Source organism: Acanthopagrus latus, chromosome 16, assembly GCF_904848185.1.
Source record: "Acanthopagrus latus isolate v.2019 chromosome 16, fAcaLat1.1, whole genome shotgun sequence".
Lineage (NCBI taxonomy): Eukaryota > Metazoa > Chordata > Actinopteri > Spariformes > Sparidae > Acanthopagrus > Acanthopagrus latus.
This window is the reverse complement of record NC_051054.1, coordinates 25,225,129-25,354,902: the sequence shown is the minus strand read 5'-3', so window position 1 is coordinate 25,354,902 and position 129,774 is coordinate 25,225,129. Positions and strand designations below refer to the sequence as shown.

At 40.8% G+C, this 129,774-nt stretch overlaps 2 protein-coding genes and 3 long non-coding RNA genes across 9 annotated transcripts; 3 read left to right on the top strand and 2 right to left on the bottom strand.

Moving 5' to 3' along the window:
* Positions 1-35,253: 35,253 nt before the first annotated feature.
* Positions 35,254-38,901, top strand: LOC119004598. The gene is made up of 3 exons (XR_005070257.1): positions 35,254-36,513; positions 37,191-37,343; positions 37,484-38,901. It is a non-coding gene; the product is annotated as an uncharacterized LOC119004598 (long non-coding RNA).
* Positions 38,902-45,711: 6,810 nt separating this feature from the next.
* Positions 45,712-55,322, top strand: tedc1 (tubulin epsilon and delta complex 1). 4 transcript variants are annotated; one of them, XM_037071660.1, is made up of 11 exons: positions 45,712-45,975; positions 46,066-46,203; positions 46,766-46,850; positions 47,124-47,335; positions 47,457-47,594; positions 47,803-47,865; positions 49,523-49,609; positions 49,928-50,089; positions 52,186-52,346; positions 54,135-54,201; positions 54,704-55,322. In XM_037071660.1, exons 1-11 carry the CDS (start codon positions 45,898-45,900, stop codon positions 54,800-54,802), a joined length of 1,290 nt encoding a protein of 429 aa, XP_036927555.1. In that variant the 5' UTR covers positions 45,712-45,897; the 3' UTR covers positions 54,803-55,322. The 4 variants fall into 4 exon arrangements, with proteins under 4 accessions (XP_036927555.1, XP_036927554.1, XP_036927556.1 ...); XM_037071661.1 differs by lacking the exon at positions 54,135-54,201 and having other exon boundaries at positions 45,714-45,975; XM_037071659.1 differs by lacking the exons at positions 54,135-54,201; positions 54,704-55,322 and having other exon boundaries at positions 45,713-45,916; positions 46,046-46,203; positions 52,186-53,812.
* A 10,354-nt stretch (positions 55,323-65,676) lies between these two features.
* On the bottom strand, positions 65,677-66,958 carry LOC119005001. Of its 2 annotated transcripts, none has more exons than XR_005070354.1 (3): positions 66,758-66,958; positions 66,344-66,383; positions 65,677-65,866 (listed from the first exon to the last, which is right to left on the bottom strand). It is a non-coding gene; the product is annotated as an uncharacterized LOC119005001 (long non-coding RNA). The 2 variants fall into 2 exon arrangements; XR_005070355.1 differs by lacking the exon at positions 66,758-66,958 and adding an exon at positions 66,589-66,637.
* Positions 66,959-68,535: 1,577 nt separating this feature from the next.
* LOC119004721 lies at positions 68,536-71,812 on the top strand. Its single transcript, XR_005070281.1, has 3 exons — positions 68,536-68,876; positions 70,400-70,542; positions 70,786-71,812. It is a non-coding gene; the product is annotated as an uncharacterized LOC119004721 (long non-coding RNA).
* A 4,102-nt stretch (positions 71,813-75,914) lies between these two features.
* On the bottom strand, positions 75,915-128,191 carry rin3 (Ras and Rab interactor 3). The gene is made up of 14 exons (XM_037071448.1): positions 127,974-128,191; positions 113,103-113,643; positions 111,604-111,715; positions 111,381-111,453; positions 111,141-111,232; positions 109,476-110,550; positions 100,858-101,038; positions 95,959-96,130; positions 94,883-95,004; positions 94,587-94,773; positions 82,522-82,653; positions 82,232-82,398; positions 81,831-81,945; positions 75,915-77,508 (listed from the first exon to the last, which is right to left on the bottom strand). The coding sequence occupies exons 1-14, from the start codon at positions 128,006-128,008 to the stop codon at positions 77,243-77,245; spliced, it is 3,270 nt and encodes a 1,089-aa protein (XP_036927343.1). The 5' UTR covers positions 128,009-128,191; the 3' UTR covers positions 75,915-77,242.
* Between the last annotated feature and the right edge of the window lie 1,583 nt (positions 128,192-129,774).

Sequence of the window (129,774 nt, the reverse complement as noted above, 5' to 3'; positions counted from 1 at the left end):
ATTTTACACAAAGCATCATCAGTCCATGGAACGTAATTCTGAACAGTTACATGATAATCAGACAGTATTTTGTTAAGATATACAAGATTGTCCGCTTTCAACACAACATGCAGGAATTTGTTGCTTTAAATTTCGGCTGTTTCATGGACTATCAAAATTCTTTTAATAACTTTTTGTCAAGAGGTTCTAGAGATGCTTCACGCAAAGTTTCATGCAAATTGTTCAAATTGCCTAGGAGGAGTTCGAAAAAGTAGCTTTTTCATTTGTCGCTATTTTGCGAATGGAATGTGTGACACATTATGTGTGAGTTATGGGCCAAAAACGCTTTCACATGGAAATAGCGCCACCCGCTGGTCATTTTTGGTATGTAAGTTGCAGGGGCTAGTCTATACCACGCCTACGATTTTCATTTCCATAAGTGTTATGGTGTGGGCACAGGGCCAAATCTAAAATTAAACTGGCACCAGAGCACCACCTAGTGGCCTATTGATAAGTCCTTTGTCAGATATCCTCAAGACGGGAGTGGCAATGATTATACCAAGTTTCGTGTCAATCCGCCCAACTGATGTGGAGATATAAACTATTTGAATTTAAAGAGCGCCACCTTGTGGTCATCACCTAAACTTTTGGAGCGATTCTCAGGAACTCGTGTCAAAGTATTATCTTAAGTTTCATGTCATTTGGACACACCATTGTGGAGATATCCAACACTTCCTGTTCGGAAGGAAATCTGCAGGAATTTGTAATTTAATAACTTGAGTATTGTTTGGCCTATCAAAATTCTTTTAATAACTTTTTGTCAGGAGGGTCCACAGATGCTGTATGCCAAGTTTCGTGCAAATCGGTTAAATTACCTGGGACGAGTTCAAAAAAGTAGGTTTTGCATTTGTCGCAATTTTGCGAACTGAAAGTTAGCGCGAAAGTGGGCGTGGCCTACAGCAAATAATTCAGCTGGATGCAGGGAACATGGAGATGTAAGGTTTATCAATGTGTGACACATTATGTGTGAGTTATGGGCCAACAACTCTTCAAGTGGAAAATAGCGCCACCCGCTGGTCATTTTTGGTATGTAAGTTGCAGGGGCTAGTCTATACCACGCCTACGATTTTCATTTCCATAAGTGTTATGGTGTGGGCACAGGGCCAAATCTAAAATTAAACTGGCACCAGAGCGCCAGCTAGTGGCCGATTGATAGGTGCTTTGTCAGTTATCCTCAAGAGGGCAGTGGCAATGACTATACCAAGTTTCGTGTCAATCCGCCCAACCGATGTGCAGATATAAACTATGTGAATTTAAATAGCGCCACCTTGTGGTCATCGCCTAAACTTTTGGAGACATCCTCAGGAACGCATGTCAAAGTATTATCTGAAGTTTCATGTCATTTGGACACACCATTGTGGAGATATCCAACACTTCCTGTTTGGCAGGAAATCTGCAGGAAGTTGTTATTTAATAACTTGAGTATTGTTTGGCCTATCAAAATTCTTTTAATAACTTTTTGTCAGGAGGGTCCACAGATGCTGTGTGCCAAGTTTCGTGCAAATCGGTTAAATTGCCTGGGACGAGTTCGAAAAAGTAGGTTTTCGACATTTTGCGACGTAGCGAAAAAAAACGGTAGACGGAAATGGGGGTGGCCTATACCAGGAGACTCAGCCCAATTCACTGAATGTGTGGATATAAGGTTTTTGAATGTGCGACAAAGTATATGGGAGTTATTAGCCAAAACGCGCTTTCCTTAATAACAGCGCCACCTAGTGGCGGAAATTCAGGATGACAATAGATTATAAAATTTTTCGCCAGGTGTGATTTATATTCCAAGTTTGGTGAGTTTTGGGGTATGTCCAGGCAGTGAAAAATGCAATCATTTCGTCCGAAGAAAAAAAATAAACGAAGAAAAAAAATAAAGAATCCCTTCAAATACAATAGGGTCCTCGCAGGGGTTCCCTGCTCGGGCCCTAATTAGAAACAAGACAGCTCAGAGACTAAGTCCAAATCAGAGGCGAGGCAGCAAGTCTTCAGTCCAAAAGGTGTTTATTCCAAGAGAAGAAGTTATAAATCCATGAGGTACCCCGGGGCAACTGAGAAATCTCCCCCGATCACCCTCTTTTATACTCGGGGTCAAGGTCACCAGTGCCCTCCTGGACCACCCCCCTCGTCATGATCACGCAAGACTGTCATCTTACTATTCTCATTTTTGTCTGACTTCCTTAAGGCCTACAAAGTGTCTCACCCAGGCCCCTATCTGTGACCTTGGGTGAGCTGTAGCTGCACCTGCTGCTCCCCCACTCCAGCCTTTATTATAAAGGGAGCATCAAACCTTGGTCTTTCATCAGGCTCAAATTCCCTGTTAACACAGAACTGCAAGGTGTATTCTCAAATCAATGTATATGCATGATCATGACCCTGTTTATATTTGCCACTACAGCATCTACCTCCATCACGAATTGTCTCTGGGGGTCCGGTAAGGTGAGGATGGGAGCTGTGGTGAACCGGTGCTTGAGTTCCTAAAACGCTTTTTCAGCCTCGGGGTTCCAGATGAAAGGGACCTGGGTGGAGGTAAGAGCATGGAGAGGAGCAGCTATCGCGCTGAAACCTCTGACAAACCGCCTGTAAAAGTTAGCAAAACCTAAGAATTGCTAAACTTTTTTGTGGCTGTCTGGAGTGGGCCATTCGGCTACAGCGCTAACTTTAGCTGGATTCATCCGAACTCTTCCAGGGGCTACAATGAAGCCCAGGAACGAGACAGTCTCGGCATGAAAGACACTCTTTTCAGCTTTAACATACAGTTGATTTTTCAAGTAGTCTGTTAAGGACTTGGGTTACATGGTCTTGATGCGTGGCGAGGTCGGGAGAATATATCAGGATGTCGTCCAAGTAGACATATACGAACTGGTCCAGGAAGTCTCTGAGTACGTCATTGATCATGGCCTGAAACACAGCAGGTGCATTAGTGAGACCAAATGGCATTACACAGTATTCATAATGGCCGCTGGGAGTGTTGAAGCCGGTCTTCCGCTCGTCTCCTTCGCGGATCCGAACCAGGTGATAGGCGTTGTGAAGATTGAGTTTGGTGAACACCTTAGCCCGTTGCAGCTGGTCGAAGACAGAAGTCATCAGTGGAAGGGGGTATCGATTTTTAATAGTTATCTCGTTCAGCGGGCTATAGTCAATGCATGGGCGTAGTGAACCATCTTTCTTACCCACGAAGAAAAATCCGGCCCCAGCTGGTGATGATGACGGACGAATTAATCCTGCTTTCAGGGAAGCGGAGATGTATTTGTTCATGGCTTTCTTTTCAGGTCCTGAGATGGAATAAATTCGCCCCTTGGGAATCGTAGAGCCGGGAATCATGTCAATGGTGCAGTCGTAGGGACGATGAGGAGGGAGAGACAAGGCTTTAGCTTTGTTAAAAACCTCTTTGAGGTGGTGGTAACAGCTCGGGACTGAGGTCGGGTCCGGATATTCTGGGTCTGTGACAGGGTTAGTGGAAAATAGGCTTATCTCTGCAACGGGTTCAGCAAGGCAGCGTTCTGTGCATTCCTCCCCCCATTCTCTGATCTGGCCACTCTTCCACTCGATGTGAGGGTTGTACAGGAAGAGCCAGGGTTGTCCCAGAATCAGAGAATGGGAGGTGGAGGTGAACAAGTGAAATTGAATATTTTCATGGTGATTACCAATAGATAGTTTTAGCGGGCTACTTATGTGGGTAATAACAAAAATGTCTGCTCCGTTAAGGGAACGGGCACGGATGGGTCTGGCTAGGGGCTCACAGTCAATGTGCAATTTCTTGGCCAAGTTCCAGTCCATTAAGCTTTCATCTGCTCCTGAATCGATCAATACATCCATGTAATATTGTGAATTTAGCTTAACTTGAGTGAGCACACGAACAGCAGTCTTAGCGACCTGATTTGAACTCACCACCGGAGTTTGGCTGACGAGGTGGCCGGTTTCTCCGCAATACAAACACCTGGCGTCTCTTCTGGCGTTCCTCTTGGGATAATCAAGCCCTCCCTAATTGCATAGGTTCCTCGTCAGGATGAGTCTGAGGATTTTCTGGAGGTGCTCGGTACGGAATCGGCCATCTTGATTCCTGCGAAGCCGCATGTCGGTCTCGGTCGCCTCGTTTCCCTTCACGGTGTTTTTGGAGTTGTGTGCGTCGATTATCCGTGCGAATAGCGAGGGCGATGAGTGCATCCAGACTCGTAGGCAAGTCTAGTGGCACAAGCAGATCCTGAATATCCGCCGACAGACCTTTCAAAAAGACGTCGTAGAGAGCGGCATTGTTCCACCCACTCTCGGCTGCCAGCGTACGAAAGTGAATGGCATAGTCGCAGACCGAGTCTTTTCCTTGTCTCAGGGTGCTGAGTTCCTGGGCCTTTTCTCTGCTGGAACAAACAGGGTCAAAAGTTCTGGTTAGCACCATCTGGAAGCCTGCGATGGTCTCGCATCCGGCGGAGTTTCGGCTCCATTCGGCCGAAGCCCAAGCTTTGGCCCGCCCTGTCAGGTGGGAGATCACGAATGCCACCTTAGCTCGTTCGGTAGGAAAGGCTTGTGGCATAAGCTCGACATGAATCGAACAGTCAATTAAAAAGGTTCGGCAAAGTCCCGGCCTGCCGGCGTACTGGGCTGGAGGCGCCAACTTACAGGAGGCTCCTCCGGAAGACGCTGGTACTTCCGGGGTGACTGGAGAAGGCGGAGTCGGAGTAGGGCTTTGTCAACAGAGTTGTCCCAGTAGCTCTTGTATCTGTGAGGAGAGCGGTCTGGAACTCCTCCTGGCGATTTAAACAAGCTTCCTGGGTCCGCAGCACCCCCGAGAGTCGCTCTGCCTCTGCTGAGTCCATTGCTGGCCAAAGTATACTGTCAGACTTGGACAGGAAAGAGGACTCAGATGCAGTATTGGCAGAAGTAATGTCAAGTTTTATTAATCTGTTTTTGCAACTCTTCAGAATGAATGATAACAGAATGGTTATGAAAATCTGGGAGACGTACAAGACAAACAACATGAAACACAGAATAACAAAAAACGCTCCTGCAGGAGGAAAACCTACTCTGTCCTAGAAATGAAGTAAAGTATCAAAATTACAAAACAAAATCTCTCCGAAGAGGAAGCGCAAGGGCTATGAAAAATATCTACTCTCTTATAAAACTAAACAAAAAAATCGCTCACAAGGAGGAGAAAAGAAAAGCTATGAAATCTCAAAATGCAAAACACAAAACCTAACCAGAAAAATACAAACTCAAAATCACTCTTCTCAAGAGGACAAAAATCAGATAAATAAAACAAGAACAATACTTATCAGGGCAAGGTACAAGACTGTGGATCAGGGCTTTGGTACACGACATGGAAGACGAAATACTTTGGTGACGCAGACAGGGGAGGACAAAGACTTTATACACATGGGGGAAGGGAACACAGGTGAAAACAATCAGGAATTAGGGATGACGTCAGACCAGGGACACAAGAGGAAGGGCAAGTGACCTGAAACGAGAGGAGAGTTACTTTCAAAATAAAACATGAAATTCACGAGACAGATCCCAAGACAAGACAGCCTCACCGCGATGTGACACCCGAGTTGTTAACCCAAAGGTTTAAGAAATAATCCTGTGTAAGCAAATGTAAAGAATTGATTAAATGTATATTAAAATGGAACCAAGATTGTGGTATGAGTTCACGCTTGTTAATTTAAAATAGTATGTTAAAAGGAATGGAGTGTCTGTAACATACTGTTCAAAGTAATATCAGTTATTTAGGGATTACCATTGTGAGAAAATAGAAAGCAATTTGTTCCAAAAACTTTAATTTAATTATTGATAAGACAAGAAAAAAGGCTTAATCAATGGGTCTCAAACTCACATTATTTTCAAATTATTTTATTTTTTTTTTTTAAATTTTATTTTTATTAAGTTTTTCAATTTACAGTATAATGGAGAAAAGAAAAAAAAAGGAACAGAGTGCACAGACGGAAAATTTACACAGATACCTTGTTACACAGGGAAAGATATAACAATAAGTATATTTTGTTGGACCAGGGGTTAAAGTTACTTCGATTTGATTTGTTCTATTTATCCAGTCTACTCTTCTTATCAGAACAGGACTAAACCATTCACACACCAGAGTACAACAAGACGGAGAGAGTGCATCAAATAGGACAGTAGGGGGCACCGAACCCCAGCAAAAAATAAATAAATAAATAGAAAAATAAAAAGATAAAACAGAACACAATTTGGATACTGTCACTTATTCAAAATGAGCTGTCCATTTCCTCCATAGTGCGGTGAATTTGTCCATGTTCAAGTTCAAGGAAAAAGTCAGTTTTTCCATATCATATATTTGTTTCACAGTTGCAATCCACTCCTCTTTAGATGGAGACTCTTTCGACAGCCATCTTCTCGTAATAGCTTTTTTACTTGCAACCAACATTATTTTTATCAAATAATTGTCAGTAACGTTGATTGTGGGGGAAATATCACCAAGATAAATTGTACAAAAATCAAATTTAATCTCAAAACCCAATATTAAATTAATTTTCACCACTATATCTTGCCAGAAAGAGTATATAATCGGACAGTCCCAGAAGACATGGAAATGATCCGCCTGTGTGTTTCCACACTCTCTCCAACACTTTCCATAACTTGTCTGACCTTTCTGAAGCTGTTTGATTTTGGGGGTGATAAAAAATCGAGTTATATTCTTCCACGAAAATTCTCTCCAATACCCAGAGCTAGAAGTGCTCATTTGAGTTTTACAGATGTTCCACCAGTCATTTTCTGAAATGGTTATTTTGGCTTCTTTTTCCCATTTGGATTTAACATAAAGAGTAGAGGTACCACTAAGTGACTGCAAGCAGGTATAGATTTTAGAAATCAATTTTCGGTTTAATTTAGATTTATATGCCTCGATCAAAATATTTATTAATTCAGAACTACCTTCCTCTGTTGTGCTCAGATCACAGTTAAAGTGCGCTCTAACTTGAAGGTATCTAAAAAAATCTTGGTTTTCTAGGTCGTGTTTATCCTTAAGTTTTTGAAAACAGTGTAGTGTCCCTTTGTCAGAAATGAGACAGTATGTTGTGATACCCTTGGAGAGCCACTGTTTGAAACGTCCATCCATCTGGGCAGGTTTAAAATCCTTATCATGTGTTACCCATCGTAATATTTTCATGTGGTTTTCCAGTTTGTTTTTTCGGCATTCACCAAACCAGATATTTAGGGGGGTTCTTGTCCAACCGCTTAAGTTTTGTTTGTACTGTAGGTATAGATTTCTGTCACCAAGCAAGCTCTGGAGGGGAATGTCCAGTTGGCTTAATTCCAGATTTTTCCACTTGGCGTTGTAGATTGGGTCGCATAAATAGATCAAATATCTGAGCTGTGCAGATTTGTAGTAGTTCTCTATGTTCGGCAAGGCCAAACCACCTTTTTCTTTAGACAGTTGCAATGTTTTGTACCTAATCCTTGGTTTGAGGCCTCTCCAGATGAACCCAGATATCATTCTCTTCCATTCTATTAATTGTTTTTGCGGTATTTCTATTGGTATTGATAAAAAAAGGAAAAGCAATCGTGGCAAGACATTCATTTTAACTATATCTATTCTGTTATGCAAGTCCAGTGGTAATAAACTCCATCTGTTTAAATCTGCCTTTATCTCTGTTGTAATTGAAGGATAATTTGTTGTATAGATGGTAGATAAATCCTTTGGGATTTTTATTCCTAAGTATTTAATAATACTATTTTCCCATCTGAAATTGCACAAGTTATTTATTTGAGGTGGGGGAATATAGTTAAATGAGACAACTTGTGTTTTATGTATGTTTAACTTATAACCCGAGTAATGACCAAATGTTTTCAGGGAAGACATTAATGCTGGTAAACTCAAATCTGGTTGGGAAAGAGTGATTAATACATCATCTGCATAAAGACAGGTCTTATACTCAGTGCCTTTAGACCAGATTCCCCTAATGTTTTCATCTTCTCTAATAGCCTGGGCCAAAGGCTCGATAAATAGAGCAAACAGAGTCGGACTTAAGGGACATCCCTGCCGACAGCCTCTTTCAAGTGGCACTGGGTCAGTCAGACTACCGTTTACTTTGATTCTGGCAGAAGGCGAATGATATAGGTTTTTTAAATATAAGATAACTTTAATATCGAAACCAAATCTTTGCAATGTCAAATGTAGGTATTCCCAACTAACTGAATCGAATGCCTTTTCAGCATCAAGGCTAAGAACAACAGACTCATCTTCATTTTTACTCATGTGCTCCATCAAATGTAATACCCGTCTTACATTATCTTGTGTCTGTCTATTCTTAAGAAAACCTGTCTGGTCTTCATCTATTATGTCCGGAATAATATTTTCTAATCTTTTTGCAATTATTGAGGCATATAATTTATAATCTAGGTTTAAAATCGATATCGGTCTGTAAGAACCACACTCAGATTTATCTTTACCCACCTTAGGAATTACAGAAATGATAGCACGTCTCCAAGAGACTGGAATTTCTCCCCCATTAAGTGTAAAATTAAAACATTTCAATAGTGATGGAGATAGTAACTCTCTAAATGTTTTATACCATTCGGCGGAATATCCATCCTCACCTGGCATTTTATTTGTTTTGAGTCTGGAGATCGCGTTATCCAGCTCTTTTTGTGTTATTTCATTCGTCATTATTTTATTCTGTTCTAGTCCAATGGATGGAAGATCCAGCGAGTTAAGGAAATGTGTAATACTCAAAGAATCAGCTCCCTTTGGTTGAGTGTACAGGTCTTTGTAGTAATTTTCAAAGGACTTTTGTATTTCTTTTAGATTATGACACATCTTTTCAGATTGTGTGTCCTTAATTTTATGAATGGACCTTTCCTCTTGCTGCTTTCTTATCCTCCAAGCTAACAATTTTTTAGCCCTTGGTCCATTATCATAGTACCTTTGCTTGATGTACTTTGCCTTCATCTCCTCATAACTGTCATATAGTTTGTTTAAGTTTTGTTTAGTGAGTTTTATCTGATCTAATAATTTGGGGTCATTACGTTCCATGTGTTTAATTTCTAGATCTTTTAGTTCCTTTAATAAGTAGTTTATTCGTTTCTGCTTTTCCCTCTTTTTAATTGAAGACCACATTATAAGTTTTCCCCTTATTACTGCCTTAGCAGCATCCCATACAGTACCTGGAGACACTTCTCCGGTGTCATTTTGTTCTAAATATTCTTTAAATTCTTTATGCATATATTGTTTACACAACGGGTCATTTAATAAGCTTGTGTTAAGCCTCCATGTTGTATTTTTCGTTTCAGTATCCAGATGTAGGGAAAGATATACACCTGCGTGGTCAGAGATATCTTTAACCCCTATTTGACATTTCAAGATTCTGTGTCTATCTGAGTTGAACATAAAAAAATAGTCAATCCGTGAATGAACATTATGGGGATGGGAGAAAAACGTAAACTGCCTTGCTGTGGGGTTCAGTACCCTCCAAATATCCATCATTCCTGCCTCGAGGAGAAGTTTCTTAACAGTGACTGTGTCAGAGTTAATTCTTTTTGTTGCATTAGAGGAGTCAAAGGATGGATGTAGTTGTATATTCCAATCTCCGCCACAGACCAAAATCCCTTCAGTCTCTTCAGCAATCAGATCGAATATTTTCTTTATAAATACTTTATCATTACCAGGGGGTCTATACACATTCAACAGTGTTACCTGCTTGTGATCAATGTAGCCCTTCACTAAAATAAATCTCCCCTCAGTATCCCTTATTTGTTTAGAGATCTGGAAAACAACTTTATTTGAGATTAATATGATGACTCCTCTCTTTTGACCATGTTTATAAGACGAGTAATATGAATTCTTAAAACCCAACTGTTTAAACTTTTCGTGTTCTTTATCACTAAGGTGAGTCTCTTGCCAAAAGATAATCTGTTGTTTTTCTCTTTTCATCTTGGTAATCAACTTGCTCCTTTTGATAGGGTTTTGTAGACCATTGACGTTTAAAGTAATTATTTTGTATTCCTGATTCGACATCCTACCTCTTAATTCCAGTCCGCATATTTTTCCCTTCTAACAATATAAACATATAAATAAAAACCATCTGTGCTGAACATAACCAAACAAAAATAACCTCCAAAGGTGAAGTGAAGTAACAACTTCTGAACGGGGAGGGGAGGCCTTCAAAGGAAGGGCCCCTCCAGATGCATCCTGACATCGTCTTAGGCGGTTTTAGTACACACAGTTTTCGGTGTAGTTTCTGTCACTCCGTGAAAACAGTCCGGTCGGTATTTTCTTAAAGTTATAAGCTAAGAGCCATAACCATCAACCGGCGTTTAATAAAAAAAGAGATACTCTTACACCTCAGGTCATATCCTCCTGCAGTGTGATGGAGCGTTGATATCTCCGGAGCTTCTCTCTGGCTCGTTCGATATCTGAGGACCTGACCCGGTGTCTTGGGGATCCGCTGGAATGCCACGCGTTTCTTTCCAGCTTCTTGCGCGGTGTCACAGCTGCCTGGGATGCGTCGGCGCGCGTGTTTCCCTCATCGGTTGTCAGTATCCCCCTCTTCAGCAAATCCTCCGTCGCCTCGTCCGCGTTGTTATAGGTAGCGGGTCCTTCATCGTAGAAGACTCGGAGCCTTGCAGGTGCAGGTGTCTGAAACCTGAGTCCTCGTTCTTTTAACACTTTCCTCAGTGGAGCGTATTTCTTCCTCTTTTTTATCACTTCTGCTGGGTAGTCGTGATCAAAGTACACTCTTTTCCCCTTGAAGTGTACCTCCTTCTTTTTCCATGCGCTGCTCAGCACCAAATCCTTAGTTTTGTAGACGAGGAAGTAAGCGACCATGGATCTCGGGGCAGCTGGCGGTGATGGTTTTGGTCCGAGTGACCGGTGGCAGCGCTGTATGTTGAGGTCGATGTCTGGAAGTTGCAACTCGGACTTAATAAATCTCTCCAGAAACTCACATGCGTTGTTCCCCTCCTCCCCCTCGGGGATCCCGAAGATGCGGAGGTTGTTTCTGCGGGAGCGTGTTTCCAAATCCGTTAACTTTGACACGATGCTCTCTTGCTCCTTCAGAGCCCGGAGAAGCTCGTCCTTCACGGCAACACTCCGCTCCTCCATCTCGGCCACTCGGGTCTCCACCTCCTCCACTCTGGCCTCTGTGTTCTTGAGTTCTGCCCCAATCTCACTCAGTTGTTGGTTAACTTCTTCTTTAAAGTTCCCGAACTCTTCCCTCATGTCTTTTTTGATTGTCTCGCAGAATCCGCTCAGTTCCTTTTTCATGTCCAGGTGCCCTGCTTTTATGTCAGCGCAGATAGCGTCCATGCTCGCTTGCAGGGCGGCCATTGTAGCATGCACATTAGCCTCATCTCCTGTCGCCATTTCCACGTTTTCCTCACAGTTTGGGCTCGTTACGGTCTTAGCGTTTCTTAGATTATATTTCCCCATAAAGGTTTCACAGATATGTTTGCGTGAGTTACTCTGAGGTTGGGGAAATGTCGGACCGCTCAGGGAGCTCTCGAACTACACCACCGACCAGCTCGCCGCCATACCGGAAGTCCAGCAAGTCCTTTCAAATTATTTTTATTTGTATAGCCCAAAATCGCAATCACATTGCATCAGTGGGCTTTACAATCTGTACAATGAACGTCATCCTCTGTCCTTAGACCCAGAATTCGAGTGGGATCTCTCTTCCAGGATGGACAGACATGCAATAGATGTCACTTGTACAGAAAAGAACAACAAATCACAGTTTACAAGTTACATTGACAGAATGTGTAATATAAATGATATACACTATATTACCAAAAGTATTCGCTCACCTGCCTTTACTCATTCTATGAACTGAAGTGCCATCCCATTCCTAACTCATAGAATTCAATATGATGTCGGTCCACCTTTTGCAGCTATTACAGCTTCAACTCTTCTGGGAAGACTGTCCACAAGGTTGAGGAGAGTGTTTATAGGAATTTTTGACCATTCTTCCAAAAGCGCATTGGTGAGGTCACACACTGATGTTGGTCGAGAAGGCCTGGCTCTCAGTCTCCGCTCTAATTCATCCCAAAGGTGTTCTATCGGGTTCAGGTCAGGACTCTGTGCAGGCCAGTCAAGTTCATCCACACCAGACTCTGTCATCCACGTCTTTATGGACCTTGCTTTGTGCACTGGTGCACAGTCATGTTGGAAGAGGAAGGGGCCCGCTCCAAACTGTTCCCACAAGGTTGGGAGCATGGAATTGTCCAAAATGTTTTGGTATCCTGAAGCATTCAATGTTCCTTTCACTGGAACTAAGGGGCCAAGCCCAGCTCCTGAAAAACAACCCCATACCATAATTCCTCCTCCACCAAATTTCACAGTTGGCACAATGCAATCTGAAATGTACCGTTCTCCTGGCAACCTCCAAACCCAGACTCGTCCATCAGATTGCCAGATGGAAAAGCGTGATTCATCACTCCAGAGAACGCGTCTCCGCTGCTCTAGAGGCCAGTGACGGCGTGCTTTACACCATTGCATCCGACGCCTTGCATTGCACTTGGTGATGTGTGGCTTGGCTGCAGCTGCTCGGCCATGGAAACCCATTCCATGAAGCTCTCTGCGTACTGTACTTGGGCTAATCTGAAGGTCACATGAAGTTTGTAGCTCTCTAGCAATTGACTGTGCAGAAAGTCGGCGACCTCTTTGCACTATGCGCTTCAGCATCCGCTGACCCCTCTCCGTCACTTTACGTGGCCTACCACTTCGTGGCTGAGTTGCTGTTGTTCCCAAACGCTTCCATTTTGTTATAATAGAGCTGACAGTTGACTGTGGAATATTTAGGAGCGAGGAAATTTCACGACTGGATTTGTTGCACAAGTGGCATCCTATGACAGTTCCACGCTGGAATTCACTGAGCTCCTGAGAGCGGCCCATTCTTTCACAAATGTCTTGTTTCACAGTCTGCATGCCTGAGTGCTTGAATTTATACACCTGGGGCCAGGCCAAGTGATTAGAACACCTGATTCTGATCATTTGAATGGGTGAGCAAATACTTTTGGTAATATAGTGTATGTGAAGTGTGAAGGATGAGGCACACAACCTCCTGTCCACCCCTGGAAGAGGGCAGGTCACACAAGATAATTAGTAATAGACGTAAATATAAATATAGATATAAGGAGATAGTGAAACAGAGGTGAGCAATTATCCAGTGGAGCCCAGGGTATGACAATCCAGATCCCAGTATTTCGAGGCAGCGGGAGCCAGGAGAGGTAGATGGTCCCAGGGGCCCGTGATCATCAGAAGGGAGCCTGAATAAAAGAGAAGAGGAGGAGGAGGAGGAAGCTATAGAGGCTGTAGAGAGTAACACAGGTGGTAGCTTGTGGGAAAGGAAAACAAAAACAAAAGTTAGAGAAATGCGATGTTTAGAATAACACATTGTTTCTTGTCGGCAGGATGTTGTAAAATCGAATACCAGGGTTCTCCTGAGAAATTTTTAGTGTAGCGGCGCACCATCATCGGGGGGCGGACGCTCGCTATTGTCAGACGGGGGGGGAGGGATGCTCCTCGCCATTACGTGGGGGACGGACTGACGCTTCCTCGTCACCCTCACCCACTCCAAAGCAGTTAACATTGAAAATGAGTATAGTGGCGCTGAGCTAGCAGTATAGCAGTGCAGTGCCGCTGTTCCCCTGCTGAGGAGAACCCTGAATACTATAGGTAACTCACTGAGATTGGGACTGTCAGCTGGGAAGGTATTCCAGAGGAAGGGAGGCCGAAAAAGCCCTGCTTCCAGCTGACTTCTTCACTGAAAAAATGGAAGTAGGAGGGTTGTTCAATTTACAAGTATGCATTTTGTATATGCTATGTAATTGATTTATATTTCTCTCCAAAACATGATTAAATCTTTAAAAAGCATTTCAATACTATGGAATTTTAAATCTGCATGTCTCTGTCATTTTAAGAAGAAAGAAAAAGGTTATGTTTTATCAGCCGGAAGTTGAAAACCCCACCTCTAGGAGAATTTGGGCTGATAGAAGTGGAGTTTATAATCAATGTTTGAAAATGTTTAGCTTTATTTTTGCCCCGGTAATGTCGTGTAAAACCGAGTTAGTCTTGGTGTTAACTTTTTGGTCATTCACTGTTCTGGCGATGGCAGCGGTCATGGGTGCCGTCCTTAAATATCTTTTCATTGGGCTCGACAGGATGCAACGGAGGAGTGCGGACGTGTGTGTGTGAGCTCCTGGTGGTGGCACCTATTATCCGCTTTTATCCTGATTTATCCTCTCATATCTTTAGTCTGCATGCGAGAGGCAAAGCCATAAATAACACTTTTGTATGGCAAGCTACAATTTTCGACGCACAAAGCAAAAGAAAATTGCAACTCAAGCCAAAACTTCACAGCACCTACACACTGCTACCAAAACAAACATGGCGGACGGGGAACAGGATACATCCTTCGACAAACTTCTCAGTGCCATTCAAGATACTAAAGAAGACCTCACGAAACACATTGATAGGAAAACGACCGACATACAAACAACGTTGACGAAAATTGAATCCTCGCTCTCTACACTGTCGGACCAGGTCGAGGAGATACAGACACGTGTGAGTGCAAACGAAGACGACATTACAAATACACGGGACCGTGTTGAAAAAATGGAGGAACTGATTAGGCACCTCAAAGACAAGACTGATGACCTGGAGAACCGTAGCAGGAGGTCTAACATTAGGATACTAAATCTGCCGGAGCAAGCGGAGGGTCGAGATGCTGTAGGATTTTTGGAGACGTTCATACCACAAATCCTGGGTAACAGTAACTTCACCGCACCTGTCACTCTGGAAAGAGCACACCGCATCGGGAAGAAGTCAGACAGGCCGCGGCCCCTCATCGCCAAATTCCTAAATTTCAGACATAAAGAGAAAGTCCTTCGCCTGGCCAGGAGTAAAGGAGAGGGAGAGATGATATACGAGAACAAAAAGATATCATTTTTCCCAGACTATAGCGCAGAACTTCAGCGCAGGAGAGACGAGTTTCGTGACGTGAAGCGGATGCTGCGAGAGAAGGAGATGGAGTATGCGCTGATCTACCCGGCCAAGCTGCACATCAACTATCAGGGGTCTGTCAAGTTTTTCTCCACCCCGGCTGAGGTACAACTTTTTCTGAAAGATCTTCCGAGTGCGTAGCATGAAGCTAATTTAAGTGACTGCAGCACACATACTGTCTATTGGTACTGATAAGAAAAGCTGTGTTTCAAGCTGCATTTCATTCTAATTTTGTTATCTTGAAATGTTCACAATAACGGGGATAAATGTTGATGATAAACCTGTGCGCGTTGTCAAGAAATGGTAAATTGTTTGCTGCTCAGTTATATATCAGACTTTAACTAGCTCCTTTGTTTCCTTCATTTTATTTTCTCATAAATTTCCATCTAACAGCCCAAAGTTTGAGATCTTGCCGTGTGCAGGCTGGTGTGAGTGGATTTTTTTTTTCTTTTCCTCTTTAATCTTTAGCAGTTGCTGGAGCCACCACTGTTGATGTACAAAAGAGTTACCTACCTAATGTGGTTTTATTTCAGGGGTTCTACTAGGCAGGTTTTTGTTTTAATATTTTGGGATTACGCATGGTCTCTCACTAAAACCCGAACATCTACTTACACTCATGTCCAGATTACTTTCATGTCCAGACCCAGTCTTAAAATCATACCCTTCTTCAATATTCCACCATTGCCACACTCACTCAATACCACAATACTTATCCTTCTGAGACACTTATATGGAGAATTTATTATATGAGAAAATTAACATGTGTATCTTGGAATGTAAGAGGGATAAACTCACCAATTAAGAGGAAGAAATTGTTGACATATCTAAAGAGGCAGAAAGTAGATATTGCCTTTATTCAGGAGAGTCATTTCTCCGATGCTGAACATTTAAAATTACATAGAGACTGGGTGGGTAAAGTTTTCTTCTCATCCTACTCCTCAAAAGCAAGAGGTGTCGTCCTGCTCATTAATAAGCACCTAAATTTTAAATTAAATTCAGTCGAAAAGGATAAAAATGGAAGATTTTTACATGTAGACTGTGAAATTAATAGGAACAGGATATCCTTGGTGAATATATATGGGCCTAATTACGATGACCCAGTGTTCTTTAATAGTCTGATCATGAAATTGGCTACAATTGAGGGCCACTGTATTGTGGGTGGAGATTTTAATCTGGTCTTAGACCCCCTTCTGGACCGGTCATCACCCAAAACATCCTCATTATCAAAAGCAGCGACAGCACTCAAACAAGGCATGAAAGAGATAGGCATAACCGATGTGTGGCGAAACCTTTATCCAAACCAGAGGGACTACTCATTCTTCTCATCAATGCATAATACACACTCTAGAATAGATATGTTTTTGGTGTCACTAGACATGATCCCCATGGTGGCAGAATGCTCCTATTTAGCAGCTACCTTCTCAGACCATAACCCTATTAAACTCTCTTGGCAGATTGACACTCCGCAGCCTACAACCCGCAGGTGGAGATTTAAGAATCACATGTTGAAAGATCCTGAATTTATTTCATATATGACTTCTAATATTGAAATATTTCTTGAGGCCAATTCAGCTTCCTCGTCACATGCTAACATTTCGGAAGCTCTTAAAGCCTATATGAGAGGTCAGATTTTATCATACAGTGCCCACAAGGTAAAACAAAATAGAGAGAAACTAGCTGAATTGGAAAGAGATATTAAAAGATATGAACAGGACCACATTGCTACTAAAAAGGAAGAAGACCTTAATAGACTAATTAAAACGAGGATGCAATATAATAATCTATGTGCCAGCAAGGAGGAAGCAGCTATGGCCAGAACTAGATATCACTATTATGAATTTGGGAACAAAACAAGTAGACTCTTGGCTTGGCAAATTAAAAAGGAAGCATCTGATAAGTTTATACACTCAATACTGACAGATGATGGCAGACTCCTCGATAATTCACCATCCATAAATGCAGAATTCAAACAATTTTATGAAGACTTATACAAAACTGGGCAGGATGCTGATAATATTGGAGCAAAAAACTTTATGGATGGAATAACCATTCCCAAATTACAGGTTGAGGATAGAGATCTGCTTGATGCAGAAATCTCAGAAATGGAGGTATCCCAAGCTATTAAATCTTTACAAAATAACAAGACTCCTGGGCCCGACGGCTTCCCTATTGAGTACTATAAAGCCTTCTCAAAAACATTACTAACCCTGACATGATTAAAGAAGCTTTGGAAAATGAAAAATTACCAGAATCATTGGAAATCGCAACAATCACACTGCTTCCAAAACCGGGTAAGGACAAACAGAAATGTGACTCATATAGACCCCTCAGCCTCTTAAACGCAGACTATAAGATATTATCTAAACTAATAGCTCTTAGATTGGAAGATGTTGTACCAAAGATAATACACTCTGATCAAACAGGTTTTGTTAAAGACAGATACGGAGCAGATAATGTGCGGCGCCTGCTCCACATACTAAACTCCGCTCAGAAAAGTCGAAATCCTATGTTGATAATGTCCATGGATGCAAATAAAGCTTTCGATAGGATCGAACCAAGTTTTTTATTTCGAACTTTAGAGGCTATGGGTTTTGGAAAAAAATTTATTCAATATATTAAAACACTTTTTAATGCTCCCAAAGCTAATATTTTAACAAATGGCATTCTGTCTCACACTTTCTCATTATCCAGAGGGTGTAGGCAAGGCTGTCCAAGTTCTCCCCTCCTCTTCGCACTTGCAATTGAGCCATTAGCAGTCGCTATTCGCTCCAACACTGCCATAGCTGGAATTAAATTTGGAACAAGTGAACATAAACTTTCTCTATATGCAGATGATCTTCTTTTATATATAACTGATCCACATACATCAGTCCCCCCTCTATTCAAATGCCTCAAAGAGTATAGTGCAGTATCAGGATACAAATTAAATTACACTAAGAGCGAGATACTACTACTGAATATACAGGACAGCAGCATCAAAACTCTCACTGACCCATTGAGATGGTGTAACAGTGGTTTCAAATATTTAGGTGTACAAATCGGCAAGTCGGATGAGTATTTAATTAAACAGAATCATTTAAAATTACTGGAACAAACAAAACTTGACTTAAAACGATGGATTGATCTCCCACTGTCTCTTATAGGAAGAATTAATACCATTAAAATGAACATATTACCTAAATTTATTTACCTATTTCAGTGCGTCTCTATAAATGTCCCCAAGAATTTTTTCAAAGAACTTAATAAAATTATAACTTCTTTTATATGGCAAAGAAAAAACCCTAGGGTCAAACTCATTTCTCTGCAGGCCCCATACTCAAAGGGTGGACTTAATCTGCCAAACTTTAGGAACTATTATCTTGCCTCCCAGTTCCGATCAATTTGGATTTGGCTGCATGCAGAACAGAACAGTGATGTTAGATGGGTCCCGATAGAACAGCATGAGATGAAGTCTATGGCTCTGAGAAATATTCCATTTATAGGTACAAAAAAATGTCTAACCAAACTTACAGATAATTCAATAATACTGAATACATTCGCTGCTTGGCATGAAGCTCATTCACTCCTCGACATGAATATTTCTTTTCTTAGAAGAACACCTTTATGGGGCAACCCCAACATCTCACACCACATATCTGACTCAATGTTGCGAGGATGGAGGGATAGAAAAATTCAAACAGTTTCTGACCTATATATTAATGACACGTTTGCTAGCTACCAACAACTAAAGGAGAAATTCAACCTTCCCAAAGATAGTTTCTTTAAATACCTACAGGTTAGAGACTGGGTTAAGGAGGAATCTAGAGAAACATTTCCAGTTGTCACAAAAGAAACCCCTCTTGAAACCCTCTTATGTAACAAAATATACAGATCAGCAAAAGGAATAATATCTTCTACATATGGTATCATAAACGGAAGGTTACCTGTTTATGATAAAACACCTACAAAAGGGAAATGGGAAGCAGACTTAGGCTGTGTTTATGAGGAGGCTGATTGGCATCATCTGTTGGAACAGGCACAAACAGTACTAATCTCCACAAAACACAGACAGATTCAATTTAATATATTCCACAGAACATACTACACCCCCCACAGATTACACAAAATAGACAATAACATTCCCTCCACATGTCAGAGATGTAAAATGGCCGATGGTGATCTCCTGCACATGCTTTGGAGTTGCCCAATTATAGAAACATTTTGGAAACATGCCATTAAAGTGACCTCCAGGGTAATAGGAATTCAAATTAAGCAGGACCCAAAACTATGGATTCTAGGGGACATGAGCTGTCTTAATGCAAACCACTATAAGAAATACTTTGTTTTACTTGCAAGCACTGCAGTGAAAAAATGCATTCTGGTTAACTGGAAATCTGAAAACCCCCCATCAATAAGACACTGGATTAATGAGCTTACATCTTACTGCACACCTGAAAAAATACTGTACAGTGTGAGACGGAAGCATGCTGCCTTTGGAGAAATTTGGGATCCCTTGATAGAAATTCTGCCTTCTCTGGACTTAGTCGATGTGAGCCCTACTGGGCTGGTTTCAGATTAGCCCTCTGTGGGACTGTTCATTCCTTCCTCTTTGATTAATATGCTGTGAGTAATAACCTGATTTTATATAAATGTGACTGGTCGGATGAGTGTATGTGTAAACTGTACATATAGTTAGTGTAGGTACACTGTAAGGAGCGATTTTGGGGAGCGGTAAATATTATCTATGTAAATCGTATCAAATGTACTTGATTATTGTTGTCAGCCAAGGAATTATAAAGTAACGGGTAAATTATACACTTACTACCTCTTTGTTAAGAGTAAAAACTATTGCATAGAGAAATAGGGTAAAATATACCCAGAAGCTGAGTCCCGTGTTCCGAACTGCGCATGTGCCAAACTGAGCGGGACTTGGACCGTTAACTTCATCTCATTGCCACTGCTCGCCGCCATCCGCCGCTGCGCTCATGGACCGGAGTGCAAAAAGGAAGGTAAGCTATGGACCTGTTGTATTGTTTTACCTCTTTCACACACCAACATGTCGCCAACGTCTGAAATTACTCACACATGTAATTGTTTGTTTACTCCGCTAGCACAGCTAGAGTCGGTCTATGCAGCGGTCCGTTTATAGACAATATGGTCAGCGTTACCGGCATGTTGTGTACCTGACAGGTGTGCGTTTACACCAGACGCGAGTAAAATATTCGCCTCGTGCGAGTTTGCCCGCTGGAATATTTGTTTGTGCTCGAGTTCAATATTTTGAACTTCGGCGAGTGGCCAAAATATGCGTGTTTATTCCATTCGCGTCTTCACTTTGACTTTAATCTTATCATGCGAAAAACTTGCCTCGCGCCGTGTGCACCCACGGTAAGTCTCTGTTATTACAGTTAGAGTCTGGGGGTTTTTTCGTTGCAGTTTGGAAACACAACATTCAACCTGGGCCCCTACTCTCACTCAAATGGGTAACAGTTAGCATCCTGGCAGAGATGGAGACTCGAGTTTGCGACTCGGACTCGAGTCTCACACAGAGACTTCAGACTTAACTTGGACTCGTGCTCAAAAGACTTCAGACTCGACTCGGACTCGTGTTTTGGGACTCGTGAACAATCATTATGTTTTGTTTTAGGGCATGTTAATAATCTGGTTCAGGAGTCTAATGGCCTGAGGAAATAGTAATATTTTCCTGTCACTCTGAGTGAGTCTAGTGCAGCGGTCGGCGACCCGTGGCTTCGGAGCCGCATACAGCAGCTCTCTGCTGTATGCGGCTCACTGTGGCTGTGAAAGTTTCCTCTGCTCTCCCCTCTCCTTCTCAGCTCTACTCGGCTCTCTTCTAGTATCTCCCCTTTTCCCCTTCTCCTTTCGTCTTCTGTCCACTCACCTCTTCTCTCCTCTACTCTGCAAGATAAACTGAAAAGTATTGGAACATCATCTTCAATAACACATGTACATTAAAATGTGTATGCTTTTTCTTTCTTTCTTTTTAACATGTAGGAATGTGAGGACCATACAGACAAAACAATGAAGGTGATTGTGCAGCACAGTGTCATGGCTGAGGAGGATCCATCAGATGTGTCTATTGTGATTGAGGGAAACACCGTGATGGAAGAATGTGGAAGTCGAACGAAGGCATGTGTTCTGCTGATGGGACTGATATATGCCCTCAACCTCGAATATCCACAGCAGCTGAAGAACACGTTTGAAACATTTCAAAAACTTTTTTTGGAGCTTGACGCAGCGAAACTACAGAAGAAGGTCCACAGCCTCAAAAGTAAGCTCATGCAATAGACATTCCCCTTCTTGTTCCAAGAGGATCTGTACACAGAGTTGTGATGGAGTGTGATTTTAGTTTTCTTCACTGCTGCTCTCCTCCCTACCACACACACACACTAACACACACGCACACACACAAGTTGTATGTTGTGCAGCCTCAGCCCACTCCCTTGCTGCCTGATTTCCCCAGATTGACAGAGAAGGAACACCAATAGAAAGTGGCTGGCTTTGTCAATACCCTCAGTTTGTTTTAAATATGTTGGTGTTCACCTGTTCTATTCTCATCTAAATGTTTGATAGAGTATATGCACAGGAACATGGCAGACTTTATGTGTGGGTTTTTGACTTTTAAAATATAATATAAGTCACCTCTTGAAAGTGTTGTCTGTATTTGAGGCAGTTTAGTTATTTGTTGTTTGTTGTTGTATTGTATTGTGGTTGCTGTATAAATGCACTTGTACTGCAGATTTGGTGTTAAGTTGTAAAGCTAAAGAGGCACGAGTTTGGATACAAGAAAATCTTGTTGTTACTGGACATCCCTTGGAGATCTGCTCTCCTGGAACTTCTCCATTCATTTCCACTTCTCTTCTATCCTCTGATCTTGTCACTTTTTCTTTTTGATCAAGCTGGATGTGGGAAGATGCATTTGTCATCAAGAAACATGAAGTTGTTACTTCAGTGAGATTTGAAACGTGTTTATACCTTGAAAAGCACTGTGAGGCTGTTTATTGCACTTTATTCTGTGTTTTTGATAATTGATTAAAAACATTGTGATGATCATCATGTGAATGTCATTTTTGGGTGGTGGAATGGTGTGAGTAATGGTTACTAACTGATAATAATTATTTTTGAATAGTAATTATTAGGGGTAAATTTTACCTTCTCTGAATAAGTAATTCTTAGTGACTCATATGAATTAATTTTGAATAGTAATACTTAGATATATAGTACTTATAATACATAGGTAATACCTACTCAGCAATCAAGAGTTAATTTTACCCAATTTTAATGAGTAAGTAGTTGTTGAAATGTGAGGTAAATATAACCCAATTTATTTTAGTATTTCATAGCTTTTTATTTCAGTTATTTTCTACTGACACTGTGGAATTAAATCTACCCAAAAAAAGTAGATGGAAATTGTTACCTCAAATTTATTGGGTAAATTCTATACATTGCTTTTTACAGTGTATAAACATGAAAGAAAGCTGAGAACCATGCGAGGGAGGGAGGGAGGGTGGGAGGGATCATCTTTGTTTGTTTTTTTTTGTTTGTTTTGTTTTGTTATGTTTTTTTGTTTGTTTGGTCTTTGTGTGTGTGTTATTTTGATTCTACTATTATTACTTCTAATTTTACTTTTCCTTGTTAAAAAAAAGAAAAAGAAAAAAGAAAAGATATCATCCATGTATGGTGTGTTTCAATGTAAGATACTTGGGTATGCTATGCTTGTAAAATATAATTTTGAATGTAACAAACTGAAGATACCTGCTGTAAACCACAAACATGCTGTAATAACTGTTGTTAATAAAAATAAATCTATTAAAAAAAAAAATCTTTTCATTGGTTTTTATTTCTGGTAAGGTAATGTGTGCACGGCAATTAGTTTGTATGGGAAAATTCATAGAATATAGGTCTATTCTCTTTTCAAATTGGCACTCGGGGGTTAATGAGTGTGAGGGATGGGTAACTCAGACATTGGCTTTGGCAAAATGTGGCTGATAGTAGTCGTGCATGTTTGCATCATGCAAATCTATTACAGCAGCATGAAAAAGGAAAGGGAGAGTAATGAATAGCCATTTTTAGATAGAAAAGGTGGCCCATTTGCTCTGAGGTAAGGGCGGCACTCTACCGCCTTGTCTTTCTAAAAAGGGAGGCGTAATATTCCAACTTTTCCAAAAGCCGCCACTTGGCTGCCCCTGGGGTAGTCATAAACGTGTGACATGACATGAAGCACAAAGTTGGGCAATGAACAGTGACAACGAATTTGTCTTCAAAATAAGAGTTTTACATTGCACCCCACTGGATTTTAGAACTTGGTTCTTAGTGGGGAGCTTTTAATTTGAAAGTAGCGACCATTTGTAGCTTGCTGCTACACAACAAGCTGACAGCAGCTACTAGGTGTTTGGTTGTGTCCGCTAGCTGTCAGCTACAAAGACCGAGGAGACGCTAGCATCTCCCAGATCTCAGCATCTTTCCAGTTGCTTATCTTGATGTCCGAGGATGAAGTGATGGACTGACTGCTGTGATCAGCTGTTTCCTGGTTTTAAAATTCTCCGGCTGTGGAGATGGAGTAGACACACATTGAGTCTCGCTCCCGCAACCATAGACAATTTCATGTTATAAGACCCCGAAAGTCACAACAAAGCGGCAATATTTGAGTGATTTAGTCTCTTCTGACTGACACGCCACCAAAATATGTTGACGTATGCAACCAGACAGACTGTGAAAGACAATCGTGCTAAGGTCAGTCCCTCTCAGGAGGCAGGCGATGAGTTTAGCATGGCGGCCATTGCTAACCTCCTCGAAGAACACCGCCAAGCCCTCTCCACTGATTTTAAAGCTTCCATCTCAACACTCGAAGCCAAGCCGGACCACGTTCACACCACAGTGTCGGACCACGCTAAAAAAATAAGCTCTCTCGAGGCAAATGCTAACTTACAAGATGAACGCCTGTTGACATTGGAGTCATCCTGTGCTACACTAACGGAGAACAACGCTAAGCTGCTAGCTAAAGTTAGCGACCTTGAGTCCCGGAGTCGGCGAAACAATATCAGAGTGGTCGGCAAACCTGAGTCAGTGGAGGGGCCGTGGCCCACAACCTTCTTTGCAGAGCTGCTCATGGAAGTTTTTGGTGAAGGCTTGGAATGGAATCACTGCCAGAATGTGACAGAGCTCATCGTACGCTATCTGAGAAACCGAAGCAGGGGAAGAGAGCACGGCCAGTCATTATCAGGCTGCACAGGTACCAGGCGAAAGAGAGAATCATACGCAAAATCCGAGCCAGGAGGGGCAAGCTACAGTACCGAGGCTCCCCCATCTCCACCTACGAAGACTATGCTCTGGAGGTGGTAGATCAATGCCAGAAATACTGGGAGGTGATGTCAGAGCTTTACAACCTGGGCTTCAATTCTGCATTGCTGTTCCCTGCCAGGCTTGTTATCGTGATGAAGGATGGAGGTAGGAAGAGCCTCTCTTCGGTCTCCGAGGCTAAAGGCTTCATAACATCCATCTGCATGGAAGAAGCCTGACGGCCATGGGCAGCTATTCCTCCCACCACAGATGAGCCATCGTTAGTCTAACTGGATAGCTCTGAGTTAATGCTATGCTAACTGTATAACCGTGTATCAACTGATGTATAGGAATACTTTCGTGGCCTGCATACGCTAAGATGTCTTGCTGTTTTCTGTTGGCTCATAATTACTTTCATTGTTACTTTTTCCACGTGTTTACATCGTTTAACTGCTTCTACCTTACAATGGATATTATTGTTATGCATGCAGGATGTTCTGCTGATTTGAGACATTTTAGATAGCCATAGATATGTAAGTCCAAGGCAATCACACATTTGCCTCTGTTCACCTTTCTTTGATTATTTGCACACCTGGTCTGGAACACAGTGCCTGATGTTCTGTGACTTTTTCTCTGTGACTTACAGTAAGGGGTCAGTTATTGTTATTGTTTGTTGTGAGCTGGAGAGCTCAGATGATGTTCCTTGTTTTGGGTGTAGCCCTCAGGGTGGTCACGAATGTTGTCATCGTTTTGTCTTTGTTTTGGTCCCCCCCGGCTTTTTTAAATTAAATAAAAAAAAAAAAAAAAATCATTTTATTTTACTTTTTTTCCCCCCACTCTCTTGTTTCCTCCATCACAGTACATGGGGCCATGCAATGTCAGCCTAACCTGTAATTACTGTTCCCATAGATGGCTAATGCTGTAAAGACAAGTAATGGATTGTGTCTAATTTCCTGGAATACTAAGGGCATGAACAACACGATTAAAACTGGTCTTGACACAGTTACAGCATCTTAAAGGGGACATGATGTTTCTGCAAGAAATCTGACACCCCACGAATTAAGAGTGTGTGGATGAGCCATTTATTCCATTCAAAATTTGCAATTCCACAAACTCTCCTTATATGCTGATGACCTTCTTTTATTTATTTCAAACCCCACATCCTCCCTCCCCCCGGTTCTGTCAATTCTCGATCAGTTTGGGCACCTATCAGGGAATAAATTGAACATTCAGAAAAGTGAGATATTTTTTGTTAACAATTTGGCGAGGTCACTTCCACAATCCGTATTTCCTTTCAAAACAGCTGAAGAGGGATTCAGGTCCCTGAAGAACTTCGAACCGCTCTTAGACAAGTGCAAGTCAGACTTGTCCAGATGGGCTGCCCTCCCCTTGTCCCTTGCAGGCTGAGTTAATCTCATCAAGTTGGATATTCTTCCGAAATTACTATCTTTTTCAGCATATCCCAATTTGTCTTAATAGATCCTTCTTTGCTAATCTCGATCAACCATTTAATGCTTTCATTTGGCATAATAAACCAGCCCGTATTAAGAAACATATTCTTTAGCTTTCTAAGCCTGAAGGGGAACTGGCACTGCCAAATTTTCGTCACTACTTTTGGGCCTGCAATATTTATAAACTTCTATACTGGCTCCACGACAAGAGTGCAGACCCCTGTCCATGATTTGCTCACAGCTCCCCAAAAGTGCCCTTAAGGTCTCACCTAATCCGGCTGTCACCAATACAATTAAAATTTGGATCCAGTTCAGGAAGCAGCATGGCTTACATAGGGCTTTGATTCTTGCGCCAGTTTTGAAGAATTATGCATTTCTCCCTTCCTGCTCTGGCCCTATTTTTCGGATTTGGTCTAATAAGGGCCTCAGAACACTTAATGACCTATGTGATGAAGATGTTTTCATGTCTTTTGCATCTCTGTCAGAGAAATACAACTTCCCCAATAGCCACTTTTTTTCGGTACCTTCAAATGAGACACTTTATCCAAAAGCAGTTCCCACATTTCCCAAACTGCCCCCCTGAAGCTGAAATGGACCAATATCTGTCTCTCAACTTGCAACAAAAATGACTGATGTTTGTTATTTACAATAAGATTGCACTTCTGAGTCTAGCCCCCACTGTATCACCTAAAAATGCATGGGAAAAAGATTTGGGGGTAGACATCACCAAGGTCCAGTGGAGGGACATTTCAAAGCTGATTAATTCCTCGTCTACATGTGCCAAGCATGGTCTGCTTCATAGAGCCCAGTGATGCTTGTAACCGCTGTAAAAGTCCCCAGCAGACCATGCACACATATTCTGGACATGCCCAAGGCTGACCAACTTTTGGTTCGATATATTCCAAACCCTCAAACAGGCTCTCAACACAAATTTAGAACCAAACCCTCTGACTGTTGAACACTACACAGCGTGTCATGGCCTTTACCACCCTGCTTGCCAGGCGTATCATTCTCCTCAAATGGAAACTTGTCTCTCCCCCGACTCACAGCAGCTGGATATGTGAAATTTGACAGTGTTTACAGTTAGAGAAGTTAAGGTTTTCACAGAAGTGATCTCCTCCTCCTTGATGGAGGAGTTTGAGCACCTGAATGATCCTTGGAGCTATGTTGTCCGGTACTTAATGCCCCTGGGAGGGTCTCCCAAGGCAAACAGGTCCTAGGTGACAGGTCAGACTAAGATCGGTTCAAAAGCCACTAATGATAGACACAAAATCAAGGACGCTTACGTCGCCCGGATTGGTGTTACCGGGGCCCCACCCTGGAGCCAGGCCTGGGGTTGAGGCTCGCAGGCGAGCGCCTGGTGGCCGGGTCTTTGCCCAAGGGACCTGGCCGGGCACAGCCCGAAGGAGCAACATGGGCCCGCCCTCCAGTGAGCTCACCACTCGCAGGAGGGTTCAGAAGGGACGGGTGCGGTGTGATTTGGGTGGCAGTCGTGGGTGGGGGCCCCGGCGACCCAATCCCCGGACAGTGACTCTAGCCATGGGGACATGGAATGTCACCTCACTAGGGGGGAAAGAGCCTGAGCTGGTGCGAGAGGTTGAGCCGTACCGGCTAGAGATAGTCGGGCTCTCCTCTATGCCTCTATGTTTCGGCTTATGGACCAACAGCAGGGTAGAGTACCCGGCCTTCTTGCAGTCCCTGGGAGGGGTACTGGAGAGTGCTCCAAAAGGGGACTCCGTCATTCTTCTGGGGGACTTCAACGCTCACGTGGGCAGCGACAGTGTTACCTGGAGGGGTGTGATTGGGAGGAACGGCCTCCCCGATCTGAACCAGAGTGGTGTTTTGTTACTGGACTTCTGTGCTAGTCACAGTTTGTCCATAACGAACACCATGTTCAAGCATGAGGGTGTCCATATGTGCACATGGCACCAGGACACCCTAGGCCGGAGGTCAATGATCGACTTTGTGGTCGTGTCTGACCTCCGGCCATATGTCTTGGACACTCGGGTGAAGAGAGGGGCTGAGCTGTCAACTGATCACCACCTGGTGGTGAGTCGGATCCGTTGGCAGGGGAGGAAGCTGGACAGACCTGGCAGACCCAAACGTATTGTGAGGGTCTGCTGGGAACGTCTGGCAGAACCCTCTGTCAAAGAGGTCTTTAACTCCCACCTCCGGGAGAGCTTGGACCTGATCCCGAGGGAGGCTGGGGACATTGAGTCCGAATGGACCATGTTCTCCACCTCTATTGTTGATGCGGCTGTCCGGAGCTGTGGCCGTAAGGTCTCCGGTGCCTGTCGTGGCGGCAATCCCCGAACCCGGTGGTGGACTCCAGAAGTAAGGGACGCTGTCAAGCTGAAGACGGAGTCCTACCGAGCCTGGCTGGCCCGGGGGACTCCTGAAGCAGCTGTGTACTGGCAGGCCAGGCGGGCGGAAGCACGGGCAGTCGCGGAATAAAAAACTCGGGTCAGGGAAAAGTTTGGAGAGGCCATGGAGGAGGACTATCGGTCAGCCTCGAGGAAATTCTGGCAAACCATCCGGCGTCTTAGGAGGGGGAAGCAGTCCTCCACCAACACTGTTTACAGTGGAGGTGGGGAGCTGTTGACCTCAACTGGGGACATTGTCGGGCGGTGGAAGGAATACTTCGAGGATCTCCTCAATCCCATTGACATGTCTTCCATAGAGGAAGCAGAGGCTGAGGACTCAGAGGTTGACTCATTCATCACCCAAGCCGAAGTCACTGAAGTAGTCGGGAAGCTCCTCGGTGGCAAAGCACCGGGGGTGGATGAGATCCGCCCTGAGTACCTCAAGTCTCTGGATGTTGTAGGGCTGTCTTGGTTGACACGTCTCTGCAACATTGCATGGCAGTCGGGGACAGTGCCTCTGGACTGGCAGACCGGGGTGGTGGTCCCCCTATTTAAAAAGGGGGACCAGTGGGTGTGCTCCAACTATCGGGGGATCACACTCCTCAGCCTCCCTGGGAAAGTCTATTCCAGGGTACTGGAGAGGAGAATTTGGCCGATAGTCGAACCTCGGATCCAGGAGGAACAATGCGGTTTTCATCCGGGCCGCAGAACACTGGACCAGCTCCATACCCTCCGCAGGGTGCTCGAGGGTTTGTGGGAGTTTGCCCAACCAGTCCACATGTGTTTTGTGGACTTGGAGAAAGCATCCGGGAGTGTGGGGTCGGAGGCCCTCTGTTAAGGGCCGTATGGTCCCTGTACGACCGGAGCAGGAGCTTGGTTCACATTGCCAGCAGTAAGTCAGACCTGTTACCGGTGTATGTTGGACTCCGGCAGGGCTGCCATTTGTCACCGGTTCTGTTCATTATTTTTATGGACAGAATTTCTAGGCGCAGCCACGGGCCGGAGGGGATCTGGTTCGGGAACCACAGGATTTCATCTCTGCTTTTCGCGGACGATGTGGTCTTGTTGGCTCCTTCGAGCCGGGACCTCCAGCATGTCCTGGGACGGTTTGCAGCCGAGTGTGAAGCAGCTGGGATGAGAATCAGCACCTCCAAATCCGAGGCCATGGTTCTCGACCGGAAAAGGTGGCTTGTCCCCTCCGGGTTGGGGGAGAGCTACTGCCTCAGGTGGAGGAGTTTAAGTATCTTGGGGTCTTGTTCATGAGCGAGGGAAGGATGGAGCGTGAGATTGACAGGCGGTTCGGTGCAGTAATGCGTAATGTACCAGTCTGTCGTGGTGAAGAGAGAGCTGAGTTGAAAGGCGAAGCTCTCGATTTACCGGTCAATCTACGTTCCTACCCTCACCTATGGTGACTTTGGGTCATGACTGAAAGAATAAGATCCCGGATACAAGCGGCTGAAATGAGTTTCCTCCGCAGGGTGGCAGGGCACTCCCTTAGAGATAGGGTGAGGAGCTTTGTCACCTGGGAGGAGCTCGGAGTAGAGCAGCTGCTCCTCCACATCGAGAGGAGCCAGTTGAGGTGGCTCGGGCATCTGTTTCGGAATGCCGCCAGGACGCCTTCCTCGGGAGGTGTTACTGGCATGTCCTGCCAGGAGGAGACCCCGGGGAAGACCCAGGACACGCTGGAGTGACTATGTCACCCAGCTGGCCTGGGAACGCCTTGGGATCCTCCCAGAAGAGCTGGAGGAAGTGTCTGGGGTGAGGGAAGCCTGGGTGTCCCTGCTCAGACAGCTGCCCCCGTGACCCGGCCCTGGATAAGCGGAAGAAGATGGATGGATGGATGGATGGTGATCTTTGACAGCATTCCATAAAACTTGGGACACCTTGCTGGTTTATATTAGCAACAGCCTTACTGTTATTCCTGATGATGCAGAGAACGCTTCGTAAAAGTTGGAAAGAGAGAGGAACCCCCCTTCCTTTTTTTCTCTTTCTTTCCCTCCTTTTTTTTCTTATTGTAATATTTGAATATTTTGTTTTACAGTACTTTAAGTATTCATTTATGTTGCTATATGTTACTATGTAACAGTTTAGTTGTTTATTGTGACTACATCTGATATGGGTTGTCGGGAGGGATAGTGTGATTCATGTTGGGGTTTTCTGTCATTCTAATGCGGACAATCAGACATAATGTGATACTGTTGGACTTTTTTGTACTGTTAACCAGTATGGAAGTGCTATTAAGGGAGAGTGGTGGACGAAGGTGATTGATATTGCGAAGATGAAAGTATGCAGACAGAGTGATGTTATTAATATGGGCAGTGAAGGAGAGGGTGCTGTCCAGGATGACACCCAGACTTTTGACCTGAGGGGAGGGATAAATAGCAGTGTTGTCAATGTGAAGGGAGAAACTAGTGTTAGATTTGGACAGTGTGGATTTTGTGCCAACCAATTAAGGAATTCTGTTTTATTTCCATTGAGTTTGAGAAAATTGTGCGAAAACCAGTTTTTGACATCTTGCAGACAGTCAAGGAGGGAGGGTGAGGACATAAAGAACCAGATTTGCAGTATAGATAGATCTGGGTGTCGTCTGCATAGCAATGAAAATTGAGTCCATGATTCCTGAAGATATTACCGAGAGGGACTAGTTAGATGATGAAAAGAAGAAGACCCAGGACAGAACCCTGCGGCACACGACTATTGACTGGGGAAGGATGGGATTTGTAGTTCTTCAGCTGTGCCAATTGTGTGAGACCAAAGAGGTAGGAGATGAACCAGGAGAGAGTGGATGTGATTTAGTCCAACGAAGATTAGGCGGTTAAGGAGGATGCTATGGGAGGTTGTGTCGAAAGCTCCAGTAAGGTCAAGGAGGATGAGTATGGTATCTCAGCAGAATCTGCTGCCATGAGAAGGTCGTTGGTGATCTTTGCCAGGGCTGTTTCGGTGCTGTGATGTGGACAGAAACCAGATTGAAACTGTTCATAGAGGGTATTGTGAGTGAGATAATTATGGACCTGTGCAGCAACCACTTTTTCCAGGATTTTGGACAGAAACGGGAGGTTTGAAATTGGTCGGAAGTTGTTGAGATCATTGGGGTCCAAGCCAGGTTTTTTGAGTATTGGCATGATTGTTGCTGATTTGAGGGGGCCTGGAATTGAGCCAGAGGATTTGTAGGTAGAGGGTCAAGACTACAGGTGGAGGACTTAAGTTTCTGAATGATGGTGGATATTTCAGCAGTGGTTGGGAGAACAAAAATAGAGAGAGGGGATATAAGAGGTGGAGCAGAATAATGCAGTATTTACAGTTATTCCTCTTGCATGGGGGAGGTAGTTGATTATGAATATTATCAATTTTGCTGGTGAAGAAGTCCATGAAATTATTGCAAAGGGTAGTAGAGTACATGTGGGAGGCAAGAGTGTCAGGGGGCCGTAGTATAGTGTTGAGTGTGGTGAACAGAGTGCGTGTGTTTCCTTGAGCAGTCCCGATGACAGTGGCGGAGTATTCCATTTTGGCCTTGGCTATGGCATCTTTATATTTCAGCAGGTGGTTATGGTACATCTTGTGACTAGTGAGACCGTTTTATTCTTGAGAGGTGTTCCAGTCGACGTCCATCAGTTTTGAGTCCATGGAGTTCCAGGGTGTACCAGGGGGCAGAGCATGTGAAGGTGACAGACCGTGTTTTCGATGGTGCGAGTGTGTCCAGGAGGTTGTTGAGTCCGTAGTTATAGTGAAATTCCAGATCCTCGGGTGTATTTAAGTGGTCAGTGCTAGGGAGAGAATTTATTGCAGCTGAGAGAGTTGATGGATTGATGTTCTTGATGTTTCTGAATGTAATGTAACAGGGTGCTTTCATTTTGAATAAGGGTAAGTTAACAGTAAAAGATAAAAGCTTGTGATCTGACAAGGGAAAATCTGATGTAGTGTATCTGAGTGGTGATACGCCAGTGCAACAGATGAGATCCAGAATATGTCCTTTTTGAGTGGGTGGGAGTGTTAATAAACTGATGGATACCAAAACTGTCCAGACAAGATGTAAATTCTTTTGTAAGAGAGCTGTCTATGTTGTCCATGTGAATATTAAAGTCCAGTAGAAGTATTATGTTGGGTGACAGAGAGCATAAAATGGCAACAAAGTTCGAGAATTAATTTATAAAACCAGAGTTATGTTTAGGTGGACGGTAAAAAACAGCTAAAGTAGTGGGAGTGGTTCCATGGATTTTCAGTGCAGTGGATTCAAATTATGTGTGGGGGTGACTGGGAGAGAGGAGACCTTGTATTTCTCGTTGTGGAGTATTGCCATACCGCCCCTGTGTCCTGTGGCATGAGCTTGACAGGTGTAGATGAAGCCGTGTGGGGTACATAGGTTGAGTTCAGTGTAATCGCTGGGTTGCTGCCATGTCTCAGTCAAGCACAAAATGTCAAATTTGTGATCATTCACTACATCGTGAATGAACAGTCCCTTGTTAGAGATGGAGCGGACATTACGCAGGCCGATGGGGATGTTGCTTTCACTGGGACCAGTGCTAGTTGTTGTGACTAGGCTAGTTAGCAGAGCGTTATCTCTGCCTCTGCTACTGATGGCTTTAGGGCGATGGTGTCCGTTGGTGACATGGACGGGGATGGGAGGAGGCCGAGCAGTAGCACGCTCAGCCCACAAGAGGGAGGGAGGGGTAGCCTGCTGCCTGTTGGTTATCCCTCCAGGAATAGGTAAAACAGAAAAGTTAAAAGCATCAACAGCATCAGCAGAACCCGCATTGTCAGGGACAGGGTAAGTCTCTGTCAGGTTGCCCGAGCGGTCGAGGCGACCAGAATGAGGAGACCCAAACAGAAGATGTTCAGCCCGTGAAATTTATTTTATGTTATATTCAACACAACAGGTTTTTATGCACATCCTCACTCCACTCGATCTTCCACCAAATGACCCGCTTAAATACCCCCAGTACCTCCTTTCCCTAATTGGCATGTACTGTTACCTTTCCTTCACCCCCTAAACATACAATAAATAAACAAATATTTACTCAACCATCGCTACCCAATATAAACACAAATAAATATAAACCCCCAAAATCACCTAGATAAATAATCCAAATAATTTACATATATTTACATTCACATTTAACACCCACCAATCACACTCCCCTCTACCTACTCTCCTCTTGGTTCATCCCACTCCACCAAGCGGAACTAGTAAAAGGTGTGTGCACCCTCAGGGGACTCCTTTGTCGGGACGCACCCTGGGAGTAAGAGAAGCGGCAGATAAGTTTTATGCTTCACACAATTCCACAGTCCATTCACCTAACAGATCTTATGTTCTTTCACCTACTGCAATAGTGGCCCGCTAATCACTGACTTTCTCTCCTCCCAGATGAATCTTGATTGCTAATCCTGCCAGCATTATGTCAATAAAATAATTTAACATTAGCTGTGTGTGCGCGTCTCATTCCACCTGTGTACATCTACACACCCGTCTGATTTATGACCAACGTAACGGCAGTCTGTCGTCACAGTCTCTTAAAGGTACAGTGCTGAGTGCTGTGGCTGACAACTTGGGAGCGCATGGTATTGTTGTCGCTTTTGCAGAGCAAAGAGTTGTGAGTTTAGGAATCACTGTGTTGCTTCTGGTGCATTCAGCCTTAGAACAAGAGAGTGCTATGCAGATCATGTAAAATCATCTTCTGAGAAGGATACACATTGCTTGGAGTTAAGAGAGAGTGCATTTTTACCAAAACGCTTTCTCATTTTCATGTTGTCTCCGGTTTTCCACCTGATGTTGCTGAACTGATATCCAATAAGTTTTTTACATTAGACGAACTGAATAAAGCTATACTGACTTTCCCATATAAATGGTTGGATAAAACAAACAAGCCACATATTGCACCACAGAGTTTCTTAGGTCGGAAAACTATTGGTGACAATGCTCACAAAACTGGAGCTTACTGAGGTTGCTCCCATTTGTGTTAGGTCCCCTTGTCCCAGAAAATGAGCCAGGATGGCTTGTGTTGATGGATTTAAAAGATATTGTGCCGTTAGTTGTTGCTCCTGTCCATACAGATGAATCCATCTCATACCTTGAAAGCAAAATTGTTGAACACAGACAGAGGTACCAAGATCTGTTCCCTGGTGTCAGACTCGTACTCAAACGCCACTATCTAGAACACTATCCGCCAGAGTATGTGAGCGGAGCTGAGCGGCGAGAATTTCCACTCCCTGCTTACGTGGGTGTTCGCTCCTTCGCTCCATCGCTCCATCACTCCATCGCTCAAAATTATACCCGACAGCTCTGCTCGAAGACCACTTTCTGCTCACTTAAAATTTCATTCAGCTCCGGTGAAATTGCTTTACGCTTGCTCAAATTTAAAAGAGGGAGCAATTCCTGACGTTGCACCTATATGACCTGTCTGCTTGCTTTTGAAATATTTTACAAACTCCATCTCTCAACGAATGACCTCTGATGTAGGCTAACCCTTGAAGGCACACGTGAGTCTGTGTGGACTTGTGCATGCCCAAGACTCGTGGAGATCAGAGGGGAACTGGAGCAAAACGGAACCATCACTCTGGCCTTTGGATTAAAACCCACTCTGCGCTCTGACTATATTTTGCATGCTCCACTCCCTGCTCGCTCCGCGCTCCGCTCCACTCACATGACCTGCTATCCGCAGATGATAAAGTGTTTTGGCCTTCTAGTCACAGTTTGGACAATGCAATTTGAAGCCAAACAGTTTCTTTAAGAACATTGTCAAACACACAATTTGCTTTAAGAATGTACCAGTCACTTTGGCTTCAAAACATCAAATGATGATTGCATTTCACATAAACTCACCATCTTATGGTAAATCTTGCCTAGATGTATCTACTGTCTCCACTCTTCCAGTTGATGTACTGAAGGAGGAAGTAGCTGAGGCCATAAAGCTAAAATGCCCTAGCACATCTGAAGTGCATCTGGCTAAGGCATCAAGTAAGGGCATAGCCTACAGCAATGGCATGGTAGTTGCCCATGGATCAGTAGCTGGATTACCAGAGTACGCTGAAATTAGTCAGATTTGTGTAATAAATGAGATGTTGTTCCTCATTGTGAAAGTGCTGTGTGGGTGGTACACTGAACACTACAGAGCCTTTGAGCTAAGCTTGTCACCATCCAGAGAGGTAAAACTTGTGGCACTCAGTGAACTCACTGACCTGTATCCACTGGCCTCTTACATGGTTGGACCAAGCCATATGGTGACCTTAAAAAGGCAGATCATCATAAAAGGTTGGTAAATCACCAAAATGGTGATTTCAGTCCTAAGTAATTGCTCTTTTTTAACGCATACATTTGGTACATGCTGAGTTTTATGTCACAAGTTTTGTCACAAGACATTTGCCTTCGGAGTCTCTCACTCTGCCTGTGAATTATCTCATCTATTTTCCACATTCAGACTGTATTATTTTTTTTTGTTTGTTTGTTTTGTGCTGTGTTACCCATGGGAGTTTCTCTGAAATCGCTTTATCTATCCATCATAGGTCATAGTGTATTGCATGTCATACTGATTCTTGTGGGTCACATCCTAGGCTTCTCATTTGCATCCACCTCTGAGTATTTTTTTTAGGTTGAACTTGAAGCTAGTACAGATGGATTTGATCAGCTAGTGGTTAGGCAAATTACAAAATGAAAGTGAGGGGAAAACACAAGGGGAAACACTGGTCATACTATATCTGGGTTAATTGCAAATGAGAAACCTTATTGTGTTGACACAAGAAAAACACTGTGATTAACATAAAACAATAAGCATTAATCTTTTTTTCCTCTTTCTCACTTTCTTTGACATTTCTCTCTTGGACTCCCAGGAACTGCTATTGAACTAGTTGGTGAGGTACAAAGACAATGTGGACTTGACTCTAACTTCAGACTTCAGTTCATGGATACACTATTTGGACATGAGTTCATGAACCTCACTTCAATGGATGAAGTACAGGATAGAGGGACAGTTAGAGTGATTACCATGACAGGTTCCTCAACTCCTTAGTGTGCTAATATACCCCCCACCTCAGCTGTCCATCACTCCCTTGATGAATCATCATCCCTGTCCAGTGGATGTGTTGACACCAACATACTCTCTTCACTGGAGTCATCCAGCTCTCGGTCATCTTGACCGAGCATCTTTTGTGTTCCTCAGTTTAGTTATGATGCAGAGTTGAAACTTGAGCAGTGCAATGCAGCTTACAGGGAAAACAGTACATTGTTTATTCCACATCCTAAACTGAAGTCGAACATTCTTGAGAATCTGAGAAGAGTCTTGAGAGTGTGAGAATGGAGCTTGTTTCAGATGTCAAGAAGAGGAACAACAGGGAGGCTGTAAGGATGAAAATAGGAAAGACATTTGTATATATAAGACAGGAAGTGACTCGCGACACATCAAAGATAAAAGACTTCCAGGCGAGATGGCCAGCACTTTTTGAGGTAGGCGAAGTATGTGATTTAAGATTCTCACTCTGACTCACACTCTGTCTCACTCTCTCTTTCTTGCTCTCTCTGTCTCTCTCTCTCTTGCACACACTCACAGACATTACAAACAAACAATTTGACAAAGTCACTTAACGGCTGGCTGCTTAGCCGACCCTCTCCCAAACTAAATCATTTATTGTTTCCTGAGTTTATTGTTGTTGTTGTTTTTTTTCATTTATGTATATATTTTTTAAACAATTACTCAGTAATAAAAAAAGAAATAATAAGAGTAGTGGTATTGATAAAATGCTAACAACGATCCAAGTTCTATTTGGCAGTGTTCACTTAATGGACTTTGTCTCAAACAGGACACTGTTTAAAACTTGTCCCACCCGGTGTTAATCAACTGATATTGTTGACAAAGGATTTTGAATTGATGTACTTGTAGCACTAAGTTTCAGCTAGAAAAATATTTAGAGAGCATGAATGATTTTCTTTTAAGTATGATCATGACATAAGATAACTAGAAAATAAAGCAATAAAACAAGGAGCTTTTTGAATTATTCTGCTCCTGTACAAATATTCTAATTTTATTTAAACTTACTGAAGCTTGATTGGTGTTCTTTTTTTTATGAATGCTTTTCCAAATTGCTGCCATATCGCATGTTGTCTGTGATCATTCTCATTTTCAGATTAATGCTGAATTCAAGTGGATCACAACAATGCCCCTGCAGTACAGATTTCTATCTCAGTTAGATGTTCACTCTGAGAAACTGATCCGACTTTTTAAAAACAGAGGACAGATAGGCAGACGCCTAGGGAGCATCATTGCACCCATGGATGAAGTAAGTACGTATATTCTCTGGGGTGGGGGTGTAACAATTGATTGTCTTCAAGACAAAAATGCCTTTTACTTGGACAAATGAGAATTTACACAGACATGAACTCAAACAAAACAACTTGTGCTTCTGCTTTTCTGCCTTAGGATGATGACGTGGATCTGGGAAGAGAATTTATCATAAAGGCACTGTGTTTGCCTGAACGAGGACCCAGAGAATCTATTGAGAGAGTATGTGGTAAGTATTACTTAGGTTTAGTATGTTGAGATGTTATCACATTTTGTATAAGCTTTAAAAAATCTACTCATTTGGGCTACGGGGCAGTCACACCGAGCACTGGCCCCTACAGCTATGAAACAGCTGCAGGGACCAGTGCTCGGGGCAAAGCATTATTGTTATACTATGGGTTTTTTCTTCTTATTCCTCTTCCGTACCAAATTTCGGTTCGCTTCTTGTCCTACAGCTTTGAGAGGACCCAGTTGAATTATATATCAAAACGTGCATCTTGATTGGGATCGGTGTGCTATTACCTTTCTCAATAGAATATGAAAACTGCCTTGGTTGCTTCTGTCATCATTGACAACCACCTCAAGTTGCCGTGGTAACCTCTGAGCCTTAGGCCAGAGCCACAGTTAAGCTACTGTGTGTGTGTGTGTGGTTGTGTTTGTCTCTGTCAAACACAACCACACACACACTCCTCTACCACACACACGTATGCACGCACACACGAACACACACACACACTCCCTTACCACACACACACACACACACACACACACACACACACAGGTGACTGACTGTGATTACAGCTCCTCCATATCAGCGCTCAGTGAAAGATGATCATGTGTCTGTCTGATTAGCTCTGTCTTGACCTTAAAGTCGTGGGTTTGATTCCCATGTTGACAGAGATGGTATGCATACAGTGTTTGGTCAATGTTACCTTAGCTGCTGCCATGTTGTTTGGCCTAATTTATTCTTTGAACTAAAACTACCCTGCTGAACTCAAGTACACCTTTGAAGTGCTGCAGAAGGTGATCATGGAGCTTGAAGGCAATGCACTGTCCAAAAAAGCCCAAGTCCTAAAGAACAGACTTTATCAGCGAACTGGCTATCTGGGCTCTCCAGCTGGATTTCTTGTAAAACATACCATATGCATTATTTCACCTATCTCTTCCAGTTGTTGGACTTTTCTTTTGGGTGGGTAGGAGGCTTTTCTTATTTATTATTATTTTTTTTCCATCTTTTTAAATTGAACTATAACAGAATTTCCCCCCCATTTTTAGAATTTGGGTGATTTTTGTTTACTGTGAACACTGATAATTGGAAACAAGCCCCTATAATTGTTTGTGTTTCACATTATGGAACATTTACATGTCCTGTGGTCATGGTCAGGCTGTGTGCTGTATAGAGTGAAGTGCAGTAGAGTCCCGCAGTAATGATAGTCACTGGGCTGTGGAACTCCACTGCACTCTGTAATCGACTCACAGGGCTTCCCCACTTTAAATGGTGACTACTGGTGAGATTTTTAAGAAAAAACAAAAAATTCAGAATTTCAGAATCAGAATCTAAGACATGAGACAAAATAGAGTAGAAGCTGACATCGCTGCTTGAAAATATGTTAACCTCTAGCATTGGAGAACAGTGGGCCACATGACATGGAAGCTATCGAGAAAAAAACCTAAACTTCTGCATATTCATATATACAATAGAGGAAACACTAAAATACAATAAAAAGAGCTGTGTCTCATTCGTCCAGTTTACTAACACAATCTGCTGCTGGTTTGGAGTCATTGGCCCACATGACATGGAAGACCTTGAAAAAACTGCAATTATTTTGTATTAATATAATTATGCTAAGTAAAAATAACGTCACCCAGGTTCGATGTGTCGCCTGTGGCAGCCTTCGAATAGGATGACGAGGATTTTAGTCACTCAACTTAAAAGGTGACTTATAAATTATACATAGCAGTAATGACAATATTAATCGATTTCAAGACAACTTGGGGTGTAGTGCTTTCACTATGTGCAACATAAATTCACCATTCGCCCATGATTTTGAACTTACAAAAAACATTTTTTTTTGTTGCAGCGCTGAAAATCCCGCTGCAGAATGCATATAGAGGAAACACTGACACATCAGATAACCTTCCGCAATGATTGCAGGCTCTTTGTAATTAATTATAGGCTAATAAATATCATGGGTCAGATCATTTCAGATAGGCTTTTAAAAGGGTGTTATTCCATTAAATGCCTTGTGTCTGTTGCCATCACATTGGCCTGGCCAATAGGCCTATGCTATGCATCATCAGCTTGAGCTACAATAGCTTGTCACAGCTGGACTCCCTGTTATGATGTCATGGCCATTTTTGATTTTTTTCTCACCACAAATACAACACAACACTTACACATTCACAAATTCTTAATTACAGGGGCACAAATCCTATTTTACAAGTCAGACTGAAAAACTGACACACTCACATTTTTGCTCCAATTGTTGTAGTATATTTGGTGCAAAACATATTTGTGCACCTGTAACATACAATGTGAACTTGTGGACACAATCTGAATATGTGCAAATCTGAAAAGAACAAACGTATTTTCGTGATAAATGATTATTTGACATGCATTAAACAGTTATTGCACAAGTTCACATTCAGATTTGCACTTATCCCGAAATACTTTGGCAACGCAGACAGGGGAAGACAAAGACTTTATACACATGGGGGAGGGGAACATACGTGAAAACAATCAAGGATTAGGGATGACGTCAGACCAGGGACACAAGAGGAAGGACAAGTGACCTGAAACGAGAGGAGAGTTACTTTCAAAATAAAACATGAAATTCACAAGACAAAACCCCAAGACAGGACAACCCACGATCGCGACAACCGCTGCGGCTCGTCGCCCGCCAAAAACATCCCACTTTGAATGGTGAACAAAAGACATCTACGACTTTACTTTTTAACAATTACGATCATACAATCCTGCAATATGGCGCCGCTGCAGATGCTGTTGTCTCGGTAGAGACAATGGTCCTTTAGGTAGACTTCTTTTCACCGCGATCGATATGGGAACACCCTAAGTAATCAAACTAAGTAAAGTAAGTATGGGAAGTATGGGAGCTCCTGCGCTGAACACCCGAAGACCCCACCAGCAATGGCGGAGCAGCGACCATCCAACATCGCCACGCTGCAAGCCCGGGAAGACCACAGCAGCAGAGCAGAGCGACAACGAAGCCAGGCGGCAAACCAGAGGTTGTGGTGGAGGGACGACCAGCGGAGCAGCGATGGACAGCCCACAGAGCATTGAGTGCTTATAGGTTCACGTTGCTATGCTAACAGCTGATCGTTGAGGCTAATAGCTGATCCAATTCTTCAGGCTTCAGAGCTTGTAAAGACAACTTGGCTTGCTTCTTTCAACAGAAGAAAGCCGTTTTGTCACAGATGGAGAAGTGGCAATATTCACGCCAGTGTCCTCTTGCATCCGGGTTGCCATGGAAACATAAGCCCAGATTGGTCTCTTACTGACCAATACAACTAAATTACAATGACGATTGCCTCATGCAGATTACTGTAGATTTTCCGAGTAACAAACAAATATTCCTTACATCGCAGTAGACAGAGTTACCACGTAATCATTACACAATGCAACACTATGCTGCTTTTCTGAAGCATGAGTAATGTTATTTCTCCAAACCAATTAAGCTACTTCAGAGCTGAACACAAACTAACATTACAACTGCTTGGCGACTTGAAAGACATTTTGCTAACCAGTAGCAGTATAAAGACAGAGCTAAGCACTGGAATTAGCATACAAGCTAACAGGTTAGATTTAGCAACAAGCTACGTAGCTCGACAGCAACATCGTATGACCTTATGCACTATTGCGAGTGTTACTATAGAGAACCAGAGAACAATTAGTTGTTAAAAAACAGACAACTAAACTCTGACCAGGTGTACTTTGTGACGAAATATGGTAGTGAAGCAAATTATACATAGCCAACCCTTAAAAGTAAATGGGACACATTGAAAAGTGAAAGGTCTCTAGAGAAACTCTTCCAACATGCCCCTACCATTAGCTCTAGAAAAGCCCCTACACTCAGTGACAAATTTGTAAAGAGCTGAAATAAAAACATTTTCTAAAAGGTATATATTGTTAGAATAATTCTGCAATAATTTAGAACTGGAGGAAGGAGATCAGAGTCAGCTCAAAATTCAAACAAGAGTTCAATCTTGTGCAAGAGGAGCATTCACAGGGCAACACGCAGATCTGTTACAAAGTGAAGACTCCCTGTCTGAGGAGAAAAGCTTGGTCTTTATCTGTCTCTGTAAGTGTGTTATCACTCTGCCCTCCTGTACTTAAAGGAAGCATTCACAAAGAAGGAAGTGATAACCTTAAATATTCAAAACCTTTAGTGATAGTCTACCTTACATGTGTCTTAAAACAACACAAAGGGTCGCAGGTCAAAAATCACATTACACAATTACACTGAACATTCCTGCATGTGACTTCTATTCACATCTCTCTTCGTGAAGTACAAAATTTCCATCACATATCCCTCCTGTTTATGCTGATTTCAAGCATTATTATAACATATTTTTGGTAGAGTGTGAGAGCAAAAACCCTATCGGGCAGTTCAAAACCTTCTAATCCTAATCATCTATTATCCTTCTAGATAGGGAAACCCTCTCACGGTCCCGCTGCCCCGGCAACCACACGCAGGTTCTCCATTTGACAAGGCACAGAAGTTACATATGAATAAGCATACATTCAAAAGCATTTTGATTACATTGTGTAGAAGACACTACTTTGATATTAAGGTGATAATTAATCTATACTCTTACTCGGGGCACCATCTTCGTTGTTGAATTATTTTGAATAACCCAAAGGACGCTATTCAAAACCCAACCAGACAAGTTTGGCTTGAACAGTTGGAATCAAATTAACCAGTCTGTTAAATTTCAAATCTATGTTTGATCTCCTTTTCTGAAGCAGTGAATTCTTTCCACGATCCCATCGATTTCCCCCTTCAAATTAAACGTGCACAGACAACGACATTGTCACATCGCGGTGAGGGATGTCCTGTCTTGGGTTTTTTGTCCTGTGAAATTCATGTTTTATTTTGAAAAGTAACTCTCCTCTCGTTTCAGGTCACTTGCCCTTCCTCTTGTGTCCCTGGTCTGACGTCACCCCTGATCCTTGATTGTTTTCACCTGTGTTCCCCTTCCTCATGTGTATAAAGTCTTTGTCTTCCCCTGTCTGCGTCGCAGAAGTATTTCGTCTTATGTCGTATACAGAAGCCTTATTCACAGCCTTGCCTTGTATTTCCCAAGTTAAGTATCGTCAAGTTTTATTTTCTGAATTTGTTCTCTTTGGTTGTTTGATTCTTTTGTTTCTAAAGTTTGTGGTTAGAGTTTTGATTTTCAGTTTAGGATTTTGATAGCCATTTGTTTCCCTCCGTGTGGAGCGCTTTTTGTTGTACCTTTTATTATTTAGAGTAGAAATTTTTCATAGCCTGTGAGCTGACCTCTTCAGAGAGATTTTGTTTTCTATTTAAGTTTTATAGCCTAATATATAAGAACAGTGTAGATTCCTCCTTGGGGAGCGTTTTCTGTTTTATGTGTTATTTGTCTTGTTTGTCTTGTTTGTCTTGTCTGTCTCCATAGAATTCCCATAGCCATTGTTTTGTCATACATTCTAAAGAGCTACAGATCAGTAAAATAAAACCTGTCTTTACTTCAATCATTCTGCATCTGAGTCCTCTCTCCTTGTCTGAGCGTGACAGACATATGGTTTAAAATGTTTATTGACTAAATAATTGGGTGGTAAATGATGTGACATAATGATTCAAATGGGTGACAACATTAACCGAAACTGTGGAAATTGTGAAATAAAATACTGACAAGATGAACACTAAACAATGGTGGATTTGAGTGCAAGGAACCCTTAATTCATCACTACAGAATTAAAATGTATTCTAACAAGGTGATATGGCAATGCCTTTGAATTTATGATATATAAATTCTAAGCTTCCACAAACAGCAACTCTGTTTTTATTTGAGTGTAACTCTTGTTGTGTGAAACGTTCAGCCTACTTTTGTTGGGTCCGGAGTCGGGACTGTCTGGATCAGCTTCGCGGTTTCAGAACCGCTGGAGCGTGATGCTGTCTCAGGTCGACTGAGAACAGCTGCTGGCCCAGCAGAGTGTTGCTTGAGAGACAGCAAGCTCAATTTGTGGCAGCGGCACCTAGCTGCAGCATCTCTGGTGGCACCCCCAGAGCTAGGTGCCACTAGCAGTCGCGGCAGATGCCGCTGTTGGGGGGAGATGTCACACTGTAGGCTACATTGTAACGTATTTTGTTGTCTGTGTACTTTCTTGTATGATTATAACAGCCTTTACCAATAGTGGGTTACAACTGCCAGAGATGCCTGATGATGCTGTTTGTTTCCTTGATCAATCTCTCAATATTTCGGATTGATTCATATCACCGTTTGTTCATTCATTTCATTGCCAATTATGATTTTATTTAGAACATTCATAAATAATATGTTATGTTGCAATGCTGGTAAAAGAAAGAAAATGAATAGCTTACATTTAGGTTATTATCTTTATATATCTTTTTTTTATATTAAAAATGCTGTGTAATACTACTGTGCTACAGGTTTTCCATCTTCACATTGTGTTTTTTTTCCCCAAAGGAATACAAAGTCTTTACTGCTTCCACTGTCTGACTTTCTTGTACTGTTTATCTTAAATATCTTTCAGTTATGCACATGCACACCCCAGACTTTGATATGTTGATATTTCAGTTTTTCTTTTTTAATAAATTTGCAAAAATGTCTACATTTATGTTTTTTTCTGTCAAGATGGGGTGCTGAGTGTATATTAATGAGAAATAAAATTAACTTTTTTGATTTTAGCAAATGGCTGCAATGAAACAAAGAGTGAAAAATTTAAAGGGGTCTGAATACTTTCCGTACCCACTGTATAGTGTTTAGTGTAGTGTGTTTAGTGTGTAGTGTAATCATTTCTTTGTGTTGTGAGTCAAAACAATGAGGAGACTGCTGAATGTGAAACAGGCAGGATTTAGCTGAGGAGCCCTGAGCTTGAGGCACTGCCTGCATTTAAATGTAAATAGTTACATGAAACTTGGAAATTTCAAACACTTATAAATCTAACTTTTTCCTACTTTAATTTTTTATTTTGTGATTTTAAGTCCATAGTGTTAATATAGTATGCCAAAATGAAAAAAAAATTGTACAGTCACACATGTGAGGTTGTGCTGAAAATAGTAAGTAAGTAGTTTTTAAGGTTAAATATAATAGTAAAATTTAAAGTAGTCAAAAACAGCCAATTATATCCCTGACATCCTACCTTCAAACACAGCCTCATTTAGCCATCCATGAAAAAAATACTTAACCTCCCACTTTTCTATAGGAATACATGCTTCCTATGGGCAATGCACTAGTTCTATATAATTGAAGAAATAAAATATTGTTCTATTGTTACACGTTGTCTATTCCATTCAGTACTTAAAGCTTAAGTACAATTTATAACAGCAAATGGCATTAAGTGCTACTTTTCAGGGACAACAAGGGATTGAATGTTTTCTGATATTATTAAGGTCTTAACATTTACAACTATTTACAAAATTATAGCAGAAATAACTATTTACAGATTTTTATTAACTATTAACAAAAACAGTTATTATTAAAAACAATATTAAAACGGTTACAAATGATGTACAGTAACAGGCTGAGCAGGAGTCCCTGCAGTGCTGCTGGGCTGATGGTGTCAGTGTGTTTGTGGGTCCAGTCTCCTCTGTCCACCACATCGTCCATCAACTGGGTCTGCAGTTCTGACTAGATCGACGGCTGCCATGTCATTAAGAATTTCTTAAGAGAGAAGAAATTTCATAATATAATAATAATAATAATAATAATAATAATAATAATAATAATAATAATAAATCATTACAACAAACAAAACTATCTTCCAAACATTCTAAATAGGAATAATGCCGTTAAAATTTAAATAAAACCCTAAGTGGCGATCAGTAGTTTATATGTCAGAATTAACGTAATGTGTCGGTATGTTAATAACCCCAAACTGTTAGCTAGCTAATAATGATAATATTGATAACATTACTGTGCGTTCAATTACAGGTTTACCTCTCCACGGTCCGCTCAGCTGGACATAAACCAGCTCCTTCTCCTCTTCTCCTCCACAAGCAGGAGGATTAAAAAGGAAATCTCAAACAGATCTGACCGTCAAACCTTACTCTTCTTGTCACTTTCACGGGCCGTGGCTGCAGAAATAGTGACGTACGAGTAGAGGCGGGAACATCTGGTGACGCAACCAGGAAATGCTCCGGGGTAGACTGTCCCATTTCACAAAAGTTGACGCGGCCAGCTGGGCGCACCGAAGTACACTCATTCGGTGAGACCGCAAAGAGCGGGTCCTTGAAGTGTGCAGACCCTGAATTGGGACACAGCCGCTGTCTGCAGGTCTGTCCGAACGATCCTGCCTTTGCTGGCGGCGAAGGATGGGTCCTTAAAGGATGCTCCACGTACCCGGAAGTAATTGTCTTCGCCGCGACATATCAACAATTTATCAACTTAGAAATGTCAATGAAAATGTATTAATGAATATTTCCTTGACTACGTGTGGCAGCTGAGTGGTTGTAAAGTTTGGTCATATACTTATAGTGTTGGTGGTTCTAATGCAGCGCAGTAAACCCGCGGTGAGCGTGGAAATGAAGCAAGTCATTGGAGCTTTGTGCAGGCTACTAGCGGCTACTGGCCTGGAAGCTGTCCCCACACCGGAGATATTCAGGCAGGCCAAATTCGGTGGTGGAACCGAGGTGGTGGGTTCATTATGGCTTTTATCTTTACTTCAAGTTTTTCGAGGTCCGCACTGAATTTACCTACTTGACAGGTCCATGAACATGCCTTGACAGGGCTGAACTGTATCGGCTGCACAAGAGACCCTGCACAATATTACGTTTGTGTGTTTTTTCCCCTCGTTTTTTGGCTGATCAGTGTATATGTTGTGTAGACGAGAGTGCAACATACTGTATCCAACTGTTTTTGTTTCTTGATGATTTCCTGTTACAGTTAAAACAAGGCAGGTATTACAGACTGGGATTGTCCCATATTCCTGTAAAAAATAATACAGATTTGAGAATTTCCTCTGAATTTAATTGGATCACTGCAAGTACAGAGAATGAAGTAAAGAATAGCATATACGTAAAACAGCAAGATTAAAATCAGTATATATCCTTAAAAGAAGAAGAAAAAGTCACAGTTTGGGACAACTGTGGGTTGTATGGGTTTGTATACTGTGATTTCCAAGCACCTCTTCCTAATAGACTCAGTGTACTCTTGTATACTATTGAAAATGTCTTTCTGCTGACTGTTGAATTCCAGGAGGAACAGTTTTGGCAGCTCCTCACCAACGTCCTTCAGAAAGCTAACATAGTTTCCTGTGAAGCGAGGGCACAGTTAGGAGGAGGTCAGTGACCTTTTTACATTTATTTATGGATCTGTTCATGACATACAATGCTATTTATCCAAAGCTTTACTGATTTGCACTTAAGATACTTTGTTCCATTATTTTAACATCCCATCTGAAAAAATACACATGTGAATACAACTCATTACATTTTTTAAATTACATTGATAAGGACAACAGACTTTTGTGAAATTAGAGTCTCTAATGATCATATCGTCAAAATGTGATTCTACTGAAAGTCACTGTGAATATGTAATTACTGTCTGTGCTTAGCCTCAGAGCACAGGAAGCTGACAGCTGCAGGCCTCTGGCAGACTAGCTACCATGCTCACTGGATGTATGGGAGGGAGGGAGGAGAAGGAGGGAGATTATCTAGCAGAGACCTCCTCATGGCGCTTGGCTGGCTGCTTGCTACAGGAGCACTGGAGAGACTGCTGACACAGAGAATAAAGGAATTGGACAAAACACTCCTCACATGTATGTCTGTAAGTAGCCGTAGTTTACTTTTGCATAATATATTTGTAAACCTAATTATGTTGTACTTAAGAATTTGTATTCTTGTATTCTCTCTCTCTCTCTCTCTCTCTCTCTGTGTGTGTGTGATAGGTGAGCACTCAACTTTCTAATGGGCTCCAGTTAGACCCAGCATCACTGAAGACACTTCAGTGGTTCATTGGCAGTCTCAGGCACCAAGGGCGGATACTGCTGTCCATTCAAGAAGAGCAAACTGGCCTGCTCCATTCTGTGAGAAAATCCCTTCTCTTGTAACTTTTCCACTGGCTGCCATCAATTATTTGTCATTAGCTACAATAAGAAACTTTGTCTGCATAATTGTAGGGTGATTGCAAAGGACACATTTGAAAATGTATTTAAGATACTCAATTTAAATGACTGAAATTTTATTGAAATAAATTCAATTAAAGTTCAACTAAGCACTCAATATTTTCCTTAGGTTTTATTTGCCATTTTATCCTCCCTGGAGTCCTCTGATCAAAGCTCAACAGTGCTGAAGGAGGTGGGTGTATATGTGCTGTTAAAACAATGAATTACTACGTAATAATATGCTCTGCATATACTTGGATAACTAAACAAGACCTTGTCTGTTTAAAGCTGAACACTTATCTGATCTGTATTTTTTCCACAACATATTTACAGTTTGGAAGCTGAAAACATTGCATCTGCATTTGAATATTTTATTATTGTATATTTATATAGCCCAAAATCACAATCACATTGCCTCAATGGGCTTTACAACATCCTCTGACCCTCGATTCGAGTGAGGAAAAACTTCACATGTTGATGGAAAAAAAAAACTTTTAACAGGGTAAAAAAGACAATGGAAGAATCCTCAGGAAGAGCCACAGAGGAGGCATCCCTCTTCCAGAACGGACAGACATGCAATAGATGTCACATGTACAGAAAAGTGCAACAAATCACAGTTTACAAGTTACATTAACAGAGAGTCTGATACAAGTTATATGTAAAGTGAATGGATCCAGGAGACGACTGAGTTGGACGAGGCATCAGCATGTGGTGCCTGAGCCACATGACCTCCTGTCCACCTTGTTGACCTGGAAGAGGGCAGGCCACACAAGATAATTATTAATAGACAGAGAGAGGCATCAAAATTTACAGAAATATAGATATGAGGAGATAGTCAAGCAGAGGAGAGCAATGATCCAGCAGAGCCCAGGGTGTGATGATCCAGATTCGTCTGTATTTCAAGGCAGCAGGAGCCCGGAAATGGTAGATGGTCCCAGGGGGCCATGGTCGATCAGAGGGGAGCCTGAAAGAAAGAGAGCAGGAGGAGAAAGAGAAGGAGGAGAGAGAAGAAGAGGAGGAAGGGGAAGAGGAAGCTATAGAGAGTATAGAGAGTGACACAGATTGCAGCTTGTGGGAACAGAAAACAAACAAACAAAGGTTAGAGAGAGCGATATTTGATCAGAAAAAATCAGATTGTTTCTCATTGGCAGCACAATGTAAATCTTGTACTATAGGAACTCAGTGAGACTGACACCTAGCCACTGAAGAAGCTTACAGTTGATCTCAAGGGCTAATTAAAAGACTAAATCAAAGAGGTGAGTTTTGAGTTTAGATTTAAAGGCGTCAACAGAGCCAGATTGTCTGATCAAAGATGACTAGCTTAAACTCTTATCCTGTGTGAACGAAGACAATCTACTGAACAGTACTGGAGGTAACTTCTATAGTGTCAAAGATGTTTGATTAATTTTTCATTTTGAGAGATTTGTCGTTGATTTGTTTCAGACGAAAGCATACTTTGGACAGATTTGAGAAACTGAACTTCGATCAGAACTGAATTCCTACCTTATTTTTAGTTAACTCTGGAATCTTTATTTTATTTGAACTTGCCTAACCTGAACCTGCAAACGGATAAAGTCCAGCTGTTGTTGTAGAATATCCCTTGATTTTTAAAGAAGAATGATCTGTTGATCTTTACAAATCCATATAAGATGGTTTAATAATGGCATGTTAGTTCTGACAAAAAAATTGAAAATGAAAAACTAAAGAATTTTGACCTTATAATTGGAGGTCAAATTGAGTTATGGATTTGTGGAAAAAATATTAAATACAAAGTGTAAATGTGAGAAAATCTTAATGGTGTGTGTGTTTGTGTGTGTGTGCGTGCGTGTGCGTGCATGAATGCGGAATAGGACCGTGTATGTATGTGTCAGCTCTGTGACCTCCTACAAGCATATGTGAGCTGGAGAGAGGTGGAGAAAGTCTTCTGGACCTGGATGGTGAGTTAGACACAACGAGAGACACAGATGCAATAGTATAATACAACACATTACACATACAACATTGTGGTTCATGTTTTTTTGTATAAATTGGGCCCACATTCCTTGATGCGACATATAGTTTCCTGCCATGGTAAATGTTTCAATTAAGACCACAGAGTTTGTATTGAATTTACACATTTTTTCTTTGACCAGTTATACAATTATTGCTTCTAGCTGACAGATTTGCTAAATTTTCTTCTCAGTGTTGTCCAAGATGTTAACAGTCCCGTGTGCTAGTAAATGTGACACAAATTGTATGTGTGTGTGTTTGTATAGGACAGTGTGGTGGACTGCTGTTTGACAGATACTGTTGTCGAGAAGTCTGCACAAGCTCCTGATGGCAGCCCAGGAGTGTGTCACCATGGAATCTGGGGACTACAAAAATTAGACGAAATGCTGTTGAGATTGCCCACAGGGCAGGTGTCCTACACATGCAAGGTGTTCTTTTTTCACGGGGGGTCATTGCCTAATGGTTTTGATTTGACACCAGTGATCCTTTTGAAGAAATGCTATTTAAATTGATGGTGAATGAAAAAGCACCAACAATACTGTACTGAATAAATCAGACATGTAAAAACTAGTTATTTTGTGTATGTGTTTAGATCAACTAAGCAGAGACAAAGACTGGAAGCAGGTTGGAAGTATTGCATGGCTTTTCAAGAGTTCTAAAACCACCTAGTAGTAAATCAAAATCGCACTAATAAACACGTTTGATCAGGTCCCCAATACATTATTGCGGGGCTCAAACAGTTTCTTGAAAAATAATGGTTATCCATTCTCAAAAACATAGCCAAAACACTCATCAATCAGAGCAGCTAGCAAAGACAGGCTTTTCTTTTGGAAAAAAGCCAAACTTCCAGAAGACTTTGCAGTGTAAATGGTTTTTGGTTGAGCATTTACAAAATGAACAACAACTGCAAGCAGTTATGAACGGGGGCCAAACCTCCACGCAACTCGGTCCCCACGCACCACAGAGCCTACGGAAATTAGCCCCAAAGGATGGCGGGCTGGGGGCAAAAGTGAGGACACAGGCCAGCGTCTGAGCCATGGTATTTGCTGTAATGAGACGTGCACCGGAAGTGCATAAGGCTGAATGTTTGCTGATTTGAATTTGTTGTACTAAGCCACGCCCACATTGACCAGTAATGACCACCTTCAAGATATGGCCTCAGGATTGGCCCTACATCATACCGACCAAATTTCGTAAAAATCGGTGTAGCTGTTCAAGAGATATAAACTTTCCATATTTTTAGCGCCCCCTAGTGGCCAAAATTCGGCAAATTCGGCTCATCCCTTCCCAGTGCCATGGCAACCAAGGATCTCAAATTTGGTGTTGATAGCATTTAGTTTGACAGAGATATCAGTTACATTACAGAGATAACAGTTTACATTTTTATAGCTAGCAACAGAAATGTGTTTGTTAATAATTTGCACATTTTTTGCCTGAGCAAAATTCTTTTGATAAGTTAAGATCAAGTTCAGCTGAAGAGTATACGTACCAAGTTTTACACAGATTGGACAAAACCCCAAGGAGGAGTTCGAAAAAGTAGGTTTTCCAGTTTTTGCGATTTAGCAAAAAAATTGTAAGGCGGAAGTGGGCGTGGTCAATAGTAAAGTGATTCAGCTCCATTCAGGGAATCTGGGGATACAAGGTTTTTGAATGTGTGACATACGGTGTGGGAGTTACAGGCCAAAACGCGTTGGCCTAGGTTATCGCTCCCCCTGCAGGCGTAGTTATGTAGTCTTTTGTGTCTGAGATATTTGTTGGAGTCTGGACCAACGGTCAATCATATTAATGTAACCATGTATTCCAGATCTCCTCTTTCCGGATCCCAAGGCCACAGAGGTGGATGTTGGTATAGAGCCATGCTAAGCTCTTCTCCTCTGCCTCCAGTGTTTGTGCTATGCTAGGCTAAGCAAATCTTGAGTCTAGCTTTGCATTTAACATATGAGATGAGACTGGTATAGCTCTGTAATTTCACTCTTGCAAAGTAAGCATCTAAACTTTCTTGTCAAAATAATTGTGTCCTAAAAGTGCCCTTGACCAACACTGATTTTCAACTCTGCATATCAACAGAATATGAATGTCTCTCATTCGTTAATGATTCCGTTATTTTATCAGTGTGTTCTGTACAGTGTCGAAACAATACCCTGCTTAAAATTAAAGCAATAATGCATTTATTACTTAATATTTCCTTGATGTTAGGTGACACTTGGTGTACAATTAGCTACCATTTACGTATAGTCCAGTTGAGTAGTATCATCTTATTGCAATCATACCTGAATTTTACCATTAAAAAAACAGCAAAAAATGTATGCAAATAAGGAACTGCTTGAATAAATAATGAGTAAACATGATTACAAACCTGAACACCAAAATATTAAAGAATTAAAGTTTGATGCCAAATAAGAAAATTACAGTATGAAGACAGAACGCATAATATAAACTTGACACTTTCCACAGTCTCTAATTTACAATATTTACATTCCCCTGTTTGAATTCCTGTCTGAATCCCTTTCATCTTCTGTCACAGAAAGGACAGAGCAGAGGCAAAGGGGATGCTGAGAACCGAGGAGAAGGAGGAGAGAGATTGCAAGGAGGACCGTACACCTCCTCCCTTCCTCCTGTTGTCTCTTCCCTCCCATCCCTGCCCTCCATCCCCCAGGTCTACAGAGTCAGGCTCCTGACTGAGAGGTCAGTCAATCTGAGGAACCACCCAGCAGAGAGGGTCCACGGCGGGGCTAGGGCTCCTGATAAGCTTTCATGGTCTGATGCTACACTGCTGCTCCTTCAAATAGAGGCTCTGTTGCTGGATAGGAGGGATAGGCAGAGACTTGTCAATAGGATGCAGCTGCAAGAGATTGTTGGCAGGCTGGATGAACTGGTGTTGATTCCACCATAGACTTTTTTTGATAGTGGCATCAGTATGTAACAAGACCACTGTGTGTGTGATGGAAGTGTTCTGCTCTTCCAGAATGTAATGTATTAAGTCTGAAATTTGCCAAAAATGTATTTGACCTTTGGATGGAAACCAGATATTTTCTTGCAGTTTTGCTTTCAAAAAGATATACACTTTCAACAACTTAAGTTTGATGATGCTAAATATTTCTGTTAACCTTTATAGGTCATTATCTAACAAAGATGCCAATGTCAATTGAGCACTTCAGAAACAGGAGAGACAAAAGACACCAGACAAATCAGAAAAAAATAATTTAAAATAAATAACCAGTTCATGATGTATGTAAACTGTCAGGTTAAAACCTTTTATATGGCTGGAGTGTTACAGGTAATGGTGAAAAAATGTGGCCAATTTAAGGTAGTCAGTGGTAGAGTTCATGTTATTAATTCTGGGATGTTAAATCCTCATGTGCAAAAAAACTGCAGCATATTCCTTTGTCAGTGTAGGGAAATTGAGGAATAAGTTGAGTTGTTATTGCATTCACAATTTAGGCATAGATCTCTTTTTTATCTTTATGTTTTACTTATTATTAGGTTGGCTGTAGCCTCAAAACAAGCATGCTGGGCCCTACTGATTGTTTCCCCTTAATGTGATCAACAAACCAAGTTTAACTTTTTACCATTTTGAGTTAATGTTTCATGCCTCCCTTGTTTCATTTCCATTACCATTCCCAATTTCATCTCTACAAATGCTTTTCAAATTCCTTTTTATCTTTTGCATTTCGAATTATTGTGTTGTGTGGCCCATAGATCTTGTGCACTAACTTGCAGTTTAGCACCCAACTAGCGTGGATTGGGATAAAGTTGTGTGGCTGTAGACTTTGCAGATTTTTTTGCATTGCATTGCTCAAATTCTGTGTTTGAAATTTGTCATTTCTCATGGGTTGTGATGCTCAAAAATTAGTATCAACTGCTTAATAGACTGCTCTTTCACAATGCAAGCTTATGGGAAAAAGGGGTTTTGGGCCACAGATGTGTCAATGTAATTACACACTTTGGCACTATGAAAAGCTGGCTTCAAAGCCTGGTGTTCTTCCTGGGGTCTATGGTTGGCGCCCCTGTTGCGGTCCAGACAATTATGTGGTGGACATTTGCAATGAATGTAACAGAATAAATTCCTACATCAAAAACATTACAGCTCATTTTAACAAGGTAAGCCAAAGCAATTGTAGATTTCTGAAATAAAGAAATATTCTCATGTCCTTGTATGAGTATTTGAGAACTGTATTATATGAAACTACCTCAGAAAGAAAAAGTTCATGAATATATTTAAAATATTTTAAGATCTAATCCAGCAGTGTAGAAAAAATGACAATTCGTGTTGTTGAGGGACTTGCATATTCACCTGCCGGCATCCACAACGACTTACTATAGCTTGGGTTTCTACAGGCTGACCTGGCATCCTCCCACTGACTTCAGAAGCATTGCTGAGTCACTGCACCAGAAAAAGTCCCAGCTCCTTAAACCAACTGCTTTAGGGTTGGCTTCAGTTTTGACCTGCTTTCTCTCTTTATGCTAAGCTAGGCTAACAACATCCTGGCTCAACCTCATCCTAGGAAAGAAAGCAAGTGTCAACATGTTTATTATTCAAGTAGGTTTTAGTACTATTTTAATATTATTATGTTATTAAATGTATTTGAAAGCACATGTCTGCACATGTCTCCAAAACGTGACAATGGACCATCATAGCCTTTTATATAACCTGTGCAAACATGTACACATTGATTTTTGCTGAAGTTTTAATATCAAGACAGATTTTTAGAATAACAACACAATTAATTGCAGCTGTTACTGCATCTTCTTTATGAAGTCAAACACAAGCTGTGGTTGTCAAAAACATCATTTGTATCTTTATTTATGCATCAAATTAACCAAAAACACCAGATCACACCAGATTATTTTCAGCAGGACCAACATATTCACATCAGATCTGTGTGTTCATAACTCGCAAAACTATTTCTTAATCATGTATTTTTCCATAATTTGGGAAATCATTAACTAAATGTGGATTAAAATAAAATAGAAAGTACTATGAGGAATAGAACAGCAAGTATTAATTTATTTTTATGTCTACACTATATTCATGTCTCCAGCCGAGCACAGTCACCCAAAGAACAGTATCATCAAGAATTAACCACCAGAAGTTTCTGCATGTAGGAGTTGAGCCACTTCTGTCTCTCCATGGAGGTTAGGAGTTTACTCTTCTCTCTGAAGGCAGCATCATCAGCAACCACCATGTTCCTCTTCACCATGCCACCACCCTGAGATGACCATTCAGCAGGCCATGCCCTCTCCATGCTAGAGATACAAAGACCAAGACTTCAGATTTGAGCAACAGTCAACTTCAACTGTAATTGAGCTGTTTAAAAGTTAAAAAGGGCTGTTTGTTGTTGTTTTCTTTAAATCATTTTAAAATGTATTTTGTGGAACTGCATCTGAGTTGGAAAAAAAATCACAAACATGGAAAATGTAGTCTTTAGGATACACTGCACGGTAAATTTCCATTAGCACCCAAACTTCCCATGAGGCTACCAGTTTAAAGGAACAAATTGACATGTTGGAAAACATGTATTTCTTTGATAGTTAGATTAAATGTTCATGGTTCATATGTTTGTGACATTTGTAATTCTTAAATATGCAGCTGCAGACAGCTGGCCTAGCCTCAGATAGCATAAAGACTTAAAAGTCTTCAAAGAGTTATAGATGAACAAGATGTGACGTGTCAAGTACCTTTGGCTGAGCATGGCTAGCTGTTTGCAAAACCTCCAGTCTTTTTTGCTAAGCTAACTGTTGCTGGGCTGTAGCTTCATATTTAGCGCACAGATTTTAGAATGATTTAAACTCTTAAATTTGGTGGTGGTTCACAACCTGTGTAGCGTTGCCACTAATAATTATTTACATTACTGAGTTATCTGCCAATTATTTTCACAGTTCATTGTTTCCCATCATACATGACAAAGAAAAGCAGCAACTATTTATAAAAAGTATATTTATTATTATTATTTTATTGTATTTTTTCTACATTTTTGCTTGAAAATGAAAGCTACTGAAAGTATGTATAGCAAGTGATATTAGACACGACAATCACACTCACATTAAAGGTGTCTCTAAAGTGCCAAAATGATATTTAAAGTATTATTTTGAATGGATGTCATTCCATGGATTAGCATTGCTCTCCTATGACATTGTCAGAACCATGATAGACAATTTATTTATACAAATGATCAAAAGTAATGCAACAGATACCCTGTTTTTTTGGTAGGGTTTACCCTACCATAAGAACGTTTTGGCCACCACCAAAGCCAAATAAATGTAAAATTGATGTGCAGGGTATCAAAAATAATTAAAGGACTTTTAACTTTTTTCATGAAGCTTTTTGTTTTTATTTGTTTTTTTTTTTGTTTTTGTTTTTTTTTATCAGTGCTAGCTTTTCCAAATTATGTACAAAAATATAACAATGGTCAAATGTAAAATCACAATTTTTATATTAAAAAAAAATATATAATTGTCTTTGGGGAGGACCCCCAAACCCCCCACTAAACACCTGCATTCCAAGTCCGCCACAAACCAAAGGAAAACCCTTTTGGATGTGTTAATATAAAATGTATACATACATCAAACCCTTACAGAAAGACTTTGATATTGCAAAAGTCAGCAAGGGACAAGTTTTAACACATAAGTGTCACTGAATGTAGGAAGGTCTTGTGCCCCCCTTTTTACAGCCATGGCACCCCTTTTGTTCAATTTGATTACAACTTCACAAAGGTATTTTCTAGGGATGCATGAAATTGATTTTTTTAGTCAATATGATTACCTGACTTTCATGGCCAATACTGATAAAATAACCAATAACAGAAACCAACATTTTTATGCTTTTTTATGTATACCTGAGTGTAAAAAAGACTAGGATGTAGTGAGCAAATATGATTTATTTGATATTTCATAGCTGTGATGAGATTTTATGGATAAAGTTGGAAGAATTTTCCCCTTGTGTTCTTATAAAAAAAAGTTCACAGGTGCAGCAGTTCATTGTTATGAGTGTGACAACAGTTTGTTTGTTGTTGTTCTTCTCTGTGCGTATCAGCTGCTCACAAAACAATTGTAAAGGTTCATACGACCATCTACTATGTTTAGATGATGCACTTTTTAAGCCAACGAAAGCAGTTTGGCTTTATATTATCGTCTGGATTTATTGGCTGTAATTTCTTTAAGTACTGACAATTGATAGTGAAATTTTTTCATTATTGGGTCGAAAATCTATCTATCCAGTATATATCATGCATCCCTAGAATTTTCTGTCACTATGCAGTTACCTCGCCTCTGTCCTGTCTGGGGCAAATAGCCATGCCTCTCTCATCAGTCCTGTCTTGCTATTGGCTGCTGGTCTGAGACTGGGGGCTGACATCATTTGAATGCTCCAATCACGGAGAGAGATGGAGGGGAGGAGGACCTCCCAGTTGTCTTGTCTAGGTTCAGCTGAATCAACAGGACTTCTGAAATCAGATAAGATTATATTTAATGAATCCTTGGAAAACATATTTGATTGTATTATGTAGGAATATAAATATAAGTCCAACATATTACAAAGAAAATATAGTTATTTGAGGTACTAGTAAGTTCACTGGTCAGTTCTATTGGCAATTATTCAGTCCAAACAATTAGCAGTCAGTCTGCTGCCTTGATGAGATTAAAAAAGAAACTACCTGAGATGTAGTCGTGGCTGAGGGAAGCCAGATATCACCATGGTCATACCCAGAATGCAAAGAAACACTCGGGGGAGTGAAGGCGCCTCAGACATCCTAAAGACAAGGAGAAAAGATGCTTTCTGTACAATATTTTAAGTGCATGTTTACTCAGTTTTGTATTTAAAATTTCTTACAAATAAAAGTCAAATCAAATAATAACAATAGAAATTAATTTTTGTCATCATGAATACATATCAATTTTATTTTTAAAAACGAAACATTTCAAAGCTACTTTATTTCTACCTTTAACATTTTTATGCCAGTGTGTACAAATAGTATTCTGCTTATTACAACAGGGTTTTTTTTGTTTTTTTTTGTTTTTTTTTTGGCTTTTTTTGGCTTGTCCATTTTCTTCTAGGTTCTGTAAAATGCTAAAAAGATATGTTTTTTTCTGGGTTTGTGTCTTTGTTTTTTTAAACTCAGACAGAACATATAATACAGTGTAATATAAGCTTAGAATATCTCATTCTAGGTCATCCACCTGGCGCTATCTCAAAGGTAAGTTGTCATATAAACCTGGAAGCTGCTTGGTTCATGAGACCTTTGGGACCTAGAATTAGCCAGAAATGATCAAGGCACCCTAGAATAATTTGTGCCCACTGCTGTAAAGAACAATTTTAAAAGTGTGTTCCAGATGATTGAAAAGGTTTTGATGAGAATTGCAATACAACATAACCACCAAATAAGATATGATGCATCATGTAGAATCAGTAACAAAACCCAACAAACCTCAAAAATGGTTTGTTCTTGAATGTTACCATGTGCCCAGCTAGAGCCAAATTCTACCAGTAATTATCCCAATCAATGACACTTTTCAAAGAAACAAGTAGAATTAGTGTATACATTTTTAAGCCACATGGAATGCAGCACAGCTGAGAGTAAAATTAGTGTCATGCAAAGGTGTTGATAATGGAATGTTTTGAAAATTGTTTGTAGGTTTAAAAGTTGGCTGATTTCTTACCTGCTTCTCTCGTTGATGTGTTGATCTCTCTGTTAAAAATATGTATTAGCAGGCAGCTTCTCAAGGTTGGACTTTCAGAGGTTAAAGTTTAGGCATCACACAAGCAGAGGAATGTTCCAGGCAAACCACTAACTTTTGTTTGTTGCTGCTTCGACCTCTTATTTCTGAAATCAGTTTCTTGTCAAACATACTTATATACCCTGGACTGGAGAGTTTAACCCCCCCTGGCCCCCCCATACACACACACACACACACACACACACACACACACACAAAAGAATACACACCCTTCTCCAGATCAAACCACCTTGACATGAGCGTGCCTAGCAGAGGACAGCCCTAGCGGAAATGTTGTTTGCTTGTTAGTGTCACATTTCAAAGAGTTGTGGTGCTGTTGTGGAGAGCCCACTGTCTTATTACTGAACGTCATTATAGTGCTTCTGTGTGCGTGTGTATATATATATATATATATATATATATATATATATATATATATATATATATATATATATATATATATATATATATATATATATATATATATATGGAAGTGTATTCATTCATACCTTATGTCAGATTAACCAAACACAGGGTGTTTCAAGACTAAGAAATAACTCTCTCACTGTTCCTTATGGACCTTCAATAACTGACTTGAGTGATAAATCATTGTTATATGAATGAATGAATGAATCCTTTATTTATTTAGGGAAGGTCAATTGCGAGCAAGCTCTCTTTTCTAATGACGCCCTGAGTTCAAAATACATGACAACACATAGACAATATGATCATAAATTACAATTGCAATCAGACTGCAGAACATCTAAAGAAATTAGATGATTTAGTTTAAGAGCATGCTGTAAAAGTTATTCCACTTCTGAGGGGCATAGACCTGAGAAGCAGTCTTCCCAATTCAGTCTTTACAGTGGGAATGTTTAAAATCAAGGACTCTTGTGAACAACTGTGCAAATTACAAGTTCTAGATGAAAATCATGCAGTGCTGTTCCCTCCTTACAGATAAAGATAGCCATCCAACTTTGTCGTAAAGAACACAGTGATTTCTGTGTTCACAGTGAGTTCTAAACCCATCACCTGTAATAAAACAAAGTACAGGATGGTACACTGCATCAAGGGGCTTCAAAGCTGAGAGAGCAGCATGCATGTAGATGACATCAGCATAATTTATAACAGGTACAAAAGTGGCCTGAACAAGTTTATGTCTACATTTTAAAGTAAAACAAGCACTGTTAATTTACTCTTTAGTTTTTTTAGTTAGTTCAGGAATATGAATTTTAAAAGACAGCTTATCATCCATCCAGATGCCCAAATATTTGTAATTGGAAACCCTTTCAATAGGTGTCCCATTCAATGTAGAGATACTACTGTTTATAAGAGAAGAAGGTGACAATTTTGTGAATAACATGCATTCTGTCTTTTAGGGATTAAGGAGTAATTTGTGGTCAGTCAGAGCTTGCTATATTATGTAGAAATCAGACTGTAGGTTTTTCAGAGCAAGATCAGCAGAGGGGGCCACTGAATAGATGATAGTATCATCGGCTACAGATTAATTGTACTATTTGCAACTTTAGTTGTTGCTGTTAAAGTGTTGTGTGCAGATTTGTTGCCAGACTGATGAAGATTTAAAATGTTAAAAGTAGATACAAACTTTTTCAATTGACTGTTAACAAGCTGCTCTAATATTTTAGCCAAACAAGGCAGTTTAGGGATTGGGCGTTAATTATTTAAGTCATCCACAGGACCACATTTGTGCTATGGAGAAACAACAGCAGTTTTCCACACAGTTGGAGTAATTCCAGTTATTAAAGTTAAATTAAAAATATGCGTCAAAGCATCAGTTATAACAGCATCATTTAGATGTGGATCCAACTGACCAGCACCAGTAGACTTTATAGGACCAATGCCAAACTGCGCTTCAAATACTTTGTGACCAGAGTAGGGCCTATATGAGAAACTACAGGGTCTAGAGCTAACCGAGATAGGAGCATCACAAAATGTGTCAGTGGCTGATAAACCAGAATTCTCAAAGATATTGCCTGTAGCAACTAAGTGCTTGTTAAAGGCATCACACTATTTGTGTTTGTCAGAAATTTTGGGTCACTAGTTACTTGGTTAGGTAATATTGAATTGTGACAATCAGATAAGGTTTTAACAGTCTTCGTCTTTGCTGGATTTCCACTACAATCGGAGAGGGAAAATGGGGAATGCTTTGGCCTTTCGAATCATGTCAAGACACTAAGTTTACATGACACACAAGAAAACCGAATGACTGGGTTAGTCCAACTATGACTGGATTTTTAAGATGCATGTATACACCTTAGTCTGACTAAAATCGGACCAGATCGGATTTCTCATAGTAGGATCAAAACTCCTGCATGTATATGTTCTATCAGACTGGATTTGGATTTTGCATTCTGCAGAGGCTCGAGAATTTTTTCCTGGGGCTGTGAGCCAGAAGTAGAAGGACAGCGGCGTCTTTCCTCCGAAATAACCGTGAGCAAGAGGGCCATTGTGCATCTAGTTTGTGTAAATATCATGTACACCATATACGAGATGTACAGAGATGTAGCTTCATCTTGCTCTTTGTACACCACCTTTCTCAAATGGCAAGGCACAGTTTGTTGGTGACTTTATTAGCACTAGTTGAAATGGGTACAGCGCCACCTATCATACTGGGGTATGACATGCTTCGGCCAATAATTCGATTTTCTCACCGGCATGTATACTTCGACAATTGCAGTTGTCCGATTGAGTAGCACAGGTGAACTATGGCTGTAATCTGACTAAGATGTGCATGTAAATGGACTGACTCAGAGGCATATGCTTTGCTCTAGGCAGTATCTCTAACCATTAGCGTCTTTGAGATCTCTGAGGTGAACCAAGGATCGCTTCTATTTTTTACTCTTAGTTTCTTAAAAGGGGCATGCTTGTCAGCAATAGAATTAAAGGCTCTAATGTGTTCAAGAGCAATATAAGAGTCAGGGATAGAAGCAGAGTACGAGATGTCACGTAAGTCATGTAAGAAGGCTTTATCGGCAAAATGTTTAAAATTTCTTTTAAAAATTATTCAAGCTTGAGATTTCTGTAGTCTAGTGTCAGTAATGCAGGCAATGGGACAACAATCATTGAAATCAGGTGGAAGAACACCACTAGATCTAATCTTGAGGCCTATTAATTAAAATAAGGTCTAAAAGAGAACCATGCTCAGGATGATTTGTGTTAAGCCTTGTAGGAGCAACTATTAACTGTGTTAAATTCAAATTGTCACATAGATTATTATTTTTGATCTGTTTAAATTCCGACACATTACATAGCACGGTACAGAAATACAGGTGTTGCCCTATTGTTTTTTCTTTTAACATAATAGGAACAATGAACATTTCCTCCACATTAGGAAAAGTACATAACCAGTCTAAAAAAAAAATACATGGTAAATATTTTTCCAAGAAGGGTTAGCTCTAACCTCTAACCCCTAACCCTAATCCGGTTGTAAGTAAAGGAATAAAGTACAGTCTGCTAAAGGAAAGTAAAAGATGAATAAAATAACACACACACACAAATTACTAAATGAATAAAAAAAAAATATATAAATACAAACCTAATCCAATGACACAGATAATTAGTGGAGAAATAAAATAAAAAAGCATAAATGAATAAATCAATAAAAAGTCCAAAGGAAAAGCTGTCATTGAATTAAAATGATTTATGAAAGAATTCCATTTCCAGAAAAAAATTATTGGAACAGCAATTCACTGTACAACATCTTCTCCACTCTGAGAAAAAACATGACATCCTTGAGCCAGAGAGATATAGATGGGGGTTTAGGAGACTTCCAGAGGAGTAAAATGCGACGTCTTGCCAGAAGAGAAGTAAAGGATGAAACTTCTGATTGTAAGGAGTTAATGCCGAGTTGTACCAGTGAGACCCCAAATATAGCAATAAAGGGGTTTGTCTTTATTTGGGTGCCTAGAGCCAGGGGCGTCGCTAGGAGTGCAAAATGCATGCTGTCATTCCTTAACCAAGATATCGATCATTGAGATTAATTGGATCAGATCTGACTGGAATGAACCTGGTAAACTGGTTCACTTCACCTGCCAGCACACAAATTCACACGCATTTGGCAGGTGGCGGGTTTAATTTCCATTCCTGCTATAAACGCTGCAATGGCACAAAACAGTAGGGGGTAATAACACTGTCGTTGAATTTGCAACAAATTATTCTTACTCTGCCCACATATGTCATGAGGAAAGCCAGGCCAGCTTCTGTGCAACTTGTGCTGGCGACAATGTTGCATTTTGGCTGCAGGCCGTTCAACATGCAACCACATAAAAACCTTTCACCATTACGCAATTATATTTAATATATTTTTTTTTTCGAGGCACAGAGATCCAGGGCTATTACGAAAACATCCGGGGCTATAGCCCCAAATGCCCAGGTCTAATGACGTGCCTGCCTAGAGCCTTTGTCAAAATCGTAAAAAAATCTGCCCAAAATTTGTGTATAATGGGACAGAAAAAAAACATATGACTTAAATTACAGGCATGACATCTATCACACTGATTTAGAACATTAGGGTATATTTCAGATAGTCTGGATTTGCTGAAATGGGTTCTGTACAATACTTTGAACTGTATAAGCTGAAGTCTGGCACAAGGAGTAGTTGAGCGTATACAGTGAGTGTCAAGAGCCATGAGCATGTCATAAATTTTGGATATTAACGATTTCTTTAGGGGTCTCAATGTCAGGAGGTCATCCCATGGTTGATTATCAGGTATGGAGGGGTGACAAGGAAAAAGAGACACATTATCTAATCTTGAAATAGGGAAACAGATGGGATGTAGGTAAGTTGAAATCTGAAGAAAGGTGTAAAAAAGTAGCAAAAGTGCCATCTTTAAAGAGGTCTCTGAAAACCTTAATGCCTCAACTTTGCCATAACTTGTAGGAAGTATTCATAAGAGATGGGGAGAATGGATGATTATCCATTAAAGGCATCAGAGTGGACACAGACAGAAACGTAAAATGGTGCCTAAACTGGATCCAGATCTTTAAGGTAGAGAGTACCAGAGGATTCTTTGTGAAACTGGAAGGACTGCTAGGCAATGAAGAGGTAAGGCAGTAAGTGAAGAGGATACACAGGACTGAGACTCAAGCTTACACCATAAGAGCTGTGGATATTGAAGCCAGTAAGTCAATTTCTGTATGTGTGCTGACCAATAATATAAATGAAAGTTTGGCAAGGCAAGACCACCTTCAAAACTACATTTTTGCAGTAAGGACCTCTTCACTCTGGGGTTTTTACCACCCCACAAGAAGGAAGTAATTGTTTGAACTAAAGATTTTAAAAAATGTTTTGGCAAAAATAAAGGATTGCATTGAAACAAAAAAAAGAAATCTGGGCAGGACATTCATTTTCACCACGTTAATTCAGTGTCAAAGGGAGAGCGTTCCACCTCTTGAAATACAGCCCAACCTGGGCAAGCAATGGAGAAAAGTTTGCAGAATAGAGAGAGGATAAGGTGCAGGTCACATTGATCCCCAAATACTTAAACCCTGAGGGCATGAGCTTGAAGGGAATGTCAGACTGTTTAAGTGTTAGAGTGAGGGAATTTATAGGAAAGCTTTTAAGAATATTAACTTTATAACCAGAGAAATAGTCAAATCTCTCTAACAAAGATAAAATTGGTGGAATAGTAGTCAGTGGGTCAAATATATATAGAAGAAGATCATCCGCATACAGAGACAATTTTAATTTCATGCCAGAGCGAGAAATACTGCAAATTTGAGGAAGAGATTTTGGTGCAATTGAGAGGGTCTCTATGGCCAGGGCGACAAGTGAGGGAAAGAGGGGACAGCCCTGCCTGGTGCCGCGTGACAACGTGAAATAATCAGATCAAGCATTACTCGTGTGGACGCTGGCCTGAGGGGAAGTATATAAAAGTTGGATCCAAGAAATAAACTTGCACCTCAGACCAAACCTTTGTAGAACCTCAAAAAGATATTGCCATTCTACCCGATTGAAGGTTTTCTCTGCAAGTCGCTCTGCATCAGCTGTTGTAAGGAGATCAAATTCAACCTGTAGGTCATGACGCTGTTTCACTAAACTCTGTGATGGATTAGCAGCACTTTGTCTGTCAATGTCCAGAATTTAGAGAGGAGTTCATCTACCCTGGCTTTATGGGTTTTGTTGCAATGAGCAGAATAAGAAATAATCTGACCACACAGATTAGCTTTAAGCGATTCCCATAATAGTGAGTAAGACACAGACTTGTTTTTGTTCATAGTTATAAACTCATCAGTTGAGGACTCAATAAAGGCATTGAATGCATCATCAGACAGTAACAGTGTACTGAACCTCCAGGGTGAGGAATAATAAGGTTGACTTGAAAGTCTAATATTGAGGGTAAGAGGAGCATGATCAGAGATACTAATTGAATGATATTCGGAGGATGTCACTTTGGGGACCAGGGAACCATCGATAAAAAAAATAATCAATGCGAGAGTAAAATTGGTGCACATGAGAATAATAAGAATATACAATAGTTTGTGGATTATAAAATCTCCAAGGGTCCACAAACCCATTCCGAAGCATGAAATCTGAAATTGGTTTGGACATGGCAGACTGGGTGAGAGTACGGGGATGAGAACAGTCCAAGGTTGGGTTCATTACACAGTTTAAATCCCCAGCAAGAATCAGGAAATGGGTGTGCAAGAAAGGAGTACTCTATAGTCGTCTATTTATAAAGTCTGGGTTGTCAAAATTTGGAGCATGAATGTTTACTAATAAAATGGGATTATGATATAAATGTAGAGCTACAATGAAATATCTGCAGTTCCTATCAGCTATAATTTTAGTGGACTCCATGTTTCACTGAGCCGGAAGTCCCCAATAGCAGGATTTCTGACTTATCATGGGCAGATATTAATTTAAATAATATTTCAAAAGCACCAGATTTTGCAGAAGGTGGACAAAAGGCCCCAATAAGAAATAGATTTTCACAATTTGCAGTGTTCCCTAAACAGACATTTAGCGCCAAATATTCAAAATATTTAGGCCTAAATATAGTGTCATGACTCCTGTTTGTGTTGTCCTTTGTTTCTGGTTTTTGGGTTTTGATTCATGTCCTTTTTTCTATGTCTTGTGTTCTGTGTTTTGTTTTTCCATGTCTTGTGTCTCATGTTTTGATTTTTCCATGCCCTCATGTGTCCTTTAAGTTTCTCCTATGTTCTCCCCTCTGGCTCCCTCTGTCTGTTGTCTTGTTCCCTCCTGGTCTGTTCCTCTGTGCTCCTCCCCCTCATTATCACACCTGGCTTCCTTCCTCCTCTCTCTCCTCACCTGTTCCTCATCATGTCATTAGTGTCTGTGTACTTAGTCTCTGTGTTCCCCTCATTCCTTGTCTGGTCATTGTTTTCTGTCTTCTGTCCGCTCTTGTCCATGCTCTTGTCCATGCTCTTGTCCATGCTCTTGTTCATGCTTTTGTCCATGCTTTTGTCCATGCTCTTGTTCATGCTCCTGTTCACGCTCCTGCTCCTGTTTCCTGTTTGGTAGGTTTTGGATTTATTTTGCAATTTTTCCATGTTTGATTTGTACTTTGACATTGATTTGAACTTTGTATTTTTGCTTTGCTACTTTGTCTCGTTCTTGGTTGCTACTTTGTTTTTTCATCCCCGTTTGTCCACTTTTGGTTTTTTTTGTAAACAGCTTTTAAATAAAGCTCGCCTTTTGTTTTCCTTATCTTGCCTCCCGTGTGTACTGCATTTGGGTCCACCTTTCCCTTCCATAGTTTTCCCTTTTACCCTGACCTGACATATAGACTTGATAAGAGAGACAGAAAGGCATTTTTCACAAAAATTGAAATTCCACTGTGCACTGTCCTTCTGTGAAACTTTTCCTGTCATTCCTAAAAACATTTAAGCCATCAATTGCAATGTCTTCATCCTCAATAATATTAGACAACCAAGTTTCAGAGAAAACAAAGATATCAGCATTTCTTTGATGAGCCCAAACTACGCACATTCATGTGAGTAACCCCCATGGGTCATGCCTTTGCCATCCTGGGAAAGAAAAAGAAAGGAAAAAAAGAGATGAATACAACACATTCAAGTGTACATGATGTTTGTATTAGGGCTATCACTTTTTATTCGAAATTCAAATATTCATTTGAAATTGGGGGGGAAAAGTTCTTATTCGAATGTAATGACCTGTTCAAAATTAAAATGTACAGTCTATAAGCGCAACAGACTGTTTGAAGTAGTTCACCTTGTGATCTGGCAGAGTGTGCTCTAAATCAGCTTGATTTATATATAGACTTGTCCTGCTGCAGAAGAGTGCTGGTAGAACTTGTTGACCAGCAACCACATGTCATTTTACATTTTAGAGTATTAAGCAGCCGCTTTTGTCCAAAGCACTTACAGTAATTCATACATACATTCATACACAGATGGCGGTGGCTGTTATACAATGTGCCGGGAGCAATTTGGGGTTCAGTATCTTGCACAAGGACACTTCGACATGCAGACCAGGGCAATCAACCCAGTGACCTTCTGATAACAAGATACTGGCTCTACCCCTGAGCCACAGCTTGGTCACTTCAGGGACATCACCACCTGGCATTCACCATAGGGATGTTTCCAACACACCAATTTTTTTAAAGTAAGAAATTTAGAAATCATTGTATAGATTTGCTGATGTCTGGCTGATTCTCTGTGGGGAAATCAGATGAGAGTCAACTGACAGTCACTCTTGGAGGTAACTTTGTTCCATTGTTCTGGGGAAGACATACCTGAATGTGGGACTGATGAAGTCAGCCTTGTCATGAGGTCTGCATTTGTTGTTCTATTGTCACCTGACAGTATATAAGTTAAGACAAGATTAAAGGCTGCAGAGAACACTGTGGGGGTTCTCTCCATCTGTAAAAGAGATCTGATTCATCACATAGTTTGTAATTCTTTTCGAGAATTAGCAACTCTGAAACTTCTAGAAGGAGAATTTCTCTTAAAAAACAGAGACTGTTAGCATCTTCATCAATCCTTTCACCTGACAATGTTTCATGATTTTTCCATTATTATGCCAACAAAGGTTTGATCAGGTGAAGTCAATTAGTGCAACACAAAACCTGTTTGAAGTGCTGAAAAATGTCTGAGATATGAGTGATTCAAATGCTTGAAACCAGGCTAGCAATTCTAACAACAAATACCTAATGCATAAAAATATTTGTGGGTCATCAGACAAAGGTGTTTTTTTTTTTTTTGCATCTTTATCTAGCAGACACAACAATCACAATGAAAACAATGAACAGTTCCATCATGTCATCATCTCAGCTTACCTTCATAAAATTACCATTCCATCCAAGAAAACCTGGCTAGAACATCTGTAGTATAAAGCATGTAGCATTCTTAGATTTGAAAGTCTCTAGTAGAACTGCACTATCCAAACATCTTTGGGTCCATTCACTTGTTTGTATTTGATACTTAAGCCTGCATCATGTAATATGTTCTGTATGTGGATTTGAACAGAAAAAGAAGACAAAGGGGGAAACGGTGTAGATTCTGCACAGTTTGTTAGCATATAGAAAGCTTGTTATCATTTAAGGACCTTGTTATGGGCCTGGGTTGGAATTAATGACCTGCGAACAGGAAACAGTCAGCCTTAACAAGGGGTCTGCAACAGAGTGAGAATAACAAGCTTCAGACAGGCCTGTGTCACCTCACACAACCCATGTCCTCATCTGAAATACTGTCAACTCCAAGCCGTGCCTTCTTCTCTGAGTTGTTTTTATGTGTTCATACGTGGAATGAATACATTGGAAATTAAAAACCAATGACCAAATTCACAGAGTCTTAGTTCCCAGTTATTTTTCAACAACTTTGATGTTAATGGCACCCCTTGCATTCCTGCATGATATAGACACGATATGATATTGGTCAAAGTGGTGAGTAATCAGGTTCAAAAGGCTGAACTTGAGTTAAAGTCCTATATTATGAAAAACTAATTTTTTCTGGGATTTTTGGTCTATAGTGCTGCCACATGCATATAAACCTTGAAAAAAGACCATCCACACTTTTTTTGAGTGAGATACAGATTTCTGACAGTGTCTCTGCAGTTTCCAGATGAGCAAGTCAAATTAGGATCGGTCACCGACGTCATTGGCCGGAACATTTAAATGTTTCCACCCACCGCCCCCTCCCATCACAGCATACATATGGTTTCTCCACCCACCACGTACAGCATTACCTTATGGGAGATCCGCCATTATGTTAACGAAAGCACCATGTCGAAGCGCAACATGAAGTGTTCTGCTTTTGCTGGAAAGATGAGCACAAAACACTCCATCATGTCCCAGCTGCAGAGGACAGAAGAGCGGCATGGATTGAGTTCATTTTTGAAGGCAATGTCTCAGCTACAGTTGGCAAAAAGCTGTTAGTGTGTGCTAACCACTTCTGACTTTCTCCAACCTCGGTCAGCACAAGGCAGGAGTAGTCCAGAGACTTTTTCTAAAAGGTGGGGTATGTCAAACTTTGTGTGGATTACCTGCAGATGAGGGACATGTAAGTATACAAATAATTAGCTGTGTTTCTTTTGTAGACCGGGTAAACTCGTGTGAGATCTAGTGTGTGTTTGCTAGCAGCTAACTGCTAGCTTCTCTGACCACACCACAAGTTAGTGCTATAGTAGTAGAATGTTTAGTATGTGTAGTAAGTGTAGTATGTTTCTGATCTTGCAAATTATTTAATACATGTCCTAGGGAAATGTCAGAATGTCCAAATATTTAGCTTTGTTCATTTTGCAATTTTACACAAACTAACCAAGCAGTGTTTTTGCCACATAGTACAAGCTAATGCTAACCGCTAGCTTGTACTTATTAATCAGCATGGTCTCCACTCAGTCGGTCAAGCAGTATATACACACACCTTCTGCTGGGTCTACGTTTTCGTGATTTTATGAAATAATGCATTTGGAAATGTTTTATAAACTGGAATATGTTAGCATAGCCAAGGACAAAAGGAGTGTATGGTTGACTGCCACATCACAGCACAATTTGCATTCCAAGCCAACCATTCTGTGTAATGAGTTTCTTCTCCTGGAGTTTACTTATGAGTAGCTGTTGGCATAGCTATACATGTAAGAGAAAGTTGATGTCACTTCTATTTTTTTTATATAGGCCAGTACATCATTACAGTTACCTGCTATAGCCACCTCAAAGACACAGTGCTTTAACATGGCACTCAAGAAAACCAAATTACTGTGTTAGTCCGACCATGATCGGATTTTTAAGATGCATGTATACACCTTAGTCTGACTAAAATAGGACCGGATCGGATTTCTCATAGTCGGATTAAATCACCTAGATTATTCGATTGATAGTTGCATTACTCCTGCATGTATACACTCCATCAGATCGGATCGGATTATTGCGTTCTGTGCAGGCTTGAGATTTTTTTCACGGGGCTGTGAGCCTGAAGTAGAAGGACGACGGCGGCTTTCCACCAAAATAAGCAAGAATGCCATTGTGCATCTAGTTTGTGTAATTATCATGTACACCATATACGAAATGTACAAAGATGAGCTTCTCCTCGCTCTTCGTACGGCTGCTGGTGACGTAAAGAGGTCAGCTGGAGGTGGCGCTCTATTACCAATAATTGAAATGGGTACAGCACCACCTAGCGTAACGGGGTATGACATGCTTCGGCCAGTAATTCAATTTTCTCACTGGCACATATACTTGGACCATTGCAGTTGTTTGATTGAGTAGCATAGTCAAACTCTGGCTGTAATCCGACTCAGCTGTGCATGTAAGCGCAACTGAGTGTTGGCACACAACTCTCTTCTAGGACTCGTCATTCACATTACAGAAGTGAATTCTAGATTGCAAATTGTTTTTGATCAAATGTAACAATGAGCTGTTGCAGCCTTTAGGGCTTGAATTTATATTGTAAAAGTGCTGTCATGTTTTACTCGTATCCATATCTGGGAATGCTGTGCAGGTAAATTAAACTGTGATTACTTGTTGACAGCATTTGCCCATTTCTTGCAATTGTTTTCATGTGATATTGTCTTTTAACTGTTCAAGACTCCCTGACTACCTGGCTGCATTACAATGAGAATGCTGATAGAGGACAAGCCACCACATCATTAGGGGATCCTCTTTTCAAACTGAGCTTTCCAGGAAGGGAGAGTGCAGAGCCAAACCAGTGACGATAGAGCCAACATTCCGTAAGTTTTACAATCTTTTATTTAAACCCCACAAATTAAAATAAACATGGACACAGAGGCAAAACAAAAGGTTGAAAATAAATAGAAACAAATACAATCTAAATTCTTTTAAGATGGTTTTCAGAATGTATAAATAACAAGTAATTAGGAGAAATAAGACAAACTTTACAACACTGCAGCACAAGGCTTTTGGTTCTAGTGCAGTTTTCCTGTAAACATTCATTTTTGTTTATTGCACTGCAGACTGCTATGATGCACTGTTGGACCTGATCTTCGAGAAGGTTTTCCAGGACCCTGTCCCATTTGTGAATGAGGTGCTGAAACTCATCCTTGAAAACCACTCGGCTCAGTATGATAGACCCAGCAAGCTGGATGTTAAAACCAGTTATGTGTCGAGGTTCAACCAAGGACAGGTCTGAACCCAACATACTGTCCTTCTGCATGAGGAAACTCTGCACGAATCCTCAGCACCACGCAGAGACAGGCAGCACAACTTTCACTCTCCGCCCCAGAGAGCCCCAGCACCAGCTTACAAAGCTTCAGTAGGCTACGTATCAGTATATGCTGGACACAATTCAGTATAAATTCAGCACTGAATGTTCACATCCATGGCAACTTTCTTTGTTATTATTTTCATATTGATATTGAAGTTAATATATAAAGTTAAACTGTTCCACTTCAGATATTTATTTTCCTATTATTGTTATTTTTTATTTCATGCATGTCAACACATGTTTACAAATGTTTCTTACAATAAAACATTGTTACTAGCTGTTCTATGTGTTTTCATTGTTTGATATGTAATTTTCATATTAACAAGTAAAAGATAGTCAAGATAAACTATGAGCAATGTAAGACAGAGGAACACCTTTTCGATAAATGAATATTATTTCTGTGACTAAAAGCTTATGCACTATTCCCCTCAGAAGTAAAGGTCCATAGTCTGCCCCACAGTGAAGCATGGTGGTACATTCAGGCAGAAAGCTTCTAGACTTCTTTGATGGTTGCTCAGGAAGCTGCTGTAGTCTTCGTGTAACCCAGAAATTATGAAAGGAAAGTGAGTGACAATAGATAGTCACTTGTGGTGTTTCCATAAGCAGATATTCTCGGGTTCTGTAGGCATTTGTTCACAATTGCCACAGGAACACCTGTTTTCAAGCAGAATTTTTATTATTCATTGGAAGCTATGATAGCTAAGCAATCATGTCACGTTTCTTCTGTAATATTTATTTAAAGTTTATAAACCATTGTAACTGGTTAAAAAAAACAATCCTGCTGCTGGCAGTACCTAATTGCAGGTTGTCATTGCTGATAAGAACAGGTTCTCAATTGACTTACCTGGCAACATAAAGGTAAATAAAAAAAAAATATGGAGGTGTCGAGGTAATAAACGTAACTACTAAACACTGAGAAACATCAGTGTTCATTCTTGGCTGCTGACTTTCTTCTAGAGCCTTTTCTTGTTCTGAGTTGGACTCAGGCTTGAAAATAACTACAAACTCAGCCATTGCCATGGTCACATGATGCCATCCTCACGTCTTCTGCAATGCAGAAAGAGGTAGGTGGTGCAAAAACCGTCTTTGGGGCGGTGCACGCAGTAGCTCATTACCATTAAAAGGGAAAGGCACTCAAACCGACCACGTAGAGTAGGGCTGTGAATCTGGTATTGAAAGAACCCTGCTGTGCTTTTTTTGACCAAAGCATGTTACTATCATTTCATTTAGACATTAAGGAACCATGTCAAGAAGCAGAAATGAGCATAATATTGGACCTTTAAAACTCAACAGTCTTGGTTTTCCTTCTGGCAATAATCTCTGGTTTGGTCAAAATTAATCCTTGATCCAAAGAGCAAGATGTGAAAAATATTCTGGCTTTATATATTGTTTTCAACCGCTGCATATATCCACCACTTTCTGGCTCTTTTACCACTGTCCCATCCTGCTGTGTCTTTGTGTCTCTGGATTAACTATCTTGTTCAGAGCCCCCATAAATCACTTACATCACAGAACTGTACTGGATTGTATCCCCTAAACCATGGGTGGGGAACCTTTTTTCCTATCGAGGGCCATTTAAATTTTCATACCATCCCTCAGGGGCCATGACATTTTTTTTTTAAAGGTAAGCAGCTCACAACATATTTTTATGGCCTTTTTAATTGCAATAACGTTAATATTATGACCATTAATTACTGTTTTGAGGTACATTGTAAGGTTATCTACTGCTCAAACTACTAAACACCAGTGAATATAAAATCAACTGGAACAGATTATTAAAACATTAATTGGATTAAAACAATAAGATACACTGAGATGGATAAAATTGTGTCACATCGCGGTGAGGTTGTCTTGTCTTGGGATCTGTCTTGTGAATTTCATGTTTTATTTTGAAAGTAACTCTCCTCTCGTTTCAGGTCACTTGTCCTTCCTCTTGTGTCCCTGGTCTGACGTCATCCCTAATCCTTGACTGTTTTCACCTGTGTTCCCTTCCCCCATGTGTATAAAGTCTTTGTCTTCCCCTGTCTGCGTCGCCAAAGTATTTCGTCTTCCATGTCGCGTACCGAAGCCCTGTGTCACAGTCTTCTACCCTTGCCTTGATAAGTATTGCCTTGTTTTGTTTATCTGCTTTTGACCTCTTGAGAAGAGTGATTTTGATTTAATTAATTTTCTGGTTAGGATTTTGGTTTTCAGTTAGTGTTTTTTCATAGCCTTTCTTTTCCTCCTTCTGGAGCGATTTTTGTTGTAACCTTTTATCATCGAAAGTGTAGTTAATTTTCATAGCCACTGTGCTTCCTCTTCGGAGTGTTTTGTGTTTGTAATTTTTATATCCAAAATTTCAGTACATAGTAGGTTTTCCTCCTTCGGGAGCGTTTTTTGTTATTCAGTGTTTTATGTTGTTTGTCTTGTTTGTCCCTCAGAGTTTCATAGCATTTGGTTATCATTCATTCTGAGGAGTTGCAAAACAGATTAATAAAACCGGACATTACTTCTGCCATTACTGCATCTGAGTCCTCTCTTTTGTCCAAGTCTGACAAATTGGCTAAAATCATTTCAGAGCATTCTGACTGAAATGGGGGAAAAAAAAAAATAGTTCAGCCCTCTAAAATCTCCTATATCAGCTTTAAATCACTTGAAAATGACAGATCTTAGTTGTATTCCCCCTGATTTCCGTCTGGCTATTAAAAGAAAACTCCCTGATTCCACTCAACAATTTCACCTCACACAGATAGTAGACAACCTTATAATGGACCTCAAATTATTTCAGAGCATTCTGATGTGATATTAGAAAATACAGTCCTCTAAAATCTCATGAATCAGTTTTAAATCACTTGAAAAATGAAATCTGAGGGCTATATTTGTTATCAGAATGCTCTGAAATAATTTGAGATGATTTCACCTTTTGATGAGGTTTCAGCTTCTTAAGCAATTAGCTCACTCACCACGAAGCTAGCCAGCATCACGTTGCCTGGTCCGCTTGTTGTTTGGGTAAAACTGCATGCTGTGCACTCAAACTCTGTCAAAGAGCAGCAACTTCATCAGTTTTGCGCTGTAATGACGCTTAAGGTTTGTCATTACCGTCCGTGTGTCCCCATAAACCAGGCACACAGGCTTGCCTTTCACTTCCACAAAGAAGAATTCATTCATCCATTTATCCTTGAAAGAGCAACACTCCACATCAACTTTTCTTTTCTTAGTCACCATGTTCCATTTTAGCCAACACTAGAATCATCTCGTTGTTGAGAGACGCGATGACAAGCGATGACCAAGCGGACCAAACAGTCTTGGCCCAGAGGCCAGAGGTTCCCCACCCCTGCCTAAAGTGACCTCTGTCAATCTGGGAGGGTGTGCACTGGGAGGCAACTGATGATTTTCTTAGGATAAAGCATAGACAAAAACAAAGAGAGCTTGAGAGAGCAGCAAATTTTACAGGCTTTCTCGCCTCTACACCTTTTGATTTGTTGATAGTGGACAGCAGCAAAAAAGAAAAAAAAAACATCTGCTGGAACACCATATAGTCTCAGACACTGTCAATCTGCTGAGCACTTGATTTGAAGTGTATTAAGCTTGACTGGACTAATGTGACCTCACCAATGGGCATATACTGTATAAATATATACACAGTATATGAAATTATAGTGACAGAAGTAAAGAAAAGCATGCATTCTTCAGACAAAACTAGTGCCATTCATTGTAGCTGACTGAGCAGCAGGAGCAAGACTCACTGCTGGAGGACAAGCCATAGTATATAATAGATCCATAAGCAGTAATGTTTGTCCCTTATGTTTCATACCTTCAGTGGACACACCTACAAATCAACAAGAATTGTCAAGGATATGTAAAATCACTTTTCTAGATAATGTCAATAAAATAAATGTGTTTTCATGGACATAAGTAGATTTGGCCAAATATGGAGAAGACTACATGAATAAACATTCTTGTCATGAAATAACAAGTATTAATTTCTCATTAAGTTCCTGATAATTGAGCATGTCATAAAAGCCAGAACATCTATCGTTATTACATTTTGTGTATGCTGTCATTCGCAAACAGAACAAAAAAAAAACCAGTTGTACCTTTTTCTTCCCTCCCTTTCTCTTACCCTAATTTTTTGCTCTCTTCTTTATACCCTTCTATTCTTGCGCACATCTCATAATCTCAGTTTTATTGACAGTGCCCATCCATTGCATACTGAGTTTCAGCTTCTCCCCTCTGAGTGCAGATTTACTGTCCCTTGGTGTAGAACAAAAAGACACAAAACAGCTTTGTTCCCGTAGCCATTACACTGAGGAATAAGTAATAGCTATATTTTGCACAAGTGATTAATTGTTCCTGCTTTGACTTATTTACTCATTGCTGTATTTATATTTTACCCATTATGTATGTTTTTACAACCTAAATAATTTTTATTGATTCATTTTGTTTATTTTCCTCTTACTCTTAGTATTTTAGTTCACATCACTAACCTAGTATGATCTGGACCTGTAAGAACTTTTTAAGAACTTTTGATTTGCCATTTCTTCATTTCCACTGTCCTAAGTTGAATGATGTGTGATTGTGCCTCTATGAGGACTATCCTTCATGGTTTCAAACAAGGCACTCTTTATAAATCTCATTAACACATCATTGATTTACAGTTACATCAGTTACAAGCCATTGGCCATTTATGGTTGTCACATTATATGTAAAACATTTTGGCTTGTAATTATCTTTTCTATATGGTAATAATGTAGTTCTAAATTGTCATAATACCTTAATAAATGCTTAAAAAGTTGGCAACAAAGAGATCTTCGTCTAGATCCTCTGCACCCCATTTTTAAAAGGCATTATCAGTAAGTGGTCACTCAGTCAAATCAGTCATGTGGGATTTACACAGTCTGGCAATATCATAACCTTTTATTGCGTTATGTTTATGTTGTCGTAGTAGAAGTGCAACTCTTAGTTTTGCAATGTCAACTTGACCAACAGACAGCATTGGCAAATTATGAATGCCAGTTTATTTACAATACAGTCAGTATCAGTACTTAAAAGACACACGTAAAATGGAACCTATTGCTGCTTACTGGGGATTTCGGAATGTAAATGAAAGTGTTAGCCCATAAATGTAGCTTCTATTGCACCCATGGAAAGGATTTCCTATCTATTTAAACAAATGTATTAGCAGTGATTTGTTCACACAGTAAAATTGATCTACATGCTGTCGATATATGTAGAAATTACAGACCCTGTTAATATATTCCCCGAATCGGTAATTTATAGACACACTGAGTATCATGGAGTATAAAAAACATTAAAATGATCATACATCAGACTTATAGTTCCTATAAAATGTATTCACTCCCTTGGATGGTTTACTCTTTATTACCTTTATAAATGGAATCATGGTCAATGTAATTTGGCTCTATTGACAAGAATTTACAAGTGATTTAAGTGACTGTAGTATAAAAAAAGCTGTGCCTTGAAGGCCAGGATTCCTGGCTACAATAACTCCATGACGACAAAAGAACACACCAAGCAACTCTGTGAAACAGTTATTGAAAAATATAAGTCACGGGATGGATACAAAACCATTCTTAGTTCAGTTAAATCTATCATTAAGAAATAGAAGGAATATGGCGATAAATCTGCCTAGAAAAGACCGTCTTCACAAACTGACCGTGCAAAAAAAAGGGCAGTGTGGGAGGCCACCAAGACACGTATGACTACTCTGAAGGAGTTAGAAGCTTCATGTCTTGTCAAAAAAGCCAAATTATATTGACCATGGTTCAGTATATAAAAGCAATAAAAGAGATAAAAACATCCAAGGGGATTGAATACTGTTTATAGGCACTGTACATGTATTTTACATTCTATAAAACCACATCCTCCTGCAATATCTGGAGTTCCAGACCCCAGTTAGTCGTTTATGTCTTTGTTGTCCCATTTTAATCACTGCGGCATTTGGTGGCATCAGGCCTGTCTCAGACTGAGACTCAAACTCAAAAGGAGTCATATTGCATGTTTCATTAAAACAATTGTGGCATCGTGCATCTACAAATCTAAATCACTTTCAATAAGATCAGTAATTCAAATGAGACCTGAGAATTTAACACTTTTTTTTTAACACTCCCAAATTTTGTTCTCTTCTTTTAAAGGAGATCTAGGTTGATGCAGTTGCGACAGTGATATAAAGAGACACAGCTGCTGCCACTCTGATGCTGGAGCAGTTACAAGCTAATCAGACTGTCCTCCCCTGCCTCTGGCTCCACTGTATTGACAGTCGCTACGTCAACTAGAGAAAGGGGTTCTGCAGGTGGAGGTGGGGGCGGGCCAGTGGGGCAGCTACGGATGGGTCGGTTATTGGGTTGGTTGGTAGGGTGATAGACGAAACAGTAGGCTCCAGGTTTACAGCTGTTCTTCACAGTGACAGCCAGCTCTGTAGAGGACAAGTTCTGATGAACGCCATCCATATACACACTAAGTGTGTAGCAATCTGGGGAGAGAAACAGGGGGCATGAGAATGCTGATGAGGTAGTGATTATATAGTCATACATTTATGACACCAGCAAACTTTTAATAATGTCCAAGTGTCAGGACCCTAATGAAATTCAACAAACGTGACAGTACATGATCAAATCTGCACCAAACTTAAGTTACAGTAAATATCAATATTCACTTACAATCACAGCATCCCCTAGTGGCACCAGGAAATTACATATTTAAAATAAAAGTGTGCTGCTCCTAGCCTGATGACCTCATCACCTTGATGATGCTGCATTGCTAACATTGTGAGTTTTCATTGAAGGGTGTATGCGTAGCAGGATGGCAAAGGCTTACGTGGTACCATGGAACAGGAAATTGCTATTACTCGATGATACATAGCAGAATCTGCCCCAAACTTCAAATGTTTGATCCCAGCCTGAATACAATGACACGTATTACTCTGTATTATATGTTTGATAAGACTGAATACATTTACATGTCAATAATGGCTAACAGTTTGGATGTCCCCTAGCAGCAGCAGGAAATGAGAGTTTTAAAATAATGACATCTTCCTCCTAGCCGGATTACCACAGCCATTTCAAACATGCAGAGAAACACTTTAGACCTTTAGGATGCTGTCTTGTCAAGATTGTGAAGTATCACTGAAGAGCAGGGCTGTGATTGCACAGCAAAGGTCAATAATTCACCTTGAAAAAGAAAGTTGATGTAACTCCATAACACATGGTTGAATTTGTACCAAACTTGTCAAGTTTGATGAGGGTCTTGGCCTAAACACTTTAAAGTGCCAACCAAAGTTCACTGAAAGTCATAGTGTAACCTAGAAATAACCAAATCCACTAAATCATTTTTCCCAAAATCTTGAAGGCCTTCATGGTGGTATATATATGTACGTCACATGTGCGCCCAGTGAGTTTGCCAGTGTTTTTTTTTGTTTTTTTTTTTTGTTTACACTGGTAGGTGGAAGGGGCAAATCCAAGAATCTGGAATCACAGGTGGCAGGCCAATGTGTGTGAGAGGGGAAGGGAATGGGGATACGCACTGTAAGTGACTAATGTGTGGAAGGGGATGGTCCTAAAGTTGCTCCGAGCGCAGAAGGAGAACGTTTCACTTTCAGCGAACAATGGCGAGACGATTTCTTGGCGCTTCCCCCAAGATTCCACCAGATACATGTCCGCTGCGTTACAGCTCTGATCCGGTTTTGCTCCACCATCCACCATCCAGCAACCCCCACCGATTGCGTTTTGAGTTCACCACGGCGCAGTACGTTCGACAGCTGGCGTCGCAATACCAAGGAGTTCCCTTAACCGTAACCCATCACTCGCGACCGCAGTTATAGGTATGTGTCATAAAAACAACAACATGAAGTGTTCTCAACCAAAGGGTTAGCAGAAGAGCTTGTGTTTGTCTCTTTTTTAAAAATTCTGTGCTGGTGTCAAAACAGAGTGTTTTATTTTGAAAAGTAACCAGATGTCATATTATTGTTTTGGTGCATGACTGCCTCTCTGCTCTGTGCTAAATTAAAAAAAAAAAAAATACAGCACCAGGCTATGACATGCTTCGGCCAGTAATTCGATTTTCTCACGGCATGTATACTCGGACAATTGCAGTTGTCTGATTGAGCAGTATAGTCGACCTATAGCTGTAATCCGACTAAGCTGTGCATGTAAGCGCACTGACTGCTTTTATGCAGACAGAGGAAGGAATGGGTAGTACCAACTTTCAAGGCTTGATCAATCACCATTGCTACAGAACAGCATTAAGTTGTTAACCCATTTCTTGCTCCCTGAAAAGGGCCTTTTTGTATAATAGTTTTCAGTAACCTTACCTTTTAGCCTCTAGCAGTTCAGCACTTACCTTGGGGTTATTTGTACCATTTCAAGTTAATAGTGCATTGCCCAAAGGAAGTATGTATTCCTATAGAAAAATGGGAGGTTAAGTAGCTTTTTCATGGATGGCCAAATAAGGCTGTGTTTGAAGGTGGGATGTAAGGGATATAATTGGCCGTTTTTGACTACTTTTGATTTTACCATTACATTTCACTGTATAAACTATTTACCTTGCCTTATTTGGTGTCATTATTTTCAGCACAACCTCACATATGTGACTGTGCAGTTAGTTTTTCATTTTGACATACTGTATTAACACAATGGACCTAAAATCACAAAAAACATAAAATCCGAGTAGGAAAAAGGTAGATTTTTTTTTTACTGTGAAAACCACAAACATGTTTAACGAACCATTTTTATTACTTATAATGCAAATATAAATTGTTTCACTTCATTTTCTTTCCGCTCATCTGTTAGGGTCACGGGATGTTGCTGTTTCCCCCTAAGGGGCAGTGGGGAGCAAATTTGGGGTTCAGTCTCTTGGTCAAGGATACTTCGACATGTAGGGGATTCGAACTGGTGACCTTCTGATTACCAGTCCACCAGCTCTACCCATTGAGCTACAGCCAGTGCTCCCCTCGCTCATGTGTACATATAGTCCATGTTTCCACAGCCTTGCCACAGTCCTGTTAAGTATTGCCTTGATTGGTTTCTGTTTTTCAACTGTATACCTCTGAAGAAAAGTGATTATTATTTTGTAAAGTTTTTGGTCAGTCTGTTTTGTTGTGATTGCTTGTTCAAGTTTCATAGTTGTTTTGTTTCCTCCCTTTTGGAGCGCTTTATTTTGTAATTTTCTTAAATCAGAATAGTGTAGTTAAGTTTATAGCCTGTTGATTTCTCCTCGTTGTGAGTGATTTTCTTTTGATATTCGTTTTATAGATTTAAGAGTTAAAGATCAGTGTAGATTTGTGTTAGGTTTTCCCCTCCTTCGGGAGCGATTTTTGTTCTTTGTTTTGTGCTTTTCTCTAGTAGTTTGGTTACTTGTTAAGATAGACAAGTTAGAATTTCACAGCCGGTTTGTTTGTCACCACTTCCGAAGAAGATATAACTGAAATTTCAGAATAAAAGCCTGTCTGTATCGCTTACTGTCTGCGTCTGAGTCCTCATTTTACCCAGACCTGACAGCTGCAGGTATAAATCCGCTTGTTTCTTAAGGTATGTCGTGGGGATGAGCTCTGCAGTGATTGGCTCTGGTGCGCATGTGGCTATGGTGTGCAGTGATTGGTTCTGGTGTGCACGTGACTATGGTGGCTTTGGTTAACAATGCTAGTAGAATTCATGAAGCATTTCTGCAATAATTTGTTAACTGTATCATTGTAGTCCAAACAAATGCGATGTTGCACACCTTTGAACCACGCAGCAACCATGTTGAAAATCTCAGGTCAGTCTGATCCTGATCTGCAGAGATCTTTGAGGCACACAGACACAAACACACAGACAGAGATTCCTTGCTTTCATAGAGAGATTCATTGGACTTTGGAAGAAAAACTGATATACTGATATATATACTTGATACACCCCTGTGTGTATGTGTGTGTATATCTATATCTCTATCTATCTATCTATATAGGGTTAGGGTTAGTTACGTAACGCTGCCATGGGCCATGATTTGCATTATTTTCTGACCCGCCCATTAAGTCCTGAACACAGAAATCATGAAACAAAGTTTGTGAGCCTAGCTCCAAAATTAAATTCTAAATGGTTGAATGCTTTTTACTTGTTTTAAGGAAATACATTTATGACCTTTTTAATGTGTTTAGAAGAAAATGGCTGAATTTGCTTTCCACGGACTTTAAGGAGAATGTCCTGCCATCTGTTCACAAACTTGGGTTCTGTAGCAGGACAGTGATCCAAAACACACCAGCAAGTCCACCTCTGAATGGCTGAAGGAAAACAAAATGAAGACTTTGGAGTGGCCTAGTCAAAGTAATGACCTGAATCCTATTGAGATGCTGAGGCATGACCTTAAAAAGGCAGTTCATGCTTGAAAATCCCCCAATGTGGCTGTATTACAACAATTCTGCAAAGATGAGTGGGCTAACATTCCTCCACAGTGCTGTAAAAGACTTATTGCAAGTTATCGCAAACGCTTGATTGCAGTTGTTGCTGCTAAGGGTGGCTTAACCAGTTATTAGGTTTAGCGGGCAATCACTTTTTCACACAGGGCCATGTAGGTTTGGATCCCCCCCCCCTTAATAATAAAAACCTTAATTTAAAAACTGCATTTTGTGTTCTCAAAGTAAGTTTACTCACTAAACTCACTCACAATACACAGAAATGTGGCATCATGGCTGGTGTGATCCTATTGCAAGATGGTCTGTAGTTTGAATTTGATAGTAGCCTATACTATCATAATTGTGCTGATTAAACTAATTAAAGAATAGAAACCCAGTGCTGACAGGACATGCAAAAGTATCTCACTTACCTTGTTCAAAACGTGTAGCACACTGTTCAGTAAGCTGCTGGATTGTTGTGGTGGGGAGGACTCCCAGAGTTTTTGGATTGGTTCCAATCTCAGGACAACACACTGTTAGAAAGTCCTATACAACAGGCATATACAAAAAAAGTTTCAAAAAAATAACTGTACGGAGGCTTGTGATGTTCTGTTTTTAGTTCTCTTTTTCCATATGTAAGCTCTAGATGTTGCACATCTATCAGTATGTCCTCATTTGAGAATACCTGTTATTGAAAATTGCCTTTTAATCATACTGTGCATTGAGCCATAGTGCATACTCAAAATGGCACTGAATACAAATCAATGCCCCTTTTATCATGTGAGTCACTCTGAGTGATCCCAATCACAGTGTTGATAACATGTGTGTGTACCCGCACGGATCCTTGGGCCATACGCTCCTGATTGAGCGTGCGTCGTCTCTCCCAGCGGTGAATGGAGTCCTGAACCTCTCTGCTAAGCTGCCGTGTTGCTGACCTCTGCTGGTCAAAAGTCTTAATGTGCTCCAGAGCTCCGTAAGTGGTGGTCAGATAGTAGGAACCTGCACAGACGAAGGACGATCAAATATGTAATATACACATTTGTATATGTGTCAACAACTGTTGACACATATACAATAACTGTTTACAGTATCTGCTGGGTCAAAACTGCCATCAGTGTGTACCTTCTCCTAGTGCTAATGAGGGGTCCATCAACTCCATCATGTACTCAACATCCAGCTGCAGGTTGGACAAATTGGATCTAGCCAGAACGTACATCATTACAGGCAGGAAGTCATCAGCACCATGGGCCCGCCCTACACACACACACACACACACACACACACACACACACACACACACACACACACACCACAAACTTATATTATCTATGCAAGTATGTATTTCTTTCTATCTATCTATCTATCTATCTATCTATCTATCTATCTATCTATCTATCTATCTATCTATCTATCTATCTATCTATCTATCTATCTCACATATACACCAGTCAGACATAACATTATGACCACCGGCAGGTGGAGTGTTAACACCGATTACCTCTTCTTCATGGCACTTTAGCGAGTTTGACAAGGGCCAAATTGTGATGGCTAGAGAACTAGGTCTGAGCATCTCCAAAACTGCAGCTCTTGCGGGGTGTTCCCAGTCTGCTGTGGTCAGTATCTATCAAAAGTTGTCCAAGGAAGGAACAGTGGGGACATGGGTCATGAGTTGTATGTGGGGAGCGAAGGCTGGCCCATGTGGTCCAATCCAACAGATGAACTACTGTTGCTCAAATTGCTGAAGAAGTTAATGCTGGTTCTGATAGAACGGTGTCTGAATACACATTGCATTGCAGTTTGTGGCATATGGGGCTGCATAGCCGCAGACCAGTCAGGGTACCCATGCTGACCCCTGTCCACTGCCGATAGCAACGATGGGCATGTGAGCATCAGAACTGGACCTCAGCGCAATGGAAGAAGGTGGCCTGGTCTGATGAATCACGTTTTCCTTAACATCACCTGGGGAACACATTGCACCAGGATGCACTATGGGAAGAAGCAAGCCAGCGGAGGCATTGTGCTTTGGGAAATGTTCTACTGGGAAACCTTGGGTCCTGCATCCATGAGGATGTTACTTTGTCATATACCACCTGCCTAAGCATTGTTGCAGACCATGTGCACCATTTCATGGAAACGGTATTCCCTGATGGCTGCGGTCCCTTTCAGCAGGATAATGCGCATTGCTACAAAGCAGAAATGATTAAGGAATGGTTTGGCACAACAATGAGTGTGAGGTGTTGACTTGGCCTTGTCACATCACGGTGAGGTTGTCTTGTCTTCGGGATCTGTCTTGTGAATTCTTGTTTTATTTTGAAAGTAACTTTCCTCTCGTTTCAGATCACGTGCCCTTCCTCCCGTGTTCCTGGTCTGACGTCATCCCTAATCCCTGATTGTTTGCACCTGTGTTTCCCTCCCTCATGTGTATAAAGTCTGTGTCTTCCCCTGTCTGCGTCGCCTAAGTATTTCGTCGTCTCGTCGTGTACCCAAGCCTTGTCTCACAGCCCTTGAAAATTCACATCTTGTTAAGTATTATCTTGTTTTATTTTTCTGTTTTTTGACCTCTTGAGAGAGTGATTTTGATTTTGTAAATTTTCTGGTTAGAATTTGTGTTTCAGTTTAGACCATTTTGTATTTGTTTCTTTTCCTCCCTCGGGAGCGCTTTTGGTTGTAATTTTGTTATTTGATAGAATAGAGTATTTTTCATAGCCTTGTGCCATCCTCTGCGGAGTGACTTTTCTTTTGTAAGTTTCATATTTCAGATATTTAGAATAGTGTAGGTTTTCCTCCTTCGGGAGCGTCTTATGTTTCTTAGTGTTCTGTGTTTGTTCGTCTTGTCTGTCCTCAGAGAGTTTCATAGCCTTTCATTTATCATCTCTTCTGAAGAGTCGCGAATCAGAAAAATAAAATCTTGATTCTACTTCTGTCCAAACTGCATCTGAGTCCTCTCTTTTGTCCCAAGTCTGACAGGCCTCCAAATTCCCCAGATCTCAATCCAATCGAGCATCTGTGAGATGTGCTGGACAAACAAGTCTGATCCATAGAGACCCCACCCCATCTATGTAATATTTTCCTCATGCTTGGTCTGAGCATGACATTACGCCTTTAATTTTTTGACTCACACATAAGGCACGTATATTATGACCCTCGGCAAGCAGAAACTTCTTTACCAGAAATGGATAATAGAAAGGATCTTTTGAATAGCAAGTTCAAAGCCCTACCAGATGGTTTTCTCAACAAGAACAAAGTCATATGCACTTACTGTCGATGTGGATTGAGTTACCACTAGAGTATGTTTAGTCTCAAATACCACTTGCTGGACAAGCACACAGTTGAGTCCACTTGCCCTATCCAAAAGCAGACCATGCAGGATAGTTTCCAACAGAGAAGCCTGGACAACTCTACATGCCACAAACTTTTGACTGCAATAGCTCAATGGGTGGCTACAGCTTGCAGGCCGATTAATGGTATTTAGATAACCTTTACAAGAGTAAAGTTGGACACAACATTATGTCAATATTACTACAGAATGATACATTCAGGTCACTATGCCAATCTGTTGCTTGTTGGCCTGAGTTTGCCATGTTATTCTTTCTGCATATTTTTTGAGCATGCAGTACCTTTGACGTTATTCTGAAGAATATTTTGGACATTATTTGTCATTGTTTTGGATTATTGCAATAATTCAATAATAAATATATGTTTGCATAAAGCAAGCATGCACTTGTCAACTTGAAATTTTAAAAATATCCATACATTTAGAATTAGGGATGTCTTGATCAGGTTTTTTTTACCCTGATCCAATCCGAGTCCTTTAATATGTAGTATCTGCCGATACCAAATCCCGATCCGATACTTAAACCTCAACTTATATTTTCCTGGATAATACAGCTGCATTAAGAAAAAAAGTACCTACATTCCTTAATAGTTTTTTTTGATACTTTATATGTTGCACTAAAAAAAGGCAATAAAAACAAACACTGGCAAGGATTAAAAAAAACAACAACAAACAAATAAACAAAGCAAAACAAAACAACATCAGAAAAAGAACTTGCTGGATTGCCGTGTCTCTACAGTTTGTTCCCATGATAATGTCAGTTTGATAGTCCTTATCCTGTCGTTGATGTGTGGAAAGTCCATTTCTTCCACTTTTCTTGACATTGTTCCTCTTGAGTCCTTATCATGAGGGTCAGGTGCTCCATAACGTATATTTCATTCACAATTTTCAGCCAGTCATCTTGTGTTGGTGGGTCAGGTTTGTACCATTTTCTCATAATTGCTTGTTTACAAGCTGCTAACAAATGTTTCTAACAAATATCTGTCCTCTTTAACACAACATTCCCTGTCATATTGCCTAAGTAGAATAGTACACATGACTTGGATACGTCATAACCCAGAACTCTGACTATAATCAGGTGGATATCTATACCCAGAAATTAATAATTTTAGGGCAAAGCCAAAAAACATGGGAATGATCTAAATTTGTAGCCCCACACTTTCTCCAACATGGCTGTGGTACTGACAGGTATTTGTTCTGGAATTTAGGTGTGATAAAGAATCTAATTAAGTTTTTCCAGCAAAATAATCTCCAGGCATGTGATGATGTGGTTGACTGATGTGTTCTCCAAATATGTAGCCATTCATCTTCTGAAATATTCACTCCCAGTTCTCTTTCCCATTTCAGCCTTGCGTATAAAGTTGTGTTTCCTCTCCTCTCCATTAGATTGCTATACATTGTAATCCGTTATTATCTAAATTTACATTATGCTTTATTTCTTTGTCAAAATAGTCCCTTAGTTGCAGATATCTGAAATGATCCAGATTGCTTAAATCATATTTTTGTTTAATCTCCTGGAAACTCATGAAATTCCCATTTTTTCATTAGTGTACACATTGCTGTTATTCCACTTGGAATCCATTGTTTATATGTCTGGTCCAGAGAACTGGGGATTAAAGGCCTATCATAGGCTATCCATTGAATTAGTCTAAGCTCTTTCTGTAGTCTATATTTTGTACTAGATTGTACTAGAAACCACATTTGTAATGTAAATTGGGTGACTGTGTCTGCATGTTCAATCATATTTAATGTTTCTTCTCTGTCTCCAATAAGGCTTTGAATTTCTCTTCCTTGCACAGATTTCTCCAAATTCTTCCATTTTGCTACATAGTATTCATCACACCAACAATAACAGATCTAATTTGTGCTGCATGGAAATATTCCTTAAGGTTTGGCCATGCCTCCCTTATCTTTCCCGATCTGTAGTGTTTAAAATGTGACTCTTGGTCTGTGACCATTCCAAATGTACCTTGAAATGATTTTATCCCATGTTCTAAATTGTTTCTCAGGTATCTCAATAGGTAGCACCTGAAACAGGTAAAGGATATGAGGGAGGATGTTCATTTTTATGGTCTCTATTCGTGAACCCATGTCTAACGGAAGGACAGCCCACCTGTCCAAATCGTACCTAATTTCCTTATCCACTTTGACGTTATTGGCTTTGTATATTTCATCGATTCTGCATGTTAGGATAACCCCAAGGTATTCCATTTTAGTTGCATTCCAATTCAAATTGTATTTTAATTGTATGTGTTTGGGGGTGGTGGTAATTGAATGTTAAAATTTGTGTTTTAGTCAGATTCAGCTTATAACCTGAGCAAAGACCAAACGTTTCAAGCTGGTTAATTAGTATGAGAATACATGTGTCTGGGTCCTCTAAATAACAAATCACGTCGTTGCCCAATGGTACTTCTCTCCCATCCTTATCCCTTTAAGATCTTTATTCTGCCTGTTTGCTTGGGCCAGGGGCTCTAAAAAGATTGCAAACAAGGTTGGTGACAGGCAACAACCCTGCATGGTAGACCGTTCTAAAGTTATGCTCTCAGTCAGACTGCCGTTTCTTCTTATTCTTGCAGTTGGTCTTTGGTAAAGTGTTTTAATACATTCAACAGCTTTGTCGTCAAGTCCGAATTGTTTAAGAACCAGATATAGGAAAGTCCAATTAACACTGTCAAATGCCTTTTCCGCATCAAGGCTTATCAAGGCCGCACTGATATTTTTATTTTGGACGTGGTCCATGATGTGTAGAGTTCTCCTAATGTTATCTTGGGTTTGACGTCCCTTAATAAAGTCTGTCTGGTCTTCCTCAATAATGTCACTAAGAAAATGCTCATATATTTTGGAAATAATAGAGGTATACAGTTTATAGTCAATATTGAGTAGAGATATAGGTCTGTAATCTGAACAAGTCTCGCTATTGTTTTTCTTAGGGATCACTGATATTACTGCTTCCTTCCAGGACAGGGGAATTTCACCATATTCAAGTGTAAAATTAAATGATAATTCAAGTAGTGGTATAAGTTGTTCGCTATATGTTTTGTACCACTAAGATGGTAGGTGTTACATCTCCCAGCTAAGTGTTCCCCTTTATTTTGTCAGTTTCCGTCCTGTGCTTCCTGTATTTTATTTTGGTTCTCACTGTGTTGTCTCTGTTCCAGGTCAATCACCTCCCGTCCTTGTGTCCCTCCCTCCAGTGTGATTACCTGCCATGCCCTGATATGTTTCACCTGTGTCTCTTTGTCTCACCTCCTGTGCGCTTAAGTAGCCTGTCTCCCCCACCTCCAGTGCCAGTTTGTCTTAGTTTGTCTAGCGTTCCAGCCTTTTGTTCCCTGAGCTTCTAGTGTATTTTCCTGTTGTTTTTTTTTTTTTTTTTTTTTTTTTTACTTTGCCTGTTATCTCCAACTCTGCCTCTGCCTGACCCTCTTGGATGTTGTTTGCCTGTCTGGACTGATTACCTGTGTACCAAACTCTTTTGATTAAAAAAACTCTTCTCAGTGATCTGCATCCTGCGCTTTTGGGTCCTGTCTCGTACGCCCGTTACAGTAGGCCATCACTACCGGGAGATTTACCTGTTTTTAATTTATTTACTGCCTTTTGTATTTCTTCTCTTGTAATGGGTGAGTTTCAGGAGTCATTCCCAATAGCTGGTAAGTCTAATTTTTCAAGAAAATCTTTCATTTGGTCTGTATCAGCAGATGGAGGCTGGCTATACAAGTCTCTATAGTAGTTCATAAATGTAGTTTCAATCTCCTTCGGTTCACTGATTATCTGATTTGTGTTTATATCCCTTATCTCACAAAGTGTCCTATTCACTTTTTTTTTTTTTTTTTTTTTTTAATCTTTTTGCCAGCAATTTGGTTGCCCTCGGCCCCACTTCATAGTATAACTATTTTAGAAATCTTGTCTTCTTTTCAAATTCTGTGATTAGTCTGTAAATATTATCCCTGATTTCTTTAATTTTTGGAAGCAGTAAAGGATCTTGTGTAGTTTTATGTTGCTTTTCAATTTTGAGCAGCTTCTCCTTTACCTTTTTTTATAAATTTCCTCTTTAGTTTTTTAATTGCTGCTGTCTTTGCAATAAGTTTTCCTCTAATAACTGCTTTCAGGGTATCCCACAATACAACGGGTGTGACCTCTCCATTATCATGTTTGTTATTTCCAAGGTAAACCATTTCAAGGTAAACCGCACAGTGATCCAATACGTCTGTTGAATTTCTCATTTCTTTACTCTATAGAACTTTTTATTCATGAAAAAAAATAGTCAGTTCGAGCATAGCTGTTATTGGGAGCCAAAGTGTGTGTGTGTGTGTGTGTGTGTGTGTGTGTGTGTGTGTGTGTGTGTGTGTGTGTGTGTGTGTATATAGTCTCTTTTAGAGGGATGTAATTCCCTCCATGTATCAACTAAACAAAATTCTTTAAATGTTTTTTTTTTAATTACTTTAGTGACATGATTGATACTTTTATTCTTGTTGTGTCAAATTTACTATTCATCACAATATTATCTCTGCCACATTAATATTCCCTCCATTTCTGAAATGATTATGTCTAGCAAGGTTTAAAAAAAAAACAAAAAAAAACTTTCCACTGTTGGGTGGAGCATAAACATTAACCAATGTCACCATTTTGTTTTCCAGTTTTCCTCTCACAAGTATATATCTCCCTTCCTTATCACTGATTTCTTTGATACTTATTCCCAATTCCTTGAAATTTGAGTGTATGATCACACCTCTACACCCATGGTGAAATAAACTATAAAATAATTTTGTGTAGCCAAACTTCTTGAGCTTCTCGCTTTCCTGTTTAGACAGATGGGTTTCCTGTAGGTATATAATCTGTGATTTATCCCTCCTCAGTTTAGTCATCACCTTCTGGTGTTTCACAGGATTGTTCAGACCATTGACATTCAACAACAGTATCTTGGTATTATATTCTAACATTACTGTTCGTGAACTTGCTTGACATAAGAAACACAATATAACTATAACTATGGAACAATAACTGTATGACCTCCAAAAAAAAAGGTGTGTTTTGACATCCCTTAAGGTCCCTGTTGGTGGGAGGATGGTAAAGTGCCTCATTTCTGTGTGGGCCCTCTGTAGTTGTGGGAAAATACCCACTGTTACTAGAATTGTCCAACATTTGGTGCTTGTGTAAACTACATAACTACCATCGGTTTCACAAACTTAACATAAGTCATGAGTCTTTTATCTTATGTGGCCCAGGATTAGAGCTCTAGAAAGTAAATATTAATTCAAGTAAATAAAAAATAATATAAAATATCTTAATATTTGGGTTCACCCGAGCCACAATCATCACCTTATTCATTTCAGTTCTCTCACTCGGTGCCTCAGTCAGCCTCTGTCTTGAGCGTTGAGCTGTGCTCTCTGAAGCAATGGTGCATTTCCAAGGCATCACTGCATTCAGTCGCTCCTCGGCAGCCGTTGCGGCGCTCACCTTCTTTGTCACCATCACCTCGAGTCCGCGTCGGATCAGATCTTGAGCCGCCTTGTCCGCTGTCCCGTAAATCCTCATTCTGGAGTCCCAGTGCACTCGCATCTTCGTGTAGGGCGTCTGATACCAGATCCACCTCTTTTTCAGTGCTTCTTTGATGGGCCCATACGCCTTGCGTCTCTCCATGATGTCAGTCACGTAGTCATTGTCAAAATAAAGTTGTTTGCCGTTCATCTCAATCTTCTGTTGCCAAGCTTTCCTGAGAATCAGCTCTTTGACATGAAACTGTAAAAAGTTTATTATTATTGATCTCGGGGTTGAGGAAGCAGCTGGCTTTGGGATCAGTGCTCTGTGCGACCTCTGGATCTGGAGCTCCACTCCGTCAGGCAGGGTAAGGCGACTTTCAAAGAGCTCTTTTACAAACTCAATGAACTCCCCTTCTTTTCCTCTGGCACTCTGTAAATCCTGATGTTGTTTCTTCTTTAACGGCTCTCCAAGTTGACAATTTTGTCTCGCATCTCCATGTTCTGCTTCACCACCATCAACAGTGTGGCTTTCATTTCCAGACAAGCTGACTCCAGGTTGGCTATCCTAACTTGTAGCTCTTGCAAAACTTCCTCTTTAAACTCTCTGAAGTTGTCTTTCATAGCTTTCGTAATTTCGTTTTTAAATTCACCCAAATCCCATCTCAAATCTTGCTTGAAGTCTTTTAACTCTTTAGTGAGTGTTGTAAGGCCTCAAAGTAGAGTGTTTTGGTGGATGCTAGCTGCTGTGTTAGCTCACCTGTCGATGTTTCTCCATGGTCGCCGTCTTCCCCGTGTTTGGCAGACTCGGGCACCTCCGTGTTTTGCTTTATTCATTTTCCTGTCAATCCTCTGACTCCTTTGCAGTTTCCCTCCTCTCATACTTGATTTGAAACGGTATCAAGACTGCTTCTATAGGAGGTACTTTTCTCTGACCAACTAGTGAGAACTCACTGCTACACGTCCATCTCACTGTAACGTTGCACCGGAAGTCCCCTTAATAGTTTTTTTCATTTTGTTGAAACAAAGTATATACATTCATATGGTTCTTTCTTATTCTGCATATGCTATTGCAACATTGGCCTCCACCTTCTTTGTGTTAGCAGGTGAGTCTGTGACGCTGCACTGTGACAGCAGACCCTTGAGTACAGGCAGCTGAAGTGTGAGAGGCGCAGCACACGCTTGGTTCCTCCATATCATCCACTGCTTTTTTCATATTCCTTACGTTGTCATGTAAAATGACGTGGACGCATTGCTTGTCTACGTATCTTGTCTCATTTGCCCACTGTATGAGACCCACGAAACTGGTACGCATAAGTTGAAAGTGGAAGAAATGTAATGTAATGCCAAGATGGTAGGGCATACCGGGGATTCAAAAACTCCAGGTGACGAAGAAACCCTTATCCTCTACCATGAAGATGTACGGAAGAACGAGAACAATCATGGATTTTTCTTCTTTTTTTATGCACTGTTATCTCATGATAACGACTTATTATCACTTTATCTCAATATAACAAAGATTGTTTTCTCATGATAATGAATTAAGTTATTTCATTATCTCCATAAAAAAATTGTCTTCTCGTGATAACAAATTAATTTAATTTTCTCCATATAACAAAGATTGTCCTCTCTTGATAACGAATTTATTTATTTCATTTTCTCCATACAACAAAGATTATTTTCTCATGATAACAAATTCATTAATAACGTGTCCGTCTTGATTTCAACCTACAAGAGCTGCCACAAACGGCTTCCGGCTGTAGCTGTAGCCTACCAGTAAGTTACACTTTACGTTAGTCTGTTTACTTGACTGAGTTTTTTTAGGGGCTACCGGTTAGCAGAAGAGAGGCTGACAAACTCTCATCTATCTGGCTGCTTCAGCTAAGGTAACGTAAATGTAAGCTAACATTAACTTAGCAATGTAATGTGTAACGTAATTAAACATTTATTAATTAATTTACTATTACGGAACACATTATTAACTCACTGACTGCCATGCAGCAGTGCCACTTCGGATCGGATGGGAGATGAGTAAAGAGTATTAGTGAAGAAAGAGAGCATGTCGCCATCGAGATGTAAGAGAAAGTTTAGGCAGCTAACACTCAAGCAGAGCATGTGTCATAGTGGCAGCGTCGCAATCGTTGAAAACAATTGAGACGATAAAGCCACTGACCAAAATCCTGTCGCGATCATTGAAAACAATCGAAACGATAGAGGCACTGACCAAAATCCTGTTGTGATCATTGAAAACAATCGAGACGATAAAGCCACTGACCAAAATCCCGGGCCAAGCGGAGGAAGTAGCACATGGCGTCTTTCACCACAGCTCGGCTCAGACAGGTCCAAGTCAGATGATGATTTCAGCGAACCTGACCTGAAATGAGTGGTTAGCGTCTGGATCAACTGGGAACAGCAGATCCTCATCCCCAGACGTGGCTCCAAGAAGACATGAAGGAGGTAAGAGCAAACTTTTCCCCCTTCCCCTACTGATGTGAAGGAATTTACAATTTAGCAGCTAGCTACAGATTGTGCATCCAGGAGAGCTCTTTTAGCCCACTGTTATCTTAAATCCATATCACATGAACACCATTTAGTCCCACTAGTTCATAAACATATATGTTGCCTACTGATGTGAGGGAAGTTACAGTTTGTGCAGCAAGCAGAGCTAGCACTCCCACTACCATTGATAGCTTCAGTCCATGTCATATGAACACCATTTAGTCCCACTAGTTCATATTGTAACATCTGTTGCCAGTTGCCAACTGATGTGAAGCAGTTTTCAATTTACAGACGATGCATCCAGCAGAGCCCCCACTCCTGTTGATAGTGCGAAGAAGAAAGGTAGAAAAAAAAAAAAAGTTTTCTCCACACCACTTGGCAGCAATAAAAAAAAAATAAATAAAAAATGTGTTAATTGTATATATTTCTGTAATTTACAGGTCTTGCATCAAGCAGAGGTCACAAGGATGACTGGCATCAAGCCGGATGGCAGCCAAACAATTTCCCCTTCACCTTCACTGCAACCCCTGGAGGAAAGCCGACGTAATCCGAGAGCACCATATACCACTGACCCAGAGAGCAGGCTAGATGGAGACCTAAGCAGACACAAACTCGAACACCTGATTGGTGAGACCAGCAAGAAAGCGTAGGGTCTGTGCTCGCAGGAGCCTGCACAGTGAGACCAAAATGTGGTGTCAGTCCTGTTGTGTCCCCTTGCACACACACACACACACACACACACACACAGATAACCAAGTAAATAGTCAATTCATTTTTGTCAAAAGGTAGAAATTGTACAATTCTTTACATGTCTGTATGTTGTCGCAAATCCTGTGTGTCTATATATTTATAAATAAATTATTATTTTGCCATCAAAAGACTTTTCTCAATGTTGTTTTTGCTGTTTTATGGAAGGAAACCACTTTTCAGATGTTGGAGGTGACACTAAACCAAAAAAAATTTCTTTACACAAAAAGCTTGTTTTCTCCCTTTTTGGTCGAATCAAATGTCTGATGAAAGAAGACAGTCTACTCTTTCTTTAGGTACTTTTGGTGTTTACATAGTCATAGAATTCACCGTTCTGTGGGTCTTGGAAAATTAGTCAAAATGTTGTAAAACGCTTTGCAGTATGGAGCTCTATGCACTGAAAATGGATGGCAGTCAATGAGAAATCATGAAATCATTATCATGAAAGCAAAGTGATGTTGGATGGTCTGACTCTCTACCACCACATAATGGAAAAAAAAATGAGAATATATATATATATATATATACTCCCGATCGAGTCTGAAACCATGTGATCGGCCGTCATTTCCCTATCCACACCCACAGCATGCACACACACACACACACACACACACACACACACACACACACACACACACACACACACACACACACACAGGTAATTAAATTATTCAAATACACAACCTAACTGATCAAACCTGTCTGCAGGAGCTGGGATGTCTGGACATTTGGATGCAGCAAAAGTACAGTGAGACTACTACAACCCCCCAGAAACAGCATTGGCCTGTGAGTGACACTGGCATAGTGGTCATCGGTCCAAAAGATCTATTTTCATAGTGATCATTATTTAAGAAACTGCTGTTGAACAATGATTTCCTTTTTCCTGAAATAATATCCAGTATCACCACTAAGTGAACCATTAAGTTCAATAAAACTGAAAGACCTGCATTGTATTTATAAAAGCCAGCATCAGTTCTATTAATACACTCCTGGGATACAAGCAGGAAACAAAAAAACATTACTCCTAGTTAGGCATGGTGTGGTTACATCCTGTTTTACTTTTGTGCTAAAGAAATAATAAAATTAGAACAACATTAGAAGTCAGAGGTTAAAGGGTTTGTGTGGGTTCTGACCTGGACTGCTGACAGACATTGAGTCATAGATAACCTTGCAGGCCTTCAGTAGCATCTCAATCTTTTTCTGGGGAGAATATTCCAGATGGAGGTTATTCAGTTTGATGCTGATCTTCTCCATAGCAGAGGCCTCAGGGACAGCAGTGGTTATTCCTAATGCTGTGGTGGTGCTGCCTAAGACAATAGACTGATACACACGACAGCACAGCATCAGTATCGACATCACAACTGATGTTACCTCTAGTATGAATACAGTCCTACAATAGTCCTACAAAAGCACTCATGTACAGTCCCACCTGGTTTTGTGTCAGTTGTTTCAGGCTGTTGTCACTGGTTCGCAGTTTCTCCAGACTCTGGTATATTGGCTCTCTAAGTGGCTTCAGAACACTCTTACACAGAGCAGCTTCTACTATGCTCTCTGCAGGGAAACACACATGCAGAAATCACTCAATATGTTTCTAGTTTCTGTCTTCCTAACAGGACAACCGAGGAAAACAACCACGGAAACTACACATTTCAAAACGGCTCTGTAGTTGAATGAACACCTCTCTCTACAGTATGGCTTCCACATAAGTTCAAACTACTGCAGGGCTGGACTATTTGATTCTATTGGACTGCAGAGATTAAAGGTCCCATACTGCTGAGAGAGAAATTTCCTTTAAATGAGCTACCAGGACATTTGTAAGATTGTGATGTCACAGCTATACAGTAGTTGCTCTTAGTAATGCCACCAGCAGAGCTAATGTGGAAACACTGTGGGCAGTGCCTGCTGAAGCCTTTGAGAGCTAACCAGTTGGAGCAGAATTTGCTTTTCAAATGGAGGTTCTTGAAGTGACAGGAACTAAAACCCAGAGTGTTTAGACAGAGGGTGAATAAAGGTGCTGCAGCATGTAAACATTTTCTAGTAGACTCTCAAACACTAGTATGAACCTCAAAATGAGTATAATATGGAACCTTTAAAATAAACTGATAAATTGCTCTCTATCTTGTGACATAACATGCTTAAATGAAATGAAATAAGGAAATACAATGTAAACTGTATTTTCGTGAAAGTTGGAAACCGTGCTAAAATGCTTCTTAGGTCTTTTGAGATGTTTTAGTGGTTAAACTAAAATGATTGTCCAACAGTTTTCCATCCTCATACAGTCCTGGGAAAAATAAATCAGACAAACAAACAAACAAAAAACAGAAAGAAAAAAGAAGATCAAAGAAGCAGGGGGCAAAATATCCTGAGACTTGGTCCATAGGGTGGGCCAAGCTCCAAATATTTTTTTGCAAAATGCCAATACAGCTAGTCCTATATGGCACATTTTGTTTTACTTGCCATATTTTCTTCAAATTTTCTCATTAGATTTCTTAGTTTTATAGTTACCCAGCTTGTCTTGTGCATACTGATGTTGAGGCTCCAGCATGGCTTGCAGCTCTGTACTCTGCAGCAGGTAACTCTTCAGCTGAGTCACCATCTGTCTGATCTCCTGTAACAGCTCAGTGGAGGATGAGTGGTTTGACATTGTCTCCAAGGTGAATGCACGGTGCTCTTTCACCTATGTAAAAATGTGAATGATAAACAGATTTTATTTTAGCCTTTTGGTTGATTTTGTTATCCTGAAAAATCCAAATATACAGTGTTTATAAAAAGTATTCAACTCCTTGGATGTTTTCCCCTTTAATTGCTTTTATAAATGGTCATGGTCAACGTAATGAGGCTTTTTTGAGAAAAAAAAATTCTGCAATCACAGTACAGAGTCTCTATAGATAGGTCTTGGTGCAGCCATTTTTAGTTCTTTTTTTGTTGCTTATTTAAATATGAGAAATGTCACCATCTGGTGTTGACCAGTGGTAATAATGAAAGGCCTTTATAATCAGGGCACTAATTACACGCAGGTGTGCATCACACAGTGAATGCCAGAAGAGCACACAGTCTATTTACTTCTCTGCTCTGCTCCGATTTTTTGATTCTTGACAATCACAAAAACAACAATATAGAATGCTATTTTTTTTGGATATCAATCGATCGATGGATATTAGCATACCTTTATTTATACTTTTAGTTCATTTGATTTATTTTGATGCACGTCACGTCAGAGCTCAGAGCCAACACATGCACATGCTCACACAACTCACTCATAACCAACCGGATGGACTACAATCACCCTCAACAAACCAAGGAAGTGCAATAACAAAAGGAATGTTGAAGCAATAATAATAAGAACTCTCAATGGCATAAAGGCTTTAGCTAAGCACCAAGTTAAGAAAGCTATTGATCTAACAGGTCACAATCAGGACTGCACATCTGAACACTCTTTTCCTCTTACTAATTCTTATTTGCAAAACTGCTCAAGCTCTGTAAGGTTGCCACAGGATTGGGCATGAACAGTTTGTGGAGGAACAGAATGGAAGGCTGATGACTGGTGACAGCCAAAAGAATGGACTGATAGTGCTGGTACAAAGAAATTAAGAAGAGGAAAACGGAGGGAGAATTGTACATCAACAGGCACTATGTAGATAATGTGTGAAATTTTAACATGTCATGTCTGTTGTCATGAAATGTATCAATTACATGCGGTCCAGAGGTTTAAAGCACTGCCAGTTCCAGGTAATTTTAGAAGAAATTTAGTCAGTATATAACGATGAACTTAACTGAGGTGCACTGGCTCAGCCGAGAAGTTGTCTTGGAGCAGAAGTGAAAAAATTAATGGAAGATGGCAGATTGGATGTTTCCCAACTTGATGATTCAAGTCATGGATCTTGCATTTCTAGTGGACATAACCCTGGTCAGCTCATCACAGAGGCTTATCAAAGTGTCCAGATTTTTACTGAACTACCTTCTGTAGCTCAATAAACTCCCCTCTGGAGGGTACAGCAGATACAACTCAAGTCACTTTATGAATTTTATTGTGTACACTTACACAATAAACATTCACACACTTAGCTTGACTGCTACCACTACACTAGCCTACTGAAAGTCAGCTCCTGAATTAGTTAGATAGTGACGTTAATCAGATAGGTTGTAAACCTGCACAGTCTGGAAACCAGGAAACCTGTAACCTGGTATGATTTTAACATAAATGAAATGTAAACATAAAATATGCCCATACATTCAGAATAAGTTGGTAAATTTATACACTTATTGCCTCAACTACCCAAGAACATAATCATAATATCTATCACCCATAAACAACACTCATTGTCCATGATGATCTTCACCGAAACACATCATGGTGGGGATCCTTTACTGTCCTTTACCAAATGAAACGCACCATGGTGGGGAAATCTTTTCTTGTTCCTTTTCTTGTAGCAACACCACCAACCTCCTAACATCCCTGTGGAGGATGGTGGAGAGACAGTTCTTCACACCTCAGCTTCTTTTGGACTGTCCGCCAGAAACTGGACAACCTTGGCATGTTCTCACCCTCACGTCACGTACTACGCCCTTCACATCAGGACACACCTCCACGACTCGTCCTAGCCTGAACTGGCTCCTCAGTGCATTCTGGTCAGCTAACCACACCAGGTCCCCCGCTACAACATTTCTAGCAGGCGCATGCCACTTCTGTTGGATGAAAAGGCCCGGACCCGCCAGCTGGCTCCATCGCCTCCAGAACTTGTCAGCCTTGATCTGGATTGCTCTCAGACGGACGACGGGGTAAGTTGGATACTCGAATCCTCTGGAGTCTCCACTGGGTCTTGCACGACCGAGCAGAAGGGAGTTGGGAGTGATGACTTCCACGGTCGCGTCTTGTACCTGGGCTCTGGCACTGATTGGTCTCTCGTTTGACAGGTTAGCAGCCATGTAGGGTCTGGAACTCCCGCACTGTCAGGTTACCTTCCTCGCCAATGCTGCTTGACGCCCTCTTGAGTACACAGACAGCTGCCTCAGCTGCCCCATTTCGGTGGGGAGAGTCTGCCAGGTGAAACACCCATGTCCAGTCAGTTCTTGCAGCTGTCGCCTTCTTTTGGACCTGATCCTTGTTGATGCCACTTAGGAACTCATAAAGCTCCTGTAACACTGGACTGGCGCCCACAAAGTTGGTCCCTTGATCTGACCAAAGCTTTCATGGGTGACCCCTAAGAGCTGTAAAGCGCTAGTACGCTTTCAGGAATCCTTCCGTAGACAGGTCTTCCACGATGTCTGCATGCACTGCTCTTGAAGCCATACAGCTGAACACCACACCCCAGACTTTCATCTATGTTCTTCGTCTTAAAGTGTGTAAAGTGGGGCCGAAGAGGTCCAGTGCTGTAAACTCGAAGGGTGCTGCTGGTTCAATTCATTCGAGGGGGAGCTTACCCATGTTTGCACATTCTCGCTTTAGTCTTTTGACAGTGCATACAGGAGTCAATGACATTTCTGGCAATCCCTGCACCACCCGTGCTTTTGACCTTACCCGGAGGAGTGTACCAGCAACACCTTCATGGATAGCTTCATGGGCCTCTTGTGTATTAAGGGTGCCGACCCATGCATTGCAGGGGACCAGGGGCACACCGCTCTCTCCCTAGGTAATAGCCTGGACTCTACCATGGCATTGCAGGATCCCTGAAGCTTCATCCCTGCCGACAATGAGTCTGTTTAGCGTCGTCACAGAAAACGTATCTCCCTTTTGGGCAGCTTCAAGTTCCTTTACTGTCAATACTGCCTCCCACTTTGCTGGCAGAGTGGCAAACCACTTCTTTACAGCTCTGCGGAGATAACCGACTACTCCACAGAGCTTAACTACAGAACTGCACCTTGTTGGATCCACTTGGCTGCCACCTCTGAAGTGGACTTCATGGGCCAATCCTCAACTGGATGACACAGGAACTCGGGGCCCTTCTGCCACACAGAATTCTCACCCAACAGTTCAAGAGAGCACCCCCTCGTGACTAGATCAGCGATGTTGACTTCACCTGGTATCCACCACCAGTCAGTTACGGGCCCAGCCCTCTGAATCTCTCCAACTCACTTTGCGAAGAACGTCTGGTATCCGTAACTCGCTCACTGGATGGCTCCCACCACCGGCTGACTGTCACTGAAGTTGGACCACTTCTCCACATCCAATCCTCCATGCTTCAATATTTCCCTTTAGACATGTGGCAAAGACAGCCCCACAGACCTCCGCCATGACCGCGTTGCCTTTCTGGTCGAGGGGGGTTAACTTGGCCTTTGACTCCATCAGCCAGGTGACCACACCATCTGATGTCTCCCAACGCAAGTACAGTACAGCGCCATAGGACTCACAGCTCCCGTCAGAAAACATGATTCCCCAGGGTTTACCCCTCCAGTCAGAGGGTGTGAGGCTTCTGTGGAACTGTGGAACTGCTACTCATACAAGTGTACTCCCTGAACAGTTCAACTGCCTTTCCTCAAAGCTCGTCAGACAGAGGTTCATCCCAGGTGTCTTTTGTAAGCTTACCAGCTTCCTGGAAGGCTCTTCTCACAAGGATCACTCCTTTCTGTTTCACAGGTGTTGCTAGACCAATCGGCTCATGTAAGCTTCTTTCCACGTGGGGTCTTTCATGAGCCGCTTATCAGCACTCAGGAACCTTGCTTCCACAGCCTTTCGGTTGTTCGAAAGAGAAGCTGGGTTTTTTCCTCTAGGGGAACTTCGCATCCCAGTGCGGCTGGTTGCCGTGGGTGTCATTCTCTCTGAAGTCATACCTGCCCTTATTATCTCCAGCTCATTCTCGTCAGCCAAGGACATCTCCTTTCCTCCCGGTGGGCACTTTTCACAGTGTCTCCCCCGCAGGTGGGTCACAGGCAGCTCCAATGCTATCCCATTTCAGCCACTGAAGGATCTCTTTATTGCACGCTGCTGTTGTTCGAACTTCCATGCTGCTGTCTTGTCCCAAATGGCTTCCTCACCTTCCAACGAAGTGTGATTCAACCTTGATGGCCACCATCCTCATGGAGTGCATCTCCGAGTGCCATGTGGTCACAATCTTAGTCACACCTTCTGTAAAGTTCTACACAAAGTGTGAAAGCCTTCTTCTTCTAATTCACCGCACTCGTGAGACTGCTTCCACTAGCTGGCTGTTCCTCTGTTGAATTAGGTCTCTCACTTCAAAGAGGGTGACTATTTATACAGTCCCCTATTTTACATTACATATTTTTAATAAATCAACATTTATTTGAAGCTGTTTTCACTTTAAAATAAAGAGTTTTTTGTAATTTTTTTGTTGACTTATTTATTGACCATGATTCCATTCATAAAAAGGGAAAACATCCAAGGGGGTGAATACTTCTCTTAGGCACTATATCAGGTGATTGTTGATCTATCTCTGTGTGTATACTCACCAGGTTACCAAAGTAGCTCAGAGGGTCCCTGGCCAGCTCTACGATACGCTGTGTCAGGCGGCGGTCATGGCTGATGAGACCGGTGAGGACCGTGGACAGGCGATAACGGGCTCTGTCCAACATGACAGTGGTGGTGGTTTTTCTTACTGCTGCCTTGGGGCTGCAGCTCTCTTCAGGGTGACTGGAAGAAAATCAAAAATATTTTTCTTAGTTTTTCTTCATCTCTTATACATCACTGACAAGTAATACTCTCCACTAGGGATGTCCTGATCAGGTTTATTAATTTTTTTTTTTTTTACCCCTTTCCGATCCGAGTCCTTTAATATTGCTTAAACGTCAATTAGTATTTTCCTGGAAAATACAGCTGCATTAAGAAAAAAAGTACCTGCATTCCTTAAAAGTTTCTTTTATTTTGCTGAAACAAAGTATAGACTTTCATATGGTTCTTTCTTATTCTGCATATTCTATTGCAACATTGGCTGACCACTTTCTTTGTGTTAGCAGGTGAGTCTGTGACGCTGCACTGTGACAGCAGACCCTCGAGTACAGGCAGCTTAAGTGTGAGAGATGCAGCACACACTTGGTACCTCCCTATCATCTACTGCTTTTTTCATATTCCTTATGTTGTCATGTAAAATGACGTGGATGTGTTGCTTGTCTATATCACGTGTGTTCCGCTGCTCCTCAGTTGCCTGTTTACATGCTCTGCTGTATGAGACCCACGAAACTGGTGCGCATCCCGGCACGTTGTAACTCCAAAGTGGAAGAAATGTAATGTAATGCCGAGAAGATAGGGCATACTGGGGATTCAAAAACTCCAGGTGACAAAGAAAACCCTAACCCTCTACCACAGAGATGAGTTGGTTATCCAGAGCCATTGATTTAATTACCGTCTCTGTAATATTTTTGGCCATGTCATTGTCTTGAGGATATTTCTCATAACTTTCGAAAGTATCTGCAAGTGTTTGTTGCTTTGGTGTCTTTGACTGTGTTGCTTGAGTGAACTCGTAATAAAATTGGGCTTTGGTAAAAACTCAACCAATAGTGCCACTGCAGCAAAGTTTTCCCATGATAACAAGTTAATTTCCTCTGCTTTCCCAAGATAACAGGATAACAGGATAATTTTCTCGAGATCTTGTGATAACGAAACTTTGTTTTACCGAAAACCATATAATTAATTTGAGATCTCGAGAAAACAAAACGATATTGTAGTATATTAAATCATTGCAAGAAATATCATTCACTGTAGCAGTGTCAGAGGAGCAGGAGCATATTGATCACCGTGTCACATATCTATTTAATCAAGACCTGACACAGGCTGAAATAGCATTACACCTTGCTATTACAGATAATATACACATTTATGTGCGTAATCTAAGAAGACATTTAGCAAGGCTTCAACTATATTGGCAGCGCAATCTAAGTGAGCCTAATGTCATTGATAGCATCCCTAGCTGTATGATGGTCAGACTTGCTACTGATGGTTCAGAGTGTTTATTACAGGAACCTTGTACAATCGAACACAACTTCAGACTACAAGAACTTGTTCCCTTTATCAGCCAGGTTCTAAGTAAATCATTTTCATCACGTTCAGGAAAAACCATGCAGGCACACTTCCAACATGCAAACACACACAATTCACAAAAACACAGGCGTTCTCGGTTCACAGCGAGATGCTTTCAAAGTAAAAGTCCCACATTTAGCGCCTAATATAATTAATAAAATAATAACCTGGCTTCAAAGAATATCAGTGAACTAAAAATCTGATTCAGTGTGACAAATAATGCCTTCAGTAACCAAATATAGAAACTTTCTGTAAAGTATGACTCATGATTTTGAATCTGTCAACCAACATTCTGGAACCAATCAATTATGAGGTCAAGTCTTCTTCTCTGAGACCTTCTGTGCAGTGGTGATCTGAATGAAACAAAATATTTACGAGGTTCTTTTCTATGATTTAAAAAAAACTACAAGTAACACATTTTTTTAATAGGACAACTGCACTGATAGTTCAACCTTTTGCCATTTCAAAGTTTGGTCTATACCAGTGGTCCTCAATAGGTGGCCCCCGGGCCGCATCTGGCCCACTGGCCTCCTGTTTGTGGTCCCCGAACTGTTATTCCTTCACTTTGTGTTTTGGTTGGGTCGGCACGTGTATACCAGGACTTGTCTCCATGCCAACAATACACAGACAGCTGCTGAAAGTGCAACTTTTAACTTTAACTTCAGAGCAGTTTGCGTATTTACGTTTTGCCAGTTGTAAGGGATTGAAAATGGCGTGTTCCAAGTAAATTGCTATACACACTCAAAGAAGTAGTGACCTTTAATTTGCATTCATTCTCTCTCCAACTAGGACAAGACCCACATACCCAACAACACAGCAGTAACAAAGACTTAACCTTACGTAGTTAACAAGTCCTAACCAGATTCATCATGTATTTTCACACATAATGGTGTTTCTCCCGGCAAACACCACTCACGGGGCCAAAATTTCTATCATCCTTGTTAAAACTCAACACCATTTAATCACAGAACAAACAATGTGAATAAACCCACAACCATCTTACATATCATCTTATTCACAAACACATTCATGAACCATAATTACACCAACACCAACAGAATACCCAAAAGGGGTGTTACAATATGCCAGGAGAAGCTGTGATGAAGATTTCCAATTTGAAACGGCATTATGAGAAGAAGTATTGGAATTTAGAAAAGAGTCTGAGTTTCCTCAAAATTCAGAGGTAAGCACAACACAAATAAACACACTGAAATCGTCATATCAAGCGGCAAGCTGGATTCTTGTCACATCTATGACACAATTAAATAAAATAATGCATGTCTGAAGTGATGGACACAATGTTTGAAGGCTAACAAAAAGAGGAAGTATTCAACCGTGTATTTTAATTCATGTTAAAATGGAAAAGACATTTTATTTTAGTTTGTATGTTGTTGTTTTGAATGAAAAGGACATTTTGTTTTGAATATTACAGTATTATAGCATGTGACCTGACCGACCTCAATACATGGACATTCAGTCATTGAAAAATATTTTGTAGCCTTTTAAGATTTGTATTTGAGAACCCCTGGTCTATACGTTTGTTGTGCTTTTGGTTGACAGTTTATGCACACTGGTTTAATTAGAAAAAATTTGTTTGTTGATGTGTGAAATAGGGCTGCAAATAAAGATTAATGGGTCATTCCATGCCAACTCACCTAGGGTCTACCAATTTATGATCATAATTTTCTAGAAAAAAATAATAATTTAAAAACCTTTATTAAATTAATGTTACCTTTTGAAATCCTATAGCTGTACTCCAAACACTTTTGAAGACATGATTTTCTTAAGTTTGGGCTTCTGAGCTAAATTTCAGCATTTTAGTGATTCTGTATAAGTGTATTTTAAACCTCATCGATCACTTTATTTTTGACTGGAATGGGATGAAATTTGTCCTGATCATCCAAGAGACACTAAAGAAACTTGGCAACATTCAATCATTCAAATAGTTTATCCTGAATGGTTACAGTAATACAATTAAGGGAGTCATTTTTTACCAGACAGACACAGAATCTGTCATTTTTCAAAGAATGTCCACTAGTTTTTAGTGTCTTTCAGATAAATTTTGGTTCTATGTAGTGTTAATGTCATCATATCTAGTTATTAGGGCTCAAGCAGGGAACCTGCAAGGTCCCTATTGTTTTTCTAAGAATTATTATTAGGGCCCTTGCAGGTGTCCCTATTTTTTTTCTATGGATTATTATCATTAAGGCCCGAGCAGGAAACCTGCGAGGTCCCTATTGTTTTTCAAAGGATTATTTGTTTTTAGGGCCCGAGCAGGTCGCAGACCTGTGAGGTCCCTATTGTAACTGAAAAAGAAAGAATTATTCTTCTGCGGTTTAACTGCTGTTTTGGAAGCCTGAACATACCCCAAAACTCACCAAATTTGGCATATACGTCACATCCGGTGAAAAATTTGATAATTTAATGTCATTGGACGTGGGTGTGTCTTGCAGGCTCTGTAGCGCCCCCTATTGTTCTTGCCTGCCTTCCAAATGCACATAGATGAACGAAATTCGTTACGCAGATTCATCATGAGCAGACGCACAAAAATGGCTGGGGGACCGATACCGTCACTCCAACAGTGGTCGGCCATTTTGATGTGTGGTGGCATTTTTCCCAAATTTATGCCTACTTTGAAAACTATCTTGTCCTAGAGCTTAAACACTATAGTCTTCACATTAACTCAATTATCATCTTCATGCCTTGTAGAATAACAGTTATGGAAATCTTACAGCTACGTCATAGTCTAGTGGGTGGGATGGTGGAAACCATTTTTCCCCCTTGCCGTCAAGCATCAAGACTTTAACATACAATTTCCTATCCGCACCAAACTGCTCATAAGCGTAGAGGCTGTCTCCCCGAATTAATCTGTGCATCAATACAAAGTCAGCCATTTTGATTTTGAGTGCCATTTTGAAATATTGCAAATCCTCATCCTCACCTAGTTATCTCCTCCCACAGATTGGACACAACAGACCTCACAGTCACTGAGTATACTCCTCAGACTATGCCAATGACATGCTAGGAAAATCTTTATTCTATGTCATACCTGCTGGCTGTGGCGGTGCCCGCCATTAAAATCCTCTGCTCTGATGATCATGCCTACTTTGAAAACTATCTTGTCCTAGACCTTAAACACCACAGTCTTCACATTCACTCATTATCATCTTCATGTCTTGCAGAACAAAATTTGTGGAAATCATTCAGCTGTGTCATACCTGGTGAGCGTGATGGCGGACGCCATTTTTTCCCTTCGCTGTCAAGCATAAAGTCCTTATAACTTCCACATGCAATGGCCCATCTCCACCAAATTCCTAATACATGTAGACAGTCTCACCCTGAATACACCTACACATCCATACAAAGTCGGCCATCTTGAAATATTGCTGTGCATCATATTTTCACATCTTCCTCCTACAGATTGGACACCACAGACTTCACAGTAACTCAGTATACTCCTAAGACCATGCCAATGACACGCTAGGAAAATCTTTATCCTACGTCATACCTGGTGGCCGTGGCAGAGCCCGTCATTAAAATCCTTTGTCATGAAGCATCAAGTCCTCATAACTTATATATACAATGTCCCACATCCCACATCTTTTACTTCACATAGACACTTTATACATAGAAATGTAGGACATCTTGTTGGCTTTCAGCTGATGTTCCTATTTCAGATGTAGTACTTACATTTTTGGCTGTAGAAGTCCTAGAGCGAACAGCACTCCAGCAGCTCCCCCATAAGCCGTAATGTTAATTTTAAGCCTAGGTTTCTGGAGGACATATAAAAAATGACATCACAGATTTCAGCGATGTCTCCTGTTACTCAAAATATAAATATTTTGGCAATAACCGTTTTTTTTCAAAACTGTTCACCTTTTTAAGCTCTTTCAGCCCTCTTAGTTTTTAGCTTTCATCATGCAGAACACCCCATTTGTTAATCAGTTCTTCTCTGATCTGGCTGGATTCTCTGGATTTTTTTCCCACTCTGTGGGAAGCTTGAGGGTTTTTTGTGGCTAGTGGGCTATGACACTTTCAGCTTCTTCCTGAAAGTATTTCATTGCATTATGCCTCGTGTGGACATTTTCTTCAGCCAGCGTGAGAAGCGGCTGAAGAAACTCGGTCTTTGTCTGTGGAATCATGCAGCAGTACACACACTTTTTTCTGACTTCAGCATACATTACTTAATACCAGCTGGAGCAGGCCATTAAAATTATAAAGGAAAAGCTTCTTCATTGCAAGGCGTTGCGTGTAGAAGCCCTGACGGCAGCATGCCCCAAGCTGCGTGGACTGCGAGGGCCCGTTCAACGCTGCTTACAGCTTTAATTTAGAATGTTTTCTTTAACCAGTGAGGATGCTGACTTTTTGTCTGGAGCATGCAGCTTTAGCATCAGTCCTTTCGCATGATAGCATTATCTATCAAGTACATATTTACAACCCCTTTACTGCATTTTTTGAGTTAAAGGTCCTATATTTCTCTATAAAAGCAAGGAATCTCTGTGTCTGTGAGTGTGTCTGTGTATGTGTGCCTCAAATATCTCTGCAGATCAGGATCAGACTGATCTGAGAGTTTCAACATGGCTGCTGTGGGGTTCAAGGGTGTGCAACGTTGCATTTGTTTGGACTACAATGATACTGTTAATAAATTATTTCATAAATGCTTTACGAATTCCGCTAGCATTGTCAACCGTAGCCACCATAGTCACATGTGCACCAGAGCCAATCACTGCACACCATAGCCACATGTGCACCAGAGCCAATCACTGCAGAGCTCACTTCCATGACATACCTTAAGAAACAAGCGCATTTATACCTGCAGCAGCGTGAGCTGGACTGGGATTTTGCCAGAGGCTCGGTCCCATTCTGTGCAACTAAACGAGTCCGGACTGAGTCCGTTCCGGTCTAAGGAGATCTGGATATGCGAGGACAACAAAGTGGAAGTGTCATAAAAAGTGTCCGCAAGAGGCAAGTGTTTACAAGCAATAAAACACGTTCCTATTGGTGGAAAAAGGCACCACACCAACCAATCACAAAATGATGGCAAACTACGTGATTTGGTTGCTGAGGAACAGGGGAAGTTGTGGGAATGATGGGGTGGAAGAGTGATAGCAGCAGTGACGGTAATAGAGACAGCGAATTTTGAGAGTTGAAAGATTTGTGACATACAGCGTGTTTGGAGTATGTAGTTAGTGTGTTATGTAGTGTTTGGTGTAGTGTGTAGTGTAGTCTTTTTCTGTGTTATGAGTCAAAACAGTGAGGAGACTGCTGAATTTGGAACAGGCAGGAAAGAGCTAAGGAGCCCTGAGCCTGAGGTATTGCATGCATTTAAATGTAAATACCGTATTTTCACGACCATAAGGCGCACCTAAACGTCTCAAATTTTCTCAAAAATGTGCAGCGCGCCCTATAGTGCAGTGCGCCTAATGTGTTGTTTTTTTGTAAGGCGGACTACATGAGAACGTTGAAGGGTGAAGTGTGGGCGTTATTGTTGTTGTTGTAAGGCGGACGTAACAGAGGACTAGATGAGAGCGTTGTGCCGGTATGTGCGTCATTGTTTTGGCAACCCTGATAATGGCAAAGAGACACGCTTACGAAGCACAGTTTAAACTGAAAGCTGTCAGTTACGCGGTGGAACATGGGAATCAAGCAGCCGCGATGGAATACAATATCAATGAATCCATGGTTCGCAAGTGGAGGAAGATGGAAAATGAGCTGCGACAGGTCAAGAAGACGCAGCTGAGTTTCCGCGGACACAAGGCGAGATGGCCCGAGTTGGAAGACCAACTCGAGCAATGGATTGCCGGTCAAAGGACAGCTGGAAGAAGCGTCTCTACAGACACCATACGACTAAGGGCAGTAACGCTAGCGGAAGAAATGAAAATTGAACATTTTCAAGGAGGTCCGTCTTGGTGCTTTCGCTTCATGAAACGGTGCCATCTTTCCATCCGGGCCAGGATTTCAATAAAGCACAACCAAACTCAGTTTTGCTCCCGCTGCCTTTTTAAATACACACACTAGCATGCATGTTTTACCGGTGTGTTTTACCATGCCCACGCCCTATGGTCCAGTGCGCCTTATGTATTTGTTAAATACAGAAAAAGCATCCGTAACTGAAACCGCGCCCTATAACCCGGTGCACCCTATGGTTGTGAAAATACGGTAGTTACATATAACTTTGTAAATTTCAAAAATGTATGCACAAATTTAGCAAACAACAATTTACATTTGCATGATAAGTAATAAAAAATGTTTTGTTAAACATATTTGTGTCGGGTGCCTTTTGGCTAGGTTGGTGGAGTGGGCACCCCATGCGCAGGGACCGGGTTCGACTCCTGGCCCAAGGACCATTTGCTGCATGTCGCTCCCCCTCTCTCTCCCAAATAAAACCACAAAGGCCAAAAAAATTACTTATTCTTTTAGGTGAAACATATTGGTAAAATCAAAAGTAGTCAAAATACAGCCAATTATACCCTGGAATATCGAATTTCACAACAAACCTAAATATCCCTATATATACGTCCCTCTTTCAAACACAGCCTCATTTGGCCATCCATGAAAAAGCTACTTAACCTCCCACTTTTCTATAGGAATACAGACTTCCTATGGGCAATGCACTAGTTATATAAAGTGAGATTTCCATGTCCTTTATTATAAAGCAGGTCTAGGTGCTACAGAAATACTGTGAAAGTATCAAAATGTTCAATCCACAAAGAAATGCACACAGCACACATTCAGAAACTGTGCCTTCAAACGAGCTATCAGGACTTCCATAAGGTGGAGATGACACAACTTTACAGTCACTCCCCTCTGCCACACCCCCAGAATACACATGGATTCAAAAACAGCATAGGGGCTGATGTGGAACCACAGTTGGCAGTGCCTGCTCAGGCCCGTGAGAGTTAAAGGCCTTAAAGAGACAGGCACTAAAACAGAGTGTTTTGCCCTACATTGGGTAGGAAATGTGATTGGACAGCTTAATAGTCATGCAACATACAGTGCAAACAGTGAACTGAACCAGCACTTTGCGTCTCAACACCAGCCAATGCAGACCTACTTTTGGTTTTGCCCCCGGTCTTGGTTCAGCTCTCCTTCTTCCTCTGTGCTGCTGGTGGAGCAGGAGTCGGGGTCAGTTCCAATCACAGTGCCCCCCTGTGGTGAGTACAGTGACACATCTGGCCGCTGCATTGGGTGGGGAGGTGGTACTCTCATCCCAGCGCACTGATTGGCTATTTCTCCTCCAGCCTGGTTGAGGCACACAGGTGTGTCTGTAGAATATGGTTTCCTCCTTGGGGGAGGAATTGGACGGGACGGTTTCTTCACCAATGTTGGACACTGGGAGCTGGACTTCTGTTTGTCATCCCCTTTATCCATTTTCATCTCTTTTTCCTGATTTTCATCCTCTTTCTCTGTCTTTTTGCTGTCCTTGTTCACCTCCTCTTGATGTTGATTACTGTTCTTCTCACCCCCCTCACTCAGCAGACCCGTTTTACTTACTGTGTTCTCTTCTCCTGTCTCTCCTCCCCCCTCTTGCTCAGTTTTCTTTGCAGGATTTTGTTCCTTCTCTCTCTCCCTTCCCTCTCCTACATCTTGGTTGGTGCTTTTTCTGGAGGAGGTGCCACGGAGAGGAGCAGGAGGCAAAGAGGGAGTGGCTCTGCTCTGCAGGGGGACAGGAGGCCTTGACGGAGGAGGTGATGTTGTCATTGACTTCCTCTCTTCTCTCTCTCCTACTCCTCCCCTTGTTTCCTCTTTTCTCTTGGCTGCTGTAGTTACAGAAGATAAAGAGTGAGGCGAGAGTGGAGATGAGAATAGAAGACCCATACCACACAATGGCCCCATGCTGGGGGGTCGGGGTGGGGGGCGCTTGTACTTAATTTCCTGGTTGGATGTGGTATTAGTCAGACCTTTGACTTCTGGGCTGACTTCCTGTGGAGTGTCTCCGTTCTGCTGGAAGGGGGTGATGTTTTGATTGGTTATTGTGTCAGGTTTAGAGATAAGAGAGTGGCTCAGGTCTTTGTTGGAGCTCTCATCCACAATCACTGGGTTCACATGCAAGTAGAATCTGCTATGGTTCTGATCCAAAACCAGGTTCTGATTCTTTTCTTGCTGGTTCAGATCTGATGTCCAGAAATCTGCAACAAGAGGTATATTTGTACAGATCAATAACTTACTTTCACAATATTTATAATGTTGTGTAATTTTGTGTGATTTTCTGTCTCACATAATTCTATGAATTCTTTGACTGTTCAGCTGAGCTTAATGGTTCATTATTGACCTTGGAATATCTGTTAAGCTTTTAGCATGAGGTCAACCTTCATGATAAATGTTGGCACTCATCTGCTGATAGAGTTTATGCAAAAAAGACTGGGTAAAGCCTATTTAACAACATAAAGGCAATCAAGCATGGTTTAATATTTTCAAAACTATTAATAAAACTATTATAAAACAGATTAATTTTGACGCCCCCCCCCAAACCCTGAAAAGACAAACTTCAAAAATAAGATATTAAGTGTTTATTGGTAAGTGATTAGAGGTAATGGTAGGTAGATTTCGTTACTTCTGGGCAGAGCCAGGCTAACTGTTCATATATATTTGTTAAAAAAAAATATGTAAATGAATGTTGTTGATGCAATTCATGGTATCTTCTACCTTTAATAGCAGTATCCTTTTGTTTGCTAACAATGACCCAACTGCAATGCATCAATGATGTAGATTTTTCTACCTGCACCCATAGCAGAGATGACCTCCAGTTCCTCTCTCTTAGTAGCTGTGGTAATTGCCTTGGGTAACCTCAGTGGAATGGCCAGGTTGTCCCTGATTGGTTGATTTAATTACAAAAAGTCACCATTAAGTATAAGCAGAAAATTTTGATTCACAACAAAATTACAACAAAACACAGTCTTTCTACTATTGTGGTTAGGTCTGTGGTATGTGTCCATGTGTGTATGTAAGTGCGTGTTACCTGCTGGCACAGTAGAAGGAGATCAGTTTGAAGATGTCATCAAAAACCAGACAGGAACCATCTAAGTGAAGAACTGGGACAATTTTTTTTTAAGAATGAGTCACTCATTTCTTTGCTGTGTTATGATTGCACAGCCATGCACACCTTGCATTTAGTATCTTGACTATCTGAAGCTGTTATAGTAGAGGTAGAAGCAAGGGCTGCACTGGTGTGTAACACGTACATGTATTGTGTTGTTTGACCATCAGGTTGCTTACAAGCGGTGCCCCCTGTTCATCTGGCAGGCGGACTGACAGTGTAATGCCCTTGTCCTCTTTGTTGTGAACAAGGAATGCCTGCAAATGTAAACATGAGCAATTAAAACTTTGAGGTCAGAATAGAGAATATGCAGTACAATGAGATGCAGTAGCTACACACAAAGCACATAAAAGTAAACCCTGTATTTTGCTCCAACAATTTCAGATGTACTATATTTGATGTGTAATAACTACAAGTTGAACTGCAGTAAAATAATACACAAGCCTATATTAAAAGTCAGCCAATATGGGTTTTAAAAGCTGATACACATTTTTTTTAAAGCTAACGCTGATACATGACAACATCATTGGTAAATTCATACGACTCCTGTAAAAAACACTGTTAGGAAAAACTGATACAGTTAGCAAACTTGCAATTAATTACTAGTTTAGTATAGAAAGTCTTTTTGTCAGTGATTTGTCTACAGTCAAACATATAATGTACATTTTGAACCAAATAATGAATAAATATTAACTTGGGTTCAAAGAAGTTGTTAGACAATTTAGGATAGACACTTGTTTTCTTTTTTCCAAGAGTGAGATGACAGGATTGATATAAATCTCATGTCTGTGTCTCAAATATAGAACTACAGTCCAGCTGGGAGACAAGTAGTATTTCTGGAATTTGGAGAGAGGAAGTCTAGTGGTTTCTACCTGCTCCCAGTCTATATGCTAAGTTGAATGTGTCTTTTGTTCTCTATATTTAAGGCTTGTCTACAGGGCAGACAAGCCTCTGACAGCCCAGACACACATTCTTTTTTCTAATTGATCTAACTGTCTATATGAATAACAGCTTGCTCTTTACCCATAATACACACCAACTGCAACCTATTTAGCACAACACTAACTGCGACTATTTTCATTTGTTCTTAATAACATAATCTTACTGTTGGGTTACTAGATCAAAACAACCCTTATGTTGGGTGGTTTCCTACAGATTCGTACTGGGTAAAATAAACCCAGTATTGCATCAGTGCTGTGTTGACCCAACGGCTTTTCTAAGGTATTGCACACACTACATGGGCTGTAGACACTGTGTGACACTAACCACATAGACATAAGGTTTGTACTGATTTTCCCAAAATGAATAATTGATTTCCCAGGATTCTGAACTATTCTTTAAAATTGACCAGCTAGGAAAATCTGCAAATCTTTGTGAGCAAACAATTAACTTAACATTTTTCCTGAAAAGTTATTTCCAGGACATTTCCAAAGATATTATTAAGATATTACCCAAAGTGTCACCCACTATGTTTTATTTGGACTATTTTCATGGCAAAAACACCAAATATTTGAAATACCATCCAGATGATAGTCATACTGTATGTCATCCAAAGCTAAATTGCATTTTTTCAAAGAAGCATTACTTCACATTTAACACAAAGATTTGACACAATAACGATTGGCAAATATGTGTGTCACTTACCCCAACTGTCTCTTTCTCCATTATACTTGTGATTTGGTCCTGGCTGAGTCCTTTGGGCAGCCATACTGAGGCGCTCCCGACCAGCCGGTCAATAGAATTCAGCAATGGAGGTGAGGATGGTGACATGACAAGTAGGGGGGACAATCTTGGAGATAATGGAGGAGGAAGAGAATGTGAAGTAAAGGAGGGAGTAAGATCAGAGGAGACATTTAACTGCAGAGAGGGCTGGGGAGAAGGAGAGACTAGAGTAGGGGAGAGTGGTGGGGGAAGAGATGGGGGAGGAGGGTTGGAGGAGAAAGAGAGAGGCACCGAAGGGGGATCGGTGGAGAGAGACAGGGGAGGTTTGGAGACAGGAGGGAAAGGAGGACAAGAAGGGAGGTGGGAGGGTTTCACCATAGAGGTTGGTGGTTTGGGTCGACATGGCCGGGCTGGAGGGAGGGATGAGGGCAAGGAGGGTGGACAGAGGATAGGGGATGGAGGAATGGAGTCAATAGAGGGGACGGCTGGAGGGTCAAGTTCTCCTGCCAGAGTGGTCTTGTGGCTGTCAAGGGGAAAAAGAGTTAATGGTCAGCAATGTAAATAACAGGCAGAGGATTTGTTTATATCTTCAGTTTGCATCCGAACTCATGCATCTGGTCACCAGGACTTTTTTGTGACACGAAATGTGTTTTTATAACACTGAATAATTGAAACCATTGTTGAGAAGAAGCAGTCATTATGTTGAGTAAGGAATCTGCTTGCACAACAATCTATGGCACTACACAGATAGACAATCTGCTGTTTCACGGTCTCAATATGAGCTCAATATAAGCTGTAAGGATACTGTGGGTGTTATTCTATACGTTTTCTTACTGTCATCTATTTCCATGAAAAAATGAGAACCAACATGTTAACCCAAATTTGCAACACTTCCCAATGTCCCTACTCTGTCTCCAACTCTCAGCAAAAGCAAGTGCTTCAAAGCAACACAATGTGTTGGCATTTTGTGCAATTTGACAACTCCCGACAGTCTCTGAGTGCAAAAACACTGTTGTTAATACAAATCCCAGGTCCTTAACAACTTGTCAGACGCCATGTACGCAACCAGTCAAAAGTTTGGACACACCTTCTCATTCAGTGTTTTTTCTTTATTTTTTTTTTATTATTTTCTGCATTGTAGATCAATACTGAAAACACCCAGACTATGAAGGAACACATGTGGAATTATGCAGTAAACAAAACAATTAAAAAAACAAAAACAAAATATGTTTTATATTTCTTGCATTCGCTCAATCAGATCAGAGCCTCACGAAGCAGACTGAGGGAATGCCAAGAGTGTGCAAAACTATCATCATCAAGGCAAAAGGTGGCTACTTTGAAGAATATAAAATATAAATCATATTCTGGTTTGTTTAACACTGTTGTTTACTAGATAAGTCCATGTGTGTTCTTTCTTAGTTTGGATGTCTTTAGAGTTGATCAACAACATAGAAAATAATAACAAGAAAGAAAAACCATGAATGAGAAGATGATAGAAAATAATAACAAGAAAGAAAAACCATGAATGAGAAGGTGTGTACAAACCTTTGACTGTCAGTGTAGGTGCTAACTACAAACAAAACTCAATGTTTCATAACAATGTTATGTCTTTAAAACTTATATCTTGAAGTATGTATGATCTAACACCTTCGCTGAAGCTACACTGTGCAGAAACAAGCCATAGGTGGGTGGAGTGGCTGTGACAGAGACACCATTCAGCCCATTACAAGACACTGTACCATCAAAATGATTTGAAGCTGTTTATTTTAAGGCAAAACAGTTACATAATGTCACTTTAAAGCAGCATTAAATGATTGTTTTGTCCCCTTTAGAGCAGAAAGCATTGAACCTAGAGTTTGTAATTCCTGTCTGTGCAGTCATTGTACATGACTGTCTTCCACTGGGCTAGACTCGAGCTATTAGCAAGCTAGTTACATAAGAATGGTATACATACAGTTTTTTGTTTTTTTGTTTGTTTAATCATTTCACTGCCGTCTTGCCTATATCCTGCTGGGACTCCCGACTGGGCTACTTGGGGCCGTGTGGGGGCCCCCCTTGCTTACCCCCCTGATGCCCCGGTCTGGCCTCACCCCTCATTGTAATGTTAATATCATCGCAATATAAATTATTAATTACAATTCCAACAAATAGTCTTATAGTCATTGTCATGATACATTATGTTATGTTTACATTTATGTGTATATATGTATATCTGTTATACTACATGATCTTTTATATTTTTATTGTTTTAGGTTACTATATATATTATACTGTGGTATATTACATCATGCTATATTATAGTATAATGTCTTGTATTGCCCTATATTATCTTATCTTATCTCACATTATCTAGTCACATTATATTAGGTTAAATTATATTGCACTATACTATATTAATATATGCCATATCGTGTTGCAGATTATTATTATTTATTTATTTTTTCTCTTTTTTTCCTCTTCCTTCTCTCTCATATTTATACTTTTTACTTTATTTACTTGATTACTTTTATTGTATCATCTATCTATGCCGTATTATATGTGTATAAAATACCAAACTATCTGCCTCTCATCCACATGCACACGCGCACACCCACATACACTCGCACGCCTATACTACCAATATACATATCACTTTACGTTGTTTTCGGTTGTTATCTGTTCTGTATGTGCATTGTCTGTACTTGTAGTCCACATGGTGTGATGTATTTATCCCTCATGTCACCTTGACTGTCACTTAATTTCAGCAATGAAAAAAAAAAAAAAAACACTACTACAGAGGGCACGCAGCAGGCGTGTCTCAATGTAGCGGTAAATCTGACTTTCACTATGGTTGGTTTTGTCTCTGTTATGTCTCACTCTGTGTTATAGATTTTCTCTGTCTTATTTTGTTGTATTTACCTTTCCTTTCGTTTCATACCCCTCTCCCTGTCTTTGTGGGTTCGTCCTCCATCATGATTGTCTTCTCCCGCTCTGATTACTTCACCTGTTCCCCCTGTGTGTGTGTGTATAAATATATGGGGCTCCATTTGTGCAAAAAATGTCGCCATGAGCACTATGTCTACTGAACTAAGAGAAGACATGTATCCATGTCCATACTTCTCAAAATATATAAGTATATACTTTTTATAAAAGTACTATTTAAACAATAATACCAATAAAGATTAGTGAGAGTGATGTTGTTCTTGTTCTTGTTTGTAAACAAGATGCCCCTTGACTATTATTTTACAGCATTACTGTATTGTAACAGTTAAATAAATTCTGATCACTCTCACTAATCTTTATTGGTATTATTGTTTAAATAGTATTTTTATATAAAGTATATACTTCTATATTTTGAGTTTTATTCAGATTGTTCTTGTTAGTGGGCTATGATGCATGAAAAATAAATTAGTGTTAGGGGACAATATTTAAGTGGTACAGAGCTCTGCCGACTGCAAAGGGTAAGCCGGGAAAGGGGCGCCTGGTGCCACCGCGTTATCCAGGCATAACGATTTTGTCAGACGCCACGTAGTAACGCCACGTAGTAACGCCACGTAGTAACGCCACGTAGTAATGACACGTAGTAACGTCGTGAAAACATTGTCAAACAACATTTGTAACAACATTGCCAAACAACACATCAAGATGACACACCATAACACACATCATAACAACACTTTGTCAAATGACACATCATGATGTGTACTTAGCGCTCTGTACTTAGCGTTCCAGTCTTTGTTCCTAGTGTTTGAGTATTCCTGGTTATTGACTTCTACCTGTTTTTAGCCTCAACCTTGTCTCTGCCTGACCACTGCCGGATTGTTTGCCCTCACTGACCGACCTCCTGTGTACGGAACCTGATCTTAGTAAAGACATTTACTTTGCCTAACTCTGTGTCGAGTCGTGCTTGTAAGTCCAGTTGTGATAGTGCCTCAGTTTAAAACACACAGTAATGATAATAATGGATTGGATTTGTATGGCACTTTTCTAGACACTCAAAGTGCTCTTACAGGGTTCCATTCATTCACACTGGTGGTGGTAAACTACTGGTGTAGCCACAGCTGACCTGGGGCAGACTGACAGAAGCGTGGCTGCCAATCAGCGCCTACGGCCCCTCCGACCACCACCTCAAACATACAGTAGTCATACACATTGACATGAGGCAAGGTGGGTGAAGTCTTTTGCCCAAGGACACAACGACCATGACACAATTTGGCAGGGCAGGCATCCAACCGCCAACCCTCCGAACATAGGCCAACCTACTCTACCACCTGAGCCATGGTCGCCCCATAGTAATGACTTCCAGCTGTTTATCCAGCTGTTAGTGGAGTTTTGAGTAGCTGGTTGAATAAACAACTGCAAAGTAGTCAAAGAGAGAAGTTGTTCATTTCCTATTTTTCCACAATTACATCACTGTGGACGCCTCCACAGACATCTCTACAAACATGTCGACTAACGCCATCTCCCTTAAGCTGCCCGACTTCTGGGAATCGTCTGCCTCAGCCTGGTTTGCCCAAACAGAAGCACAGTTTGCACTCCGGGAGATTACCGTGGATGCCACGAAATACTATTTTGTGGTGTTGGCACTGGGAAATTCAACAGCCACGAGAGTGGCGAGTTTTCTCACAAACCCACCTGAGGAGGAGAAATACAAAACATTCAAAACTCACCTGTTGATAGCTTTCAAGCTTTCCGCCAAAAAACGAACTGGCCAGCTTTTCCCCATCCGAGGGCTCGGGGACAACAAGCTGTCTGAACTCATGGACAGGATGCTGGATCTCATGGGAGCATACAAGCTTGATTTCCTCTTCATCCAACTCTTTCCGCGGCAGCTACCTGCTTAGGTACAAGCAGCGCTGGCCAACACTGCCATTACAGACTGCTCTGGCTGAGGAGGCTGATAAATTCTTCATCGCACGACAGCAACATGGTGCGGCCACGCCATTTCCTATCCAGTCTTTCTCGGCAGTGGCAGGACAGTGACTCTCCCACGGCTGCGACCCACTGGACTGTGTTTTTACCATGCAAAGTTCGGTCCCAAAGCCAAGCGGTGCTGATCCCCTTGCAGTTTTGACGGGGTGGGAAACGCAAGGGCCAGCGGTCAGTAGTGGCCATGAGTGCTGGCCGCTGCTATTTTTCAAAGACAGCATCTCCGGTCGGGGGTTGGCATGCTGCAATGGCAGCTGCAAATGGCAGCCCCATCCACACTTATGGCATGAGATATGTGAGGTTGTGCTTTGATGGATTGATGGATTGGCTGGGACTTTGTCACGGTCAAGGTAACTTTCCCCATCCTGGGCGTGGATTTCCTTTGCACCTGTGGCCTGTTGGTGAATGTCAAAAACTGCCAGTTGATCAATGCTGACACCTTCTATTCATATCCATGTACCCTTGTTGGAATAAGTTCCATCAGACTGTCTAGCATGCTTTCAGCCACGAACGATTTTCAGTTTCCAGACCTCACACAGCCCACTTTCTCATCTTCTGCTACTAAGCACGGAGTAGAGCATCACATTGCCACCACCGGCCCACCAGTTTACACTCAGGCTCGATGCCTCAATCCAACCAATCTGACCGTTGCAAGGGCAGAGTTTTTGCGCATGCCATTCGGCCTAAAGAATGTAGCACAAACTTTCCAGCGTCTAATGGACTCAGTGCTGCAGGACCTGCCTTTCATCTTTGTCTACCTTGATATCCTCATCGCCAGCACATCCAGAGCGGAACACATGTCCTATCTCAGGACCCTCTTTGAACGACTCAACCAGCATGGACTGATCATCAACCCAGCCAAGTGCCAGTTTGGGTTGTCCACCATCGACCACCAAAGATGGGGCTGTCCCCCTCCCATTGAAGGTGGATGCCATCGTGAACTTTCCACGCCCACTCACAGTCAGGTCCCTGCAGGAGTTTCTTGGCATGGTGAACTTTTACCACTGCTTCATCCCTAAAGCTGCCCAACCTTTACGACGATCTGAAAAACAAAGCCCCAAGACACACTGTGGACTGGTCCGAGGAGAGAGATACGGCCTTTGGGGAGGTGAAGAATGCTTTGGCTAACTCAACACTGCTGGCACACCCAACACCCAACGCTCCCATCGCCATCACCACAAGCGCTTCAGATTATGCAGTGGGCACAGTACATGAGCAGTGGGTGAATGGCGCTTGGCAGCCACTCGCGTTCTTCAGCCGGCAGCTACACCCCAATGAACAGAAGTACAGCACTTTTGACCGCAAACTCCTCGAACTCTACCTTGCCATCCAACACTTTCGTTTCCGACTGCAGGCACGGCAGTTCACAGCATTTGTGGACCACAAACCACTGACATTCCCCATGGCCAAAGTGACTGAGCCTTGGTCCGCAGCAGAGTTTACAACAGATATACAGCATGTTGCTGGAAAACAACCTGGTCGTGGACTACCTCTCCAGGGCCATTGCAAGAACCGTCCATCTGGGGACTAACTACACCCGCATGGCAGCAGACCAAGCCACTGATCCAGACATGCAGGCTTTCAGGACAGCAATCACTGGGTTGCAATGGAAGGATGTAGCTTTTGATGAAGCCAACACCTCACTCCTGTGCAATGTTTCCACAGGTCAACCATGGCCCATCGTCCTCGTCGGGTGGAAATGGCAAGTTTTCGAGGCTGTGCATGGCCTCTCTCACCCAGGCAGGAAACCTTCAAAGAAGACTTTCAGACCTCATCTGCGGAACTGGTCTATGGACAACCTCTTCGGGTCTCTGGGGATTTCATGCCCAACACCACAGCCCCTTGGTTGGCGATGCATCAACTGACCTTGCTCCTAGACAATGCCAAAGCCTGCACACCCATCCCTACCTCACAACACGGTTTCCCTCAGTGTCACATCCCCACTTGCCTGCAGGCAGCTAAGTATATTTTCATCTGCCATGACTGTCCCAAAGCCAAGCTTTACATACACATATATACACACATACACATATATACATATATACACATATACACATATATACACATATACACATATATATACATACATACATACATACACACACACACACGTGTGTGTGAATTTTCCCTATACAACGTACACTTGAACTGTTATAGATTTTTTAAGGTGAGCCTTGTTTTAGATATTTTATTTCCCTTTTTCTCTGGCCCTCGTTCACTGCAGTACAAAGCTGAGCGTCTGGGCTGGACCAGCTCTCTACTTCTCCAAACTGATCGGTGATTACGGTAGAGAGCAGACCGACTATAGATATGTACTTTATATAACCCCACTTCAAAAAACACAAACTATCCCTATAAAGAGACCCTCAAAATACTGGACACGAAGGATTTACAGATAGAAAGAGCCCACTGAGCATTAGCACCGCAGCCCCAAACAGGTGCCCAACCCAGGTCCATCCTCGTTAAATTCCTCAGTTGCAGAGTGAAAGAAGAAGTGTTTACGCTAGCATGGCAAAAGAAAGGGTTCAGTTGGTGAAATTGCGAAATCAACCTCGACCATGACTACACTCCGTACATCTTGGCCAGGTGAAGGGAATATGCAGAGACATGGAGGGCTCTGAAAGAGAAAGACATAAAGTTCCAGACCTTGTACCCAGCATGGCTGAGAGTCTTCCATGAGGATGGAACAAAAAACTACAACATGGTGATGGAGGCAGCGTCGGACCTGGCGGACAGAGGATTGCCTGTAAAAGTTATTGCATGGCCGGCGTCTCTTCTTGAGAGGATCCAGCAGGGGTCATGGCAGCCAGCGAGGGGTCAGTGCACGATGCTGGCCGGTGGAGTACTGGGATACAAAGAAAAGCTGCAAGTATTCAGATGTGATCAAAGAGAGGATAGTGGCTAATTTGAAGTGTGAAACCACACGTGGATTATGTTGACTCCAGAGCAGGTAAAAGCTGAAAACTATGATGAAGCTATAATCAAGACGAAACAACTTAAATTACCCTGTATTGGGGTTGAGAAACTAATGAGGGTTTTTTTTCTGTTCATGGCTGTTAAGACAGCAGAGGGCCCTATAACCCAGTTGCGGAAGAAAGGTTATCCCTCAGAGTCCAGGATGGTGAGTCAAAGAGCCTCACATTTGGAAGTATGGGCAAACTATATGATGTTCCTGGTTTGGCATAACCACTGTTCTTGTTCTGTTTCGTATTACTTTTATTTTGATATGATATTTTTTATATAATGGGGAAGAGTGAAAATTTCACTTCATCTATGATAATATGCAAAGTGGACTTGTGAAAATAATTTCTTTTAACGTGAATAGGGTTTGGAATCCAATTAAGAGAAGCAAAATTTTGTCAAAATTGAAAAAAGAAAAAGCACAGATAGCCTTCCTTCAGGAGACTCACATGAGTCAATCAGAACACGCAAAACAGCAAAAACTGGGTTTTAGAAAAGTTTTCTCCTCTTCTTTTAAGTCAGGCCACAAGAGAGGAGTTGCAGTCCTTGTATCAGGTGCACTTGCTTATGAACACACGTCAGAGGTGGTGGATGATGGGGGAAGAATTAATAAGATCTCAGGGAGAATAGAGGGGTCTGTAATTTTACTTTACTGAATGTTTACGCTCCACCGGGAAGTGACTGGTTATTTTATAGACAGGTTTTTGACCTAATGGTTAACTCATCAGTGGGGCGTTAATATGCGGAGGGGACTTTAACATTAGGCTAAACCTGGCACTGGACTCTTCAAGAGCAACTACACAGAATCGGCCTCTAATTAGGAAACTGAAGGAACTGATGGGAGAGTTGGGCATCGTACATGTGTGGAGAGAATTGCACCCTACTATCAAGGATTACACACACTACTCCTTCCCGCATTCAGTTTACTCGAGCTTGGATTACTTTTTTGTCTTCAGCTCTGATAAATTTGGGATTAGAGTCTGTAATATTGCAACAATTGACCAATCAGATCATAGCCCTATCTCTATGACAGTAGCTCTAGAAAGAAAAGGAAAGAAAACTTTATGGACGTTGAATTCGTATATACTCAATGACTCAAAACTACTGGAGAGGTTGAAGGAGGACATCAGAGACTATCTTGACCTTAATGATTCAGAAGTATCACCAGCGATTCTGTGGGACACACTGAAAGCCGTAACGAGGGGAAAAATGATCTCCATTACTTCACATATTAAGAAACTCAAAGGACAAAAAAAAAAAAAGCTGTAAATTTTGCACTATATCATGTAAATATGTATGTAGGTCTATTTCTTCCCTTTTTAATGTTATTGCTTATTTTTGCTATTGTTCCTACTCTTGTAATATGTTTCTGTTTTTGTAATATTCTGTCGCTGCTGTGACAAACAAATTTCCCCGTCTGCGGGACATTGAAGGATTGACAAGTTAACGGATCTACAGATAAAACTCAAAAAGCTGCAATTGGCCAACAGTAATAAAAAAAAAAAAAAAAAATGAATTTCAGGGTACAAGCTTAACATTTCAAAGACACAGGTTATGACTATAAATTTTACTGCACCACAGAGCCTGCAAGACAAATATGAACTCAATTGGGGAGCTGAATCATTAAAATATTTAGGAATAATGCTGATTAAAGACCTTTCAAACCTATCACAAGCAAATTATGGTCCTCTATCCCTGAAGATAAACTCTGACCTCCAACAATGGAATCTTATCCACTTTCTTAGTCTAAGTTCAAGGGTGAGTGCAGTTAAAATGAATATCCTCCCTGGATTGTTATACATTTTTCGCAATTTACCAGTGGAAATAAATGACAACCAATTTAGAGAGTGGAATAAATGGATTTCTAGATTTATCTGGCAAGGAAGGAAGCCTAGAATTCAATTCAGTATTTTGCAATTGAGAAAAGAAAGAGGAGGAATGGCACTTCCCTGTTTAAGAAATTACTTTTTTGCTTCACTGCTAACCCCCTTGCTGTACTGGTGCAACAGTGAGTATAGGGCTAGATGGAAGGAATTAGAATCTGCAGTCAGCCCAAATTTTCCTCTTCAGGCCGTTATTGCTGATAAAGGACTGACAGCTCAAATAGAAGAGAAAAATAACCCTTGGAGAAACCTTGCGTTGAAAATATGGCAAAAGGTGATTCAATTGTGTGAAATCCATAACATGCTCAAGCTTTTTAGATGGTGTGCTTATGACACAGAATTTCTTCCCAACAGGGGAGACAAAAGGTTTGAACCCTGGGTAAGGAAAGGACTTACAACTTACTTTTAATTTACACACAAAAACACAACTCAGAGTTTGCAATATTTACAAGAAACCCATGGACTAGGGAAGTCTGAGTTCTTTAGGATCCTAAGGTCTGCCTTCAGTTCATTCCCATGCAAATCAATTTCTAAGCTGTATGAAACTATCACTCTTGCGAAAAATGAAAACACCCTGTACATTAAAGAGAAATGGGAAAATGAAGCGGGAGTAGAGATTTCAGAGGAGGCCTGGGGGGAAATATGTAGCTTTCAGGGGTCCTCAACTAATTCCATGGAGTGAAGGGAGCATAGATACTTTAGAACCCTACACCGGGAAAAACATATTAAAAGCCCGACGTGTTGGAGACGGTGCGGATCAACGGAAGCAAACCATTCCCACATATTCTGGGAATGCCCTAAAATTACCTCATATTGGAAGGGTATTCACAAAACACTATGTACAGTATTCAAAACTGCCATATCCATGAATATAGAGACACTAGACCTTGGCCACGTTGTGGTTCTGAAACAAAGAGATACAAAGCTGCTGCAGGTCCCCTTGGTAGCAATGCAAAAAAATCAATCACCAGAAAATGGCTAAGTACAACACCACCTACAGTGGAAGATTGGTATGGCATTATTTTAAATAGAATGGGAGAATTGATGGAAAAATTTACTTACTCTTTAAGGACTCAAAAACATGAATTCTAGCAAATTTGGAACAAATGGATTGAATTTATATCCCTAGTGCGAGCAGATTTTGTATGACTTCATTGATGTTTCAAACTCCACTCCTTCTAATGCAGTGAAAAATGTAGAAATGTAAGCTCCCTTCGGTTCTGTTGTATATAGTTTCAGTTTCTTAAAATAAGATTTGAGCATATGTGTGGAAGTCCCACACTTCATGGCTTCATGTGCTCTGTAGAGGCCTTATGTTTATATAGCTGTACATTTATATGTTCATTTATTTATATCCAGATATGTTTGATGGAATGCAGCTGTAAACAGGTGTGCCAAATGACGACTATCTTTGGAACATGAAGCACTGGAAAGAAAGTCTGACTGGTTTCTAAGACCTGAGCTACAACTCATGGGGACTGGACTAAGGCTTCCAGGTTTTTTTTAATTTTATTTTACTTGATTGTTTCATCTACATGTACATATGCACACAGTGGTTGAAAAGAAAAAAATGGAAAAGAGTTATGTAAAACTGAAGAAACTCTGTATGATGAAATGTATTCTTTTCCAAATAAAAATATAATCACACAAAAATTAAATAATAAAAACTGGAAAAATATTCCTTAAATGTACATTTATTTCAGATAAAAAATTAACCACTTGCTAACTATGGACAATCATGCGATTAATCAAGCTTAAATATTTTAATTGATTGGCAGCCTTAATTTACATATATTGCAAATACTTGGATAATAGTCAATGGTGTTGTTCTCCACCAGCTCCTGACAAAGAAATCTGTCTCTTTAGCTGCTACGTTCTCCACTATACTAGCTTGCTGCTTCATGTCATAGATGCATTGCATATTAGACAGGGTCAGGCCATGTTAATGTATAAACTTATTGGAAACAATAGAACATGCATTTGATTAGGCCTATTTTCAGATGAATACACATATGGTGCTCAAGTGAATATTTTTGGCAGGAGGATGATGTATGTGAGCTTATGTTGATGAAGGTCATGGTTATTCTAAGTGCTATATATTGTAGGAAACTTGAAAGTCTAGTGAAACAACTGAAACAAGTCCAGTTGCCTACAATATAGCACTTAGAATTATGTGAGCTTAACTCAAAAGAAGCTACACCTTGTATTTTCACGGTAATGAAGGAACGTGTCACTGGTGCAACAGTTTGGCTAATTGATGTGTTTTATAGTTTATAGACAACCACAGTGTTTCCCACAGAATCCGACTTTAATTGTGGCAGTGGCTTTCCAGTTGGTGTGTCACAGAACATGCACAATTGAGACTTCCATCAACTGAGTCGGCTAACTTTCGGGTTAGTGCTGAGCTAACTTGAATGAGAATAAAGTAATTTTATTGGATGGCTCTACTACACTTTCCAAATTGTATTGGACTGAATTGCTTGAATTCTGACATTAAAACGAGTCATTTGGCAGGTGTTGTGAGGCGTCTATTACCATTTTTCAGATACATCTTTCACGATGTTAGCTTTTAGGAAAAGTCCCCAGTGCATCACATGGCGATGTAATCTCGTGGCTTGGCCACAACAAAAACTGTCTTTAAGACCGGGCACTCTCTGCAGGGGCTTGATCTCGATGATGAGCCAAGCCGTCTTCTTTACAGAGGATTTTACGTCAAGCCAGCAGCATTAAATAGTCCTACTATTCTTCTTTGTTGGTCATACCACAGACTAAAATCCACACTGTATATAACATCATGCTATTCACTGACAGGTGCGCTGAAAATAGAAAATCAATATGCGTCGGCCAATGTGGCAGACCGCCACAGATAAATTAATGTGTGGGAAACAATGAATGGAGATCTATGAAATAATAATAATAATAATAATAATAATAATAATACATGGAATTGCTATATTTTTGGTAGAATCAGTTCATTGCTGGTTTTGTTCCTTTAACAAGATTTAAGATTTATAAGGAAAATGCACAGTATCCTTTTCTTATCCTTTAAATTGTCTGAATGTATATTAGCACAGCCAAATAGCATAGCTTCTTAGCTGGGCTGGTGGCTTTTTTTGTGTCTTGCTTTAAGCCAGCTGTCTAACATCAAGAAAAGGGGAAGGGGGTAATTGTCATCAGAAGACGCTCCTGTTGAGGTGTTAACTTACGTGGACGACCTGGACGTCTCTGTGAGATGGTTGCAGTTCCATCTTTTTAAGTTTTTGTACCACTTTCGCCACAGTATTCTGACTGATAAGTAAATCTTTGCTGATCTTCTTGTAAACTTCACCTTTGTGGTGTAAAGACATTATTTTCTTTCTCAGGTCTTGAGACATTTCTCTTCCATGTGGTGCCATTGCTAACAACATGAAATGAGAAGGGGTTTTCTACACCCTTTTACAGTCAACTGTCTGCTGGACACCTGTGTAAAGAATAATTAGACTCACCTGCGGTTGATTATTGTTAAATTAGACATTTGTAGTCTAAAATTTAGCCTTGCTCCATAGACTTTCGGTGAGGTGTACTCAGTTTTGCACCTAATGTGAATAAAACTGAAAATTTATAAAAAAGTTATATTATTAACCTTACTTTCATGTTATAAGTTAAACAGATATTATATAAAACTTTGTTTTGTCAGCATTTTGGAAATTGTTTTTGTGTTCCTTGAGATATTGCTTAAAATGGTACTTTTCAAAGGGGGTGTATTCATTTACACTGAGCACTGTAGTAATATGCAGAAAACTACAGAAGATTTTAAATGGACCATTTATCTTTTAAAAAGTATTAAAGGGTCAATTCAGCCCCCAAAACAAATCCCAACAACCACAAACCATTTCCTCTTGTGTCTTTTGGTAGTAGCCAACCACTCAGTTTTTATTTTTTGCCCCAATTTAAAGAAATGCAATTAATTTCTGCTTCAAATAAAATACACATAGTGTCTCAGTTCCAGTGACCTTACTGTCACCTGTTTTCATTGGAAGCATCTCTGAAGTAGTCCTTTTAAAAAGTGATGACTGATTTCACAGTAACATGGAAACTATCTGCATGAATACTAAAGTATTACTAAAGTAACTGAGAAATGTGTTTTTCTTTTTCTTTTCTTTTTTTTTTTAGCAGTTGTCTGTAAACCACTTTGCACAGACTTTCTGAAATATAGTGTATTGACTATTTTATTCATAACCATTTACAAAGATTATGGGCTCAATGATTCTGATTAATAGCAGGTTGTAGGTGGGTGAAATATGTCTTTAATGGGGCATTATTTGCATTACATTTACTTTTGATTCAGTATCATTATACTGCAGCATACATTTACTGATGTAAAGGACCTGAATATTTTGTTTGACCTAAGATGACCTTTGAAAGTATGACAATGAAGCAGTACCTGTCCTGGCACTCACTAACTTTTCCACAATAAAATGGACAAAAATGTAATGACAGCCTATAATTTGTTTTTGTGTGAATTTTCAAACCATATTTAAAACCGTAAGGATAAAATGTTGTAAGGCTTAACAAATGCAGCAATAAAGCTTAAACATTCTAAAGCTTTAGATAATGATTAACACATAAAACATAAAAACATTACACTGTACATTCAGTGTTGCCAGTTTGTCATGGTAACTGATACAAAATAAATGTGTTATCACCAAAACATGGTCTAAAGTTTAACGTTGTATGTAGTTATACTATAAAATTCATCTGACATTTAAAGTCTTAGCTGTGTATGTTTAAAATCAAACATGCTCACAAAATCTGTATTCCTGTATGTGATCTATGGCAACTTCCAACCACTCACAATCTACCATTTAAGTTAGATAAACTCTAAAATTCAACATTTCTTCAACAAAACTTAAAATCTGAGGGATCCATTGACCCATTTATTAGTCAGTGAGTCATCGCATCTGTTTTTCCTGCTCTGGCTGCCTTGACTTTAGGACCCCCACCACCACCCATCCCCCCAACCTCCCCGTAACGTTTACAACACCCTCCTGCCTCAGCAGAATACAGCTCATGTACTGTATTTTCACCCAGTCACATTATCACAGACTCTTCAAAAACTCACCCTGTGTCCTTGGAAACGATGCTAGCTTCCATCATATTTCCACAGACTTAGTGTTGGTCTGCTCTGCTCTGCTCTCTTGACTCTTATTTAGCTCCATCAAAAAAAACTCCGCCTTCTCTCTACCCCCCTTTTTCTTCTCCCCACTGATCAGAGCAAGACTGAATAAGGAAAAACGAAAAGGCAAAGGGAAAATATGTTTCTCTGTGTCAGCCCTCCCCTCTGTGTCTGCCTCAACTTCCTGAGCTGATCGTCAGGCAGGAAGAGGCCGAGCACTTTGGTCAGACTTCCCCTAGTCTCTCTGTCTTTTTTTAAAACTTCTGTCTCATGCAGTCACGCTTTCCTGTTTTACTATTGACAGCACCGTCTAGTGTTGTTACTCTTTTTGAGAAGTGAAGTTAACACACTTTATTCAGTTTTTCTTTTGGATCTTTTCATCTATACACAGTGACCCTGCTCACATTCTAAATATTCAGCAGATGCTCTTTCAACCTACTTCCTTCCAGCTCCCCTCCCCTCTCCTTTCAAGGTTTCCAGACGCCCGTCCAAACTGTGGAATGCATAACTTTTCTTCACCCCTCCCCCTTTTCTGTTAACAATTAAAACTCACTGCTTTTGGTTGTCTTGTCTTTCGCTTCTCAATTGGCTTCTCAACTCCATGAGAATCTAAATCAGGAGGAAAGACTGAATAGTTGTAAGTTTGGAAACCTTTCAAGTGTAAAAATACTCAAATGACACCATGTGAATATTGGTAATGAGCAACTCACATCAACTTCACAAGCAAAATTAAATCCCCCTACCCTGTGAAACCTATAGATAATAAGGTGCATGGACATGCCTCTGTGGTCAAAGACCATACACACACACACACACACACACACACACACACACACGAAATGCAGCCAAGCATGCTGACTGTGCAGCTGCTTCCTGTACAAACATTTGTGATTCTGCAGACTGTCCCTGTTTTAGAATAGAATAGAATAGAATAGAATAGAATAGAATAGAATAGAATAGAATAGCTCAATAACTCAAATGATCCCAGACTTGGAAATTATTTATTTATTTATACACATTTATTTAGTTTTCTCTCAGCTGAATGTGACCACAAAGTTTCTTTCATAACAGTTATCACCAATGGTGAGGAACCACTGGAGGGAGCTATAATACAGAGTATTAAAGACCATAGTTACCACAAGGGAAAGGCCATTACACAGCATTAAACATGGTTGGTGCCTTTGTGTCACCAGGAGGGAACCTTGATTGTGAAATTATCACTGTGTTCCCAGCTGTGCCTGGAAAGGCTCATCTTACCTATCTCATAATGGCAGAGTAATAATACCAATACCAATCTGACCCAATGGAAGCCTGACCTATAGTTTTATTCATTGATTTGTGGTGATTGTGGCAGTGAACACAAAAATTAACCAGTGTTATCACACTATGAAGTTACTTGGCAAGAGATTTATGGAAATATTTATAAGCGAATCTTTAAAGCACAGTTAAGCTGCAGTTAATGATTCAAATTATACATATTATAATATATATATATTATATCAAATTAAATGCTTTACTTTTTTATTTTGTTTGTAGCATCTAAAACAATCTGGTTCCTATTTATTTACAAAACCTAGTAATTTTTATTCATTTATTTATTTGGTTAGTTCGTTTGTATGATAAAAATGTAACTACTTTGAAGACTGAGTTTTCATTTTGAATTATACATCAACACTCTCATTGTAGATTTAAGAAAGCAAGGCATTTTTACCTGAAATTAGTTTATGCTGATTTTTAACTCTAAAAC

What these genes read in the sequence shown, in the direction of transcription:
- tedc1 (XM_037071658.1), top strand. Translation starts at nt 45,898, where the DNA reads ATGCTCCACGTACCCGGAAGTAATTGTCTTCGCCGCGACATATCAACA. An exon ending in TTAGAAATGTCAATGAAAAT is followed by an intron (nt 45,976 to 46,065) that starts GTATTAATGAAT and finishes GTTCTAATGCAG; the next exon opens with CGCAGTAAACCCGCGGTGAG. An exon ending in AAGTCTTCTGGACCTGGATG is followed by an intron (nt 49,610 to 49,927) that starts GTGAGTTAGACA and finishes GTGTTTGTATAG; the next exon opens with GACAGTGTGGTGGACTGCTG.
- rin3 (XM_037071448.1), bottom strand. Translation starts at nt 128,008, where the DNA reads ATGATGGAAGCTAGCATCGTTTCCAAGGACACAGG. An exon ending in AACAACTGACACAAAACCAG is followed by an intron (nt 94,774 to 94,882) that starts GTGGGACTGTAC and finishes CGTGTGTATCAG; the next exon opens with TCTATTGTCTTAGGCAGCAC. An exon ending in AATGTCTGTCAGCAGTCCAG is followed by an intron (nt 82,654 to 94,586) that starts GTCAGAACCCAC and finishes GTGTGTGTGTAG; the next exon opens with GGCGGGCCCATGGTGCTGAT.